Source organism: Chionomys nivalis, chromosome 18 (assembly GCF_950005125.1).
Source record: "Chionomys nivalis chromosome 18, mChiNiv1.1, whole genome shotgun sequence".
NCBI lineage: Eukaryota > Metazoa > Chordata > Mammalia > Rodentia > Cricetidae > Chionomys > Chionomys nivalis.
This window is the reverse complement of record NC_080103.1, coordinates 33,863,845-33,982,543: the sequence shown is the minus strand read 5'-3', so window position 1 is coordinate 33,982,543 and position 118,699 is coordinate 33,863,845. Positions and strand designations below refer to the sequence as shown.

Genomic DNA, 118,699 nt, shown 5'->3' with positions numbered 1-118,699 from the left:
ATGGGAGAACAATGGCTGCAGAACCTCACTGAAAGGTACCGTTTTTCTTCCTCGAGTTGTATGTGAAGACAGGCGTATTTTGTGGTGTGGTGGTTAAGGTTAGGGGTCAATTTGCCTGGGTTAAGGAACTACTAGAACACTAGAGGGAATGTCCTATCACTAGGCATGTCTGGGGTGTTTCCTGAGCCTGGCATGTGAGCTGGTGGGGAAAATTCACCCTCAGTGTAGATGGGCACTAGTTGGGCGCCAACCTACACAGACCAGTGGATGCTTTTCCTGCCCTTGAACTTACTGACTCCTCCTTTGGCCTTTGAACTCCACTGCTGGTAGCATAGACTCCCAGGGTCCTGGGCGTTTGTCTGCACTGAAAATTACACCTTCGGTTTTCCTGATTCTGAGGCATTTGGAGTTTGACTGAGTGAGGCTACAGCCCTCCAGGATCTCCAGTGTGCAGATGGCCTGGCATGGGACTTCTGGTCTCCATAATAAAGTAAGTCAGTTCCCTTACTAACCTCCCCATCGCTATATAAATATCTTGGTCCTGTCTCTGGAGAGCCAGCATATATCTGTTTTAACTGGTAAATGTTCTCCTCAACCCTAAAGTAGATCCCTGATTCCTGGAGGCAGTTCAAGTTCACTACGGTGGGCAGATAAACCCACTGTAGGTGTACCACCTCAGACAGGTGGACCTGAATTGTGTAAGAACACAGAAGCAAGAAGCAGGAGGTAAGCATCATTCCTCCATGGCTTCTGCTCCACGTTCTAGCCTGCAGATTCTGCATTGAGTTCCTGCCCTGGTTTGCCTTGCTGACAGACCAACCTATAAGTTGTAACAAGCCATTTCCAACCCCTTTATTTTAATCACAAGTAAAAGCAAACCAGGACAATGTACTTAAGATGTCCATGTTAGAGTGTAGTATCTATAACCAGGCAGTCAGTCCTCCAAGTCTCTTTAATATCATGAAGAAAACTTGGTGTGGTTTAAATACTTAGAGGGAAACAGGCCAGGCGTGGTGGCACACGCCTTGAATCCCAGCACTTGGCGGCAGAGGCAAGTGGATCTCTTGTAAATTCAAAGCTAGCCTGGTCTACATGGTGAGTTCCAGGACAGCCAAGACTACATGGTGAAGCCCTGTCTCAAGCCAAAAAGACAGGAAAACAAATAGGTAAGTGTTATTTAGTTGATTACAGAAGACTTTAAAATCTTGTATTACAAAATTTTTACAATGGAAAAATGGAGACTATATAAATACTAGACATTCTTTGGGGGAAGTCAGAAACCTAGAAAATGAGCCTGTAAGATTTGTGTATCTTCTAGAGGAAATGATTAGTTCATATGCTTTTTCTGTATATTATAGTTGATTCAGACTATAGCAAATACTATACTAAAAATGTTAGGGTTTGCCTTCACATGGAGATGCTTAAGTTTGTTGGCATGATGTGGTGGGAATGTCCCCTAAACACTCATGTATTTGGGAAGATCACAAAGGTCTTGCTGTAGGAAATAACATCACTGGGGTGTGGGCTGTATTTATAGCCTCACCCTACTTCCTGTTCTTGCTCTGTGTCCAGATGAAAAAGATTGGGGCTTCCTGCCACCATGATGTTCTCTGTCCCTCTAGAACCAAAGGCAAACTATAAACCCTTTCTTAAGTTGATTTTGGGCACAACACAAAGTAACATAAAGGGGCTAAAGGTTACCCAACTCCAAGTGTGTCTGGAGAGCTTTCCAGGGGAGCCAGTGTGGTAGATCAATTGTGTCATGAAATAGAATTGCGAGGCCAGGAGGTGGTGGCACACACCTTTAATCCCAGCACTCTGGAGGCAGAGGCAGGCAGATCTCTGAGTTCGAGGCCAGCCTGGTCTACAGAGCGAGTTCCAGGGCAGGCTCCAAAGTTACACAGAGAAACCCTGTCTCGAAAATTAAAGAAATAGAATGGCAGCTGATATCTGGTGCCCAGTCGAGTTTGAACCTAGTACTTTTGAAGTAGGATTTCACTTTGGCTCACATTCTGTCTTTGCAGTAGAACCCTTAGATTTGCAAACCATTTGTGGTTTAATATGGGAATAGGGAAGAAAGCTCCTTAGAATCCAGGAGTTAGAATTATCATGCTAAGGTGAGTCAATACTAAAGAGACAGGATACAATCATTTCACAAAAACATATATTTCCACTCATGACTATTTACAGTTTCATATTCAAAAGAATATCATATAACTGATACCTTCTGCAATGCTTCATGCTTTTCTTTTAAATGCCTCTATTTACATTTATATGACATGGAATTAAAACTAAGATGGTCAAATACCATGATTATTAAACAACCAGCAACATAGCTATGTCTTCTTAAATTTGCTGATCAACATTAGCAATAGTTATCTTAATAATAAATTACCATTCATTTAAAAATCAGTAGTAATTTTAAACAATTCATATAAATAACTATGCTCTGTGCAGTTCATACATTTAATATCCTGTGGATATTAAAAGCTTGTATCTTCTTAGATTTGCACATTATTACTTTATAAGATGATAAGCATTCTCAGCAGGTCTGGAAAAGCTTCAGGTAATGCCCCAAGGTCTCCTGGGTGGTTCTCAGAGCTCAGCTTGCTTTACAGAAGGAGGTTCCAGTTTCCGTGAGAGGGCTGTTAAAATCTGGTTGAACTTCTCGTATCTCTCCGTCTGGTTGACTTCGGCACCCTTGCTGCCCCACAGCAATCGCATCTGAAATTCAGTCTTCAAGATCTCAGTCATTTCTTCATCCGGTTGAAAATCTAATCAAAATAAAGCAGGTAAGTTCGGTTCCGCTTCAGAGGGTTGAAAGTGAGTGAAAGCTATCCTGTTTTACAGTAGAATTAAATGAACTTTCTCCTCTAGAAAAATGTAGGGCCTCATTTGATGAGCGTCAAAGAATTCACAAGCCTGTGTCCCATGTGAGGAGTGTCTGTATTTGTAACAACTTTACTTGCCATGTGATTCAACTATTTTAACTGTAAAGTTTGATGTTAGAAAATTTTACCGTTTTAGGATACTTTCTTCAGCTTAGAAAGTTCCCTACTACTTCCAGGCAGTCAACCTCTGTTTCAGCCCCGGTCCTAGAAAACCACTGATGAGCTCTGTGTCTTTAGAGGTTTGATTAAAAAAAAAAGGAATCGTGATATATTATGCACTGTCAGGGTTCTTCAACTTTGTATGAATGGTTTTCAAATTGTTCTGTGTGTGGCGTGTTAGCAATAATACATTCTGTTTAATTGCTGATTAATAGGCATTTATGTGGACATACCCATTCACTGCTGTACTGTGAGTAATTGTCAACATGAACAAGCCTGTGTGGACATTCATTTCTCAAGGCAGTCATATGGTAAGCATGTGTTTACTTTGAAAGAACTAGTCATAAACTCTTCAGTTTTATATTCACTCTTAATATATGAAGAGTCTAGCACTGCATACAGCAGGATTGGTGGCTCACATGTACCTGTAATCCTAGCATTTGGGAGGTGGAAGCAGAAGGATCAAGAAGTTCAAGGTTGTCCTTGGCAAGGTACCAAATTTGAGGTCATTCTGGGTTCTATGAGACCCTGTCTCACAAACAGTGGGATTTCTTTTCTTCCGGGTGTTATTCCCACATACTGCCCTTCTGAGCAAACCACGTTTCCTGAGTGTTCATGTCTGGCTCTGCACTTGGCACTGTGCTGACACCCTTGAGGGCCACCACTTAGCTCGTGCAGCACACGCCGCAACAGTGACGTATGTTTATCCTCCTCCAGAGCTCAAGGAGAAAGTTCAGTTTATACACTTCCCAGGATGTGTTCTGGGGCACTTGGAGCAGGGGTAAATAGGAAGGAAGATGCGCCCAGAAAATGAAGTCTGGATAAAACACCTTGTGGTGGCTACTGCCTTCCCAGGTGGTAATGGTGCACATTCTTCTTGCCGCTGCTTTTTATTTATTCTATCCCTTGATAGAGCACAGAAGAAGAGAAATGCGGGGCCCCTAAGTCATCTGGAGTTGCAGGACATAGTTTTGGGATAAATTAGAAGATAATGACACACAGGAAGACGGCTCAATCAGAAAGGCGCTTGCTGTGTGAGTAGAGGCCTGAGTGCAATGTCCACAGCGCACTTTATAACACATAAGAGCTCTGGCAGGATTAATATCCAGAATATACAAAGAACTCAAAAAACAGTCAAGGAGACAAATGACCCAATTTAAAAATGTGCCATGGAGTTCTCAAAAGAAGAAATAAAAATGGCTAAGAAATACCTTTAAAGTGTTAGTTTACTATCCTTAGCAACTAGGAAAATGCAAATTAAAACTACTTTAGAGATTTCATTGCCCATTACCCTAGTCAGAATGGCTAAGATTTAAAAAAAAAAAAAAAAAATGCTTGCAAGGATGCAGGGAAAGGGAAACACTTATTCAGTGTTGGTGGAATTGCAAATTGGTGCAGCCACTATGGAAATTAGTGTGAAGAATCCTCAAAAAGCTAAAAACAGATCTCCCTTATGATCCAGCTATACTACTCCCTGGCGTATGCCCAAAGTACTTGACATCCTATTACACAGATACTTGTTCAGCCATGCTCACAGTAGCTAGGAAATGGAAATAACCTAAGTGTCCTATGGCTGATGAATAGATAATGAAATGTGGTGTATGTACACTGTGATTCCACGGAACACTATCCAGGGGTGTATATACACTGTGATTCCACAGAACACTATCCAGGGGTGTATATACACTGTGATTCTGCAGAAGACTTCAACTGTAAAGAAAGTGAAATAATGAATTTTACAAGTAAGTGGACAAATCAAGAAATACTATTCTCATGAAGAGACTGGTGGGTTGTGTAAGGAGGTCTAGAGAGCAGACAGTAGGACACAGGTGCTATGAAGGGGGAAGGGGAGGGCTCTATCCCTTCTCCTACCCCATTCCCAATGAAAAAGCTATAGGGAAACATAGTTTGTTTACTTCTGTTAGTGTATTGCATAATTTAAATGAAGTTATACCACTGGGGGTGGTAATGCTCCCCCAGGAGCCATGGTCAATCAAACAGAAGCCCCAGTGCCAGGCATGGGGAACTCCTCGGAGTCTTTAACCAAAGGGGTTCAAGAGACTCTCAGAACTTGAAGGTAAAACCCTGTTGCTAAAGATACCACATACTTTAGACACAGGACCTTGAGGAATCAAGCTGGGACTGACCTGGAAGCCTCCACCCTGAGGAATGGCTCTCAGCACCTGCAGTTGCTATGCAAGTTGCCAAGGGAGGTACACAACCAAGAGCCCTACTCGGCTGTAAGGCCTGTAAGCCGCAACTATGGCTATTACAGCAAGGGTTCAGAAGTGGCACTTATATCTTGGAGGTTACCAAGAGCATCTAATTGGATTTAAGACCCACTCAGTAGAAGGGAATTCATGTCTGGTAACTGTAAACCTAGCAGCTACTTGTGGCTGATGAGGTCAGGGGAGAACATACTACTATCACTTTCCTAAACCACTATAATTCCCAAGTGCATTCTACATATCTGTGCTTACACCCACACACAGGTGTAGCTCGCGCCCCTCAGAAAGCAGCTGTTCTTTGCAGTAGATGGCGACCAGCGGCAGAAATCCCCAAGTGGTCAAAGTGCAGAGAAAAATTTACTGTGGACGGCCTATCTCCCAGTTGACAATCTACAACTCAATCTCTGTACCAAAGGCTCAGGGAACATCAAGGAAGAAGGACCAAAGTATAGGCTATAAGGTACTGTCTTCTACATACAATAGGAGTTGCACTCAGGAAATCTCAAAAATAGGTCCTCTACCTAGACCTGTCCAGTGACAACACCAGCTGACAAAGTGGATGGGAGAAATTTTACAAGGCCCTACCCCTAGATGAAGTGCTATAGTTAATTAATGGCTACTGAGAGAAGAATCAGTCCCCTCAAGGGGCAAACTCCCTAATATGTTATCCAATCCCAGTTGGTCATCCCTAAACACATGGCCATATGAACAACACAAAGTGGACTCATCAGATGATATTTATAGATGCAGGTGTGCGTGTGTAACAAGTGGTTTTCATAGGGAGACAGAAAGTGAAGGTAAGTGGTAGAAATTACATTAAATACAGTACTCATAAAATTCTAAAAAAAAAAAGTTGGCCATGGTCAACTGGATGGCTCAGTGGTTCTGAATGTGTGTGATTGTTGTAGAGGACCCGAGTTTGTCCCCTAGCACTATGTTAGGTGACCTGTAACTAGCTCAGGAGGATGACACCTCTGAACTTCCTGTGCACCTTCACTCATGCTATATACACACCTGCATACAGACACATGCAATTAAGAATAATTTTTTAAAGCCAGGCGTAGTATGTACCTCTAATCCCTATGCTGGGGAGACAGATAGAAGGCCCCCTGGGACTTGTCCCGCCAGCCTAGCCTCCATAGTGAAGTTCCAGGCCAGTAAGAAATGCTGACACAAAAAAAGGGGTGTACAGTGCCTGAAGAAAGACATCTGAGGTTGACCTCTGGCCTGAACATGCACACACAATGACACCCATTTTGAATTTGTGTGCTCTTCTATTGAAATAGGGAGTAATGAGCAATGACATAGGAAAGGGAGTGTCCACTCCTTAATCTCTTCTCGTTGGTCATTTTTCTAGCTGAGGGCATCCATGCCCTTTCTCTTATTCCTTCATTCTAATCCCCACAGAGAGAGGATTCCAGAAACAAGTTCCTACCTGCCAGGATCCTCTCAGCATTCATCCTGTAGCTCTCAGAAGCCTCAGCCATGAATCTGGCTGTCGCCAAGTGGTTCAGCATAATTTCACAGCTCTCGTCATTTTTCTCCCACATGTCAGTTCCTTCGAAAGTGACAGTCTGCCGTTCCATTAAGGTCACAAGAGGCATCAGCAGTGGGACTGAAACACTGCCTGGCGGGACATGTGTGGACTCTGAGGAACAAGGAGGGAAGTTCCATATCATGTTTTGTTGACAGTTAATTACAAACCAGCTGACTGTGTTTCGTGTAGCAACTGCAGGTCCGTACATGCAATGCCACGTGTGATTATATAACTGGGGGAGCCTGACGGCAGGGTCTTCTGTGCCCGGCACTCACCTTTGCCTTCCTGCAGGACTTTGCTGAAGGGCTTCAGCTGCTTCTCATAGAGGATTGCTGTTTGGGTGTAGTGGTGCCGCAGAGCGGTCCATGTCTTTTCTAACCGTGTGATCTGGGAGGAGGAAAGGTTATTGTTTCAGAAAGCCTCCTTTTAAAAATTGTCTTTCTACTTCAATTTTGGAATAGGTGAGAGATGTGCAGGACAGTGTCAGAAGCGGTTGTGCATTGAGAGAAAAACATGACCGCTCTATCCTGTTCTGCATGGTTCTGATGGCCCATCCCACAAGTTAACTTTGCATGTGTGTGTCTCTGCATGCTTTGAAAAAGTAGGTATCTCATTGTAGCTACTCTGTGAGAGTGGGTTCTCTCCTGCCACGTAGTTCCAAGAAACTTCTGGTGGGCACTTAATTTGATCGGTCACTCTTTTTAATGAGGGAAATTATGTGCCAAGCATGCTCTGACTTCCAGGCCATGTGACTGCAGCTGTGTCCCTCAGTGGCAGGGACGGATGTTTGTGGACACCTGGCAGGATTTCAGAACTAACCTCTGTCTAGGAAACAGCCCAGATAAAGACCCAGCAGGTTGATGCTGCTGGTCTGACCTGGATTTCAGTACTCGACTCTACTCAAAGTTCTCCAAGCACTCACACAAGGGGAGACAGCAAATCCCACTTCCCTCTAGGAGGCCCATTCTGTTTGATTCTTTCTGAAAACATCCAACATTTGTCAGTGCAGACAAAGTCAGAGGTCAGACCTGAGATATCCTCCAGGGAGCTACATGGCATCCGTCTTAAGGAACCTTAAGGAAGATACTTTGAGACCATCAGTCTAGGACAGTAGTTCTCAACCTTCCTAAGGCTTTGACCCTTACTTAGTACAGTTCCTCATGTTGTGACTCCAACAATAAAAATATTTTCATTGCTACTTTATAACTGTAATTTTGCTATTGTAATGTAAATATCTGATATTCAGGATATCTGATTGGTGACCCCCGTGAAAGGGGTTGAGAACTGCTGGTTTAGGGATTCTCTGGTATAAGTTTCTTAAATGCCTTGGTTTCCCCGCGTCATTACCCAAACACCAGATTCCTGATGTCCCAAGTGGATATAGCCACTGACATGCCACACACTCCAGCCTGTTGTCTTGTCCTAAACGCTTCTTCAGGAATATTGCTTATTAGTAAGGCTAATTCTTAGTCTTACACATCGAAGATGAGATGTGGGCTGTCAGCACTTACCAGTGCTTTTACAAACAGAGCCAAAATACTGGGGACAATATTCTTGGCTACCTCCAACCAAGGCAGCTTTCACTAAAATTCAGTTATCTTTAGAGACTGGCTGGAGCAGTCAGCCATACATGGTGTAGATGAACAGAACTCTGCATAGCGTTGAATGCACGCTTGTGTGGGCAGCAGCACAAAACCAGCATCTCACCTGAGGCATCTCTAGGGCTTTCATGATGGCTGAGAAAGAATAGAGGTCTCCCATGGTGTCTTTCAGCTCCACCGCCACCTGGATAATCTTATTGAGGGTCCCTGCTCTGTTCTCCAAAGTACCTGTGCAGCCCAGAATGTCCACAGCGATGCCAATGGCCATGGTGTTGTGTCTAAGTAGAAGAAGACCAAGGGTCAGGCTCAGGTCAACAAAATGGCCCTAATCCTCCAGAAACAGGGTTGTGTGCCCCTGGCTAGGAGCCAGTTTGAAAAGCTGATCTTAATAAAGCCATCCCACACCAGGCAGAGGATGGATTCAGGAAGTAAGATGCTCTTGAACATGTCCAGGTCAACTCTGCAAATGGAAGCATGAAGAGGACCTCAGAAGTGATGTGGCTACAAGGCTCCCTTTACTACCATGAGAGGCCTAAGGAGATACCAGGTTCCCCAACAGACAGGATGCTATTCCTGAGGAAGATTGGAACCACCTCTTAGTGAGGAGAGTAAAAGACAAAAACAGGGAGAGGCAATATACTTGATCCAGGAAGATGACATGGAGATTAGAACAAGAGGAGGAGAGAGGGGACAAGAAGGGTGTTCTACGACCCCAGTGCGGATGCCACAGTGATTAGAGAGGTGGACAATGGCTGAACAACAGGCAGGAATTTGCTATAAGGTCAGATCCTAATAAAACAGTACCCTGCCCTCCCCCAGACTCCCTTTTCTCACCCTAGACTACATGGGTCAAACTCAGAGACTTAGGGCAGGAAACAGGGTGACTTTTCTGGACATGACAATGGGACCCTATGAACAGGGTCAGTCAGTGGCAGGAAGCTCAGACAGTGACCTCTTTCTTTCCCTCTGTAAATCTCAGTCCAGGAATTTACTGCACTGAGTCAAAATAGTCTTAATTTTCTAGGCTACTATGCAGTTGCTGGAGGTACCATGTGCCTCTGGAACTCCAGGCTCACACTGTCCTGAAAGCTCACAACTGGGGCTTCTTGCTGTGTTCCTGCTGTGCCTAGGTCAGTGGTCTCTCACCCTTGGCAGAGGGTGGCAGGGAGTCAGCTCATGCTCAGCCTTCCCAAGTCCCCCAAATGCCCTGCTTGTTAACTAAGTAATGAGCTCTGCTGGCTCCAAGTGTCTTTATACGTGTGTGTGTGTGTGTGTGTGTGTGTGTGTGTGAGAGAGAGAGAGAGAGAGAGAGAGAGAGAGAGAGAGAGAGAGAGAGAGAGACGGTCTGCAGCTCACCTGTCAGTGGTCAGATGCTAGAGGTACTCACATGTTACCAGAAGGATGTGTGTGTGTATGACTCAGTCTGTGGCTTACATGTCAATGGCTGGCAGCTAGAGGTTACTCAATGTGTTATCAGAAGGATGCCCCTGGAGTGAGATGGTAAACCAAAAGTCAAGGGTAGCTTTTAGATTTGATTCAAGAGCAAGAGAATAAAGTCATTGGGCAGTCCAGGATTCCTTTGACCTTGGTCCTTATTTAGTTAACCCATCATAGCTAATCAAACTATCCTCCTGGCTCTGTGGGTAGATCCCACAGTCAGAGACAAATAGGAAACAAATTAGGGTGCAAGAGTCTAAGCACATAGCATAGAGAGATGTTGACGAGAGACCAGCAACTGCTGGTCGTGGCTGAGGTTCAGAGCTCAGGCTCCGGCACAATTCTCAGTGCCAGGAAAAAGAAGAAATCTCTGGAGATCTCAGACTACAGCATATCTACTAGGAACGAGGAAGTGAGAGTGACCGCTCCACCCAGACAACACTGGAGAAGCAAGCCGTGCTGCTGGTCATGAGGAGGAAGAGGAGGTGGGAACTGAGGAAGGAGTCTGGCCAGGAAAAGCAGGCCGCTCAGAAGTGCGACAATTCCCCAACGCCTTCACCACGAGCCTGCCTGAACAAAACTGGCCCTTTCTAACCCATCAATCCTGCTCCTGCCCCCCATTCTTATCCCCCCACCTGCTGTGAGACCAAAGGCATCCCCAAAGCCTCTGCCTCACTCCCTCAAAGCCCTCTCTCTAGATGACAGTGCTGGATTACAGCTGTGCAATCCAGGCTCATCTTTGTAGCTTCCTAGAGGCCGACAGCTGCCAGCAGCACGTGTGGATATTTACACTTAGATACTGGACAGCTAAAAATTTTCTTCATCTCTCAGATGCATCTGCCACCCATGTACAGTGGGCAGAACAGTCAGTGTGCGCACTCCTGCACCACAGAACGCTCAACTGGTCAGGGCCATGCCCAAGAATATCATGGAAGCCATAGCAGTTAGTCACGGCTACTGGGAAATAGTTTGCACAATAGTGGGTGCGTGTGTGTGTGTCTGTGTGTGTATATATATATATTATATATATGGCCTGCTTTTGTGATCATACAAAAATTTAGTCTTGTGCTTCTTAAAATCATGTCTCATCTCTGAGCATTCCATGTTCAAGGGCACGTTTCTGTTTTGTTTCATTTTTTTTGTTTGAGAAAAGTCTTTATTATGTAACTTGGGCTGGCCTTGATCCTCCTGCTTCAGTCTCCCAGGTCTGAGATTATAGGCATGTGTGCGTTTTAATGGACACCTGATGTGGTCAGTACTGTCAATTTGAGAGAATCTCAAATGGGCTGGACTGGCAGATGGGCCTCTGGGGGGTTATGGCTGAGGTAGGAAGACATGCCACTGTGGGTGGCAGTGTCCCCCAGGAGCGGCAGCTGGCACTCACTGCTTCCTGACTGTGGACACAAGCTCCTGCTGTCTCCACTTCCCCACCAGAGACTGTGAACTTAAACCCTTTCTTAGGGTGCATTTGCCAGGGCAGTTTAGTAAAGCAACTAGAAAGGAAACTACCCTGGGGTTGTAGTGTTTCTGGAAAACGGCAGCGTGGTTTTGTTTCCAAGCCCTGGGATCCATAGTCCTCCTGTTCACCCCTTACAGAAGAAGGTCAGAACACACTCTCAGTCTTCCCCAGTCTTGCCTAGTTCATCAAGAGCTCTTGAGTTTCAGAGCCACAAATGCTCATGAGAGGTAGAACACAGCAGGTGTAGTCTCCCAGCTGCAGCCATGCACAGTTTCAAAGCCTTTCTCCTGCCACCCACAGCAACGGGGCCAGGACAGTGCCATGCCCCAGACTCCCGCTGCACTGTCTACTCATCAGGTATTCTATAGCTCAGGCTTGAGAAGAGCCATACGGACCCTGGAGTAACATGACTCCTCTGCACCCTGCTGCACAGATGTGTGCAAGGAGCTGAAAGTGTGGGAGATGCAGAGACGGCGTGCTCACCTTTCAATAATGTCTAGGCGCAGCTGGCGTCCGTGAGGCAAGGTAATGAGTTCCAGTCCTGAGCTCACACCCATGTTCCTCTTCATGTCTGCAGAGACTTCCAGTATCCTAGCAACCTGTCAGGAGCCAAGTAAAAATGCGCTAGACCAGGAAGTGGGTTGGCCCCAGTGTTAATTTAGCATGAGGAAAGAAATACGGTCCACGGAAATTCTGTGGCTGTGGACAGAGTGCGCTTATATTTCTTTGAGTGACAGCATAATCTTAATATACAGACTAAGATAGAAAGCTGGGAGAGGGACTGATAAAATAGCTTGATCCGTAAAGTGTTTGTTACTACATGCCTGAGAGCCGAGTTTGATTACTTGTAAAAAGCCAAGCATGGTGGAATGGGCTCAGTCTTCAGGTGGAAAGGTGGATCCTGGGGGCTCCCCAGCCACTCAGCCTAACCTAATTTGCAAGCCCCAGGTCCATGTAAGAGACTGTCTCTCAAACAAGGTACCTAGCTCCTCAGGACTCCTGAGCTTGTCCTCTGACCTCACACACTGACATGTGCAAGTATTTCCTCCCATGTGTACTGCCTCACACACACAGTTCCCTCGCTTAGTGGGCAAAGTGCTGAGGGAACTCCCAAACGGTCTCTACAACCTGCAGATCTGGCATGCATTCATGCCCAGCCAGGGAATTAATCATTCGTTCGAGCCCTGGGCTGACACAGGCTGGATCGTGGAGAGACATTTTGCTGCCAACAGCAAGGCTGCGTGTGTGTGGAGCCTACCAGTCTCTTCAGTGGAAAGGCAGAGTGTGTTCCAACCTCCCCTCTGCTCTGGGCTTTGCCATTCATGTTCTCACTTAGCCACAGCTGGCTGCAATTGCCCCTAATTACGCCTCTCCTGGGTGCAGTAAGTGCACCTTAAGGCTGGGAACCATTACAAACATATGGTGATTTGAAACCCACACACCCACATCTCCTCCAGAGAGGTTTCCTTGAAAGGAAATCTTGGCTTTGTCCGAGCCAGCTCTCATCCCAATCCAATCCTTTTCTTTTTTCTTCATTGATTAAATTTGCTCTTCTGTTTCTTACAGTGTGTTTTTCACCAGCTCGTTTCTGATGTGTGTAACGAACGGTCTAATGGAATTGGATACTAGACCTGATCGTTCCTAGTTAGTTCACATCGTGCTGAAGTGTAACAGTGGACTCAGCATATCCCTAAATTGGGGCCATGAGAGCTCGGTGACATACTGCAGTGTGACCCTGGGATTCGGGGGCCTAACCAAGTCTGGAGACGTCGCTGGCACAGGATGGTTCTCGTGCTTCATCTGGTGGACAGGCCTCTATCGTGATCACTCCAGGCATGCAAGCAATGCCTCTCTGGGGTGCACTGTAACCCACACCTTCTACATAACAAGGCTGAAGGGCTCGCCACTGGCAGTTTCCTTCTAGAAGCAGTAGCAGGAATTCTGGGGTTCCATTTGGAGAGCGAGATGTCTCCCTTCTGACTTAAGTAAGTCGGCCATCAGCAGGTCCCTTTCCCGGGCTATACATGCTTTCCAGGCCCACACTGGAGGACTAGGGGATGTGGAGCCCACGTGCAGGCCTAGGTAAAATCCTCTGGGGATTATATTATAGCGGAGGGAGGAGGCGGTGTTTACTGTGGGCTGACCCCACCTTGGCAGGGCAGGATGCAGAAGTCTTCCTTCTGCCCTCTAAGTCCTCCTTGTCACCACTTAGTGAAGCCTCTGGACCCATTTTTCCACACTCCACTGCTTTGAGACCAATGCAGTGTGTGGTGGGTACCTGGTCTGGCCCTCTTCTCAGCTACCAAGAGGCCTAAAGTGCAATCATACTGCCAGGCCAATCACTAGCAGTGCTGGCTCCGCTGTCCACGGCAGAGGACTCAGACCTGCACCCACATACTCATAGGTTTGTTTTCCTAACTTGATTGTAAAGTGCTCTAACAGCAAGATCCTGTATGAGCCCAGAAGAGACTTACACACCAGGAAAGGTGGTCAGGCCCTTCCCAACCCATCCCCCTTCTTGGATCCAGAAATGAAGTCTATTTAGACCAAGCTCTCTCCCCCATGGCTTTTGACAGAAATCCTGGCACACGCGCCTTGTAGCCACCTGCAGGACACTGTCTGCATTCACCTCACCAACTCTTCAGGTGGTCCTGATGGCTCTGGCCTAGCACGTCCACCACCCCTGCACAGAGCACTTCCCAGCCCTGCTGTAGACCAAGCTCTTGTGTCCCTTTCCCTCTTAACACCTTCCCACCAGGCAGGAGGTCCGTCCTGGATAGAGGTGACAGCAGATACTCAGTCAAGGCTGAATATGGAACACTGACCAACGCTTAGTGCTTGCTCAGGCCCGGCAACGTGGGCGGGGCTTCACTGACCACCTGGGTAGTGGTACCCCACTCAACAAATGGAGAACGAGGGTCACGCAGCTAACAACTGGATTTCAGTCCACATTCAAAGACAGTAGGTGGAGGAGCGGCTGTGCTTCCCCAGGGCGAGTGAGGAAAGAAGCAGCGCCCATCTGCAGGTAGGAGGGGCCTAGGAGTTGGGGTGCTGGGCACTGATGGGCTCCAGCTTCCCGTGTGCTCGGAACCACCCACTGTCCCGATGCCTTTAATAAGCAGCTGTGCCTGAACTACGTGCCGGGGTGGGAATGGGCACATGGGACCCAGATGCGCTCCTGGGTGGCCCCATCTCATTGCTGCTACATTTGGGGTGGGAAAAAGTTTTCCTCTTGGAAGCACTGGCTGTGCCTGGTAGTTCTGGGGAAGAGGGGGAAAGCAAGGCATGGGTGGCTGGGGGAAAGCAAGGCATGGGTGGCTGAGGGAAATACTAGGAGGGCTGACCGCAGCCTTGCCTGTGAGGCTAGGGTGAACAGTCTAGGCTGATCTCTCTTGGCTTGCTGGGGACTCCCAGGAAGCCTGAAGACAGACAAGGGAGGAGGCCCATCAGAAGGACAAAGTGCGCGGGGCAGGAGAGGAGGAGGACTGCATACTTGTCTGGTGACATCAGACTTAGGCTCTCCCTTCAAGGCTGTCCAAAGCAGTGCGAAGGTTCCAGACCTGTGAAGCATGGGCAGGCATCTCCCCTTTTCCTCCTTCTAGACATTCAAGCCCTCATAGACACTCACAGGCTGACTACGCCCAGGAAAAGAGCTCCCTCCTGGGGGCTGGGGATGAGCAGGCAGGCTCACACTAGATGGGAATTTCATTCACCTCTGGCCTACTGGCATAACCCAGGGCCCACACAGCTGACTTGCTGGGACAGAAATTCTCAATTCTCTTGCACAGGACACTAAGGCAAATTACCTACCCACCTGTGCGTTCTGCCCAACGACGCCCAGCTAATGAAGTCAACAAGTCCTGTTCTTTCACACCAGTCCTGTTTCTCAGCTCTCCTGTTGGGGCTTGCTTAGCAGGGACACCCGCTCCTTCTTCTACCAGCATGGATGACCCCCTCGACTACGGGCACTAGTTACCTTTCCTGTCCTGGATTCAGGACAAGGGCTTTTTCTCCCCAGGAGAGCCTGCAGTTATTTAGTGGATTATTTATATTATAGTTATTTTTGGGAGCCCTTTATCAACTCCAGAATTCCCTGGGGGATTGCTAGGAGATTACATTTCCAGCCACGATTCCTGACACAGGAAGGAAAATCCAGCTCTTGAACAAATCCTAACCTTTGAAACTCATAGCCTTCTCTGAACTGAATGAAATCGGACTTCAAATTTCACTGAGGCCTTAGCTGTCACTCAAATGCCCAAGCGTCAACTACTGTGTACTGAAAAGGTGGGTCAAGCCCCAGATGCCCACTGTCGAAGAGAGACTGAGAGCTTATGGACACAGGTCACTGCTCCTGAAGCAAATGCCGCTATAAGAAATGAAGATGATGAAACTGTGTAGCTGTGGAATGAGAGCCACAGGCTTGAGATGGTATCTGTATGTGATTAGCAAGTATTACCCACAAAGCCGGCAGGCCTGGCATGCCACATGCCAAGTGCTGTCAGTGGCTGTCATTTAGGAACCAGGACTTTTTAATTTTATTTTATGTGTATGGGTGTTTTGCCTGCATTCATGTCTGTACAGTACATGTGTGACTCGTGCCCAGACACCAGAAGAGAAAGTAAGACCCCGTGGACCTGGAGTTAAATATGTTATGGCTGCTATGTGGGTGCTAGGAATCAAATTAGGGTCTTCTGGAAGAGTAGCCAGTGCTCTTAATCACTGAGTTATCTCTCCAGCATGAGTTTGTGAGATTTTTATTCTCTCTCTGTGTGTACAAGCATGTGTGTGTGTGTGTGTGTGTATGTATGTATATATATATGCCTTGTTGTTTGTGTAGCTCAGAAGTCAACTTGCAGGAGTTGGTCCTCTCTTTCCACCATGTAGATTCTGGACTGTATTCAGGCCGTGTCTTGTCTTAGCAGGTATGCTGGCTGCTATCTCTCAGGCCTAGGAAGGAAACTGGATTTTGTATGATTTTATCTTTTCTTCTAATCTTCATTTTACAGTTTTTCTAACTTAAAGAATTCTTGTAAAAAATTTAAAAAGATCCAGTTGAAGATGATTATCCTAGAGAGCATGTCAATAATAAAGTAAATATGGCACATAGGTAAGTATAGAATAAAATAGCCAGGGTCCTGCAACTCCCAAAACCAGGCTTTCAGCTATACTCCTTGGGACCCAGCTGTTCAGTTCTGACTGGCCTGAGGAGAATTTTAACCAAGTACCAGGTAGGAGGAGGAGGAGGAGGAGTCACAAATCCTGTTATCAGCAGATGAGGTCAGGGGCGGGGCAGGCCTACCTTCCCTCTGTCCAAGGTGAAGTTTACCAGCTTCCTGCTGGGCAAAGGTTCTCCTGCTGGTTCCCACCCTGTAAGTAAATCTCCACACCTGCGTTACCCTCTGGCTTTTCCCTGTGACAAAGTACCTAGCCAACAAGGCAGAGTACAGACAGCCAGGCAGGTGCCCTTACAAGGCTCCACTGTGGGAAGGGGCCAACCCCAGAGCACTAACCTTGCAGTCCACACTCAGCATGTGCTGCGCGATGACCCTGGCGTCGTTGTTGGTGAACACTTCTTTTGCACGCTTCAGCATGGAGGTTTCCAGGGGCTTGTTCTCCGGAGGAAGGAGCTTGGACTCAAAGTCATTGGGTCTGAATGACGACACGGTTTCCGTGAGAGGTGGCACAAACGTCGTCTTGTCCTCCTGACCCTCGTCCGTCTGTGCTGCCAGAGGATCCCAAGGTCTCACTTGGTCATCCCCATCGAGGATCAAGTAGTTGATGCCAGAGTTCCGGGGGCCTGACGCCCCATTGTGTTTGGCTGTCAGCAGCTCCTCGTGTGGGGCAAGCTTGGCTCCCCTGTCACAGCCCACAGCAAAAGCAGGGTTCAGTTCACAATAGTTGGCCTCGGAGTTGAGCCAGGAAGACGGAGATGGGGGAACCTTGAGGAAGGGCACCTTGCAGGGCTTTGGGGGTGGCTTGGGGCACAGCTGACTATCTGATCCCCGCAGGGCTTCCCCTCCTCCCCTAGTGTCTGAAGAGAATCTTCGGACCAGTGCCGGGCTCAGGGTGGGCTCGCTGCCAGTCCTGAACACAGGAGAGCTGGGGCAAGGGCTTGTATCCATACCTGGAGACTGAGGGGGCAGCTTGCAGCCTGCGGAGGGAAAAAAAAGGGCAGAGAAAGCTCAGTTGTCTGGAGAACAGAGAGCAGAGTGGGAGTGGCAGTTCCCAGCTCTCACTCAGTGCCCTTGGGTTCCCCTCTCAGCCACAAAGGAAACACTGGTGGGCTTTCTCCCAGCAGGTCTTCTCTGTGGCAGTCCAGAACACTGTGAAGGTTCCGCTGGCTCCACCTCCCTCTCGGGAGGGATTCTAAACCCCAGGGGCTGGGCTGTAACACCATTTTATGGTCACAGCAGGTTGGGACAGTCAGAACAGGAAAACATGTCTTGGGCAGTGAATAACACAATCCTGCTCTAAGGAACAGAAGTCTCCAGCCACAGAGCCTTAAGGGCTCTGAGTCACTCTCGAAGTCTGGTTGGTCTCAGTCAGCATTCACGAGAGAGCAAGAGATGCAGGGATGGTAGGCAGACATGCTGAGAGAAGTCGCACAGAAACAGCTTACAAAGGGGCACTAGGAAAAATCACTCTTTGGTCCCATGAGAGGTTACATATAAAAGAAATGAAAAACCATCCCACTAACACCGAATGCTTTGCCTTTCCCAGGTCCTACACACCCCCTCCCCCCATCATGGAAAGAGCACAGAGAAGCGGCAATGCATCTGTAGGTGAGCTACTGTTACACAGGGTAGGGGATGGGGGAACGCTAAAGGGGCGCACTTTTCTGTCTTGAAAGCCACCACTTATCAAAAGGGCTTGAAATGTACAAAACCTGGGTGCAAATTCTAGGCTACCCTCCTCCTTAATACGTTAGTTTCCTCAGCTGCAAGATGAGGATAACTCCCGCTTTGAAGGCTGGTTATGGGATTTAAATGCTGGAATGATGATAAAGCGTTGAGTTCAGGGACCACAACCAGGCAGCTCTGCTAACCTCCCCTCTAGGTTGCAGGTATGGAGTCCTCAAAGCCTGGGGCTTGTTCAGGCAGGAAGAGCCCACCGGCAACCAGGGCCACATTCCCACCCTCATCCCTGAGGCTCCCCCACACCTACCTATGGGCAGGTGGCTCTCCGATTGGTGGGCTTTGAGGGCTAAGGCCCTCCTGTCCTGCACGTGATCCAGGCAGGCGGGCTGGCTGCCACTCTTCTCTTTATTCCTGAAGCCAAAGACCAGGCACAGACGTGTCATTAAGTAGCAAAGCCTTCTGTAGGCAACGTCACGGAAATTTAAGGAAAGAAATCTTCCAGAACGAGTGCGGCGCATACCCTTCACAGCAAAGAAAAGGCCACAAGGAGGAGAAACTGACGGGGTGTGCCGAGTCCCCAGGGCCAAGGCAGCTGGGTCCTAGGAGGCCTCCTCAAGCCTTCCATCCTGTTGAACAGAGCAGGGTGCATGGGTCGCGGCCCTCTGGGGGATGAGGAATCTGATGAATGGGAGTGTGTACTTTAAAAAAAGGCTTAAGATGATTCTCATTCTCTGGGGGGATGACTTATTTAACTAACACGACTTTTCCACCATGGATCAATGTCAGCTGGACGGAAGTTGGAGGTCACTCCATGTCTATGCACAGATCAGCACTCCCTCCTCCCTACCCCCTACCCCAATAATCTGCAAATCCCAGGGGGTGGCTGCACGCACCTATCTTCCTGACTCTGTGCCTGAAGCACCCACAGGTAACCTCCAACTGCTGAGCTAGAAGCAAAGTGGCAGCTGGAACACTTTTACCAGGGGACTGGATGCTCTCAATAGGGGAAGAGAGGCACAGGACCAGCCAGGCTGCAGTGAACAGGTTCCCCCACCTCCCTGCTCCTCCACCCCCATCTCACACAAACCAGGTCTTCCCTACCTTTGGGAAACAAAACAAACTTCCAGCAACCTCTCAAAGATAAGTAAGTCAAAGACGGGGCAAATTCCAAAAGGAAGTGGCTCCTGAGAAATAATATTTGAGCCACGTCCACCGTGATCAACCCATTAGATGCCAGGGGCCCAGAACAGCTGGACGAGTGGAATGTAACCTGCCCGCGAAGGCACACCTTTGCCCAGAGCTTGAGGCTGCCAGTCAAGGAGCATGCCCAACGTCAGAGCAGGTGGCAGAGGGCCAAAGCTGACGTGGGGAAGTCGCCGAAGGGCAGCGAGGTAGGGGTGACAAGTTCATTAAGGCCACGGGTCATGTTGAGGTCGCCCTTCCTCCACCTGGAGTGTGTGGGCTGCTGCCCGTGGGAAGCTGTAGCAGCGCCTCTACATTCCAGAGAACAATCAGAAGAGCATCTCCCATATCATCCTTGCCTCCCTGCTTACGCCCAAGTCTGACTTTTGCCTCCCCTGCAGATACCAGGAACGTTAGCGCTTACTGTAAGTAAACGCTTTCCGTTTCCTTCACCGTCTAAACCCACACAGGTTCCATGCTTCCCGACGGAGAAAGGGAGTCCCAGAGAAGTTAAGGTCTCTGTCCGGGGTTGCACAGCAAGCCACATGGAGCCAGCCAGGAGCCACAGGTCCTGAGTCAGATGCTGACTAACGCGAACCAGGGAGCACAGCTGTAATTTCTGTTACTCACATAGTCCTGGATTTCATGAGGCGTTTTTGCCATGAAGAAATTATAGTTTATATTTTCGCCTGGCCCAGACAGAGAAGAGCAGAGAGAAGAACAGACACGTTCACTTAAACATGGGAGCTCAGAAACCAGGGGTGGGGGTGTCAGTCTAGATCTCATCTTGTCTCCTCCCACCAACTCTGGCAAGTTGGATCTGTGAAGGAGCCTCAACTCTGGAAGCCAGAGCTATACAGACATAGAGCTCGCCTCTCAGCCCTTTCCTGTCCTGTTCTCTGAGTTTCTCTTCATTCCAGGGGCACAGGGTACAGTGCCCCGCCCCCCATCTCAGTCCTTCAGTTCCCTCTCCAAGCCAACCCTTTTCTGGGCTCTCGGTTCTGAGTCCGAGGCCTCAACACTGACCTCTGCTGGATGCTGACGCCGGCACAGCCGCGGTCCCTCCACAGATGAAATGACTTTTTCCTTCAAAACACACCCCCTTCCCAGAGTCACTGCCGTATATCACCTAGGCGGTCTTCTCCGTCTCCCTCCAAGACCCAAGACTCTAGAAGCCTCGCTTCTCTCTCTCTCATTCTCCCTTTCAGCCTGGGCCCCTCCTGAAACCCTCTCCGACTTGCTTTAGTCTCTCTCCTCGGTCTGTGCCTAGTGCTGCCCGGTTTTAGCTTAGGATTTGTTCAACATACCAAGCTTTTTGTAGCACCTTAGTCTGCCAGAAAACCTCCACCATTACCCCTGCGCCACCCCTTCCTTACATAGCCCTCTGTTCTAGACTGAGCCGCCAACCCTCCAGGCTCCTCTGGCCCTTGACTGTCTTCCCCTCTTTTTCGCAGTGTCCCCCAAATATCCCCATACCTTCAGGTCAGCCTCCCCCCTGCTCAGCTGCTGTGACTTTTGTTGCTGTTTTTGTTTTTGAAACGGGGTCTCATTCTGTAATCTAGGAAGGCCTTGAGTCGGGACAATCTCCCCACTTCATAGGCGTGCATGACACACCCGGCTCCACCATTGGCTATTTGTGCTCTTTAACTGGGAACTAATCACGCACACCTTGTAACACTCCCCACTCACACTGAGGGTAGCAATATCCTCAACTCCTTGGCCTAAGCTGGGCCCCCAGCACCCCTCAGACCTACCTGAGCAGGTTTCCCCGGGACAAGCTTTCCCGAGCCTGGATGCTACCGGTGGTGGTGAGGCTCAGTCTCTTAGCCACATCTGGCCTTCCGTCAGTAAAGCTGCCCTCCCGGCCGCAGCCTGGTGAGGTACCGTAACGCTCCTCCAGACACCAGAGGGGCACTGTCCTGTTGATGGGCTGGAAGATGATGGCACCGCTCTGCTGGGAGATGGGCCGCCGGTTGCCCACGTAGCAGCGCACCAGCCCAGGGATGGAGTCAAAGCTTTCCATCTCAAACTGGTACTGCACGCGGCTGTAGGCCTCACTGAGCCTCAGAACAGTCCGGTTGATCTTAAAGTGCTGAGCGAGATTCTTCCACTGACAGGTCAGGACAAAGTTTCCCGGGCTAGACAGGGAGTCGCGAACCAGGAAGTCGCCATCTCGCTGCACCAGGTTTTCAGATACCTGTAGACAAAACAGTGGGTGAGGAGCAGGAAAGGCAAACATTTTTTCTCAAGAGTTTAGCAGAAGTCAGACTGTGTGTGTGCATCCATGCAGAGACCTTGGGTGTCAAGCCGCAGACACAATCCATCTTTTGAGGCAGGGCTTCCCACCGGCCTAGAACCTCTCCAAGTAGTCTAACTAGGCCAGCAAGCCAGGAATCTGCCTCTCTCTGCCTCCCCATTGCCTGTGTTACCACACCTGGCTTTTCCTTTTCTTCTGTCTCTCTCTCTGTCGTCTCTCCATCTCTCTCTGTCTCTCTCTCTCCCCCCTCCCCCCTTTTTATGTGGATTTGAGGATTGATTCTTCTGCTACAAAATGACTATTCTATCCTCTGAGCCATCTCCTAGCACTCCCCTGCGGTCAGATCTCTAGTTTGTTAAATATCGCACTCCAGAGGTATTTACTAGCTGGGTAAGGCCATGCACAACTGTAAGCCCAGTGCTCAGGACACTAAAACAGGATTGTCAGCTTGAGGCCAGACCAGGACACATAACACGCTGGAGGTCAGCCCTCTCTCAAAAATGTAACACCCAAAGTATTTATTGCCCATCCTCTACGTGCCCAGCGCTACTGCCTGCAGGCTTAGGGGCACAGTAGTGACTAAGTGTCCTTCTTCAGGGACTTTCTATGTGTTGTAGCCACTCCCATCTCAGGACAGACAGCCACTGGAATATGTCAGATGTTGTGAAGGAAAAGAAAACTTCGGAAGGGAGACAGGGTGCTTGGGAAGGTTATCTTTAAAATGAGAGCGGTCAGGAAGATGTCACAAGAACATGACATTAACACAGACTTGAAGAATGTAAGACAGCAGGAAGAAAGGAGAGTGTGCCCTGTGGGTCTGATTCTCCTTCTAAGAAGGAAGGGAGGAAGAGTAGGAGCCGTTTTGGTCCCTAGACATTGTCCTAAGATTCCATCTGCACAGCAGGGTGAGCCCCGGGACGACATGGTGAGTTCTGGACTTGCTAGGAGGCTTGCGGTTGCTTCATCTCACAAAGTTATTGTAAAGATAATACATCTGCATATATAAAATATTTAAAACACTGGTTTTACAATGCCTGTAACACCATGGATACCCCCAAATAGGTACCCACCATGATGGTGATGTTTACAGCAGAGACCTACTGTGTCAGTCATTTCAGAGCCTGACCACCAAGGTTTACATTCTGTCCTGGATGTGTCACTAGAAAAATTACATAAGCTCTTTGTGGCTCAGTTACATCATCTGTGAGATATAGATAATGCTATTGCCTATAGGGGGCTGAAAGTGTCAAAGGAATAGAACACTGGCATACGGTTATCATTGCTGAGGGCTTCAGTTACCAGTCCAGGATGGCACATTACTGAGAGTTCCTCCTCCCGGCACACTAAAAAGGACAGCAGTGATGGCATGTTTTTTTTTTCTAGGATATTCTAGCATCCAAGTGATGCTATACTTCTGCTAGCTCAGAATAGTATGCTACCATGGTTACTTTGAAATTGCATCTTTGCCTTAAAAATATATTTTCACATAGAAATTCCATTTCCCGGAATCGAGCCAGTAGGAAGAATTATAGGTCTGAACATGGTAGTTATCTTACAGGATGCTGGTCAGACTGCTAGAAACGCTGAAAGTACCCAATACATTGTGATGCAGGTGTGTGATGGGCATACCCTCATGTGCACTGGGGCAGGAGGATGTTTTACAGCCAGAGTAAATTCCCAGGCCACATCATTAGGTGAAGAAAGTGGGCCAAGGAAATGCAGGAAGATCCCCTACTTGACAGAGGAGGTCGGGGGAGATATGCACCAAATATTCATAAAGCCTATTTCCAGGGGAGACAATTAGGAATAGGAGTTGAATTTGCTTTTTTCTTATCTGAATTTCCTACACTCAATTTTTATTTATTTTTATTTTATGTGCACTGGTGTTTTGCCATGGGTGTCAGGTCCCCTGGAACTGGAGTTACAAACAGCTGTGAACAGCCATGTGGTTGCTGGGAATTGAACCCAGGTCCTCTGGAAGAGCCATCAGTGCTCTTAACCGCCAAACCATCTCTTCAGCCCCCTCTACAGTCAATTTTAAGATTATGCACATACATGCACACACACAAAAAATCAAGATCAGAATAAGAATTATTTCTTTGATAGTGTTAAGAAATTTGGAACTAAACTGGGCAGGGGTGGTGCACACCTTTAAACCCAGCACTCGGGAGGCAGAGGCAGGAGGATCTCTGTGAGTTCAAGGCCAAGTCTCGTCTATAGAGTGAGTTCTAGGACAGTCAGGGCTACACAGAGATCCTATCTATAAAAAATAAATAAGTAAATTTGGGGCTGGCAAGATGGCTTAGCAGGTAAAGGTACTTGCTGCCAAGTCTGATGACTTGAGTTTGGATCCCTAGAACTCACATGGTGGGAAGAGAGAGAATTCCCACAAGCTGTCTTCTGAGCTCCACGTGTGGTGAGGCACACACACACTAAATGAATAAATGTAACAATTTTAAAAGGTGAAATCTGTTACATCAAAGACAATATTTACCTGCCACCAGTGTAGACTTGGACATTCATTTCCTGTTCTGTTGTTCCTGGCTAATGACTGCCCAGATTACACTTATAATAAAAACCCATGAGTAACTGTATACTATATTTACTAGAGTTTTATGATCTGTGGGCTGGACCCAACAGCATCATCAGTACGACATTGCCTAAGGAGAGAAGAGCGCATACCTGTCGCGGGATGCGGCCATGGTACCAGGCGTGGCTGCGCAGGTCCTCACTGCTCAGCAGCAGCTCCTCTTCGAGTTCCTTTTTCAACCTCTCGGGGGTCCTGTCCATGATGTGCCTCTCCTTGGAGAACTGCAACACAGAGTCCACAGTGACCTCACCTTCCCTGGGCAGGCCATAACCAGCCAGAAGTGGCCACCACCTCGCTGGCCCACTGCTTTGCCAAGCAAACCGGTATAGACCCAAAGCTGCCTTCAAGAAGGGACCTGGAGGCAGATGACAATGAGCCGTGCCCTTTCACTTCCCCAGCTGCAGGTAGAGAATAAAGTCTTCACCTGTGCATGGAGCTCGGGTAGGGAAATCGTCTGCTCGAAAAGCAACTAACCAAGTGAGAGGTGTGAGGGACGGAGGGACACAGCCCAACCAGGCTGCTGTCTTCCTGTGGGAGCTTCCTCATTCTCTTTTATAACCGCCCTAACAAGGAGCTGGGAAGGACAGCAGTTCCCCAGTGGCCTTTGACCCTGGGCCCCAGGGCCAGGATAGCCAAAAGCACAGTTCTTGAGACTGGTAGCAAAGGCTCTGGTTTGCTTTGCTTTTCTTTCTTTCCTTTTTATTTTTTGCTGTAGGCAAACTCCAGTTCAAGAATTAAGTTAGCTTATAAAAGGTTTTTAAACAGAGGGAGGAGTTTTACCCTTCAATCTAGTAATAGATGTCTGAGTTATACATAACTGTTCAAATGATTTTTAAAGATTTCTTTTTTAAAAGCTTTTATTTGCTTTAATTGTATTTGTATGGGTGTTTCACCTGCATTTTTGTCTGTGTATCACATGACTGGAGGTCAGACAAGGTCGTCAGATCCTCTGGAACTGGAGTTACAGATGGTTATGAGCACAGATGGGTGCTGGGAACTCTTAACGGCTGCACCACCTTCCCAGCCCTTGAGTTATAGATGACTCTCCTGCTTATGTTCTGTATATGAATGAATGCTTGAGTTTACGTGCGGATGGATGCACACATGTGTGCATGTAGGTTCCTGAGGTTGATACTGAGCTTCTTCCGTGATTGAGCTCCACCTTGTATATTGAGGCAGGGTCTCTGGCTGAACTCAGAGTCAAACTGCTTTGGTTAGTCTGGCTCTAGGGATTCCCAGTGTCTACCCTCTGAACTGGTTGCCATACCCAACCCATTTTTGTGAAGTTCTGAGAATTCAAACTCTGGTCCTCATGCCTGCGTGATGAGAGCTTTACCCAATAAGTCATCTCCCCAGTCCTCTTTGAGACAAGCTGTCTCAGTAGCCTTAGCTAGGCTTGAATTAATAATCCTCCTGCCCCAGCCTCTCAAGTGCTGGGATTACAGATATAAACTACTCTACCCAGAGTGCTGGTTAGTTTTTATGGGGGATAGGGAATTTGGTTTTGTTGTTGTTTTGTTTTTTTAATCAGCTTGACACAAGCTACAGTCATTTGAGGGAAGGGAACTCCAGCTGAAAATTCATGCCTCCATCAGACTGGGCTATAGGCAAGCCTGTAGGGCATTTCCTTAATTGGTGATTGATGTGATTAGCCTATTGTGGGTGGTGCCACCTCTGGGCTGGTGGTCCTGAGTTTTACAAGAAAGCAGGATGAGCAAGCCATGATGAACACGCCAGTAAGCAGCACCCCTCTTTGGCCTCTGCATCAGCTCCTGCCTCCAGGCTCCTGCCCTGTTTGAGTCCCTGCCTTGACTTCCCTAAGGGAAGTTCCGTGAGGGACTGTCACCTGGAAGTGTAAGCTGAAGTAAGCCCTTTCCTCTGCAGGTTACCTCAGTCATGGTGTTTGATCACAGCAATAGAAACCTTAGCTAAAACACCGAGAATGAAGAATATTTTGTTATTGTTGTTAAGTGAAACACTGGTCCTTCACGCCAAATAGCTTGAGCGCTGCGCAGCAATGGCTGCAGAATTGGCGGTGACGCTGGTGACAGGTTGGGTTTAGAATCCTCCTGCTTATGCAAGCACAGGAAATGGGTTTCGGGACCACTCCTTGAGGGTTCTATAGGAAGGGAAAGGCCAGGCCCCAAGTTCCCCAGCTTGTTCTCCAGAGGCCCAAAGAACCACAGAATTACTCCTCACACACTGCTTAAGAAGGCGAGAGTCCCCCAAACATTCCCCCACCAAGCGACGCAAAATCAGATTTAGGATCTACTGCATGCAGCATTCATGGTGCTGGCTAGAGAGATGCGGGTGAATTTTCGGGTGGACCTTCACGTCTCCTCCTCCTCCCCCGGGTCCGTGGAACAGGCATTCAAACGTGGTTCTGTTCATTCGCTTTGTTTGGGTCTCACACTGCAACCCAGGCTGGCCTAGAACTCACTACATAACCCGGGCTGACCTCTGTATCACAGCGGTGCTTTTGCTGGGCTTAGAGGTGTGAGCCACGAGGCCTGGTGAGGGACTTTTGATGGATGGAATTTATATCAAAGATGAGCAAGGTTGGCTGTCTAGGACGCTTATGGGCTTCACACAGCAGTGTTTGGCACCGGCAGCTCTTGGCATTAATTATGTAAAGCTACATCTGAAGATTCATGTATAGAAGGCAGCCTGTCAACTGATGGTCGTCTATTATCTGTTTTAGCTCCTGCTGGACGCTAAGTTTTACGGGAAAGAAATTCTGTCAACCTTTTCCCCAGAGCAGGGCCTCAGGCAGGGCCTGAACACCTCAAGAACACAGTAAAGCCACAGAAACAAAGATCCCAGGATGAGGTTTCTGCGGCTTTGCTTTTTACTGTGAAGCCTCATGAAGCCTATGGTTTGGGGGGTCTCCCCATCAAGGAGGCTTTACTGAAGCCTAACCCCTAGTGTGAACCCAATCGCTCTTCAGTCACCCAGACAGGCAGTCTCACGCAAGCCCCTGGTGCTGTACCCTGGGCTCGCTTCCAGGTTTGAGCTGAGACAACGCAGAAGATGTAAACGCGTAGAGGCAGCTCTGCTATAATCTCGGAGAGTTTGGTTCTCCTCACCGGGGCCCCGACATCCAGACCACTGTCCGCCTCCCCACCCTTCTAGGCACTGGCTACAATGCAAGTTTTCCCGGAAAGCACACTGCACTCTTACTTGCTACCCAAACTATAAATTCAGCTGGCGCTCCTGTGACTTTTGTCCTGATTCCTTAGAGGAAAGTCCCTAATTACCGCTCTCGGCTTCTGTGCTCACAAACAGGCTATAATAGCATGCTCCAGGAGATGGGGGAGGCCGCGGGGCACCCAGAGAGGAGAGAAAAGGAGAGTGTTGACATGGACCCTCCAATAACTGAGGTGGAGACCAGACTTTAAAACCGGGTCATACACTGCTGTAGGGAACCTGTGTAATCCTCTCAGACTGAAGGGATGTCCCAGGATCACCACTCAGGGCCACCACATGAGTAGGTGGTGAGTTTTGGAGGGAGTGGGTACCCTCTAAAGCATTCACTGTTTAGTTGTATATATTAATTAATTTAATGCAGCTTGTTTTTGGAGACAGCACTTGGGTAGCCCAGGCTGGCCTCGAACTCTGCTCCCTGAGATGTGTGCTCTCCTACTGCCAGACAGAATGCAGCAGCGAGAAAATGCAAGAGCCAGTTCTCGCTCACAAGATGACTGCACTGCAAACGTGCGATTTTCTCTCCAGGCTCGAACTCCTATCTAGCCACCAGATCTGAATTTCATCCTAGAAGGCAAGTCTCACAGTCTTCTAAAATATTCTATTTTTATATATTCTTTGACATTCTCATGTGTATGCAGCACAATGTATCTTGGTCACTTCCACCCTTCACTGTCCCCTCCAAGTCTCCCCAGGACCCTGCTATCACATTCAAGTTTCCCTGCCAACTTCATGTCCTCCTTTTTACTTATCTGTTTACTCACTGAATCCTTAGTGTCCGCCCATGAGTACTGGTTCATCCCCTGGAGCCCGAGGAACCTACCAGCGGCCATACTCACAAAGTGACTCTCCCTCGGCAGCCACCAACTGTCAATAGTTCCTCAGCTAGGGATAAGGCCTTGAGAGTCCATCCTTCCTCTGTTCTGGAGTGTGTGTGTGATAGGTTTTCTCTGTGTAACCCTCTACGTCCTAGAACCCACTCTGTAGACCAGGCTGGCCTTGAACTCAAAGATCCACCTTCCTCTGCTTCCTGAGTTCTGGGATTAAAGGTATGTTCACCACAGCTGGCCCTCCATGTTTAATTTTGTGCAGGTCTTGTGTTGGTAACTATAGCCGCTGTGGGTTCATGTGTCAGCAACCATACCATGTCCTTCATGTGTGCAGCAGTCACGCCACATCTGGAGGACAGCACCTCAGGGCACTCCTCCCCATCTTATCTGGAGGGGGAAGCAGATGGTGGCCTGGTATAGGCTCTGTCTCTCAAGGGCACCAACCACAGATATGTAGGGCTCAATAGCCTAAGAAAGGAAGGTCGACTCTGGATCAAGGGCATTCTGCCTACGAGACCTCCAACTTCATTCTAGGAGCTGAAACTATCCACAGTCCTATGGGACAGAAGCAGGCAGGACCTGTATCATCTACTCCGCGGCCTGCCTGATTTTAAGTGGAATTCTTAACTCCTGTGTCAAGGTTACCCTCTACCCCAGACCCTGTGTAAATTAGCACCCAAGTTCCACCATCGGCACCAGTGTCTGAGCTAAGATGCAGAAAGCTGATGTGGGAACAGAGGGACAGGGTGAGTGAGACCCACAGTTGTCCAGCTAGACTGAAGACTGGCTAGAAAATTCATAAGTCACTATAGATGGATGTCTTTTATGGGGACTCTGAATCACTAGCATTTTGTTGTCGCTGTTTAAGACAAGATTAATGCGACCCAGGCTAGTCTTGAACTCACTGTGTAGCTAAGGGAGGCGTTGAAGGCCCGTACCTCTTGCCTCTGCCTTCTAAGTGCTGGGATTATGGGTATACGCCTCACACATGGCTCTACCACTGGTGTCGTAGTAACCCTGATGTTAACAGATGTTACAGCATTCAAGAACTTGGGCCAGTTCGCTGCCTCAATCCAGAGGCCACAGTAATATTGAGCAGCTGTGTGGTCTTGGACAAGGGACATTAATTCCTCGTAGAGCCTTAGGTTCCCTGACTGCTAAGTGGGGATAATATGCCACATAATGTTAGTAGGGACCAAATGAGTGGGTATCTGTAAGGACTTGGAAGACAGTCTGGCAGGGGAATCAGCACTAATGCTAGCTGCTGTGATAATGACATCCAGATGCTATTAATCTAAATCTGGAAAATAAGCAGACTTCATACTGGGGTCTGATGCAGGAGGTTCAGAGAGGCTGGAGTCTGGGAAGGAAGCAGTTAGGGAAAGGGTCCTGCCTCAAGCTTTGCCAACCCTCTCGACAGCGCTCACGGCCAGTTTGCCGTAGCCTAGTTCCTCATCCAGAACTGATACTAGCTGGCTGAGCATGGCTATGGGAACCATGCCTCTCACTCTAACGGTACAAAGAGCGCTTCTGTAGCCCCCACACCTTACAAGTCTGGTCTTGGTGAGCTGGAATAGCCAGGGCCCAGGAAATGTTGCAAAACAGATTTTGGAGGCTCAGAGCCAGCTCCAAGGATGTGCTGGGATCCTCCGTGACTGTGGAAACCCATGTCTCAGCAGCTCTCCAAGGTAGAAAAAGCTAATCCGGCCTGGGAAGAGTTGAGCCCTGGGTCTCCTGCATGAGCCCCGGAGCCTACATTTCAAATCAAACCCAAGAACGGGCCTGGACATGCAGGCAAAGTGAGTTCCTCAGCCAGCTACTGAGGGAGGGCAGGAGGCCTCTGCCAGAAACCCCCAGAGGATGCTGTAGCCACTCATTCCTGTGAAGGAGACAGGAGACTCAGAGAAAGACAGCATCTGCATTATGATTAATATTTGCTTAAGACTATCCCTGGCTGTAAGGAAAGGTTCAATTCCCATAGGATTTTACGTTGTACAAATCACCAGGAACTGGCAGGGACACTTGGGAACCTGATCAAGCATGGGACTAGGAGCAGGGGATGGAGGCTCCAGAGAGGAACATTCTCTGGGAAGACCACACACATGCACACACACACACACGCGCGCACACACACACACACACACACACACACATGTACACACATGCACACCAGTCCAACACCACACCACGCTCTGGGGACAGACCAACCGCCTTGCCATACGATCCCCGCCTCTCCCCGCTCTGCAGCCTGGGTGAGTTCCTCCAGTTCTTTGTCTTTGGGTTTCTCCTGTGTCCAAATGAGAAACGCTGTGGCCTGGAGCTGTTCTCAAGACAGTTTCCACAGAGCACTGGGTGGGGTGAAAGGGAGGGCCAGCGTATAAGAACTGGGTCTCGAGGACAATACTGGAAGAGAACGGGAGGGAGATGTTGGGCATCCCAGCTCTGGGAGATAATGAGTAGTAGTGGCCTAGAGGTTTAGGGTTGGGGCACAAAGAACTGAAACCCGCAAGGGTGTAGCAATGCGTGTGGTCTACACCTGTGTCTCCAGCTTTCCCCCATTTCCTCCCCATCCCCAAGGACAGCTCCACTCCCACTCCAGGCATGTGGTACGGAGTCATTCTGGCCATCACTGGTTGCCTGGGAGAGGGCCCCTCGTCCACTCTGGAAGAAGACAGCCTATTTCACGCTGGAGAAAATGCCATGAGACCTGGAGCCTGGTAGCTACTTCACCTCCACACTTTTTATGCCAGAAGGACCAATGTGGCAGAGAGGGTGAAATCAGTGCTTAAAAGGGAGACAAGAGATGACTGGTGTCCCCGTGACCTGCAAGTCCCTAAGCACAAACCTTTGTAGCAGACAGTAAAATCCTGTGACTTAGCCAGTATGAGCTGGGTCTCACTGTGACCAATGCAGTTCTAATTAAGAAAGACAGGGTTCAGACGCAGGGGACCTGGCACTGGAGGTTGAGGGTCAGCTCTTTATTCCATGGATAATGTCATTACAAACAAATAAAACAAAAAGGGGGAGGGAGGGAAGGAGGAAGAAAGAAAGAAAGAAAGAAAGAAAGAGGAAGGAAGGAAGAGAGAGAGAGAGAGAGAGAGAGAGAGAGAGAGAGAGAGAAAGAAAGAAAGAAAGAAAGAAAGAAAGAAAGAAAACCTCTCCCTGGGAAGGTCCAAGTACACAAAGGCGCTTTAGAGCGATCAAATCTCCTGCAATGGCAGAAGGCTGGGTGGAGCAGGGCTGGGAGGCACAAGGCCAGTGCAGTCATGTGAAATGCGTGCTGCATGTTCAAGTCTCCATTTCCAGCCCTGACAGTGAGTGGCAGGCTCCGAGGTCCATCTGGGTAAACCCACTCATGGCTGGCCGCTGGCATCTCTGACCTCATTACCCAAATGACCCTCAGAACTACCTTTTGTTGAGGCAAAACAAACCCTGATTTGCTTCCGACTTGAATTCAATTCTTGTTCTGAAACACCTGTAGTAGCCACGGCCTATGATTTCTCCACCTCCTGACTTCAGTCCTACAACCTGCCACCCACAATGTCACAGGACGCATATCAAGCGATGTTTTGTCACAGTTGCACCAGGCTGAGGCAGACATGAGATCCTTTCAGTCTCACTCCTAATGGACTTCTAATACAAAGCAACCCCTAGGGCTTGCATCCACGAGGGCCAGAGGCCCGGACCCCATCCTGTCCCATCTCATCCTCCTTACAGCTCCACAAGCCAAACCGCAGCCTTGCTATAAGCTGAACCTGCTAATTTGCTGGGATCAGCTCTGAACTTGCCAGGAGACCCAGCTCACGGAAGGGTCATGAATACCGAGGATACTGACAGGACTAAATGACAGGGAAGATAGGCTTAAGCAACCAAGTGGGGGTCTAAGAGCCCACAAATTTGCATACAGTTTTCAGGCTCTTATTTGGATCTCGAGGTTGTTGAGGCCTAGGAAAATATTGGACATGTCTCCAAGGGTTCATAGTCACCTATGAATAAAACCCAGCTTTCTCCCAATAGGCCCCCTAAATAACTTACCATTATGTTCTCAAGCATGGAACCCTGTTCCATGGCTCCCCAAATACACTGTCCTCTATGCCTACCTCCTTGTGCCTTAGGAGTGTGGATGGAAAGACAGACTGACACCTGGGGAGTTGCTGACTGTGCATCTCGGCTGGAGTCCAGGAGGAGGACAGCCAGAGGGGGGCTAGACAGGTGTAGGAAGGGCTTGGAGCTTACGCTTTTCTAAGGTGGAGAAGTCCACTCTAGGAGAAGCCCTCAGGACATTAATCCTCATGGAAGATGGCCAGCCGGACCTCATTTGCCTTTGGGTCCCAGAGCCTAGCCCAGCCCCTCACACACAGATGCACCCAAACAGGCTCTTTCTGACGGAGACAGGCACTGTGCTCATCTGCTCGCCTTCCCTTCCACTTGGTAGCCTCTCTGTCAGGACTGCGGAGAAGAGAGTTCGCAGGCGGGTCAAAGACAAGTGACCTTAGGCACCCAGGGGTGAGAAATCTCACCTCATAGGACAACCTAATACAAGAACCCAGTTCTGCAGGCGGGACAGGCAGACACTCGGACCAATGTGCAATGAGAAACTTCTTTCAAAGACGACTCTTAGCAACAGACATGAAAAGGTTTTTTTTAACCAAAAAAATTAGAACATAACCTAAGAATAAAACCCGTCAGGAAGTTTTAGCCCTTTAAGAAATTATTAAAATATTTTTCAATTACACTGATTGATTGATTGATTGATTGATTGATTGACGGATGGTGTGGGGAAGGGGGTGAGAGGATAGTATGGTCTCTCCTACCATGGGGGTGCTGAGGATCAAACTCAAGTCGTTAGACTTGGCAGCAAGCACCTTTACCCACTGAGCCGTCTCTCTGGCCTCTGAAAAATTAGTTCTAATAGAATTAAAAAAATAAAAACCAGCTGTTAGACAACTTAATCTCTACTTAGACACAATGTTGTTTAGTCTGTTTGTTCAAGTTCAGAGGCAGCAATTCCTGGGACCTGGGGACAGAGTCAGTAAATGGTCTGTCTGTGCAGATGAAGCTGGTCCCTTATAAGAACCCATCCTCCATAATAAGCACCGAATTACAAATTTCAACTTTAATACGTATATATACAGTTGGCCCTGGGTGACTCGTGAGGCCACAGACATGAAGATGGCAGAGCCCCACACAAGAGTGCAAGAGAGGGTTGGGGTGTGCACAAAACTGAGATTGTGCCTTCTTCAGGGCCTTGAACATTTAGTTGAGGGAAAAAAACAGAAAATCTTACTGAATTTTCACAAATAAGATAAATTTCTGGTCATTCATTCATTTTATGATTACGACTGGAAATTAAATTACTAGAAACAAAGATGAAGGAGAAGAAACTGCATGCAGGGAAAGAGGGGAGGGAGAGGCAGGAGGAGGGGAGAAGCCTGGAGAACACACAAGCTGGCAGGCGGCTAGGCTTTTCTGGTCTACTTCGGAGTATCAGACCACAGCACCCAGAATGCCATCGGGGATCTCACACAAAGCTTCCTTTCTTCAGTCTTGGAACAGCCTATTAGAGTAAGGGAGTCGCCAACAACAGTGCAGGCCTCTTATCGAGTTATACCAAACAACTCCATGGGCCAGGTTTTTAAAGCAATCTTACCCAGAAATTATGTTCACGAATTTACAAGTCTGACTGCAGTTGTAGCTCATCATGTAAAACTGGTCTGATTTCTAAGTGAAATCTGTCCTCCCCAGGGCTCAGGTGGGATTTGTGCGGCATGGTGGATGCTGGACCACCCAAGCTGGGGTGGTGCAGAGATTCAAGATGACAGACCCCCATCTCAGATTCTCTGAACTCTGGCAAGACCCAATGTGACATGACAAAGAACGTCGCTATCCCCGATAAATGTCTTAAACATCCAGGAAACAGTTAAACACTCCCCAAACGTGTCTCGGATAGCCGACCCACAAATCACTCGGAAATGCGCATTCTTCGCACTCATCTTGCAGGAACCCCACCTAAACACCATGTTCCTTGTAGAATTCAGAAACCCAGCTCTTTAGAACCCCATCTTTTGTTGAATTTCAGACTGGCTAAGTTGAAAGCCAAATTCCAAAGTATACACATCAACGACTTCGTTGCGAGCCTAGCTTCTGACAGCTGAGCCGTCTCTCCAGCCCCATAAATGACTCTTAAAGACCCAGATGGTATTTTACAATCGAAACCCTGCCTGAATGGATCATAAACTCCCCCAAACAAATACATCTCAACTAATTTCCTAACCGTTAGCTCTACCCACAGCCCAAAGAGATCCTGTTCTCTACAGATTTCAGGACCTGCAACTTTTAATTAGTGTGAGCCCTTGGACGTACCAACCGGAAGGAGGACAGAGAGACTGAGATAGTATTCGTGACTGTGTATATTGTGAGAGCAATATCAGCTTATTTCACCTCATGGACACCAGCTGCCTTTGAGGCTTACCTACACTATTTTATTATAAACTTAGCAAGGGAGCTCCAACGGGGCTCAGAGGAGAAAGTTATTCCTAACCCTGACGACTTGAGTTTGACTGACATGGTAGAAGGGGAGAATGCATACCCCCAAGCTGTTCTCTAACCCTCACAAATGTACCATGGCATGTGCACACCTGCCCTGCCACCATAAAGAGATGAAAATACAAAGATAATTCATGGCAGCTATGAAGTCACCGCTCCTACTTTTAGAACAGGTGTGCAGGCCACTCTACGGGCTAGAAGTTTCCCATGTTCACAATGGTGATCAATGCCAAAGCTTTTACTTAAATCAACAATTAACTTGGGAAAGGAAAAGTCCAAAGAGGGAAAAGAACAAATTCAAATTTTCCATTACTGTTTACTACAGAAAGCCCCAAAACATGCCTGCCTCTTCTAGTCCCATGGGCACACAGTAGCTTGGCCCGTGACTCCAGATGTGGGCAGTGCAGTGACATGGCACTGAAGCATGTGCTGGTCATGGGGCCAGGGCAGAGTTGTTTATTGATTGCAACCATTGCCAGTCAGATGGAATGAAGGGCCTTAAGGAAAAGGTGCCTAATTATAAGTCACCAAGGGCACCATGGGCATATCCCTGTGACCCTGTCACTCTCTGGGTGCCAAACATTTAGTGATGAGGCCCGTATTTTTGAGCCATTCTTTCCAATTCTCCCTCTATACCTCTGCTGTGCTCCCTCTACACCCCTGCTGCTCCCCCTACACCTCTGCTGTGCTCCCTCTATACCCTTGCTGTGCTCCCTTCTATACCCCTGATGTACTACTCCCTCTATACCTCTGCTGTGCTCCCTCTACACCCCTAATGTGCTCCCTTCTACACCCCTGATGTGCTCCCTCTACACCCTTGATGTACTACTCCCTCTATACCTCTGCTGTGCTCCCTTCTACACCCCTGATGTGCTCCCTTCTACGCCCTTGATGTACTACTCCCTCTATACCTCTGCTGTGCTCTCTCTACACCCCAGCTGTGCTACCCCTACACCCCTGCTGTGCTCCCCCTACACCCCTGCTGTGCTCCCCCTACACCCCTGCTGTGCTCCCCCTACACCCCTGCTGTGCTCCCTCTACACCCCTGCTGTGCTCCCTCTACACCCTTGATGTACTACTCCCTCTATACCTCTGCTATGCTCCCTCTACACCCCTGCTGTGCGCCCTCTACACCCCAGAGTGTGCCTTCTGGACCTGCCCTCTCCCTCCCCGGATTTGAGAGGGTCACAAATGGCGTGGTAAAAGGACTTCACGCCTTCTACCATGTGGTCACTGTTTCTTTGAGGAGACAATGCATTTGGAAATTGGCCAGTGGTGCTGCAGATGCCCAGGAGTCTCAGTTTTATGAGGTCAGTGGAGGTTTCTGGACCCTTCTGAGAAAAGGATCAGTTGGAAAGACACCCTGAAAACTCTCAACAAGTTTCAGTGACCTGTTTTCACTGATGTGCTGCTGACATTTAAGCACCTGGACAACATCACTTGCTCTTTCGAATCCTCGAGAACCTCATCATCTTGGACAGATTCTGCAGGCGGGCTCTCACCATCCATTTCCCCATTTTCTAACTCAACCGAGGCAATTTATCACCCTGCAGAGCAGATTCCCACTCCGGTATCATTAAAAACTGATTTGCAATTTTCAGTTAAATGAAGATGCTTCGTTTCCCTGCTGTACGCGATTTTCCCTTTCGCAGACGAACAGTGATTACAAGGCCATCGGATGCTCTTGCAGACAGGAAAGCCGGCAAAAACCCCAGAGAGCCCAAGTCCAAGAGATTATTCATTACCCAAACTTATCAAACCCTTATCAAAAGAGGCTCCGTCACCATGAATAAGAACCAAGAAGAGGCCCTCTACAGAGCTTTCTGCTTGTCAAGATTCCGAGAAACACTCATTAAAATTCTCCCGCTCGCATGTGCGGACTAAAGAGACTAATTTAATTGCAATTTTTGTGGATTGGCGTTTTGAAGTAGAGCACCCTTCAAGGAGGAACTTAATCCTACATCCAAACTAATTACATTAGAGTCACTCTGATCGGAGCCCACGACTCCCTTTGATGCTAGACGGCTCTGCCTTTCATCCACGCTCATCCTCTGGGCAAGGTCTCCTCTATGCGTTCCCACCCTGCAGGATCAGGAAGCTATTTCTTTCGCTGCTCAGTTTTATTTTGATGAAACATCAAGGGACTGAAAAGCCCCCCTCTTTTTTTTTTTTTCCTAAACTGAAGGAGACTGATTTTAGATTGAAGACTGGGCAGCTAAGCTTTGGAAAATGCAGCAAACCCAAAGGAGACAAACACAGCTTATTTCTTCTATGCACCGGGAAAGCTGCTCACTGAATTCATCTGTTCTAAGATCTCCTTCCACCTTGGCCCCTAAAGGCGTGCCAAATGAGTGGTTTACTTTTGACAAAGTGTTATTTACCCTGGGCCACTCAGCGCTCAGTTCCAAGGTGGTGGTGTCTCACCTTAGTCTGTTAACCAATAAAATGAAGAGATTTTTTTTCAAAAAGCCGTTTGTTAACATGCTGCTCTGCTCCAGCAGGGCAGGGACCTTCTATCTGCATCAAATTTAGATGATGATTTCTGGAGCAGCCGGAAGTGGGGTCGGCACCGGAACCACTCGGTGGGGCAGCCCTGCATTCTGATCCCCATGGAGAAAACCAGAGCGCCACAGCCATGGTCAAAGGTCACTTGGTTGCACTTAATCATTTAATGGGCCGATGACATGATGGGCTTGAAATAAAAGCTGAGTACTAGTTTGACCTACAAAACGCCCTCTAAATCATTTTGGTCCCTTTCACCATGCCCTCCAGAGACTCCCAGAATACTCTCCTCTCATACGGGGTGGACATGTGTGCTAAAAGAAACAGTATAAATGAGACATCACTTACTGTTCAGTGAGATTTGCATTCAGAAATAGCAGTGTTCAGTAAAGGTCTGCAGGGAATGAAAATCACAGTCTTGGGTTGAGGTGGGCCATGGCGAGAGGGTTTGAAGACCAGACAATCAGAACTCACTGTATAAGATCTGAGCCAGAATTTTTGATCACTGGCAATTTAACCTCATCGATTCAACATCTTACTCTAAATTATAAATGAGTTGGAGCATAGCTTTTAACCAAAATAGATGTCCTATTTGCCCTTCAATAAGGAATGTCAGAAAATCAAAATCAACTTAATCCTAACACCATCCTTTTCTTAATTCATCTTGAATGGATGGAGTTTTGATGAATCAATGGAATGTATCACAGTGGAAAGGCGCTGGGAGATGTGATTAGAAGAAAAACTGAGATGTGCCAACACACAGGGAGGAAAAGGGAGAGATTCAGAGAGTCTTCTAGTGTGGGGTATGGGACAAACAACTTTCAAATTCTCTCTCCAAAAATAGAACCATGAAGAACAACTGCCTTAGAACTCTCATCTGGGCTAGAACATTATATGTCAGGGCTGAGTGCATAGTAGGCTTCAGTAAAGCCTAATGCTAGTCACAAGACAGCATCAGACTCTGTAGCAACTTCACCACTTTCAATATATAACTCATCCGTCACTTCAAAGGTCTCTGTTTCCCAGACGAGCTCAGGCCACTCGACACCCACAAATCTTGGTTACTAGCTATGTTAAAACCAGAGCACCACTAGCTGTTGTGAAAGGAAACGGAGAACTGGATTTTCACTTGGACAAGACACTCCACACAATGCTACTAAGATCTCACACAGCCACACAATGTGCCTGGAGACTAACAACAAGTAAGAGTCTTTGTACGTCACAAGAGGAAGTGCGATTGGGGCCTTGTGTTTCACGATTTGATCAGACTTAATGAAATAAGGGTTCCCTGACACTTAGGATGATTAAAGTCATACAGAATATCTATAGAGAATACAACTGGAACATTTAGCCTGTACAGAACCCTTAGGGGCCCCTGAGGGCTTCTAGAAGCAGCTCAAAGTTTATGAGGCTAGTAAGTCCCAAGATCAGGTCAGATATTCTTGATTCAGCTCCCAGAGAGATGGATCCGGCATTTCTCTTTCCCTTGTTTCTAGGTGTTCCTTTCCACAAGCTCATGCAGCCTCAGAATAGATGTGCTCACAGTCTGGAGGGGGAACTGTGCATCTGACAGCCAGAAGGCCCACCTGACCAGAATCAGAAATATGTTGAAGCTGCAGAGATTTTTGAGCCAAACAAGATAGGACCCTGTAGAGCCTAGCACTTAGATCTGTTCAACTATGCGAACGCACCACCTCCTCTAGAAACGTCAATGTTCTCTTAAGGCTCAGGAGGCCAGTTGGGAAGCTAGTGAGGAAATCTGGCAAGAGATAATGAGGCCTGAATTAACACAGTGGTGGTGGAAACAGAAGGGAAGAAACCAGCGAGAGCTATGTTTAGGTGCTGCTGCGAAGCCTTGGCGATTGATTACATGCGGAAAGTGAACAAGCAAAGAAGTTTAAGTGTCCTGAAAGGATGCATGAGTCACCTACAGCCAATATAGAAACACAAGAGCCAGGCAAACAGGTTTTCGGAAGAAAGCGGAGAGTCCGGTGTGCTGCCGTGTATCTGAATGGGGTTGTTCACCAGGCTGTGGGGCACTGTGGAGATAGGTTGACTAGACACAACATGGGATCCTCCAAGAATCAGAAGAACCTTGTTCCACTTCCACCTCAGAAATGGGATACAGTATGAAGAGAAAGCTGGGGATATTGGTTTTGAAGAGGCAAACTAGAAAGAACCCCAAGTGTGGGACTGGCTAAGAAGGAGCCAGGAGATCAAGGAGGGTGCAGTCTCCTGGAGGTTGGAAGAGAAGTTTCTGGAAGAAGTAACTGCCAAGGTCAAGTGCAGCAGGGGCATTCCAATCAACCAGTTAGACGGCACCCACTGGGTTTGATCTTGTATACGACCCTGGGAAAGGAGCTGATCAGTGACGCGGTATCGAAGGAGCCTGGAGGGGCCTGTGTTGGGAGAGATGCTGTTTCTGTTCCACACACTCAGCCTACACTCAGAGCAACCAGCAATCCTTCGCCCCATTCCTCACCCCAGCTGTTCAGCGGGGTGTGTCCTTCCTCTTCCCAGCACGTATGCCTGTGCGCTCCCCTCCCCCACCTTTCCCACCCTCCTCCATCTGATCTCCTTTTCACTCAAAGCTCTGGACTGATGGTTTCTTTCTGCCTCACACACATGCACCTACCTCTTCTGGGAAGTTCTCTGGCCAGGGCTGGCATTAAAAACCTCTAGGGTGTCACAATAAGCTGTGTTGGGCTGTCTGTCTTCCTTCCTTCTTCCTTCCTTTTATCTGCCACAGGTACGGAGAGAACTGGCTATGAAGCCATGCCCCAGCAGCCATGGAGAGGCTCCTTCCAGGTGGGAACCCAGCCCTGTCCCCCTCGTACACTCTAGGTCTAGATGCAGGGGATGAGTGGAGCTGGGAGGGACAGGTGAGCCTTCCGATGCTTCCTCAAGTCCCGCAGTGAGAAGCTAGGATTTGGGGTAGTCATGCCTTTATGGGTAACCATCTTTATAAAAGTATGCATGTATGTACAGCAGAAACCAAGGCAAGTTCTTAGTCACAAAAATTAACATACTGATTATGGGTTTCACGAACTAGACAGTAAGTCGGCATATTCTTGTGACCAGAGCCAGAGCAACAATAGCTCCTGGGGCTATGACAGTTGACGACAGAGATGCTGCCGTGGCATCTAACCCTATGACACACTTCTTTTCCTCTCTAACCAGAACATTCAAATTACTTCTCAGTTAAAATGGCTGGGTCATCCTCGGCCACGACTTTACCCTCATAGCCTGGGGCTCTGCTATGTCCTGATGACCTCTAACCCTGGCCACGGCAGAGAGACCTCTCTACTGTTCTTCTAACCATAGTCTTCTCCACTTCCACTGAAAGTTCTAGATTGTTCTTTCTCAACGCACACACACTCACTCCCTCTTCAACCTCTCTGCTATCAGCACAGTGTTTAAAACAGCCCAACTTTGCAGTTCAGCAGGTGCTAATCCCCAGACAGATATTCCCAGGAATCCCAACCTTGTCCCTGATTCCCCTCTAGTTTCTCCAGCAAAAAGAAGCCCTTGGCTGGGACCTAAACTCTAAAGCTAGTTGGGGAACACTGGGACCACAGCCTCTATCAGTCATGTTCTGATACTGATGTCAGATCCCCACAGCTCCCAGATGCCAATGGAATGCACTTAAAGGGCTCTTTTTTACAGAGAAGTATGCTGGCCTTTTTAGTTTAAGGTCTGGTAGCACAAATGAGCAACAAGCGCCCACTGGGGGGAGGGACTGAGTCACTTGGAAAGATTCCTCGTCGTGGCTTTTTTCACCATTGGCAGTTCGTAGAGATGATGTATCTGCACCAGGACAAAGGCAATGGGGCCACTGTCATCGCCAGAATATCACTCCTCCTCAGGCTATCCAGGTAGCACAGACCAAAGGATCAGCTACAGGGAGAATGAGTGGAACCGCCACTCCCCCTACTCTTCACAGGAGGTAGGCGGTTTCAAATGAACCCAAGTGCCAGGGACCTGACACTCCACAGATGGCCAGTGTGATCTCCTGAGCTGAAATGTAGATTCAGTAGGCTCCAAATCTCCCCACCCACCCGGGGAGGGGGGACAAGAGAATGTTAAACCAAATGAAGCACCCTAGCACAATTCAGGATCTCTTGACTATAATGAAAGTGATTAACACCTCCAAAGATGGCTCAATCCTACTGTGGGAAAATCTGCACTCGCAATTCCTCATAACTATGGCAGCTCATAGACAAGACCGTTGGACTGGATTTAATGGCCTGTTCTTAACCAAGCCTTTCTGGTCCATTCATCCACATAGTCTCTATATCCAACCTTTCTGTCTATGCTGTTTTGGGCAGGCAGCATTTTGACCCTTGCATGCTAGTTTCTGTCTCTTAGATTTCTCCAATACAATCATATTGCTTTTCCTTTTGACCAAATGGTGAGTTTCAGAATTAGCGCTCTCTCTCTCTTCTCTCTCCCTCCCTCCTCCTCCTCTTCTTCTTCCCCTCTCCCTCTCCCTCTCCCTCTCCCTCTTTCTCTACCTCCCATAAGTAAAAATATCAATCATCAGAGACAAGGGGCCAGAAATAATGGGATTCCATTGCCAGCCTCTAAAATGAAGACTTCCATGCCTTCCTAGCCAAAGTGCTTCTGCAGCTTCTTAAAGAACTCAGCGTGCTATCTGCCACTGGCTGGCCCCCTGCCCACACCTGGTTGTTATGTCTAGGCTTTTGTGGATTCTCCTCCCTCAACCCAGATTGCCATTTCCTCTCTCAGGATACTCTCTGCTCACTGAGCAGAGGCCTGTCTCCCCAGGGAGTCTCTCCACTGTTGCTCCGTGCTCCAGCACAGACTACAACCAGGCGCCCTCCTCTGGGGAGCCAAGGTGCCTTCTACCAAACTGCAGACAAATGAGGCTTCCTTTCAGCCTGTCAATAAACTCCTGTCCAGCACTGCAGCGTATCTCTCCAAATGGACCCAAACCTTCATCTGAGTCGAGACTGGGTCCTAACTGCTTAGGGCCAAAGCAAAGGCCAGAGCACAAAGGCGCTGTGATCGACAACTCCGCTGTCTGAGCTCCTGGCAGGGCAAGGCTGGAGAGAACATTCTCCTTCACGCTCCTCGCTTTTCCCCGCCATGCTATGAACTGAGCCTTTCCATGAGCTTTCTGCTCTGACCAGGCCTGGCCTCGGTGCTTAGGCTAATGCCACTTACACCTTGGAGCCATGGAGCCCGCTGCTCACCCAGACTGGAATGCCTTCATCCATCTAAATCCCGAGTTACTAAAAATAGTGTTTTGAAGAATCATCCCCTCTAACCACATGCATGCATGCACACACAATGCAATATCCTCCTTGAAATCTTTTCTAAAAACAAAGGCTCAAACTGCTCTTTCTCAACTGTAATGCAAAATGAAGTATTAATATACACGACAGCATCTTGGTTCAGACGTCAAGCACCCTAATACGGCATCGTAGACGGACTATTAGGTTCAAGGCTAGGACATCCGGCTCCCCTTCCTGGTGCCCCACAGACTGATGGTGGACAAGCTATTTCTGAGGTGTGGCCTCTCCTCTATTGGAAAGGCAAACTATCATTCTGCTCAGTTTACAGAACTTATTCTGGGGAAACAACCCATGAAAAATTAAGACCCTGGGAAGCCTGTTGAAAGTAACAACACCATGCTTTAAGCATTCTTGGCGCAAGTCCTTCGAAGTCAAGAGTTACGCCTCGACTGCCAATTATCACTTCAGCCCCATTCTCAGGCCCAGTCACCTAAAAGGTGTTTTGCACATGGACACGGACAGGGTTACATACAATGTTGCCCCTGAGTGTGCCTTGTTGGTATCATCGGTCTGGTATTTCTTTGTTACCAGCTTCTGCCCATTGGATGGGCCTAAGCAAAAGACTTTCTTTTTCATTCAGACTGAAGATTCCCTTCCCTGAAATAGGTGCCAACTGTGAGAGTTGAGATGCTCAGCCTGGCTGGACCATCTCTTTCTTCCTCCCTTGAGGAGGGCCAGCAATATACGTTCAGCGCTGATCGCTCTCTCTGCCTCGGTCTCCCACATCATTCCTTCCCAGGGTCTTTGTGTACAAGTCCACGAGGCTGCTAACTGCATCTTAAATCCTGCAAGGCCTGTGCAAATAAGATCTTATTCCCAGAGTGCAACGGTGCGATTGGGCAGCCAAGGAACTCTCATATTTTTAGTTTTCTTCCCATACAACCAACACTATTAATAACACCCTGCTTTCTCCTGAGATGATATGGATTAGACCAAACGGAAAGTTACCATGGCTACCGCAGTGTTATTTTGGGGTAGGAGACATTCACGCCAAGGGAAGCAGCGAGCGTGGTCAAACTGGAGCAGCATTTCCGCCTTGTTATCAGGCAATCAATCCCAATTTAATTTTGAAATTCTAATTGCAACGGAAACTAATTACGGGCAGCACGACCTGAACCCCTAATTAAAGTGGGAGTCAATAAAACGATTCTCTGTTATCGTTGGGGCAACACTGGCACCATGAAGAAGTAAGTACGAGCAGTTTTCCTGCCCAGGTAACCAGTCAAGCGAAACCAAACAGGGAAGCTCATCTGGAGGGTCCAGCAGAGAGCCACAGTGATGTGTGAGTGAGTGGCTCAGAGCCTTTCTTCATGGCACAAAATCTTCAACATAGCTGGGTAGGATGGGAAACCTGGGCAGAAAGGAAGTCATTTCTACCAAGATCCACCAGCATCCCATGACGGGAGGTCAAGAAGGAATAAACAGAAGGACAGATGGCCCAAGTTAACCCAGTATGTACCCCCTCCTGGGCGGGCCTTGGGACATCCAAACAGCTCACCACTGAGACCCAGGCATTTGTGGGCTGATTCCTCATATACTGAGGATGCTGAGCTCATCTGAACTAACAGCAATTGGCTCGTGGATGGGCTTCTATTCGAGGGAGAGCTAACTGCCAATCCCTGACATGCATGAGTCCCTTTGGGACCGCCCAGTCTATGTTTGACAACTCAAAAATACTGTTGATGGCATGACATCATTTACCCCATTCCAGAATGATCCATATTTAGGTTGAAAACCATAGTGCCCTGCCGGGCTCTGGGATAACATAGGAGCTCTGTCGTAAGTCAAGGGGGAACACTTTCAACCCGCGCCTCCGTGCTCTCCTCACAAGTTCTTGACAGAGAGGCACAGAAATGAACGTGCAGCGTAGCTGCAGGGAAACTCCGACCAGACAGGAGAAGCAGAGGGCGCCTCCTCTCTTCCCATCCACTGTGTACTTTTCTATAGCTGGGTCTTTCTCCCTGCAACAGGTCACTTTCCCAAGGTTTAGCTTTTGTGTAGCAAGAAAGAAACAAGAGAGTTATAGCCCCATTGTGGCTTCTCGGTCCCTTGGGAGAGGCAGCTCTGCTTTGGGGCGGGAAGATTCCTTGAGAGCGTTCAGCCTCCAATTTCCCAGGGATACTTGAGGTCTGCAGTTATTCTGGGGCTGGTGGGAGTCTGTTCGAGGCTGACAAATCTCAAGACTGGAGAAAGCCTGTGTTCGCATTAGTCCTGAGTCCATTATGGGCGGGTAACAAGGAACACAGACCTTGGTTTCAATTAGCCAAGTCCCCCCACAGTCTATTGGCATGCCATGCAAAAGCCACCGGCACTGGGGTCTCTTCACCAAGGTTAAAATGCAGACGGTAAAGAGAAACACATTTCTGAACCCTGAGATGTTCTGGGAGCTGGCTGCAACTCGAAAGAAAATAATTTGTGGTTTCTGTCCATTGTATACATTGTGGGCGTATAATGAACCACGAGGTTGAACAGAGCAAGGGACTCACCCACCTCGCGCTTGTTCTGAACACGGGGAAAGAGACAGCCAAAGAGAAAGAAGGAAAAAAAACAGCTTTGTCATATTTGGTTACGCTGGCATACAATTTCAACCCAGGGAGCCTGAAAGTGTTGCAAACAACAGAGTTTTGTCCCAAACACAGACAAGGAGCACACCCCCCCCCTTCTCTACAGCCTGATTTGACTTTCTTGGGGGGAAAATCGCTAGGACCTCAGGAAGATCCACTGAACCAAATGGCTTTTGCAAACTGCAAACTCCCCCTAGTGCCCTCTAGAAACCCAGTGTCTTGGGGCCCCAAAAGGATTTAGAGATGCGCACAACTCCAGGCCACACCTACCTTGACTCCAAAGAAAGATTTGCGGTGATAGAAGCAGCACAGGGCTGCCGAGAGGGCGTGGAATGCGCTGCACTCTTTAGGCATCTTCAGTCCCAGACACCACACACCTTCATTCAAGTCAAAAGGAAGGGAGCCTTCGGGGCTCCCCAGTCCGGCACTGCGGCTCCTGCCCACAGCCAGCGGCCAAGGGAGTGAGTCGGCTCCTTCTCCCAGGCCAGTCTGTGACTTCTCCCCCCTCCGGCGAAGCCAATACGATCCACTCGCTCAATTCTGGCCGGCTTGTGTCCAGCCTGCCATGCACACGGTGCCAGAAATTCTCATGTGACCAGACTTGATGAAATTCTAACCCCTCTTAGAAGAGGGCTTGTGCCTGAGCTTTTAGCTGTCCCCTAATTCAGAGGCCAGGCAGAAATGGTTATACCCCCCCCCTTGGGGCAGCCTTCCCTTCTGTCCCAGGGCTGGAACACACCACAGCAATCTGCTCCTAGTGGCTTTGTTTCTCACCCCAGCACAGAAGCAGGGCAAGTTGTACAGATCACACCATCCTGGGGTGAGACAGAGGCTCCTTTGAGGAAAGGTGGCCCACAAGTGATCAGGTCCTGGATTTCCCTGAGAGGAATCTTAGAGGCTCTGAGAAGCCAGGCAGGTGCCGGGTCTCCGTGCCCACCTCCAGGGCTGTTTGTTTTTCATTAGGATATTCCTGGCAGGCCGTTTGTAGCTGATAACACTGGCACAGCCATCATTATTAGCAAAACACAATTGCCTTTTGGTGTTTAATTAGCAAGTCTGTCAGCAAACACCCTGAAGGGGCCGTGCCCTTCCCACCTGGCTGTGCAGCAGGCTGAGGACTGGGCGAGGATGGGGGCCGAGGTACTCCCTTCTGACCCAGCTGTTTGCTCTCCTCCCCTCGTTCCCTTTAAGTCCTTCGCCTTAATTACCTATCTTCACTTAATTGCCTCCCCTGCCTAACCTTCCTCCCGCACACAAGCGATGCTGCATTTAGCACTGCCAGGGAAGGTCTTCCTAGAAGACTCTATGAAAAGAGCTAGTGAGAGAGCCCCAGCCACCTTGAGGGGCAGCAATAGATTCCCTCCTTCTTCCTAGTTAGAGCGGACACTCGTGTTTCTGCTATGTCATGTTTTCTGTTCGCTTGTGTTTTGTTTCAAAATCAAACCCAGGTTTTGGTCCCCTAGCTCTTCGTCCCCCGTCTTTCCACACATTAGCTTTCAGTGGTTCCAGCCCCTTTCGAAAGCGAAGTGTGTCCCGAAGCTTCCTAAAACCTCACCCGGGCTGAAACATGTAACACGGGAGAAACAGAACCTATTCATTCCAGCAAGGAACAACACTGGATGAGGCATGAGAGAGGTATGAGAACTATCCGGCGGGATTAGCGGCAAATCCTCCGAGGCTTTGGCCTTTGGTCTAGGTCAGGACTGCCTATAAAAATAAGGAATTGTTTGTCCAGGGCCCAGTGAGCAGCTTCTATATTTGATCAGAGAGAATGGAGAGCCACAGGCCTCATACCCTCTAGAGGAGGCTGAGGCTCTGCTTGAACGTGTCCGACATGGGCTCAGGGATCTGAAGGCTCTCTAGACTCAGGAAGCGTCAGGGAAGCTGGTTCTACTTCTCTTGCACAAGCTCCCATTCTCACGCTTGCTCTGCTAAGAGATTGGCTTGGCTATCCTGAGATCTCCTGTGAAGCCTACCTAGAACATCACATGGTTGGGGGAAGCCTCGAGCCGGCTTCTGAGATGGCTGAGCCCAGAGTTTGTCCAGGTGGTGAGTCAACATGGTCCTTCAGGGTCCATATCTCGCACCCGGGAGGCGGCATTTTCTATTTCCTATTATTTCTGTCAGATGGGCGCACACGGAACAGCTTCCCAGCGATGACTCATCAGCCAGGGTAACAGCCACGGCAGTAGGGGCCCAGTTGTCACCGCTGTTAGTCCCTTGGCAGGAAACGACAAGCTCTTTCAGGCTACAAACGTCTTCACAAGGGGCTGGGCTCAGGAAAAGGAGCATCTTCTCTCCTGCACAAAACTTGCTAAGATTAGTCAGCAAGAGCCTTGGAATTCCGGCCCACATCTCCAGTAAGAGAGAATGTGTTCTTCAAAGACATCTATTACTGTGTTTCTCTGGTGTTGGGGGTGGTGGTGCATATACAGAGCTCAGAAGACAACTCTGCGAAGGTTTCTCTCATCCCAGCTTTAAGTGCATCCTGGGACTTGAACCTATGCCACTAGGCTTGCACGGCACGTACCTTTACTCAACCTTCTTGCCAGCCCTGGAAATACATTCTTGGAAGCAAATATGCAAACAATGTGGACATAAAGTACATAGAATTATGAAATCTGGTGCTCCAGGGTCAGGTAAAAACAGAACAATGGCTTCAGGTCACTACAGAGTCACTGCTCTGTCACCAGAGGATTTCCCTATTTAAGAAATGGCCAACGACTGTTCCATCAGGTAACTGTTTCCTGAACACATTTTGCCTTTGTTACACACACACACACACACGCACGCACGCACATGTATGTTCACACATGCACACTCACATACATACATATATGCTCATATACATACACACGCACTCACACACACAAATTATTGACGCAACTCTCAAGTCTTAATTTTCTTCTCAGATGGCCAAAGAGACACTAAAATATTGTGTTCTTGCCACTAAAGGTAATAATTGCACGGGCTCTCAAAGCCCTTCACTGCCCAGGCGGTCTCCTGTCCATGCTGATCAGCTCCCCCACATTCTCACAGCGATTCTTCTATTCTAGCTGCAGAGAAACAGAGGGCCGGAATGGTGGTGCCATTTGCAGAGAACAAAGGACCAGAGGCTCCAGTTTGGGGCTGCAGGACCTAGTTAACTGATCGCATGGAACCCAAAGTAAAAGATTGTAGAATGCTGTGCAATTAAAGCTGTCGTCCGTGTAGCCACACGAAAATGGTGAGATCTGGGGAAAGTGGTTCTCACTGATATCTTGGTAAATGAGACTTAAAACCAATTCAGATTTAGGGTTTTCTAAACACCATGCCTTTCTGTGGATGGGAAGGGAGGCTCTAATAAAATTCCAGGGGAAGAAAGGGACCAGCGGGCAGAACGCTGGGACGGGTCCTGTGTACCACCCTCTTCAGGCCACCCACGAGGCTTGTTTCTCTGTACCAAGGAAAACACCTGGTAGGCGAGAGGGCCGAGCCAGGCAGTCATGTGGACACTTGCGGGAAATCCCCACTCCTCAGCTCAAATACTGTCTCTACCCCATGCAAAATGAAGGGTTCAGCTGTCAAAGGGACACCCCCAACACCCAGAAAACACACAAAAGAACTGCCCTCAATGGCAGGCCCCCCTTGAGTAGCCCTCCTAACCGACCGGCCCTACTCGGTAACCATGGAACTGGAGCGGCCTCCCAGCCACACTCAGCAGACACATGCTTCCCGTTGGCAGCAGCCGTTGGCTCCAAGGAACGAGCAAGTGTAGGTGGAGTCCCTTTCCAAAGCATCAGTATCACCCCAAGTAGAAGCAGGCTCCCCAGAATGACAGGAACTCTTCTCTGATAGGACAAGGTGGGGAGGACATGGAGGCCACTATCTCCATCTTTCCCTAGTCAGGACACCAGGGAAAATATACTACCTACAGCCTTCATGCCTTCCCCACCTCAGAATCAAGACTTCCCGCTTTTGTGGAGCTACTCTGGGTCTCTTCCAAGCCATCCTGTGGTTCACTGCTGCCATCCATGCACTGGAAGGCACTGTTCAGGGCTGCGAGGCCCAGCGTACCCCTGCCCAGAGTGAGCAGTCTCAGATTAGCTATTGGGGTGAACATCAGTCATGGTGCTCAAAACAGCTGTTTCTCAAGGTGACTGTGACCTCCCCTCCCCCCATAAAACACTGCCCTTCTTGCCTCCCTCCTATGCGTGACACCAATCCTTTCTTTTATTTTTATTTTTTAAATTTTATTTATTATGTATACAATATTCTGTCTGTGTGTATGCCTGCTGGTCAGAAGAGGGCACCAGACCTCATTACAGATGGTTGTGAGCCACCATGTGGTTGCTGGGAATTGAACTCAGGACCTTTGGAAGAGCAGGCAGTGCTCTTAACCACTGAGCCATCTCCAGCCCGGCACCAATCCTTTCTGCCTTATTGTGGTTCGGTTTGCTTTCTCTCCACCAAGTCCTAGTGACCTAACTTTTGGTGAACAAAGGCATCTTAAATGAGCCATGGGATAAAGCCAAAGAAACCCTGGTGTTCTCAACCTCTGGTGTCCCTGAAAAGGGGGCAAGGTAGCTGGGCCTTGCAAGGTGACACTCCACAGTCTCACCTCCCTGAAGAGCTGTGTGGCAAATGCCAGCGAAGTAGCAGGAAGAGGAGAGGGGAGTTTATCCGTGTTCGGCTTCCCATGAAGCCTGCTCTGCGCCTGCCCAGTTCTGAATAAACACAATGGTCTCCCACTTCCCCTGGAGCTTTGGCCACCTGACTCTGGATTTAGAATCAAGAAAGGCGCGGGACAGGGGTCATAGCATCTTCCATGGCAGTCAAGAAAACCCACTGAGGCCAGGCGTGTGGCTAAGGAGTCACTGCATGCAGGACAGGAGAGGCTACTGTGTGCAGGTGATGCCAGGAATGCCTTGGAGACCCCAAGATACTGCTATAACTGCCAAGAAGAGTTATAAAAAGGGGGTTCACTAGCCCGAGAGAAAAGGGAATTGCACTCCACAAGGCAGGAATGGAAGAGACAGCTAAGTTCTTTGCCACTGAAAGTGGAGTTACAGGATTTGAACTTGGCTCTGCCGGTCTTTGGTTGACTGTTCCAGAGTAAACAATGCAGCATCCATTCTCCATTTCCCTTCCAAAGTCATAGTCAGCCAGTGACATGAGACACCGGACATGTTCTTATAGAGTCTTCGTATTCAAGTACTTTGCTATGCTGGAGGCTGAGTGCTCTGAATATCCAGGGCAGGCTGGGCAAAGCTGGGATGCCAGGTGGGTCGGGTGTATTAAGTTCATCTTCATGTTAGAATAGTTTCAGCTTCTGGTCGGCTCCTAAGGATGCCACCCTGTCCTAAGTTGATGAGCGTCTATAAGGCGGAAGGAGCTGGTGCGATTCCCACTCACACCCTCACGTAGAGAGCCGCAGGGCCTGATGGGACTGAATTCGTCTCAAATACCATTGTGGAACGATGAGACTGGAGGAGAGGCCAACTTTTCTTCAGGTCAGATGAGCAGTAAGGCTGTTGATAGTCCAGCACATCCCCTCTATGAATGAGAACCAGTTCTTGCTCCAAACAAGAATGCAAGCTGGCCTCGGTGGGCAGAGGGCAGGCAATGCTGTCGAGATTTCTGCTGCTCAGGGTCCAGAAGCACCTGCCATGCCGTGGTGGATACAGAGCCCCCAGAAGCAGGCTCTCCAGTGTGACAGACACTCTCTGATGGGCTTCTGATCTCAGGTTGACAGTTTCCCCCGATTCCTCAAGGGGGATGAAGGGAGATGGCTGTTAAATGGTCTCTTTCAGGAAACAGTATCGATCTGCCCCAACACAAGGAGACTAAGTACAATCTCCACAAATAGATTTCTTTCTGCTGGACTCCAAGTCCCTGCCCCTCCCCCAACAACTTTATGATTCCCTAAATAGCTATTAAAATTGCATAACTGAATAACGTGAAGCAATAGGCAGTCTTGGGTTTTCTTTCTTGCTGTATCTTGTATAATTCTACTTCATAGATCCGTGCATCTCAACCGCCTATTATCTCCTGGTATCTTCTCAGAAATGCTTATCTATACTGTGGCATTAAGGGAAAATGAGAAAGATATACACACAGGCTGAGGCTGTAATTCAGCTGGCAAAGCTCTTGCTTAGCACAGACGAAGACTGGATTCCACACTCCGGCACTGTGTACATGGATGTGGGGGCACACTCCTATATTCCCAACATAAGAGACGAAGCCAGAGGATCAGAAGTCCAAGGTCATCTTTAATGATACAATGAGCTGGAGGTGAGTCTGGGATACGTAAGATCCTGTCAAGAAGGGAGGAGGAGGAGGAGGAGGAGGAGGAGGAGGAGGAGGAGGAGGAGGAGGAGGAGGAGGAGGAGGAGGAGGAGGAGGAGGAGGAAGTGGTATAGGATACAGTAATTTCAGCTCCAACAGCAGACTCAGGTTATCCAGTGGTCTTGGGCAACTTATAGAAGAAAGTCATGGACCATGTTCCCAGGGCAGGAGGCACAGATTCATGATGCTTGCCAGAATATTCAGAGGCTCCTATATATTCCCTGTAAACCCCTGGGAGTCTAACCCATCTAAGGTGGTTCACCACCGACTTGGCCAGGCTGCCTCCCATTCCACACTGACTATGCAGACATCACACCCGAGCAAAGTTTGTTTCTGTCATCTCGACTTCTGGGTTTTCTCTGCCGTACACATGGCCTTCTCCTTCCCTCCTACTTTTAGTAAGTGTGAACAACATTAAGCAGCCAACAGGTAATGACTACAGACACGTCACAGGGCCCCTCAGTGCAGGGGAGCCTTCAGGAAGTGCCCCGCCCCCACAAGGAGCAGCTGAGCTTTTCCCCATCTTACGAGCCCTTCTGCAGATTGGCACCTTCCAAAACTGAGCTGCTAGACAGACATCCACGGGGCTCTAAAGTGGCTCTGAGCACACTCCAGACTAGAGGAAGGTCGGGGCTAGGAGACACCTGCACCAATAGCCAGTTGAGTGACCTTGGGAAAGTACTTAACCTCTCAAAACCTCAAGCTGCACCCCAACTTACCAAGTAACCAGAGGCATCAAATAATAGGCTTTAGCCTGTCCCCCAACACATGGAAGGCAGGGTCAGCCTTGAAGGAGGGCACAAGAAACCCCCCTACCACCCACTCTTATATGCTAGGCAATATATGCTAGACCGGGGTCCTTAGAGAAGGTGGACGATGACTTGAGGCACTGACCAACTGCAGTTGGTGCTTAGGACCCTTCTTTGAAAACTGAGATTAAAGAGGAGATGGGCAAGCATGCTTAGCCTTAAAAATCTGTTTTAGTCCTACATTTTAAAACCTGGAAACCAAAATTACACAAAGGTCTACTCTCACTTGCTCGGGCAAGTGTCTCCCGTGTCTTTGGCATCTGAGGAGCTGTTTATGCAAACAGACAGGAAACGTATCCATGCTGTCTGACTCCATGCCCATCCCTGTCCCAGCCAATCTGACTGAGTACCTGTGGGCAATTCCTATGGGCTATGGGTGGCCTCCCCCACCCCACTTCATTGCGGGTATACCACTCTGGCTGCAGAACTGGACCTTGGTCTATGTTCTGACCTGCTGTCCTGCCAATCTCACTCCTCTAACCCTCCCATGCTGGGTGGCTGTTGCCATGACAACAGATCTTTGACTTTAGCTTAGAGTCCCCTGAGAACCACCTCCCCAGTGTCTGATTTCTTCATACTGCCCTGGTTTATGACGCTGGATTGTCTGATGCCAGCTATGAAGGCTGTCACCTCCTTGTCCTTAATACTGCTTGTCTGTATCCCCAGGAAGCTATCTTCTGACCCCCTCTTCCCTTTAAGCCCCTAACAGCAGCCATTCACTGTCATAATATAGTTCATTCTTCCTAAGCCATCCCATTCCACCCCCACCTAGGAAGGCTCCCAAGTGCTGAGTGGACCAACCGGCTACCAGGGAATAAGAAAAAGGCAGGATTGCCAGAGTCCAGGGCAAGCAGGCACCAGGTGAGAAGAGTCAGCAGGGTTAGCCCCACCCATTCCAACCATGACAGAAAACATTCTAAGGAATCCCTTCTCGGTGAGTTTCAGTAGGAAAAATGGCGTTTGGTCATGTCACGTCAGAAACATCCTGGGCATGATCATCTAAATGTTGCAATGGTCAATCCTGCATTCCGCCAAAATAGTTCTTAGAATCAGTCCAGATTAGGAGTTCTTAACTTGGGGGTGAAGTTTGACTTCCGTGAGCCATACACACTGCTGTGTGGTGATGATTCACTCACTGGAGAAATGGGTTACTGCTTATACTCGACGTTCAAAACCCTTAGGCGACCTAGAAGTCCTCGCTAATTGTTTTCTCACTAGAAAAAGTCATTTTATTTTTTATTTGTTTAGCTTTCCATTTGTTTCGTGGATAAATAAATCCATTATTTATTGTGTGTGTGTTTACACATGCGTGTGGGAATTCCTTCTCTCCTTCATCCTGTGGGTCTCAGGGCCCAGACTTGAGTCATCAGGTTTGATGACAGGTGCCTTTACCTGCTGTGTCTCACCAGCCTGAGATTCAGAATGACTTTCAATAGTCAGTAGGAAGGAAGTGAATTAAACACCCTCGTGGTCAAGAAGGTGACTGAGGACCTAGAGACACCTATCTGGTTACCATGGACACAGTTTGGCTTGGCAGGGCTGTGACCGGTAAGAGGAGGAGCCAGGCAAGTAGCAAGCAGCATGACTGAGAAGTAGCTTTCCCACTTGTAAGAGGAGAGAAGCCCTTGCCCTTGTCTTGGGGAGAGCCTTTTGTGTATCCCAGTAAACGTAGAATACATACAAGTCGGACGCCAGCAACCCCGCAGCAGCCACACTCCTAGAGAGCTCATCTAGCAAGGCCACAGCAGCCACTGCCGTCTTTCTACCTCATTTCCAAGTGAGGTCCCCAACAGTCAGCGTTCCCACAGAAAATTCTACCAGTGTCTCACTGAACATGGTAGGAGACCGGCATCATTATCGCCATTCTGTGGGTACCAACCAGCAGCTCTCAGAGTGAAGAAGGAAAGCAAGCCAGAACCCGCTCTAGCTGATGCACTAATAGAAGCCTATCTATCACGCCAGATGCCCACACTGCTTTAGCCCATCCAGAGAGCAGACCTCCCTTCATCTAATGCCCGGAAGTCCCGCCACGTGGCCGGAGGGTTCGTCTATAACATCAGGGAGGCTAGACAACATACAACTGACGGGGAAGAGCAGGGCATGGACTAAGGATGCTGGGATCAGACTCTCAAGGCCAAGAGGCAGCAGAACCTCAGGTACTGAGTGAAAACCAGGAGCGCCTCTGTGTGCAGAGATACTACCAGTGCCCTTGGTGGGGAAAGGCCAAATCCCAGGGTTCTCTGCGGGCCACAGAATTGATCTACAGTCGATGTCTTCACTTCCTTGATTGCCACCAAGCACAATGGCGTCTTCAGAAGTGACATCTAGAAGGTCAATATTTTCTTTACCTGATGCCTAGGGTGGGGACAATGGATTGTTTCTGCCAGTGTTCAAAGGCTAACACAATACCCCCAACCCCCACCCGGTCTCTGCATGCCTTAAGTGTTCCCTCCCAAACAGGTGGGAAAGCTAGTAGAGGAAGGGAGAGGTTCAGGGGGGAGTGGCAGGAGCTGACCTGGGTAAGTCTCTGGAACACTGTGTCTTAGGGCTGGGTCACTTGTGATAACAGAAGTGGGAACCTTTCCAAACCCACATACCAGATAACAAGCTCTCTCAAGGTCCCACCTCTCTGCCCTCTGTAACAGCAGCTGCCATGAAACAGAGGCAAGGTGTCACAGCCCATAAAATAAACCCAGAGAGAGTGAAACTACAGAAAGCATCATGCAGGGCTTAAAAGGATAAAACGGAAAAGGGTCGGGGGAGGTATTTCTGCAAAGTTTAGCAGTCACATGTCAACACATTACATGTGTATCCTAACTAGACATAGAGAATTAGAAAAATAGCCTACTATGAGCCTCAACAATTATGGAGAAATGTGTAAATAGCAGATGGTAGCGTTGGAAATAAGATCATAACAAATTCCAGAAGCTAGTCGAAAGGAAGCAGACTTTAATATGTAATTCTTCAGGAAGGGAGATAAAGCGGAGAGATGGCAGGGATGGTTGGTGTGCCGGCGTGGCATAAGACGGCACATTTTAAAAAGGTCCCTGGCTATGAGAACTTCCTGTCCTTTTCTCCCATTGGCTGGGACTGAATAACTTGGGGTTGTCTGCCCCTTTTTCTGATGTGGATCTAATCACTTAGCAAGCTTCCTGTAACCTTCGCACTTTCAGCGTTCGGGGACAAGCAGGTGGCAGCGCCAGAGGGGTGGGTTTCCTGCTTGTCCATGACTGATGGACTCTAAGCACACCTCACACTGAAAGTGGACCTGACAATCTAATTCTGACACTGTTTCCCATAGCCCAAAGCTTTACTGGAGAGCATGTGTATTTACCCATGCGATGGATGTGTGAACCACTCAGAATATTGGACACTAAGTTGTCCAAAAGTGAACATATGAACAACCTGAGACCAGTCAGAGAGCTGCCCTGGGATTTTTCCAAACTGGAATTGAGGAAGAAGCTCCCTTTCCTTTGAAGAGGAATCTTTGGCACCAGAAGTTTCAACTGGGGGATGGTGCACGAAGCTGATCTAAGAAAACACTTCCACAGCAGAGAAGCAAACACAGGAGCAAGCATCCCTGCGGCATTCTCCTTTCCAGAAGGACCCAGGCTGTTCCAAACCCAAGCCCTTTCCAATAGGAAGTTTACTACTTTATAACATCAGCTAGCTTTACAGGATCACTTATCAGAGTGAGAATCAGACTTGATTAACGGTAACACAGGACCCTTCCGCGGGCTAGGGAGCAGGGCTGATGGTACGGCGCGACCTTCATCTGTGTCCTTCAAACTTGTTCTCCTAAAATGTTCCCTTAGCCTGTCAACAATAATGGTGAAGCCTAGCTTAGGTTCAAGGTGGATGTTAACGCAGCATGCTGGGCTCTGCCGCAATGATGTGCGGCCAGCTCCGCATCGGAGACATGCTAAGAGAGAAGCCGACATCAACTGACGTTGCATGAAGCCATGTGTATGATTTTCTCCCGTTAATAACAGGGTTCTTCACCCATGCGTCAGCAGCAGGTGGAAGTGAGCAATGCTCCTCAGTCTGCTCCAGGGACTTACTTACACAGAAGAGCTGAGTTGCCCTGGGTTTTCTGGGATAGAGAAGACATGATTTGCCTGTAGGGAAGGAGATTCCTGGAGCTGGGATGTTCTGTGTGAGTGAGTACGGGCGTGACCTCTTCTCCATACCCAGGACCCTCCCGGGCCAGGGAAGCCATGAATCAATGTCCTGTAGCTTCCTCCATGCAGGCACTGGCACAATCTACTACCTTAAACTCCTAGAGGACAGTTCGTAAAGGCTGCTTGGTTATTTTCAAAACCCCAGGACCAGATTCAGAGGTGCTGGAGAGTCATTTCCTTCCGGAAGCCAGGAGCCCCTCTGGTGGTCAGACCCCAGAAAAAAACTTAAAGACGTGGAATTTACACCATCTCCACACCCAGTTAAACAGTCCTCAGATTCGTTCTGTAGCCAATCTGTAGGTGGACGAACTTAGAGAACTTGGAGCCCGGGTTGTCAGTCTAGGTGGCCTTTTTAGGAATTCCTTCTCCCTTGCTGTGGCGCTTCTTCCTCCCAGTGAGCTGCTCCAGGTTCCAACCTGCGCTCCGGGTTCAGCTGTTAGAATGCCTGACATGCCTAGTTAGACACCATCTCTTACTCATAGGTGACATTCATCACCACGATGTCCAGCACAACGTCTAAATATAATCGTGGCCGAGGACACACAAGCACTGTTGGAGTCTCAGTCTGCAGTTCTCTTGGGGGAAGAGCACCCAAGCGCTGTGCACATGGACTTCTAGGGACATGGTCTTTCTCATCTTAGATGTAAAAATGTGGGGACTCCATCCTCTGCTCCCCCAAATAGTTACCCATACAGGCATGAGGAATGATGTGCTACACTGAAATCAAATGTCCCACCCCTACCACACACACAAACACACACTAATGAGCCAGCCTTGCCATCCTCTGGATTAGGACTTGTGACAGTTATTGCTAACTGCCAACTTGACACTGTCTAGAGTCACCTGGGAAGAAAGTCCTGATGAGGTTGGGCTACCCTGGGTTGTTCTGAGGTCTTGTCCGTGGGGTATTCTTTCATCCTTTTTAAAAATTTTTATCTATTCTTATGTGTATGAGTGTTCTGCCTGCATGTATGTATGTGCACCACACGCATGCAGTGCTCATGGCAGTCCGAAGATGGTGCAGGATCCCCTGGAACTGGAGTAAGACTGTTATGAGCTGCTATATGAGTGCTGGGAACTGAACCTGGGTCCTCCGCTACGAGCAGCAAGCATTGTTTACAGCTGAGCCATCTCTCCATCCTTGTAGGGATTGTCCTAATTAAGAGGGAGGCTCAGCCCACTGTGGATGGTCCAACTCCTTAGGTTTAGGTCCTGGGTTGTATAAAGAGGAGAGAGAGCGCGAACATGTCTGCATTTATTCTCTCTCTGCTCTTGGATGTGTTGTGACCAGTTGCCTCAATTTCCTGGAAATAGTGGACTGTAAACTGGAATTGTAAGCCAAATCAAACCTTCCTCTCCTAAGTTGCTTTTTGTCAGGGTTTTTTATCTCAACAGGAATGAACTATGGTGGAGCTGGCTCTCACTTTAACTCAAATAATCATCTTGGTTCCTTAGTCTGCAAACAAGCCGGGATCTCAAACTGGGCGGAGTCGAGGCAGAATGCATTAATTCCCAGCTCACACAGCCTTGGCTCGACTCAGGTCTAGGCTTCTTTATAAAGACCACGAGAACACAGCGTGGCGGAGAGTCCACGCAGGATGGACTCAGCTGAGCACACAGACCCCTCTCCTCACGCAGCCACCTGGGCCTGGGAAAACCCAGAGTCCAGACGGAGCCTGGGGCACAGGAAGCCGTCCATCAGCTTCGGCGCTTCTTCTGCACAGAAAGCTCTTTGGAGAGGCTGAATGGAGGCTTTATGTAGCAAGTTCTCATCCACAAGCTAATAAATATGTGGAGTGGCCTCTCAGACCAGGTTCCTGCAGCCCGGACACTGAGGTCATTCAAGAGACAATCAGATGCCATCTGGGGAGAGCTGGGAAATGGCCTCAGAGGGCCAAGCAGTTACGTTCTCATTCCCAGGGTCTGACACATCCTTATCTCATTCACAGCGAGGAGGGGAGGGAGGCCGGCCAGCTCATCCACACTGCAGGCACAGAGCGAGCAAGTGCTCGGGCAACTGATAAAAACTGAAGGATCAGGAGTGAGTGTGCTTCCAGTTTTCCCAAGTAAATCCGGCCCCCTAAACGAATTTATCCCTTGCCTGCACTTTTACTCCAAGAACGGCATCTTTGTTGTGATCAGGCCTTGGCCTCAACTAGATTTGGGTTTTCATAGCTTTACTATAAAGTAATTACAGACCAGCAACTGTTTCCGGCCCAGCGCTCTACAGTATATAGTGATTAATGACTCAGTTATGTTCAACAGTTAGAGGCTATAGAGGACTCATATAGCTTACCCCGTTGTAAGGAACTGACCAATGGCCCAGAGCCCTTATTTCTGGTATATATTCTCATTTTTCTTATTTTTTAAATACAGAGTTAATGTCTTTTCTATATTAATAATCAGTCCTTAAATATAAGTGTAACTGTTAGGGAAGGCTGAGTTGGGGTGGTGGTGAAGGGCCTGGGCAAACAGCAAAGGGCTATTCGCATCCTCAGTATTTCTACAGCTCTCAAATGCTAGGCTATCCCTAGTACTGGGAAACCTTCCAAGGGGTCCAAGAGCCTAAAACTTCTTTTCGTAATAATACTGAGCCCTTCTTCTCCTGTTACACTGGGCCAAACGGGACACTGAGTGACATGCAGGTTCCATGAGAAGATGCAAGGCAGAGCCACCAGCTGCACTGATCCTGCATCCTGCAAGCTCCACTCCTGACCACCCCAGGCCCACAGCATGTAAGGAAACAGAGGAGGTTCCGACCTAAGCCGGTGTAGATGACACTATGAGAACCACTTGGTTTACTGAGAGCCAGCTCAGGGCTTGTGGGCAGCGTATGGCCTCACCTGGGCTACCCATCCAGACACAGTGGCTGCACGCACACCTTGGCCCGCCTCACTCACTGAAGAACTGCTCCGTCATGGGGCACCATCCTCCAGCTAACAAAGACTACCTAAAAACTATGATTAGTCTCACTTGAGTATTTACTACTATTACATTTTAAAGACACTTATAAAAATATATATGTTTGTTTATGCATACAGTGTTCTGGTTGCACATACGCCTGCAGGCCAGAAGAGGGCGCCAGATCTCATTATAGATGGTTGTGAGCCACCATGTGGTTGCTGGTAATTGAACTCAGGACTTCTTACTCTCTGAGCCATCTCTCCAGCCCCTTGCTTGAGTATTTAATTGGCAGACATTTATGGAGGGTGGGGCGAGGATGAACAAAGTGGGCTGTTCCTTCGCGGAAAACAACCAATAGCATTTGTTACCCAAACAAAGATCTGAGCCATCAAGCGAGAACTGGGGTTTTGAAGGACTGACAGTCACCACCAAGAAGCTCATACCTTGTCCACATTGTCACAGTTTGTCTGGGAAGATTGGTGGTGACATCAACTAGTGCATTTTGACAGGATATAATGAGATATGGAAACGCTCAAATGATCTAGCTGACTCCATGAACCAGTGTTCTTCAAACAGCCAGTGCATGACAGTGCCGCTCACTCAAACAGCAAGACAGACGGACGGACAGAAAAGGAACAGAGCTGAAGAGCTCAAAGAGGCTTCACTTCAGAGTCTACACTGCAGCTAACCTCCCAGGTGAGGCAACCTCCAGGGTCTAGATTAGAACCAGAGGAGATCTGTAATTATCTTAACCGGTTACTCACTAAAGGGCTCCTGCCCTTCTGAACCACATAGCTATCTATGTGAGGCTGGCTGCTTCAGCATCCAACCAGGACCTAATAAACTAAAGGCTGAAGCAGGCGCACAGGGAGCTGTGCTCTATTAGGCCAGACACAAAAGAGATCTGCAAAATATAAAACAAGACCATCCTTACCACTAAATGTGTTTTGAGAAAAGACTATCTTTCCCAACATATGCACTCTATCTTTATGCATAATAGCCTTATTGTTCGTTTCAAATGAATACACTAAATGAACACAAAGTGGCATGAAATACAATAAAATAAACATTTAAAATACCCCCCACTCTTGGCTGGGGAGATGTCTCCGAGGCTATTCCCAGAACTAATGTAACAGTTGCATATACCTGGCAGTCCGCCTGTATTCCCTGGAGCAAGCTGGCTAGCCAAAATGGTTCACCAAGAGACCTTACCTCAGCATATAAGGTGTAGAGAAATCTAGGAAGACATTCTAGATACACACACACACACACACACACACCAGCAGAGATGTGTACCCCAAGCACATGGATATGCACATCATATGCATGCATGTCACACACACGTGTAAATAATTTCTCCATTTTAATTTCCCACACAGTGAGTATAGTTATAACCAAAGGATTTTTAAAAGGCTTCTCAACCATTTTTAACAATGGAAAAAAGTCCTGAGACCAGAGCTTAGGAATTTTTCTCTACAGTTACAGTCAGTTGTGAGCTGCCTGGTGTGAATTCTGGGAACAAAACCCAGGGCCTCTGGGAGAGCCATTGCTCTTAGCCACTGGTCCATCTCTCCGGCCTCTGGGTTTTATGTTATCAGGAATTCTTGGGAGAATATACCACAATTCTTCTCAGTTGTCGACTCTTCCAGTGTTGCTCCTGACCCCTCTCTCCTCCCACCTCATATCCGGTCCGCCAGGAAATCAGCTCCCCCTTCATATTTCATCCAATCCCTTTCTTCCCCACCTCACCTGCTATGGAGAGGCTCCAAAGTCCCACCCATTACCCAAACACTTGCACGGCCCCCCAACTGCGCTCCTCCTTCTTGCCCTTTCCCTATCTGTCTACGAAAGTGAACCGCAGACGGCTTCCAGGCTCGTTCTGATGTGCAGATCCTGCGTAGCCTGTCCAGCCGCCATCACCCTCGCCTCAACCCCAAAAGCAGCTCCGATGGTCTCTCTGTTATCTGCTACAGAAGAGGCTGCTGACTTCACAGCAATCCTAGACACCCCGCTGACTGGTCCTTCCACTCTAAAGCAAGTTCTTAGCCTGAGCTCCTTTACCCTAACATCTCCGAGCCCCATCCCTGGTGAGCCTTTTCCCCTTAGCACAATCACAGTCTGGCAGAATTGACTTGGTTGTCTTTCTTTTCCATTGTCCCCTTCTCCCACCTCCAGAACAGAAGGCCCAGGGTGCTGTATCCTTAGCCCTTAGCCCTTAGACTGTGGCTCGCAGCAGGGGCATGGTAGATGATACAAATCATGAAATGATTATGTTCTAACTGCAAAGCTGTTTTAAACCAGAGCTGATTGGAAAAGCCCAAATGTCACAAGAACATTTTCTTATAAAGAAATTCAGGTTGGGTATCTGTTATTTGAAATACTTGAATGTTTCAGACTTCAGATTTCCCCATCTCCCCCGAAAAGGGTTTCTCTGTAGCTTTGGAGCCTGTCCTGGAACTAGCTCTTGTTAAACCAGGCAGGCCTCAAACTCACAGAGATCTGCCTGCCTCTGCCTCCCAAGTTCTGGGATTAAAGGTGTGAGTTATCACTGCCTGGCTCAGATTTCAGATTTAAAAAGAAAAAAATCTGTATACACACACACACAGACACATACAAAAATACATATGGAATGAGAGAGAGAGAGAGAGAGAGAGAGAGAGAGAGAGAGAGAGAGAGAGAGAGAGAGAGAGATATCTTGGGAGTGCAATCCAGATGTAAACATGAAATTGATTTATGCTCCAAATATACTTTATATTCACGGAATGAAGATAACTTATGCAAAAATTTTGTTCATAAAACAAAGCTGCATGGTTGGAAACTCCTAGTTGTGACTTCAAGTTGATAATCAAAAGAGTTACAGGATATGGCGCACGCTGGGCTTCAGATAGATTCAGCACAGTTTCCTGTCCCTCAGGAGGAGGTAAAGGAAGGAGATGGGCTCATGTGTTTAACACAGAATGATGTATAACCAACAAAGCTAGTCACAAAGAATTATTTGATGATATTTTATTCCGATGATAAATAAAGAAAACTCATGAAAATCCAGTCTTGTTCTCTCTACAACATGTGGTCTTTTCAGAATCTCCCAAGAACACTGTTCCTCAGTTTTCTCCTTCCAGGGACTCTGGGGGTAGCCATGGCTTCCCTAATCCCTGCTACCCTCTCCTGCTCCTTCAGTCTGAGCACACACACTGTCCCCAAGGCTGAGACTTCCCCAACAGTCCTCAAAGACCTGACAGCTGTTTGCTGCCTCACGAAGACAAGCATCCTTCCTGACAAAGTGTCAGTGTTATTCACAATGTCAATGTAAGTCCTTCCAAGGAAACTCTGATGTGGGTAAAACTTCAGGCCAAACCCAATCGTCTCCACCCACACAAGGCCAGACAATACTCTAATAACAAAAGGTCTTTAGAACTTCACCTTGCCGTACATGAACCAACATAAACACCTTCTTTATGTAGTCTAAATACAGTTCTTCTTTTCGAAGTTGAGCTATAACGTACTATGTTGTTACATTTCATATTAAAAGCTCCCATGATGTTTAGAAACAGAGCTATAGCCAAACGCCGCATTGTTGTAACATGTCATGACCACTAGAGGGCAGAGTTCAACAGCAAACAACTCCAGGGCTAAAATCCTCCAAAGTATCAAATACTCTACGGTATTGCGAGAACAAGATCTCCTAAGTAGACAGATCTAAGCCACAGAAGATGCCAGAACTACCTCTCTAAAAACTTAGGGCACCTCTTCCTGAAAATGTGAGCATTTAGGGAAACAAGAAGTGACTCCTGTTTCCATACTGTGTGACAGGGTTAACAACAGAAGTCAGACCAAAATAGAGACAGGGAAGAACTTCTGAGAATTCTTACAGACATAAGTTGTAGTTGCATCGGGAAACAAAGATCTTTGGAATGCTGGGATTGGGGGCACACACCTGTAATCCCAGCATGTGAGAAAACCCAGGCAGAAGGATGACGGATTCGGGTAGCCTGGGCTACATGGTGAGACCCAGTTTCAGTCTCCATTCAAACGCTCCTTGTATTCAGTTGGGTGGCACTCGGGCACCAGCTAGGTATTAAGAGCACAAGCGAGTCCCCTAGCCGCCGAGCTGGGCTGTTGTTGAAAGCGTACCACCACATAGGAGAAGCGTTCGGAGGGAGATCCAAGGGTGACCCTCGAGGTTACTGTCAGGAGTGGGGGAAGGCCTGAGTCAGGGATGTGCCCAGGAGGCTGGAACAGCAGCTGCTACCGTGTGCTATGGGCACCAAGCACACCCCAGGTTCTGTGCGAAGAACTTTCATGTATGAACTCATTCAACCCTCGGATTTCTTGTTTATGGTCGAGGAAACCTGGCTCCCGAGAGGTTCGGTGAATGCCAAGAACCAGTTTGGCAGGCATATTTGTTGGTCACCAGCATCACCGTGACCAACACGCACAGACTCGGCGGCTTTAAAATGAAGCTGGGGGTGGGGGTGCGTGCCTGTAATCCCAGCACTCAGGAGCTGAGGCTAGCCTCAGCTACATGCTGAAGTCAGAACCAGCCTTGGGTACATAGCAAAACCCTGCTTCAGATAAAAGTGTCCTTTCGAGTTTTCCAGAGATCAGCAAGGCCACACCCACCCTAAAGCTCCAGGGGAACACAAGAATAGTGCTTGCTCAAAGAGCAGTGTCGGCTCCTAACTGAAGCCAGCCCCCCACATTCTTCGCACCCCCAGGGAAGAGCGCAAGGCGTTCAGGCCCTCACTACCACAAAGTGTGCTGCTGTTCTGCATCTGAGGAGGTCACAGGGGTAAGCAAATCTCAAATACAACGGAGGAACCTCCCCTGGGAAACCATCTCCTTGATCATCATCCGCGCCTACCAGGGAGCACTCCATGGTGTTTTTGAGGCAGGGATTCTCACTGAACCTGGAGCTCACTATTTGATTAAGCTGGCTGGCTAGTGAGCCTGCTTCCGCCTCTTCAAGTGCCTTGGGCCTTCACACTTATGTAGCGAGCGCTTTACTGACTGAGCCATCTCTCCAGCCTGTACGCTGTCATCTTAATTTGGTCACTTGATCCACAAAAAGAGACTGTTACCAAATAAGGTGTCACTCACAAATACTGAGGTTAGAATTCCAATCTGTCTCTTTTTTGGAGGATCTTCTCCTGACTTGCTTATAACTGCAAAACTATTTGTAAATAAGGTCACGTATCCAGATACTAGAAGTTACTTTCCAATATATATTACCAGTGGACACGGTGTAACCCACAACGAAATCATAGTATCGGCTTCAAGCCACTCAGCTGTTCTGCCTCAGAACCTTATAGGCCAAGGGAAAGGAGCAGGGAGGACAGGATGGTGGAGCTTAGGGACTAAGGGACATGCCAGGACACGAGGTGAGACGCAGACAGGCTCCCTAGGATTTTAGGTCCAGTCACGGAGCTGATTCTAAAAGAAGCCGCATTTCTGGTTCATGTTTGCTCATCAGTTTTTCAATGACTTCTCTTTATCAGGGTCTAAGTCAGCAGTTCTCAACCTGTGGGTCACGACCCCATGGATGGAATGACCCTTCCACAGGGGTCACTGAGAGACCATCTGAAAACACAGATATTTACATTATGATTGATAACAGTAGGAAAATTATAACTATGACATAGCAACAAAATAATTTCAAGGTTGGGGGGGGTCACCACAACATGAGGAACTGTACTAAAGGGTCGCAGCATTAGGAAGGTTGAGGATCACTCGTCTAAGTAGTCTTAGGAAAGCCTCCAGGAAGGGCTGTGTCTCGGCTTCAAGGCTGAAGTTTGTAACATGAAATATAATTCCCAGGAGATCCACACTTGATTTATTCCACTCCAAGCAGAGCAGCACCTGACCTGCGGGGCCATCTGGACAAGCCCCAGTCAGAGCCACCAGGCTTCGAGCACAGGGATGTCCCCACACACCGCTGCAATGCAGAGCTAGGCTGCTGGGAGCCAGTGTGTCTGCCAGCCCCACAAGCTGCATCCCTCCGAAGGTTGCGTGGTGTTTCAGCACCACTGCATTTGTGATGGTGTGAGATCACAGGCCTTGCACAAGGACTCAGCTGGGTCAGGAGGCACCAGATAAGGGTGCTGTCAGTGATAGGAAGTTGCACAATGGTAATGTCAGCATGAGGCAACAGAATTTTCTGTTGGGAGCCTGCAACACATCATTGGCAGGGCGAAGGAGGGAGGGAGAGGTGGGTATGCTGTCTAAGGCAGGAGGCGGGGGTGGGGTGGAGCGGCTAGAGAGTAGGGGTGGTCAGCAAACCTTCCTGTGAAGAGATCCGCTGGCTCCACAGCCACACAAACACACACACACACAAACACACACACAAACACACACACACAAACGCACGATGACTGCACAAAGGCAGGTAATTCGTAATACAGAGCTGGCTGTGCCCCAGTGAAATTTTATAAATATATACTGCCATGTGAATTTTGTATCATTTTGCCACTCTTTTTAAATTAGGAAATAAAGACATTTACAGGCTAGCATTCATGTTTTGCCCATGAAAAACGGGGTGGGCCAGATTTGGCCCTGAATAGGAGCTTCCCCACCCCTGACTTTAAGCAGATCCCCAAATGCTCGTGGGTTGATTTACCATGGGCGGTAGCATGGTCTCTGTGTGGGACCCCCTTCCTGCTTAAGAAGCTGCCTGGCCTCTGGCCAGATCCCAGACCTCAAGTGAACTTGAGCTGCCCCCAGTTTCCTCTCTCTCACCTGCTCCATTCAAGCCCTGCCAGGATCTGTTGGCTCACTGCATAAAATGGCTCCTAATTCCCCCTCTAAAAGACCTCGGGCAACACCTGGCCTGGCAACACCTGGCCTGGCCGTGCCCCCTGTCACCCTCTTAGGTAAGCAGGCTTCATGTCACCTCCCCGTCACCTGGTCCCTCTTGACCGACTTGTGAATACATGGTAGAGGCTCAGAAGGCACCTGCTGAATGAGCCTCTATGGTGAAACCCAATCTGTAAGGGCTCTCTCCACCTGCGGGGGGGGATGGGGGGGCATGGGGGGATGGAGAGGTTTGTCCCCACAGAATCAGCCTGTCTCAAACTGGAAACTTGCTCCCCCACGGGGGAGGGGGCAGTCCCCAAAGATTAAAAGAGGAGATTTTCACTTCCACGTTCAAAAGCCAGGCTTAGTAAGTCTTATTTGCATTGAGTAAGTATTAGCCTTTTTAGTACGATTCTGTGAGCGTTGACAAGTGACCAGTTGCGTAGTTATTTCTAGCACCAAAGACTTGTTCACTCCCCCGTCATTCCCCCAAGGTCCCCTTTTAAAGATACCCTCTCTCATCCCTTGTCAATCACGAACTCGTTTTCTGTCTCTACAGATATGGTTCTAACTGACGGACTTTTAAAGATTAAAAACGTGTTTTTTTTTTAATTATGTGTATGTGCGTGTCTGTGTGTGGGTGCGTGTGAGTGCAGAGCCCATGGAAGACTATGTGTGTCAGATCCTCTGAAATGGGAGTTACTGGTGGTTGTTACCACCCCCCCCCACACATGTGGATGCTGGGACTAGAAGACCCCTCTAAGAAGCTGTGTATATCCTCAATCACTGAGCCATCTCTCCAGCCCTGCTGGTGGCCTTTGAGGCATTTTCCACGAGGCATACTGCCCTTTTGGCACACTAGGGGTTGTGCCCATTTCTTTCTCTAGTCAAAGACTATGTCATTGCACGGGTCTCCATCAACTGAAGTAGACGTTCAGGCTGTCTCCAGTTTTTGTCGCTGGAGAACAATGTCACATATAAGCACATACACGGAGACTTTCCTATGGACATACATTCTTGTTATAAGATTTTGGTGTTTTGTTTTTATTTTTTAAGGTGGCCATATTTCTGTAAACCTGAAGGATAGGATTCTGCTGGAGGAGGAACTGTTTTCTACCCTGCTTGTCTGTTTTCCTACCCAGTGGCTACAATTTTCTAAACTGTAGTAACACTAATCTTCCTAAAAATAGTGACACAGCGCACACTGGGGGCAGAGTGGGCGAAGCTGAATGCGGGCCCAGAGTGAGTCTGGACTGTTTCACACTGGCCGCAGGCACCCGTTTGATCTGGTCCCACAGGGGACAGCACGGGCTCTGTGGATGTGCACACTCAGGCAAAAAACCTGCAGAGCCAGCCAGTTGGGCCATTCTCTGGTTCGGATAACTTGTTAAAATCTCATGGAATGTACAGCGAGCCATTGTTTCTCTAAGTCCCTTTCATGACTTTGTGAGCTGGTTAATTCAGAGCAGACTCGCCTACTTTCCTGCCGGAAGAAAAGACTCCCCTCAAAGACAGCTATTTAGCCGTGACCATGGCTGCAGCCATATTGAGCACAAAAGGGGAGCTGAAGCCCTGCTGCCCCCTCTTCTACCAAGGCCTCCCACGGCCACGCTGCTTATTCTTGGTGCTGGAATTCGCATAATTATTTCTCTTTTCATCTGCTGGGTGACCTAAGGTATCCCAAGCCGACCGCGGGGGAAATGGCCTCACAGAGATCTGAGCCCCTGGCAGACTAATTTCTATAGACTTAGAAAACCCTCTGGGAACGAGCATTAACCCCACAAAGGATGGCTTTCTAAGCCCCCTTAGGACTCCCCTAGGCTCCAGAGGAAGAAGTAGAAGGGCCCTGGGCCCTGTTCAGCACAAAAGCTCCAATGTTGTGACCTTCCTTCTAACCTGCAATGCAGGCTTGGAGACTGCAAGCTTTATTAGCGCTCACAAGTGGGCAACAAGAATCCACCAAGGCTGACGATAGGAATGGAGCCAGGAACAAAGGCTCTGCCCCCTCCTAACACTTCCTTATGAGCTCCCTGGAGAGCAGGCCTTCAGTCTGCTGGCCACATGGTGCAGTGCACATCCGCCCACTGGAGGACACTTGCCTCTTGGCTCCTAACTTGAAAATGCAGGTGGTCTATGCTTCCGGCTTCACCAGGCTTTCTAATTTATCTTTCGTAAAAGCAATTTATTTCAAGATGGAAAATCTATAATGAACATTTTTTCCCCTGGAAGAAAATCACCTAGCCATGTCCTTGCCAGTCACATCCCTCCTCAACTTTCAAACATGCCCAGAAAATAGATTTCACTAAAGTTAAGGGTGGGCCACCCGTGTGAAGAGGCTCCTGGGAGTCTTCAGCGTAAGGAAGATGAGCTTGCCTCGAAAGCTCAGGGAACATCTCGGAAGAGGGGGTGGAAGGAGATGAGCCAGAGGACCAGGAAGTTTGCTGTGAGATTGTTTCCTAGAAATCACAGGAACACTCGTCCAGGACAATTATGAAACATAGCTGCCTAAACATGATCCAAGCAACGATGACATCGCTAGACACGGCAGTGAGGAAGGGGGACATCTCAGGGGCCCCAGGCCTAGACAGAGAACTATAGGCAATTCATAACTGCTCAGAGAGAATCAGCCTTTCCCAGGGATGAGACCCCCTAATTGGTTATCCAATACCAAGTGGTCAGTCCTGAAACCATACACAAACAAGCCGTGCTGAACAAACCCAGAAGGCTATATTTATAGATTTATGCGTATGTGTTTAGCAGTAATAATCAAAAAGAGGCCGTCAGTTTGAGAGAGAGTTGGGGGAAGGGTGAGAAAGAGAACAGGAAAGGAAGTGATGTGATTACATATTAATTAAAATTTTAATTATAAAAGAGATGAACTAAAGAAAATAGACGGGAAATATACATTGCCTGTGGAATTCAGTAAAAGCAAATGCCTAACTGTTGAATCTGAACAAAGCAGGCCCAGAAAACAGTTCAAAGAATGACAAGAACATGGAAGCAGACGTTTATGAAGGGTTATAAACGTGAGACACAGGGCCATCGAGATGGTTCGGCCAGCTAAGGTGACGGCTGCCCAGCCCTACAGCCCGAGTTCCATCCCCGGGACCCATGTAAAAGTGGAAGAAGATCAACTCCTTCAAGTTATCCTAATTTTCACACACACGCACGTGCACACGTGAAATAATTCCTCTAGGGCTTTTTAAAAAGTGCAACACAACGGATCATAACCCAAATATAAGTGTCAATCTCCTGTATTCACAGGGGACAGAACCAGTAAGTGATCATCGTCCATCACCATCTCTGAGATACAACGTTAAGTGCTTCTCGTGGTCCCAAACAATTTGGCGCTTTTATAATCAAGAGCGCTGGCGTAGCTGGCAGCAGGGGGCACATGTCTACGACACAGGCTTTCAGGAGGCTGAGACAAGGGGACTACAAATTTCAAGCTAACCATCCTAGGCTACAACGTGAGTTTATGGCTAGCCTCAGCTACATAGTCTGTCTCAAACAATGATGAAAACAAGGCACAGTGACAATGTAAGAACTTCCACCACTTGCTAAAAAAAATATAAAAGTGAAAAGAAAGAAAAAAGTCTCTCTCTGGTCTCTCATAGACATAGAGATCACTAAAATGTTAAAATTAGAAGAACAGATGCCCTTCCCAGCCTTCCTGTTTATGGGAAGACTGACCCTATAGAGAAAGTGAAAGTTCAAGGTCACACTGGTTTCTTTTTTTTTTTTTTTTAACTTTTATTGATTCTTTGTGGACTTCACATCATGCATTCCGATCCCACTTATCTCCCTGTCCTGAGTCCACCTTCCACACTTGCAACTTTGCCCCAAATCAAAACCAAACCTAAAAGAAAAACCCAAAACCAAACCAAACAGAAACAAACAACAAAACAAAAACAAACAAAACAAAAGTCGGAGAATCTTGTGGACGGTTACCCTTTAGTCCACAAGTGTTTATTTCCTGGAGTCACTGGTCTGCCTCCAGGCCTGGCTTCTTACACCACTGAGAACGGGTTCGCACTGGTTCTTCTTGGATGCCCTGTTGCCCTGTGTCATGGAGATCCTGCCATTTTGGATCTGTAGGTTCGTCCCCTTCACATGCTCCAGCAGTTCATAGATTCAGTGGGTGCTGGGGTGGGCCAGCAAGGCCACACTGTTAAAACTCTGGTGTGGAGCAAACACCCCTCGGTGGGGCCAAGGGACATGTGACTCAGCTCCCGTCGGAAGGACAACACACCGAACTATTAGCAATGGTTTCAGCATCACATTTTCTAAGCAATCACCCGTGACATGTCTGAGAAACTGGACACGGAGTAAACATGTCTGGATGGAGCTATGCTTATGACAAGATTAGGCACGAAGGAGGTGGGTGCAAAACTCTATTCCAGCTATGCTTGGAGTAACTACCTCTGAATGTTACTTACTTCTATTAAAAAAGAAAAGAAAAGTTCGTTTTATCTAGCATCAGGTATGCCAGATACGCAGAGGAAAATTCCAGAGCTGTTCCGTCCTAACCAAGTCAGTGACAACACGGTCGGCAGCAGCAGAAGGGGAGGCCATTGAGCTGTCTGCATTCCGGTCCCATTGAGATGTAGTGAGAAGCAGTTATATTTGACTACAGAAAAGGTTCTGTGATTATATAAAACAGCTCAAGCCCAACCTTCAAGATGACAGCCTTCTGAGCTATTGTAGGAGGAAAAAAAAAAAAAACTGTGAGGGGTGAATTCATGAAATGAGGGAGAGTAGAAATAGGGGAAAACAGACCCAAAACGGTCCAAGAGCAGATGAAAGACAAAATCAGCAAAGAAGGCAAAGCCAACGCCATCCTCCTCCCCGCTGTGGGGTGGGGGGCTATGTGGAATCTGCTATTATTTTCCTGTCCCATCCACACATCAGATACAACCTTTAGGGTCTAGACAGGAGGTGCAGCAGGAGGCCAGCCCCATGGACAGTGTGAAACCCCATCAACCACCCTGGGGCTTCCTTCCGTTCCCTATGCAAAGAACTTAGGTAACCAAGCAACGGTCCCCGTCCATGCCATATTAATGTGCAGCAGACACAAACCCCCAGGTGGGAGGATACAGAACTCAAGCTGGGCAGAGCTGACGTCTGGGTTCTCTCTCCTCCAGCACTGTCTTGTCCTGGCACTGCAGTGTGGCCGCCAGCTAAGAGGACAGCTTCCGCCTCAGGCCTGGGAGGCATGGGGCAGCTACATGACTGGGAAGCGGGGAGATGCTTGGTCATGCCATTGTTAGGTGCTTCTGTTCAGATGGGGCTTGACCACCAAGCTGAGCTGACCACTCCTATCCTAGGGGAACCTTAAGTCCTTAAACATCTGACCCCTTGACTGGTGTTCATTAGGTCAGTGGTGAACCTACCAGAAAGGCCCCTCATGACACAACAGACTCAATGTATAATTTCTTACTTCTTGATGCCCCGAAGACATTGAATGCACAAGGAGATCATAGAGAAGAAAGAGCTCAAAGTCAAGGGGTTAAGCTGCTCCTCCCTTTAGCCTCACCTCTCATCTGCCTTGGTCTCTCTTCAGCCACCACAGACACTAGTTACCCTGACTCTGGTCTTTACACCATCTGCCTAGCTCTGAGGGACACTTCCATCAGGGAAGTGCTGTGATGGCCAGAACTGGCCCAAGACTGACAGGTAGGATCCTTGGGACCTTGTGCTTAGAGACCTCTCTTGATATTATTGTGGACCATTGAGGCAATGAAATATTCCACACTGGCCCAGCCATTGCTCTAGGCCAGTGATTCTCAACCTTGGGTCATGACCTCTTTGGGAGTCAGATGACCCTTCCACAGGGGTTGATTAAGACCATCAGAAAACACAGATATTTACATTATAATTCATAACCATGGCAAAACCATAGTTATGAAGTAGCAACAAAAATAATTTTATGGTTGGATGTCACCACAACACGAGGAACGGTATTAAAGGGTTGCAGTATTAGGAAGGCTGAGAACCACTGCTCTAGACCAAGGGCAGAGAAAGAAAATAAGGGGAGGTGGGGCTGGAGAGATGGCTCAGGGTTAAGAGCGGTTGTCGCTCTTCTAGGAGGACTCATGTTTGGTTCACCCCACCCACATGGTGGCTCAAATCATCTGTGCCTCCTGTCTCAGGGGGTCTGATGCTTTCTTCTTTCTTGGTTCAACTCCGTATGACAGATATTCAGGAGCGAGTTGCAGTAACTCAGATAATACAACAGTCTTCCCCTTACCCTCAGGTATATAATCCAAGGCCCTCGGCGGGACTGAAATCACAGATGATATCACAGTCTATAAATACCATCCTATGTTTTAGCCTCTGTGGCCTGCAGGGCTGCCACGTGGAAGCAGTCAGTCCACACTTTCACGTTTAACGCCCCAGCGTGGCAGTCACATCGCTCGCCTGTGCTTCAGAACCCGTCAGTAAAATGAGGGTTCCTTGAACGCAAGCCCCGCAATGCTGGGCCAGCCAGTCTGCTACTGTGTGAGGGACGCATGGCAGCGTACAGTGTGGACACACAAAAAGGACAAGCAGGACACAGCAAGATCAAGACGCTACTCAGACATTTAAAACGTTTGAACTGCTTACTTCTGGAATTTTCGATTTAGCAGTTTTGAATCCTAGCTGGTGGTAGGTAGGGGAAACCACAAAGCGGCGAGAGCTTCTGCACTAAAATGAACAATCCTAAAACGGCCGGTCTGTAGCAGAGCCGTCACGGGATTCTTGGAAAAAGAGGTTTAGAGGTTTGTAAAAGGGGGAAGCGAGTTCCTGGAGCAAGGATCAGGGTTTCGCTTGGTGAGCACAAAGGGTTGGAGCCTCTGGTGGGGGACAGTCAACCTCTGAACAGTGGAACGGAGTGACTTTAAAGTGTGAACTGCATCTGCTGTCTTCTGCTACAGCCAAGTCAAACACTCTCTGTGGCTACCACTGCTGCTCAGCAGTGCACGACCTCGTGTGAACAGATGTGCTGTGCACAGGAGGGGCTCAGACACACGGTTCACAAACCCTGCTGGCTGTGGCTCACACACTGGCCACAGTCCCAGTCCTTCACACAGTACTCAGAACTAAGGAAAGGGAAGAAGCCGATAGTGGTGGCACATACCTTTAATCCCAGCACCCAGAAGGCAAAAGGAAGAGGATCTCTGTGAGTATGAGGCCAGCCTGGTCTACAGAGCAAGTTCCAGGAGGCCAAGGCTACACAAGAAGAAATCCCCTCCACACCCCAAAAGAGAAAAATTGAAAGGGGAAGAAATAATCCCCACCTCCATCACCACACAGTCCATTACAACTGCTTAGTGACTGAGGAAAGCGGGGGAGGGCTTGTTGTAAAGGAAAAGACAGCTCTTAGGATTCCAGGGCCTTCATCCTCCCTACTCAAGATAAAGCTTTGGACACAATGCCTCTTCTACGCCCTGCCCAAATCCCCCAAATCTGAAAACTAAGAGATCAAAGAAAGAATTCACTCAACAACAGAACAGTATGACCTCACTTGGTGGCAAACTGTGATTTGGATCCATAAAACCCTCTGTTAGCTGTTAATTCAGTGTGAATATTATATGTCAGGGACACAATAATGAGTTTGATTATAGGGTGCCGACGCCAGACCGCTTTGGAGGTATTACTGCCAGAACTTACAAAACAAAAACAACTCCAAATCTTAAAACACATCGGAGGTACGTGGGGGAAAGATCATAGGCTTTAACAGTGTGACAGGGACCCTTACCAAGATTACCAAAGGCCCATGAGAGCCAAATTTCCTCTGGCTGTTTCAGGTGATATGGTCGGCTCTCTACGTAAGTTAGACTAGGCAGCATTTGGCAGCCCTGTTAGAATGGGGGGGTCTGTTACCCAGAGCCGTAACTACAAGTTACACCCAGCTTTCTTACCTTCACATATTCCAGAGTTGGGTCCAGAAGATGTGGATCCCTGAAAAGAGAACAGAGGGACAGATATAAGACAGTTAGAACAAGTTAGGACAACGTACACTAATTCTTACAGAAACATATCCATTTTAATTTAATATATAACATTATTTCCCTCTCATCATTTATGTTAGTGAGCTGCCTCCAATTCCCAGATGATATGCCCAACACACAAGGGTGATACCAGAGTCTTCTCGTGTGTGTGTGTGTGTGTGTGTGTGTGTGTGTGAGAGAGAGAGAGAGAGAGAGAGAGAGAGAGAGAGCAACCAGGAGCTCAGTCCAGATATGTCATTCTTTGCAGCCAAATTAAGGTCTCAGGAAGTGATAGCATTTTATACATGATGATTCTAAGCACACACAAGCCTTGAAAACTAGCCTCAAGTTTGAAAGCGGAGCACCAAAGGAGCAAAGGTGAGGGCGGCATTGGATGCTCAAACATGCCGCTCTTCGTAGCATTGATGTCATCTAGGTTAATGTCCAGACAACCACAGCAGGCCGCTGTGCCCGTTGGACAATAAGGAAATGGAGGTCCTGGCAGGCGGGCAGCTGGCCAGCCCCTGGGTCCTTGCACACAGCCCTGCTCCTCAAGAACATCTTTTATCAGTAACGCTCCCCACCCGCTGTGTAAACCTGAATGACTCAGCTGAATATCTTCTAGTAAGTCACTCCATCTAATGTACACTCTGCGTCAGCTAAAATCCTCCATCAGGGCTGACCAGATGCTCAGCAGTAGACAGCAGGGGTGGTCCTGGGGAGGGTGGCCTACTGCAGATGTGGAGAGACAGGAGAAGAGTGGGGAGACACCAGATCTAGCGCTTCCTGAGCTCGCGTGGTTTTAGAGAGACAGACATTGTGGAAAGGACAAGGACTTCACAGACATAAACCTCAAAAGGGTGACACATTCGCACAGATTTGAGATAAGGCTGTAAAAGCCTGTGCAGCCGGTCTCTGAAGAGCAGGCAGGCTTCTTAGCACAGAGACAGAAAGGCCACTGTAGGAAGGCAGGGAAACTCACTGACAGCTGCTACCTGGGAAGGGTGTGAGGCCGAGGCCGAGGACGTGAATGACTGTGGCAAGGTCACTGTTTGGGACCAGAGTGTTCCATCCTACAGGTCAAGGACGCAACGACCCTGTTGTGAGGTGGGATCCTACTCATAAGCACTCCTCACTCCGCCGTGACTGTTACCGATCTAGAGCAGTTCAGAGCATGCAGGCGAGGGGCAGACTAGTATCGCAAGGCGCTGCTGGGCAAGCAGATAGGTTCAGACTTGAGTCTTTTGTGGGTCAAAGGATCTGAGCAGTGCCTAAGTTTGCAGTAACAGGGTATGTTCCCTTTGAAGAGGGCAATGAACCAAAACCCTTCCATGCTTTCAGCAGAGGAACACAGTCTGCAGGGCGGCGGGGGCAGGGGTGGAGGGTGTTCCCTTGCCAGGCATCTTAAGTCTTCCTGCTGTGACATCACTACCTCCTTCTGCAGGTCCCTGTGAAGTCAGTGCTAGGTTCATCTGGAAAGTGTCATGCTCTGGAATGTGGTCATGTCATCAAGCCTTGGTTCCATGAAATATCCCATCAGTGACCAAAACGGTCCGCAGCATTTTGCTTGCACTTCCCCGTTTAAGTTCTTAAAACTTGGGGTTCACATACTTGATGTTTGGAGCTTACAGGCCCAGTGGCCCAACCCTGGGTCTCACTAACCATAATGCTGACTTTCATCTTCTCTGTCTTTCTGTTCCATGGACATTTTAAAATTTACTTCATACACACACACATGCCCTAAAGCATGGATTAGAAAACAGAAAAACAAAAAACACTGGCGTGTACGGTCAGAATTGATGGCTTCCAAACCTTTTGGTCTTAGTATATGTTTGCCTATTAATTATTGACATTAGAAAATAAAACTGAGACACTTTGAAATATTTATCAAAGTGAGAGATCTTATCCAGGATACCCAAGGCTAGACTCTGTCTTCAACAAGGAAAAGCAGAAAGAAAAGGAAAACTCCATTACAGGACTGGGGAGATGGTGTGATGACTTGAAGGGTAAAGGTGCTTGCAGCCCAGGCCTGAAGACCTGAGCCCTGGGTCAAAGGCCGGGAATCCATAAAAAGGTGGAAGGAGAGAACACCGCAGAGCTGTCCTCTGACCTCTGAATGTGCACCGTGGTGTGTGTGCGCACACACACATACATCATAATAAAAATAAATACAAATTTATATTTATGTAAGACATTTAAAATAGGCACGTTTATACAGTAAAGATTTAGTAAGGATGACATCATTTTAATTTCATGGATCTTAGCATGGACTTGGTAGGACTCAGCTGAATTCGAGTCCACTGCCTTCCATGGACGGTGTCATATGCACTGTTTTAAATCAAGAGCGAAACACCAGAAGCATAGATAAGTTAATTGGCAAAGGGGAGGCTACTTTAAAAAGAAATTACAAATATTACAACTTACATCATTGTAGTTACAGATATATATGTTCTGATGCCAAAAGTCAGGAAGGATCATAGCGAGACCCTGTTGTCTTTAGAAAAGACAACAGAATCAAACACGCCGGCAAGTGGTAGTGATCCCAGCAGCTTTCCCTCCTCCCCTTTGTGTTTTCAATAATCTCACTTTGAGTCCCAGGCAGGCCTCGAACTCCCAACAGTCTAGCTGGTGGTGCAAGAATGGAGTCAAAACTCAAGTGTCTGACTTTTATACTGCCTGTCCTTTACCTGTTATGTGTGATTATGTGACCAATAACTAGAAAGCGCTGGCTAATTTCAGCATAACTCCCCCTACACACACACACACTCACACACACATCACCCACACCACATCACACACATCACACATACCACATACACACCACACACACACATCACATACATTACACACACACACACACTACATTTGTCTGTTAACATTACCACTGACCTCACTGGGGAGGTCATTAAGTACCAGGGACTGTCAAATTCATGGTGAAAGATACACATTTTCAAAACTCCTTTTTTCACTTGAAAGATTAAATTTTTGGTTTTGATTTCCTGTCTCCCCCCACCGCAATCACTGGCAACTAACAGTATCAAATATTTCCCTTGGGTGCCATTCATTTTCAGGAAAATATCTGTCAAATACCAAGACCATAATATCATGATTTGGGATTTCAACATTTTTTTTAAGTAGTGCTATTACAATAAAATATTTTAGGCCACAAGGCTTTGTTGCGTCATTTTCCTTAGAAATGTGTCTAGAATCTGTGCCCTTCTTACTTCCTTAGCCGCAACATACTCTTACCCTTGACAGCCAGGGCGTTTCTCCCTCTTTCTAGAAATGTACGTGAAAACTCACTTCACTATTCCAGCCAGGTCTCAGGCTAAACCTCAAACTCTATCGCTAGGGGCTGTGTAACCAGCACGGCTGGGCGGGGTGCCGGGCCTCAGTCACCCCTGAGGCTCTGCTGGCTGCAGGTAGCATCTTCAGTGAGCGACGGAGCCCCTCACATGCCACCTGCTTCCTGTCTAGCAGTGAGAGTAAAAAGGCTATTCAAGATCTGAGGTCTGGAGGCTGGGACAACGGCCATGCTTCTTTTCCAGATGACACAGTTTTCCAGCACCCACACAGGGCAGCTCACAACTGCCTGTAACCTCGACTTCAGGGTATTTGACAGCCTTGCTAGCCCCCAAGTGTCTGACGTGTGCTAGCGCGCACGCACACACACACACTCATGAGCACGTGAGCTAGTAAATAGTTTTTTTTAAAAAACGAGACCTAGTAATATTATTAGTAAAGTTTTTAACCTTTTCATAAAAAGTAGTCTCATGTAATGATAGTAGCACAGAGAGGAGGACTACAGGGGCCCTGTCCTGAGGTGTCAGTCATTTCCTCTACCCTCGCCACTTAAATGTCATCACAGAGAGAAAAGGCCAGTCGCATCCTGGTACCATTGTGAAAATGGACTGGCTGTTACAGAAGCTCTCCCTGCTCAAGATCACACTTCAAGAACTTTCATTCCAAAAGGTGTATGTGTTTGCATGAGTGCACGCCTATAGACACAAATGTGCACACATCAGCCTAGTGCTCAAAAATTAGATTTTTCTGCTGTAACATCAGGTGTACAGATAACAAAACTGGACTGCATTTGGAATTCACAGTAAATGAAGAATTGGTTTTATTTTTTCTGCTCTTAAGGTAACTACATGAGATGATGATGTGCTAATTTGCCTAATTATAGTAACCTTTTAACTATCTGTATGTATCCCATAATAACATACTGCATACCTTAAATACAATAACACTGACTTTTTAAAAACTACAATCAGGACTCTGGAGACCCCACTAGCACGGTGCCTGTCAGTCTCCCTCAGTTCTCACTGGCAGCGGCGCACAGACAGATCAGCCCCTGTCCTTCTAACCCTTGCTGTTACCAATTGAACACAGCTCCAGCGGCGGCATTCCCTCGCTGCCTCCAACTCGTTCTCGCTCTGCTTTCCTTTACCTTAACAGAACACTCATCACCTACGACACACATCACACAATCATCTGCAACATGCAATGGAGCCTATCGATGTCTTTACAACCCACTAAAGGCAAACATCATGGAGTATGGTGGTGGTCAAGACCCAAGCCATCAGCCAGTCATGGAGGGAGCCAAGTACAGCCTCACGGGCTTAGCAGAGCATCGCAAGCAGGGAGCTCCGAGGTGAGAGGTCTTTTGTGTATCCCGTGCTGTGCTAACAAGCTGGCAGTTATACCAGGCATTAGAAGCACCTCGAACATCTTTAAAATATACAGCCGTTGCTTGGTGTTGTTCTTAGGAGACAAAATTCATTTATTCAACATGTTATTTTATGTGTATGAATGTTTGTTTGCATGTATATAGGTTCACCATGGAGGTTAGAAGAGGGTGCTGGATCCACCGGAACTGGGGTTACAGGTGGTTGTTAGCTACTTACTATGTGGTTGCTGGGAACTGAACCAGGGTCCTCTGAAAGAGGAGCAAATGCTCTTTATGAAAGCCATTTCTTCAGCCCCTAAGTTATCTATTTGATGTAAATTCTTTCTTTTCTCTCTTTTTCCTCTCTTTCCTCCCTCCCTCCCTCCCTCCCTCCCTCCCTCCCTCCCTCCCTCCCTTCCTTCCTTCCTTCCTTTCTTTCTGCCAAGTTCTATTTTTAGGGTGCTGGGGACTGAACTCAGGATCTTGGGTTTACTAGGCAAGAGCTCACACCATTGCAATATGACATGGCCCACATCTCAGTTCAGTGACTTTGAGAGCCTTGCTGTCCCGTGTGGTTGTCACTAGTCCCGGTGACCATTTCAAGTTAAGTAAAATGTCCAGGTGCTCAATGGCCATGTGCAGTCAGTAGCTCTAGTCCTATGCATCCCAATCACGGACCAGCTCTGCCACCACGGAGTCCCAAGTTCTACCCCAGTGAGGGATGCTCTACAAGACACTTCCAAACAGAAGGACATCCATCTTCCAAAGAGACGCCCCTTTGTTATCCTTGGCCGTGGTTTACTGACTAAATAGGCAAAGGAAATTTGAGACGCCCCTTTGTTATCCTTGGCCGTGGTTTACTGACTAAATAGGCAAAGGAAATTTGAGGTTCAGTTACCGGTGAGGACCCAGACACTGGCTTCACAGGCCAGCAGTGCAGTAAGTATATTTGTTTTTGGAAGTCAGTTTTTAAATTATCCGCTCAAGACCCTGAAATATTTTCATGTCCGTAGACTATTTTAGATGTGAAAACTAGTACACGTCACCCAAACATTCTACAGCAGGATGTGAACAATTCTGACTCGGTAGAAACCATGCAGAAGCCAGGCAGAACCATTCCCTGCAAATGTTAGCAATGAAGTTAAGGCTTTGAGATTCAGGGTCCAGTGTGATTTATTGAGAGTTAAAAGGGGGACAAGGTGCTCCAGTATAACTCTGAATGTGTTGCTAAAAACTGCTCGTGACAAGCAGAGGATGTGCACTAAAGAGTCAAGAGGGATGCTCCTCCATGAACCTCCATGTAGAGACTCCCAAGGCTACTCTTTAACAACTAAGGCTTCAAGTGGGGGAGACAAAGAAAAGGAAAAGACAAGTATTTTCTCATGAGTTGGCTAGATACACTGGAGGTGTGATTTCCTCTCGTCTCTGACATAACCAGTGACCACTTGCTTCGATTTCCTTCCCACCTGCAACTGTAATTCCTATTCCTAATAGTCTCCGGTGTCTCAGCAGCAGAGCTAAGGATCAACTATTTGGAAACCCCAAATTACTTAAGGAATCCATCTTCATCTCCTTCCTGGGAGAGGCAGGCATTATTCTGGCCAAGGCTGCTCCTCCCAGGCAGGCTTCATCCGAGAACCCTCCTTCTGAGTCCTTCCTCCAGGAAGTTGGCCCTAGCCCAGCCTGACTTCAGGTCACTCCAGTCCACACCACTGTTGCATGCTGTTCTAGGTGGCCAGTCAACCTTCCCCCTGCTCCATTAAAGAGGTCTGGTTGAGGGAAAACATAGAACAACCCAGCATCTGGGTGATTCCATTTCTCGGGGGCACCGGCACTGGCTCCAGAGCCACAGAGGCACAGCACCTGGTAGAGGAAGTACAGGCTAAGCACCCCCTTTCCCAAGGAGGTTTAAGTTTGGAACTCAGTGAGTACCAACACACATTGCAGGAGACAGGAGAAATGAATGTTCCAAGGGGGGGAAAGAATGGAATTTTATACCCAGATAGGGTGGGAAGGGCAGATCCTAGATTACAGAAAGTTCCATCTAAAATCAGAGCTCCAATCACAGTGCACGACTGTATCTCCCTTTCTGATATGCTCACCAGTTGAGCTGGTCCGAGGAACGCAGTAGCTAAATTATATCTGGACTTCAGTAAGGGTATTGCTAGGACAAGACGACTTACACGAAGTCAGCAAGTAGCTTAGTTTCAAACTCAACCAACATCGTCCCAGCAAAACCAAAGCAAGCCCTGATTACCTAGAAAGGCCCTGATGCATCACCCCAGCCTGGCTGCCACACTAGTCACACTGCTATGGTCAATGGATGCATGAAGGGGACCCAGGAGGGCTAGCTCATGGGACAGGCACCCGTGCTAAGGAATTCTGTGCATGAACTCTGAACTGTGAGAACCTGGGACCAATTTGCCATGTGAACAAAATCTTTCCGTGTCTTGGTTTTGTCACCTATAATGTGGGAAGAATAATAGCTCCTAGGTCACAGGAGATGTGAACACCAAATAAGGATGAAATTAATTCGTCAAAATATTTTTAAAACAGTGCCTGACACACAAAAGTCATATACAGCGTAAGTCTGAGCAATGTATCAGATAACATTAGTTAGGTCTTCTCCCCAAGTAGTTTAAGTGAAGGATAAAGTGTAACCAAATACAATGAATGGATAAAATTTTAACCTGTAACTTTAAAAACCATGCTTGCGTCAAGAGATGGTGGGGAAGATGGAAACTTTATGATCATCAGATTTAGATGACCATATTCAGATCATGAAATAGAGAGATGAGATTATCAAGGATCCAGAGGGATCCTAGGCTACATTGATAGATTCAACCCCAGATGAAAGGGAGGTGGAAGCCGCTTGTCAGACATGTCTGGAATACTCACTAATACGCTAGAAGTGGTAAAACAGTTATAAATGAAATGCTGGGTTATGAAGGCCAGCCAGCAAAACCAGGAGTGAGCAGAAGGGGAGGAAATATTGACACAGAAGATATTTAGCCTATCAAGGAGAGGCTTGAAGAGAGAGTTGGCAAGATTGTCACCTCACAGCTCAATGTCTCTGTGCAAGAAAGAGCAAATATTCTGTTAAGACAAGGGGCAGGGAGCCAGGTGGCGGTGGTGCTCATTTAGCTTGTGCTACCCTGTTTCAAGGGAGTCAGGCATGATAATTCACACCTGAATTTCAGCACTCTGAGAGGCAGAGGCAGGCAAGATCTCTTAAGAACTTGAGGTCAGTCTCATCTACATAGGAAGCTCTGGGGCTAGCCAAGGCAACAGTGAAACCCTGCTTTAAAAAAAAAGAAAAAAAGAAAGACACCATAATATTTAATTAGACTCCTATAAGGCAAGTGGTGCTCCCTGCAATGCACAGATTAATAGAGAGATAGGAGGAGGAGTCGTGTTTGACCCTCTAACTGATCATAGCACAAGGCATCTAGCGAGTGACAGTGTACAACCCCCACTCTCAAGAGCAGCGGCTGAGTCAGTTGTGCAGTGGCCTGGACGACAGAGGCCAAAGACATCAGAACTGCCTGACTTTCCCGCTTTCCTGGTTCTCCTACTGCAGGTGAAGTCGAGAGAAGACACTCGGCATTCAGGACATAAGCACAAGTCTCCCGAGCCCTTGTCAACACGGCTCTGAGGTGGCATGTGGAAGACATCAGCACAGGGCATGTCAGCTCACGCTTCTCCGCATGGATGGACCGGAAGATGCTGTGCGCAGGATGGAAGGAAATCCTGGCACGCTGCTTGGAGGACCTTCCAAGGGGGGATTTGGCACGCCCTCTGGTTATTCTGTTTTCCTCATCGGAAAGGCCTTGAGGGCAGAGAGAGACTACAACCCAGGTCCCCCTGGGTCACATCCTTGAATAAACCCAGCGAGGCCTGCATTCCATACAGGGACAGGAGCGCAGCAGCTCACACAGTCAATGCAGCATCAAGACTCCTAACTAGTCTCCTAGCTAGGCAGAGATTGGTGCGGTGAGAGTAAGGATAGAGACAGAAACCCAGGCTGGTTTGGTTTGGGACAGGGGTAGTACGTACGAGACCCTGGGTTCAATCCCCTGTCCAAATACTTTAAAAACCAGCACTTCAAAGGAAATTAAAACAATCTTTTATGAGATACCTATTTAGACACAGAAGACTGTGTCTACTCCTTCTCGGGCAACTACTTAAACTCAGCTCACAGAAAGGAGAGAGCGTTCTCCTACGCAAATACCCTTCCCAATGGACCAGATACCATAGCAGTTGGCCTGACAGCCCTGCCTCTAAGTTGAAATAGAATATCCAATTATTCACATAAGACTGCAGCCAGGAGTCTTGAATCACAGATTTATATTCTCCAAGAGAGATCACTAGAAAACAAACAGAGGGTCTTGGCAATCTAAGTGAAGGGGGTAGGGATAAAAATAATATTTTTGGCTCATGCTAATTATGACTCCCCAGGCTATAATCTGTGATGTGGCATCTCTGGTTACAAATGGGAGTTCTGGCTGGTAACACAGCCCCTCCTGGTGGGTGGGCAGGCTGGTGTCCCAAGGTCAATAGAGATGACAGCAGGGTGAAACCAGACTCTTGTTATTTTATTTTTAAGTGTATTCAATGGTAGATAACACTCTCTGCTTAAGTTAAGTCATTTAGAAAGCATCCACTTTTTTCAGTTTCAACTTCAGGAATGTCAAAGTCACGGAAATGATATACTCACAATTTACTCTCTCATTAGTAACCAGATTGATTCTTTCCTTCCTCTCAAAAGGACACTTGATCTGAGTGGTGGTTTTGAGTCACACCTCTTAAGTAGTATTTCACTGAGAGAGGCCTCCCCACTTTTCTCGAGTGGTTAGAATCCAAACTGAGACGCTCTCTGTCCTAAATCACAGAGTACAAAATGTCTCTTTTCCCCTTCTTTTCTTCCTTCCTTCCTTCCTTCCTTCCTTCCTTCCTTCCTTCCTTCCTTCCTCCTTCCTTCCTTCCTTCCTTCCTTCCTTCCTTCCTTCCAGCTAGGGTCTCACTATACGATCTCAACTGGCCTGGAACTTGCTATGTAGACCAGGCCAGCCTTGAACTCACAGAGGTCTGCCTGTCTACAAAATGTCTCAAGGATTGCTTTTTTTGTGGTTGTTAATAGTGCACAATTAGTGGCTACCAGTGTCACCAGACATTGTTTGAGATGTAACAGCAACAACAAAATGAGTCATCTCTATTGGGATCATGATTTTAAATCAGAGAAGAATGTGAGAAATCAGACCAAACTATTCCAGACTGAGATAACGCCACATGTCCCCAAACTCTGCAGAGCCAGCACCCCCATTCTGCAGTGTCATTGTGTGCTCATCCATACCTGTATGTACCCATTTGTGTGCACTCCTCCCCCTCCGTATGACAACCCCTTCATGTGTCATTGAGCCTGGGGAGAGGAGGCTGGAGCAAGGGATGGGGCCAGGTTGATGAACAGACAGTAAATGACACATTGAGACGAGCAGGATGGCCCAGTGAGGTAACTGCAGATAACAGCAGCCTGCTTTGTACTTCAGAAGCCGAAAGGATTAAAACTTCACTGCAAGGCAATGATGAATGTAAAGTTAGTGACACTGAACATGGTGTGTGTGTGTGTGTGTGTGTGTGTTGTGCACTCACGCATTCATGACGTGCATGTGTGTGTGCTTGTGGAAGCTATTGGTGTCTTTCTCCACTGTGCTATGCTGTATTCTCCTTACACGATCTCTCACTGAACTTGAAACTCTGTTTGCACTTGGCAGGCTGGCTCCTGGACTCCCATAATCCACCTGCCTCTGCCCTCCCAAGGCTGCAGTCCAGGAACACACGGCCATGCCTGGCTTTTCTTACCCGGATGCCAGGATTCGTGTTAGGTCTGAGTGTTTGCACAGCAAGGATCTTACCTACTGAGCCATCCCCCCAGCCTTAGTGTTTAATCAGATTCAGCTATTCCACACTGTACAAGTATCAAAACATCACATTATCCAGTCAATAGGGACAATTCTTAAGTTTTTAATGTGTGCACTCAAACAAATGCAATATTAAAATGGTGAATATGCTAGGTTTTGTATTATGTATATTTTCACAAAGTTTTTACAGATAAGAACTCCTCAAATATGGGACAATATGAGAGAAAAGTCGAAAGGAAAGTGACCTGAGTTGGTATTTGAAGGCTCAAGACGAGTGAGTGCAGGCATTGTTTGCGGTTGTTCTGTGGTGTAATCCAAAGGGGTCTGAAAGTACCCTCTAAACGAACAGGAGTGGGATTTAGTTTTGTTTGCTTATTTTGTTTTGTTTTGACGCGGGGTCTCACTATGTAGCTCTGGCTGCTCTAGAACTCCCAGAGATCCACCTACCTCTTCCTCCCAAGTGCTGGGATTAAAGGCTGATGTTACCTTGCCCAGCCTTAGACAATTTCTTTCAAAAATTCAAAAGCAGTAGCAAAATTCCACCTGTTTTTAGTTCACAACTACTACAGAACCGTAGAATAAGTGGCAGGTACAAACCCGTTATATTATAAAACACAACACTGGGACAAAGCTGAACTCTCAATTACAAGGCAGATTTCAAAATACAGGAGACGGTGCAAGAAGGACCCAGTTACTGTGATGTTTGGGGGGAAGTATGGGCCCTCAAGTGCTTGTTTTTGGAAAGAAAGACTGGGAATCCATTAGGGGTTTGGTTTTCATTAACACAACAGAATAAATACAAAATAGAGATAAAGGTTGGGCAGAAATTAAATGGTAAACAGCGATAGCATGAAGAACAACAGACAAACTTGACTCTTCACAGAGCCTGCTGGACCGAAGCCGACAGAGTGAAGGGGCACAAGACACCGCAGGAATGAACCGGAGCGTAATTATACATGTGGTTAGGAAAACCAAACAGATGTGTAGGGAAAAACAAAAACAAAACAAAAAAAGAATACTATAACAGACTCCAAGAAGAAAGAGAACACTCACTCCCACAACCATCTGAAACACAGAATTAGTGGTTCACAACCTCCCAGTAAGAAAAATCTCTGTATGCAACAGCTTTTACTACATAGTCAGTTCTGCCAGACTGAAATGATCTAGTCTTTGGAAAGTATAAAAACTCCCAGGGAGACTTGACAAAGAGGATGCTAAGATGTTGAAAAGAAAAGCAAAGTTAGTAAAAGGAAAGAAAAATGAAATGTATATGCTAAATTTCACAAATTGTAAGAAAAAACAAAAAGATCTAAACAAAATACTGACAAACCAAAGTCAAAAATGCATGAAAAATACAATCAAGTTAGATTTGCTCCAGGGATTTTGTTAATTTAATAACAGAAGTTCTAGTCATACAACTTGCCACATTCGTGTATTGAAAGAGAAAAATAATTTGGGGCACCCAGTTGATTGGGAACATACTTTTTAAAATTATCATTACATGGCATCTGAGATCAATGAAAGGTTTCTATCAGCAAGCATCAGTCTCACTTATAAAGAAGTATTAGTAGGATCAGTCAATCATGGCATCAGCCAATCAGAAACAAGGGAAAAACACCCCAGTTACTGCTTCTGTCTACTGTGAGCTTGCAGGCCTTAGACGATATAGCTAAATAAGCAAAAAGTAAAATAAAATAAAGGTACAAAAGCTGGCAAAGGGAGACTCAAACTGTTACAATTCATAGATGATGTTAGGATATGAAGGGGAAATGTCCCCCACAAGCTCATGGTTTGCATATTGAACGGCTGTGGAACCTTTAGGTGGTGGGACCTGGCTGGCAGAAGGAGGTTACTGGAAGTAAGACTTTGTGGTTATACCGTCCTCGGCAGTCCATGATGGGAAACACAGAGCCTCAAGTTCTCACTGCTGCGAGTGCTGGGTCATGCTTTCCCCATCCTGGTGGACAGAACCCTCCGCCCCCAGCCATGAGCCCATAACCTTTCCCCCTTTAGGTGTTTCCGTCAATCCTTTGTCAGGGTTATGAGGACAGTGCTACGTTACTGTCTGCACAGAAGCCAAAGGAAATCTACTAAGATCTTGGAAGTAGGGCAAGGATCTAGATATTAAAGTACTACATGAAATTTTAGAATTAAAGCTTCCTGAGGGCAGGAGCCAGCAGGTGTGTAAGTCTGAGGTAGAGTCCTTGCTTTGTGGGTGGCTTATTGTTCCCAAAATTCACTCATTCCTAGAACACCGGGTGCAACAATAATACAAGAAGACTTGCCGAGTGTGGCCAGTAGCTGAGTCCGTGTACCTGAAGTACTGGGCCCCCCAAAGGAGTGACCCTGCAAACCCGGAATCTACCAACTATTTTCTTAACCAACCCCTGCACCAGGGCATGCTGCAAAAACCAGGAAGAGGGAGCCAACAACCAAGACAACGCTTGCTTCCCACTGGTAACTTGGTGGCTTCAGAACCTTAGAATCTGTGCTCTCCACCTAAAACTCTACTGACCTCTCAGGATCTTGGCTGGGAAGAGAGGAGGGGAGAGACAGCCATAGACTTTAACCTACTAATCTTCCTTCCAGTCTATTAGAATCATACATTAAATGCCACTATATATTTAATTCTAATGTTTAATTAGAGAAGGTTAATGTACAGAAAAGTTCAACATCTTCTTTTCTATTCCACTAGAAGTTATCTGTGGTTCTGGGTTTCTGTCTATGCTGCCAGCCCTGGCTCTTTATAACCCCAATAAATCCAAATTCTCTGAATCAGCAAGCCTCGATTCACCAACTTATTAACATTTATCCCCAGAAAAAATAACGTGATCACTCTTTTCTATGCTGTCACAGCCACGGCTCAAGGAATCAGCTCAGTTCTCCTTTCTTATGAAACAGGAAGTTTTTAATCTTTTAGATTTATTTATTTCATGTGTACGAGTGTTTGCGTCATGTATGTTTGTGTGCCACATGCAAGCCTGGAGCTCTCAGAGGTCAGAAACGAACATCAGATCCCCTGGTATTGGAGTCACAGACGGCTGTGAGCCCCCATGTGGACGTTGGGAAGCAAACCTGTGTCCTCTGGAAGGGCAGCAAGTGCTCTAAACCAGTGAGCCGTCTCTGCGGCCCCAAATCCTGAAGTTTTAAGGTAAGACTTACTGAATACACACTGTGCGCCCTGTTTCTCTCCCTGGACTGTGAAAACACTGAGCACAGGCTCCATATCATCTCCATCTTTGCAGCTCTAGGGCAGGGCTGCTCGATAAATGTTGGTTTGTGTGCATGAGTGTGTAGGTGTGTGGTCTACACTGTGCAGAAGACCTGGACCCCAAACCTTCTCTTTCATCGCACTCAGTGGGTTCACTAAGGGGAAGATAAAGATACCAAATATCAGATGAAGAGTGTTCATGGATTGAGTCTAACCACTAAGATCATTGGGCCACAGTTCTGGGATAGAGCTGCGACAACCTCAGACAGCTCCGTCAGCCGTAGAATATCCATCCCCAAGGCCAGAGAGCTGCCTCACTCCCCACACCACAGACCAGATGATTCTGAAGTGATGTCGACAGGCTGGCCACCCCTGCAGAATACAAAAATCTCTGGACATGCTTGAAATGCCAGGGAGGAAGTTAACCGGGACAGTAACCCAGAGGACAGGGTTCACCATGGGACAATTTCCATTTGTTGGCGGGGAAAATAAGGAGAAACAGATGTTTTGCAAAAGGCAGGTGCTGAGCATGGTATGCACCTGTACTGTAATCCCAGCACTTGGGAGGCCGAGGAAGCAGGATCATGAGTTCAAGGCCAGCTTGGACTAGCTAGCAACTCTCTCAACAAGAGAAACAAACCCAGCACCGAGCCAGTGAGCAAAGTGATGACATCTTAGGGGAAATATTAGCTATGCCCAGACGGACAAGGTTTCTTTTTTCTGATACTGAGATCAATTATACTGGGAAATACTGTCTGATTTTGCCTTTGCTAACTTCAAAGGGTATGTAGCCATTGGCACAAGGACCAGAACACTTTGGACACAGGACTTAGGAAGATATCTTGGCCACATCAGCTTGTAAAAACAAATGAGAAGAGAAACATTCTTCTGTATCTCGACATGTTTGCTGATGATGCCACGATGCGTATCACCAGCTGTGGACCGGACCAACATGAGGACTTTCTAATAGTCTCACAGGGTTAACACGTGACACCAGAATTCTCTCGTGACACCAGGATTCCTTGAAGACTAAATCAACAGGCCTTCCCGGCAGAGAGCCATGAAGCTCTGGGGAGAAGGAACCATCCTGCGTTTCTGAGGTCAGAGTTCAAACCGTCCACCATATGTGAGCAGCGCAGTCAAGTGTGACGACCTCCCTTGGTCTGAATATTGAGCTTCAATTAATGCCCCTAAAATCACAGTAATTTTCTCTGACAACCGTAGCATGGCACTGACTCATTCTGAGGCCACAGCGATCCAACCCCTAGGATATTTCTCATGGCAAGCAGTTGATCTGGATTCCATATTGTTTACTTTGTAATTAGTGTTTTTGGACTTCCAGTATAAGTCTTTGTCTCTCCCTATAACACTTGATTTAATTAAATTTGGTGTGTTGTTTCAGAATCCGACATCCTTTTCTGTGGCTGTCAGGGGACATCCTTCTTAAGTCTCCACGATTCACATCGGGCACCCAGGAGATTGCTATGCCAATATTATCGTCTAATTGGCCTTTTGAAATAGATAAGAATGGGGTTGAGGACCCAGCCTTCTGCAGGCTTCATGTGCCATCATGGAGCCTGACTCTCTCACCCTAAGGCTGGTACCCATAGCTATGTTTGCATGGTGCCTTCCCAACATAGCTATACACAGTAAGCATCGGAAGCCAGGTAGGGCTTGCTTTCATTAACGCCCTGCTGGCTTTACTAAAAGGAAGCCCCTGAGATGTGTGTCCATCTCCAGCTGTCACCCCAAACATTGTCTTCACTCCATAGACCAGACACCACCATCTCCCGGAGGATAATCACCCAACAAAAACTGCCACCTCTCCCTCCCTTCCCACTGTTCCCACCTTAGCCAGTGGCTCACCCCAGCTGCCAGAGACACACCCCACTGTTTCTAAACCTTAGCACATTTTGTAGACGAGTTTTAACTCCCTGCCTTTTGTATAAAAAACAAAACAATGTGTAGATTCTTTCCGGAGTTATTTGTCAGCCTGATATTCCCCACGGTGACAGGGCTTATCATGCCTTCAGCTCCTGTTCTCTGTCTCCATGATCTCTGGGCCTCTTCTCCTGGCCTTACCCACTCCAGGCCAACAATTCTGCCTGGACATTTCCCATCCACCCCCTTCCCAATCAGAGCAGTTATTTCCAGTGAGCCTAGCAGAAGTCCAACAATTTGGTTTCTCTACCGTCCCCCTCTCTATGATCGTACTGTTCCTCCATACCTCATGAAAGCCCTTTTGTTACCCGTGGCATTTTGCACAGTCCCGCTCGCTCTGCCCTCTGCCTCTCTCACAGACCAGTGACACCTCCACTAGGGTCCTTAGCCGCGTGACCTTTCCTGTGGTCGAGGTTCAAGGCTGGGATGCCATAGCGGCCGTGGGAGCACAGAAGAGGCAGGCCCCGAGGGAAAGATTACCTGCGTAATACCTCTACACCGTGTTGGGGTGTTTTCGTGTGGTACCTGGACAGGTGGTAAGGTCAGAGGTCAGGGATTAACTGAGTGGTACAAAGGGCTATCTGGTGGGTGGGAAGTCAGGGGCACACAAAGATGGAGATGATCATGCTGGGAAGATCAGATGGTTCAAAAGCAGCATCTTTCTCTATGACCTATGAACTCCTGAGGACAAAGTCTGGCCTCTCCACAAATTCCCAGTGCCTGGCACAAAGCCTCACACCTGATGGTGGGTCAACATACTGTGAATGAAAATGAGAAGGGGCTCTGGCTGTGCGTGAGTGAGTGCGTGAGTGCATGTGTGCGTGCGTGTGTGTATGTGTGTGTGTGTGTGTGTGTGTGTGTAGGGGAGCGTTATTAAACCCATTTATGCTGGCCGGAAGTGACCTTTTATACAGACCTATCAATGGAAGAACCACCTGGCTATTTTCCTTCTCTCTGGGTCAAAGGACTCTATTTTAGTTTCACTAACAGTTTCCCATATGGAGCCTGAGTCCATGGGGTCATGTTTGCCATCACTTTCCACTGTGTATAGTCCTGAGAGGCTGGAGATGAGGACACCCATCCCTCCTGGGGTGGGGGGTAAGGGGAGGAAGGTAGAGGGGTATGTATTTCTAAAACTGCTTCTTTCCCTCAAAAGAGCAGATTCCTCCTTGAGTCAGTCTAGCTCATCTGACAATGTAGCAATGCCTGAGTAAAAAAGAAAAAGAAAGAAAAACAGCAAGCGGCATTGCATTCCAACAGCACCATGTGTTTCTTGTACCCTCCGCTACAGTGAATTGACCAGGGAATCTAAGACTGATAGCAAGCAGGTACTGGGTGGTAAACCACCCAGCTGGGGTTAGCTCGTGCCCAGCGGAACCCCAGTGGCAGCATTTAGCTAAAGGTAACTGCTGAAATTTTAACTTGGCGGGATCCAGACTGAATAGAGTAAGAACAAGAAAAGCCGTATCAAGGCCAGCATGTCTCTTGGCAGGCACACACGGTCCTGGCATGGGGACCCGTCAGGCTGTGGAAGCCCAAACACAGCACCTTTGATGACAGCAGAGGCATTGTCTAGCTGGTATCTAGTGTCCTCCTGCTGTCCCGCCCTGTCCCCTTCACCCTGCCCCCATCCTTCCCTCTTCCCCACACTCTTCTAAAAGAGCGTATTTGCTAAGGCTTCTTCTCAAGTACCAAAGGCAGAAACAAAGTGCTAAGATTTTAGTGACTGTCGAGACCGCTCAGAAAAAAGAGTTCCACCTAACCAGATATGAAGACAGAGGAGCTGCCTTCTGGGGCCGACAGCCATTCTCGGGGGGCTGCCAGTCTAACAGTTGGGAAAGCAGTTGTCACTCTTCGTGCCAAAGCCTGGCTCCCAACACAGGCAAGTCCGGCTGTCCAATGGAAATGCACCAAGAATCACACAGGTGATTTCAAGTCTCCTGATAATCAAGAACAGACCAATAGGAAGAGCTCATTTTAATAATATATTTTATTTAACCCGTTTCAAAGATATTACCCTTTCAATACATAGTAACATAAAAACTACCAGTGACGTGTTTACTTTTTTTTTTTTTTAGTTTTTAATCTCCAAGTGCTCCCTCCCCCAGAGAAGCTGTCACCACCAATCTAAGTCAGGGTCCTCTGATGGTTTCTTCCTGACACTTCCTTTTGTATTTATCAATGCATTTGTTCCAGGGCCCCTAAACTGGGTGCTCCCTAAGGACAGGGGCCACTTCTATTTTATTCTTCACTGGTCCCTGGTACCTAACACAACGCCTCAAATAAAACCAACTTAATAAAAATGCATGGAAGACCAAACAACAGACTAACATTAATTACAGAACAATTGGGCAGGGGCTGCTTCAGTCCCCAGGGGTCAGCAAGGCTCTGTTTAGTGTAGGAAGGCAATGGTGTGCTGGTATCTTACCACCCTGGATGATGGTTATCCCCACAGACGATGCTGAGCGTGCTGGCTGAGGCACATTGCTGTGGGGCAGACCTAGAGAATGGAATCCTAGCCAAACTCCATCAACACGTGGGAAACTTTCTCCTGCTGTAGCTGCAGGCATAGAACGTGATCTCGGGTTACACAGGGGGATTAGGAGCCTCCCTGCTCTGCCTTCCGGGAGGAAGGAAGGAAACCGACCAGCCTGGGCCCCTCCCCCATACCTGCTTTGAGCTACCCCATAAGAATGTGGTAATCCAGAAAAGAGTAAAATAGCGTGCTAATGTCCTGAAGTTACCAGAGCTGGCATCTGGCATCAGTGTCAAGGTCCCTAGCAGCTTTGATGGTCCCAGCAACATGAATTTCCCCGGGATCCTCAAGGTCATGTATCTCAGAAGAGTTGAGCAGCTGAGGAATTGACTATTGGGGACCAGGTGAGAACTAAGAGGTGACCTGCTGGAAGCAGACTCTCAGCAGGTGGCCCAGATTTAGCTTAGGGAAAGTTAGGGACACCTTCCTATTTGGGGACCAGTTAAGGATCACAGCACTCAGCGTGGATTATTTTCAAACCAATTTTATAATATAGGATTTTCTGCCTAAGAGGCAGAGCTGGGATCTGAACTGAGGCCTCTAGCTCCTCTATGTTAGGGTTATTTTGACTGTAAGAGTCACCCCAACCTGATATCTATTTGCAGGTGAATCTGGAACTATAGATTATACAAACTAGACGATTCCCCAGGCCCCCACAGCTTGCACATAACACAATCCTTCAACAGGACAACATGAGCTTGTCTTGGGGAACCTAAGAAGAGAGACCTTGGTAGTCTGCTTCCAAGACTAGATGACAAACAGAGTGGCTGTAACCTGAGGGAGAGCAGGTCATCAAGCCCAGGTCCCTGGAAGACAATCTTTCTTTCCAATGAACAAAAGCAACTATGACTTCTCCAGAGGGCACATCCTGGCCAGACTGGGATGGCTGGCGGATTCGCTGGCATAGCTGTGGGTCTATTTACAGCGAGCCGTAGCAGATTCTGTGGGAGGTAAACTGCTAAGATTAAAGCAAGGCCCTTTCCAAATAGCGTGGGGGAGGCTGCAAAACGCCTGAGTTAGAGCAGGTCTGCCCTGGGGGGAGGGGATGGGACCTAAGAAGTTCAGCTAGACAAGGACTGCATTGTGTCACTCTCTGGTCATTTTCTTGGTTGTGGTTTACAATTGGTCGGGGGGGGGGGGGAAGAAAGAAAGAAAAAAGAAAACCTTTCCTTTCTCCCAGAGCAGCTGGGAATGCACAGATCCCAGCCCCTCAGTTCCTTGTCAGGACAGGATTTAGGGCTACCATGGGGCAGCTGGTAGCCCTCCAGGCAGCTCCTCTGGTCTCCTTCAAGACAGAAGCAGTGTAAGAGAGGGGACAGGTTCACCTCTGACCCAGCTGCTCCTAGCCTCAGCACACCAGGGACTACCAGGTCAGGCCATATAAAATTTCTGGGAAACCAGCAGCCCAGCCACAACAGCTGCATTGGGACATCAAGGAGGTGCTTCCAAATGTCAGGAAAACTCAGCCCACTAGAGTTTTGCCTTTTCTAGAGGCAATCTTATGCTCAGAACTATTGAAAAGCCAATGTTACCCTAACGACCCAACAAGGGGGCCTTTTATTACATAGCATCTATTCATCTACTCAATACGTTTTTAAAACTCAAAAGCCAGGTTTCCTCTGCAGATGGAAGGGCTGCAACTTGCAGGTGGCAGGTGTGACAGGCATAAGCTATAGACACCTGCACGTGGCTCCTTCTCCTTCTGGTTATCTTTGAGAGGAAACGCTGGTTTGCTGGCGTATCTGGCTGGGGCAACATCTGTGTCATCAAGGAGAAAGCCATTGCTGGAGATTGTTCCAGACAACGGCACTAACAGCCCAGAGTCAGGACTTTTAGATGATGCTCAAAGGAACGTTGGCATGGTTGGTGGGCTTCATCCTCCAGCTCCCCCTCTCGAAAGATCTGATGTGGTGATGCGGGATTACTTACTGTCTGGGAAAGCTCGCCGGCTTTCACCAGGAGTAATTACACAGATTCTGCGGTCCAACATCAGTTACAACACTTGTGCCGAGTCAGTCAGAGCACTTCCTGCGAGCTAATGAAACCCCACATTGTCCGCCACATGTGCCCACAGCACAAGATGTGGAAGGAATTAGCCCCTCACAGCTGTTCCCGGGAATGCATGCCTCCACATACCCACAGGCAGGAAAAGGGCCCAAGCACCGATCTCTCGGTTATCCTGGCAACACAGACATCCCAGCAGGAACTGGTCTGCTCTCAACTCAAGGAGGGTTCTAGATTCAAACACAAATCTAACCCTGAAGATAAACGAGTCAAAGGGACAACAGTCATAAATGACGCTAACGTCAAGAGGAAATCCTGTCTGTCGGCCTGGCTGTCCTTGTGAAACAAAGGCTCCCCTGTGACATCAAATAGCAGGCTTAAGAACTCTCTGGCTTCTGGCTCTGGGCATTTTTCAAAACCACAAGTATATCCAAGGTTGGCCAAGACAACGGGAAAGCTAAGAGATATGGTCTCCAAAAGAGAAGACCAACTCCCTTCTCCAGGACGGCCCTCTGACTCTTGACAACTTTGGCTCTCTTCTCCCCAGAGCCCATGTCTGAGGTGTTAGAAAGTTACATGGGAGACTGCCATCTTGCATTCAAGCAGACAGTTTAGGGGTGCCAACAGTTGTGACCATTGTTCTTGGAGGCCGTGGAGCCAGTGTCTGGGAAATGGCCAACAAGTGCCAACCCTTTCCACCAAATTCAGTTATCCCCTAGGGTCTAGGCTTAGGTGCCTCAAGAGCTCCTGACCCACTTCCCCACTGATGATGATGGTGTCAAGGAGGAGGAGGAGGAAGGAAAGGATGAAGAGGGTGAGAAAGAAGAGCAAGATGGGGGAAGAGCAGGAGGAATTCTACCGTGCCTTATACAGGTTTTGATGTCCAATAAGAATACAAATAGACCCTTTCTTTAAGTTGATTGGTTTTGGTTTTGAGACAGGTTTTTTCTTTCTTTTTTTTTTTTTTTTTCCTGTGTATCCCTGGCTGTCCTGGAACTGACTCTGTAGACCATGCTGGCTTCAAACTCAGAGATCCACCTGCCTCTCCTTTCCGAGTGCTGGGATTAAAGGTGTTTACCACCACCACCACCTGGTCCTTTAAGATATTTTAAAGCTATAACATGTAAGAACATTAATAGTGCCCTTTTATATTATGTTATATAGCTTTCTTTGTCCATGGCTTATTTATAAAAGAGAGGATCTGACATATTTGGAGATGTCAGTTTAATAACTAAACATTTGGGTCACAGGGAAGATTGTCTGCTTTGTTCAAGGCCTCCCAAGGGATGGACGTACAATTCGTTTTCAATTACAATAACAGTTACAGTTTAATGATTAATAAGCTAAGCACGTCTGCTGTACAAACAGCAAATCTGCCACAAGCAGTCCCCTATCTCCCAACGGTGCTTGGAGATGATAGTACTGGACCCTGTTGGTGCTTTCACGCTAGGTTTTGTCCTAAACACACAGCTGTGATAAAGTATAGCTCAGGGGCAGGTGAGGATGACAGCAAAAAGGAACTATAACATGCACAATAATATACTGGGCACCTTGGCAACTCCAACATACTTTTTTTTTTTAGTTAAAAACTTTCAATTCTCAAAAAAAAAAAAAATAAAACCTCTTTAGAGTTGCTCTTTGGCATGACTGAATTGCCAATATCACTATTCTTGTGATTTAGGGCCATGATGAAGTCAAGCATGGCCACCTGAATACAAACAATGCCATACTGTAAGTCAACGTGGCTTCGCACTGACTGACAGGAGGCCTCATTTACAGTGTGGGGACACCGTACCAGAGTGAGATTCTTGTCCCACGTGGAACAGAACAGAACATAGATTTCTTCATGCTCCTTAGTGTGGCCAAACTGAAATTTAGTGAATTAGCTCTAGAATTTCCCATTTAATATTTTAGCTAAAGCTGATGGTGGGTAACTGAAACCCTGGACATGCAGATAGAGACTTACAATGCAAGGAAGCTCTGGTCTGGATTGCCGCCTTCTGTGTGCTGGTGGGGTACCATAAAGGGGAAGCCTAGGGTGTCCAGGAGGACCTGCCATCGCCATGTCAACGCCAGATGTAACGAGATGGAAAGGGCCCATACTCTGCATCTGGCCAGGTCTCTGTAAGCTGACATTAACTGTGGATGGCCGGTGTTTGGCCAACTCCCTTCAGCTCTAAGCCAGACCAGATGTAAATGTTCTATCGTCCACTGTGGCACGTCGGGTAAAACCTCCCTCTCCAGAACTATCGGTTCTCATTCATGCTCCTCACCTCTAACCACCCTTGTATGGAATCTTTCCTCATATCATGGTTTATTTCAAGGAATAGAGGTAATTCATAATCTGACTGGAATACTTTTAAAAGAAGAAAAAAAAATCATGTATTCTGAACTCAAAAATCAAGGGGAGATGTTTAAAAAAACATGTTGGAAAATGATCTTTGGTAATGAGTCTCAACAGGTCAGACTTCATGAGCCTTTGGCACACAACCCATGAGGCCTTCCCACTCTCCGTGATTTGTGTGGGATATACACTTGCTTCTTCTTGTCTTTATGTTAAATAATAAGACTTTTTGAGTGAGGAAAAGAAGGTACGAATGTAGATGAATGGGGTTGTGAACGATACACAAACCCTATGTTGGCAAGACCTGTTAATTCTTCTGCACCTGGGACTTCAAACTCGGGACTTGTATCCACCCTCTGATAAGATCTTTTACAGAGCTCTGACCTCTGCCCAAGTCGGTTTTTAAATAAAAAAGCTTTGAACTCCAGGCAGGTTGGCAGTTTGGACCCTGGGTGTTTATGAAGGACTTCCTGGAGACAGGAGGCGACTCCCTTACCCTCCTCCCCAGCAGCCCAGCGGCTCTAGCTTTCCCCCGTGCGAGCTGGCATCTGCTCAGGGAGGACCTCACGGGTTTAAGGTGTGGCTCTGTGAACTGTCTGTGTCTGGTACATGGCAGATAGCAAGCTCAAGAAGAGATAAGGCCAAAAAAAAAAAAAAGCTTCCCAGTTAGCTAACCATAGCAGCCAGTTCTGCCTCTGCATCTTGCAGCCTGACACTGATTGGTGCTATCTTCTTCATCCTGCCTATTGGATGCCGGTGGGACCATAGTAACAATGATGCCCTCGGGTGTTTGCTCATCTCAGCAGCGGGCTGCCTGCAGGCTCTCTCCTAGGAAACCACAGAGCTGGGTGTCCCACGGGTGGTCCTTCCGATCTGACATGAGAAACACTTCAGGGCCTTCTGACACTGTCCACAGAGAATACCTGGCCTTTATTCTTCTTATAAACATTATAAACATTATGAAATTAAAATCGATGCTTCAGTCTTGTCTGCCCGCTCCCCAGACCCCCAAATCTCTACTGCTCACCTCTCAGCTTTACCCACTCCAGTTACAGACCACACCAGATTTTTGGGGGGTTTGCGAATACACCCAACTTGCTCTGAGCTCCAGCTCCTTGTCTTTGGAAGCACCTACACATGTCAAGGTCACCTTTTTCATTAAGTAGTCATCTTAGATCTAAAATCATCTCCTTAATGACCTTTACAAATACAAAGCAATAACTAGCTATGTCCACCAGAGGCCAAAATGTCAACCTGATTCTTCTACAGCATTTGGTATACTCTTGAGTTCTCTTATTTGATTGCTTGTATTTGATCACAGTTCAGAGAAGGTGTGGCTTTAGACGCAAGAGGACAAAAGCTGATTACTGCAATACTTTGGCTGCTAGACTACCTTCAATGCTCGACCAACCCTTTAAGTGCTCAATGGGACTGGGGAGAATTTTCCCGTGGAAACCCTGGGGAGTATAAAATCAATATACTCCGAAGAACACAGGTATTCAGTCTATAGAAGGAACCAGAAAACGAGTCCAGATCAGAGGAGCTCTTTTTGCTTCAAGGTTGAACAAGAATGACGAGGGAAGACACCGCCCTGTTCTTTACCTGATAACATCCCACGCTGCTGATCTACAAGAAAAGGAGCACAGTTCCCAATCTGGCTCTAACCAGCAGGGACCAATCACAGCCTAGGCACTAGGAACCCAGAGAAGCAGCATTCGCAGCTGTGACGCTTACTTACCCAGAGCCCTGGCCTCAGCAGAGAGAAATCAATCTTTCCCCAACAATACTGTGAATCTGATCTGGCAATGCAGCCACACAGAATCTAATTTTGGCAGATTGGCGGCTAAAGGAAGTACGGATCCTAGCTTACATATGCCTTGGCATTGCTACAGAATTAAATGGATGTAGTTTAATCCAATATTATGATTTTTTATGTGTTTTCTTTTAAGAGTCTTAATGTAGCAAGTTTGATTTTTAAAACTCAAATATTAGATGATATGAAGAAATGATTCCTTTAAAGTTGTGGTTACATACACTTTACACCCGAATCCTGATCCTTAACAGGCACCTACAAAAATATGTTTAGATAAAAGAAGTTTATTAGAAAATGAGATTTGCTTCAGTGAGAGCAGAGGAGGAGAGGAGATAGGGAGAAAGAAAGGCAAACATTACTGGCTGCATCAGTTGGTAACAGCTAAGGGGCAGGGAGAGCTTTAGAGACGTTAAATTGTTCACTTGAGTTAGGGATGCAGTTCAGTGGTAGAGCACTGGCCTCACATATACAAGGCCCTAGTGCTCTAACACCGGAAGGAAGAAGGAAGCGAGAAAAGGAAGAGAGATTCATACACTGCATAGATTTAACAGAAAGCCCTTTAGACAAATAATTTCCACTCATAAAATGACAGGAGTTACCTGAAGGTGAAGGTGTCCCCTTTCCAGTCTTGCGGTGGGTTTTCCTGGATGATGTCCCGGGTCAGAGGTGAGCTCTGCCGTGGGGATTTGGAGTGGGGAAGGGTACCCATGTGACTGGCACTGTCAGAGGATCGTATGGGAGGAGAGCCTTTCTTCTTCCGCGGAAGAGTGCCATGTATAGACACGTCTTGATATGCATCTGTGCGAGGCTCCGCGAGAGGGGACTTGCTGCTCAGAAGGTCCATGGACGAGGCCAAGGGGAACTGGTGATTCACAACCATGTTTCTCGGAAGGCTGGCGAATTTTCCTGCAGCCATGATTCTCGATGCTGAGGAGGGAGAAAAGAGGAGAGGATAAAGCTAAGATATCCACAAGAATTAACTTCAAGCTGATTGTAGAAACTAGAGAAAAATTAAGAAACATCAAAAGGTAAATAATGTCTGACGGTATTACTAGGGGAACATCATAAACACAGATAGTTTGTTCATCATCTCGCTCTTTCAGGATTCTGTAGGGAAATTCAGCTGGATGGGCAACCAATCCAAATAGACGAAGACATCGCAGAGTTGTTAGAATCCTATGGACCATCTTTCTATTATTGAAGTGGGGGGTGCAATTGAGAAAAAAGATTGTTACGTAAGGACTGGTAGGTTCGGTAATAAATACCAGGAAAAATATTACAAATTCCCTGATTTCCACCACCTTGCTAACGGTAAAACAGGCAGAGCTAGTGAAATTCCTTAGCTGCTGGGATCTTCAGTGCCAGACCCAAACTGTGCTACCCACAATGACAGGGCAGCTTTTCTGGCAAAGACTCGATGCTTATAAATAAATCAGTGTACTCCAGTTAACCATGGCAGGGTCAGGGGTGGCTCTTTCTTCCATACATCAGCATGATCGGTTGTACCGGAAAGCCAGCAAGTGGTAACACCCTGTAGATTCTTTCCAAGAGGAGTCAGGAACCTGCCAGCCACTAGCAGGGTCAAGCCATGCCCACAGGTGCACGTAAAGTCAGGGAAGAAGAGAAAGGGAAGGCGGAGAGAAAAAAGAAAGGAAGGAGGGCACAGACAGAGATGAAACTGACCAGCGAGACGACAGCACCAGCTCCAACAACTGCTCCCAGGTATGCCTGGCAGTCGCTTGCCTTGAACGGTACTAGAGTTCCAAACTAAACTATGGTTTTGACCTAAGTCAAATTACACAAGACCTGTCAAGGCCAACATACAAACCAAACAGAAGCCCTACAAGAAACTGTAACAATTCCCTGGGTAAGCTATCTTCCATGCCTATGCCATCATAGGGTCTGCGCATCACCGCGGGACAGCTGAACTCCACAGCCCCAGTCCCAAGCTTGCAGCACCATTGTCAGGGGGAAGAAGAGCCTTGAGTGACAATTTCCCTATCGCACCCCTGCCGCGCTGGCTCTTCCAGAACTGCTGGCTTCACCATCAATGGCTATGTGAGCCCACGGAGGTGGTAGTGGGACAAAGGGAATTTGCAGAGGAAACACACTTTGTATGTGAAGCCACACAAATCCACCGCTACACGCCACAGGGAAAAGTTCACGAGTGCTGCGGGCTGCGTAGAATATACTCAATGATATAGCCCTAACCCTGTCCACTGCTCTTTGCCAGCCTTGATAATTCAGAAGCTTGTCTGCTGCGTGTGAGACCACATAGAGAAGGCTTGGCTCATGGGGATGTAGAAAAACAGGGCGGGGAGTCCTGGCCAGTTCCTGGCACACTGCCAGCACTTACTCAATGTTAATCATTGTTATTAAAAAAAGAAATCAAAATTCCCTAGTCCTCTACCTGACCGCTAGTGACGCAAACCAACCACTAGTCCTCCACCCCACCCCCATTTTCAACCCTCACAGTTGTGAACTCCTCTGTTCAAACTATCAGCACCTTCCTTCTTCATTGACAGGCCTGCATCATCTTAAAGAAACTGGTGGGATGGAATGGGGAGAGAGACACAGCACACACCCTTAGCACCACACAAAATATCTTCATGTGTAAGGCCTCACTGTTGATCACGTCTTTTTCCGTGAGTCAAGAAGAGCAAAAGTGATTTTAGCCCCGGTGACCTTGGCAGGTGGCTTCTCAGAATAGCCAAGTTGGCTTTGCAGTTTGAGATTGCACTAGAAGGCTCTATGATGCCCTTGAGTATATCCCCACCTCAACTTATCCTCCGATAGCAAAGTCTGCTAACGTCTTCCTTTCCTATTTTTAATTCAACGAACATTTAAGTAGGACTCTCTATAAGAGGCAGAGAACCCCAACCTAGAACTCACAAATAGTGACCCTCATGCTGGAAGGAACAACAGTTAACTTTGACAGAAGTTCTCTATCAGGAAAAGCCTTCTGAGGGGACACCATAACACCAGACCCATTCAGGTACGCATCATCCCCACACGCTGGGTACCCTGCAGGCCTTGTGCTTGAGTGGAAAAGCTGAGAAACCCTTTCCTGAAAGACCTACAGCTTAGGGCAAGGCCATGGAGTCTTAAGGGCTCTGCCAAAGTGTCTGGACTTGACTGGTGAGTGCCAGGGAAGGCCTGAACAGGGGGAATCCAGACTGCACCTCGGTAGGTGACTCTGGTTAATTCTGGTAAGGGAAAAGGAAGCCAGGCTGTCACTCGGGCAGATGGCAGAGGACCAGGAAGAACGATGCAGGAGTCTGACCTCAGGAAGTGGTCAACAGAAAGGACAGGACAGAGGGAAGAATTACTAGAAGCTCAAGGTCTCTGGTTGGAAGGAAGGAAGGCAAAGCCATGGCCATGGGTGGGATGACGTGATGCAACAGAACAAGTGGGTTCAGAAGGGACCCAGGCCAGAGGGCACCGACTGGAGCTGTGAGTGAGGCACCAGGGGACAATTCAGCGCGGAAGGAGGTTAGAGTCTGTACGCTAGACATGGAACCATCAACACAAAGGGACTAGGCCAGAGCACTTAATAGTGTCACCTACCCTACAACAACGGATGCAAAAGTATCTCCCACACTACCAAGACTCATCATGCAACATGAATTGCACCCCTACTTCTCAAGCCTATCGGGACCAAGGCGGAGAACGAGTTCAAAGATGCAAAGACCCAGAGCTTAGTCTGGCTGCATGTTAAGAATCCTACAGGGAATATCCGCACTGTGGCTCAACCACAGACCAGATTCTAAAATGAGAATCTCTGTGGGCAGGACACCAACATCAGCACTTTTTCTAAAGTTCCACAGCATTGCCCAATCTGAAGCCAGGATTGAGAAGCAGGGCATTGTGGGTCCTCCTTGGCAACAGTACCTTTCACTCAAACTGTCTCCTGGGTGACAGAATCGAATGGTGGAAAGCCTCAAACATGGCTGACACTGTGCTCCGTCTTCAAGACAAAACAAAACAATATAGAAATGACCCCTGACCTTGCCAGGTTAAAATTTATAGAGGAAGCCGGGCGGTGGTGGTGCACACCTTTAATCCCAGCACTCGGGAGGCAGAGGCAGGCGGATCTCTGGGAGTTTGAGGCCAGCCTGGTCTACAAGAGCTAGTTCCGGGACAGGCACCAAAGCTACAGAGAAACCCTGTCTCGAAAAACCAAAAAAAAAAAAAAAAAAAAAAAAAAAAAAATGTATAGAGGAAGCTAACAACAGCAGTAAACATTGGTAGTTCAAGTTCATTTTCCAAGCTCAGAGGAATCACGTTCATTCATTCAAAATATGTTTTTGCGAGGGCTTACAGTGCACCAGGAATGAGCTATAATAAGGCTCTGCTCCCAAGACGCCTCAATTGAGATGTGGTGAGTCCAACCAAACCACATAAACAAGAAAATAAACCAGGCAATACCCAAGGTGTAAGTACTCCAAAGAATTCAAAACAAAACAAAACAGAAGAAATGATAAAAGATGCTGGCTGGCAGGAAAGATAACTTGATGATATGATGGTCTGGCAGGGCCTTTCTGAAGAGTTAATGACAGGAGCTCTGAGAAAAAAAGATAAGGGACCAGGCAAGAAAAGATCTGAAGGAAGTTCCAGGCAGGGGGAGGATTCCAGTCCAACCAATGCAAAAGCCAAGGAATGAGCAGTTAGAGCAGATCCACAGAGTTCTAAACTCTGACTCCCATGTATACTTCTTTACCTGCAGATGTTTCTATGTTGATGCCACTAGTCACTAAACACTCTTAAGTACCATTTGGCCTTTGAAAAATAAAATGGTACGATTCAGAATCTGGGTCTCAGAGCCAGAATTTACTACGTCAAACCTCTACCCTGCCTCTGCCTTAGTAGCAATGAGGCCTAGGGCACGTTACATCACTAACAGTCAGTTGCCATTCCTTCAATGTGCCAACAATCCTGTCTTCATGGATTGCTGTGAAGATTAAATGCGACCATGTATAATGAAGTCCTTGGCGCACACAAACAAAAACACATCTCCTCTGAACAGGGCCGGGGCCATGTCTGCACAGCTCAGTCACTGTGTCCTCACTGCAGCTGGGAAGGGTGAGGAGTGAGATGTCTCAGCCTAGAACAGACGTAAACACACCGAGTCGAGAGGACAGAGACCCAAAAGGGCACGGACACCAAGTGAACCATCTGCATGCTTTCAAACAAACACCAGCAAAGACTCTGACCATCCGCCTTCGATTGCCAGATCCTGAAACACATACAAAGGTCAGATGCCCCATCTTGATAGGGAGAGCATGAGACTGGGAATGCTGAGGCCATGAGTGACCCTCACATCAAACAGCCTTGCTGCCTGCCTGCCTGCCGGACTCTGGCCAGCCACCGAGCTTTGAAAAGCTAATGAGCTTGGTCCCATTCACAGCAAAACCTGGTGATCTTGCAAGCGGAGGCAAAGGCGCACAGCCCGCTTGTTTGGATTTTTCTCTGGTTCTGAAATGGGATATTTTCAGGTTGAACTCACACGTGGCAGTCTGAGAAAAGAGCCTCAAGAACTTTTATATTTCAAACTGGGAATGCCCCTGCCTCGGCTGCCCCTTGGCCCTATCTTCTCGGCAAAGGCAGACAACAAGGGCAGATGGGACTGGCTACCCCACGGATAAGATTGGCTTCTCCACTTAGAACTTGCACTTGGCTTTACAAATCGAGCACAAACTTATGAAGTCTAGCCAAATGACTGAAGTATGAATAATTCTTCCACGGATTGTATTTCAAGCAATACAGTGAAGGATTTACAGGGCAAGGTTCTTAAGATTAGCACCCATCTGACAAAGCAGTTCTTTCTATATCAATAGGAACTGAAGTCTTGGTTACTCATCTTGGAAATGTCAGGCTTTTTAACAGCACTTGGGAGGGAGTCAGTGTTGGGCACTGAGGGAGGGTTGGCATGGTAAACCGTTCCTTTATACTCAGGAGGCTTCCTGGCACCCTCGCGGGTGGGCTTCCCGGGGACTTAGAGGCCCCTTCCCATTCGGCCTTGCAGAGCCTCCTCCTGGATCTCCTCTCCACCAGGGGGAACACAGAGTGAGATAATCAACTTCCAAACTGACCTTCCCTGGGCCCTGTACTTGCCTTGGAGAGGTCTGTGGAACCTTGGGAGATAAGACTCAAGGTTTAAAAGAATCTCTGAACTCGGGGCTCTACTTTTCCTGCCTAATCGCTGTAGGCAAAACCAGATGTGGGTTATTCCCTTTTTCACCTTGCCTCAAGCGACTGTTAAACCTTAGTCCCACAGCACCAGCTGCCGCTGCCAGTTGCTCTCAATGAGTGTCCACACCTGATCAAACTTTTTAAGTGGCAGCAGACTCGGCGGGCAAAGGAAGATGGGCTGCTACCCGTCCCTCCCTCCTTTGCCTTCCCCTCCCCGACTCAAGGGGAGCCACACAACCAACTATTCATTCTTTCTCAACAAAGGGAAGGCGAGGGGAGGGAGATGTTGTCAACGGTTACAGGGCAGACTCCTTCACTTTCTTAGCAAACTTCCCAAGAGATTAGCGGAGAAAGACTCCGGCTTCCAGCAGAGTCCTCTGGACCACCTCACCTCCCCAACTTAGACCGGCCTCAGGCAGAACGGGACAGGACTGTGAAGGGGCCCGGAGGGGTCAGGAGGCCAGCGCCGGGACGGTACATTCGGGAGCCAAAGTGTGGAGATGCTGGGAGCACATCACTGGCGCTCCACTCCCGGGAGCTCCGGGACCCGATGTCCCCGAGGGCACAAATCTCACTCCCACACCAAGTCTATGGGGATTCAGGGAGGAAATAAGCGGGCTGCGCCCTTCCTCGAGTCTAACTTCGCTCTAAAGAACTTCCCAGTGCAGACTCAGGACGACCGAGGGAACCCGGGATCCTGAGCACGACCGCACCGGGCACACTCACCTCCCCGCACGGCGCTCGGGGTCCCGGAGGGCGGCTCAGCGCCGCTCTGCCCGCACCGCCCCGCAGCTGCTCCGGGAGCGCGGGCGGCTCATGGTCCGCGGGCGTCCGCCGAGAGGCCGGCGCGACTGCTGGCTGCGCGGCGCGATTCCAGCCCGGCTCCCACCCAGCCCGGCAGCGGCAAGCGCGGCTCTGAGCTCGCTCCGCGCTCTCCGGCCCTCAACTGGTGATTTGCGGCTTGGCGGCCCCACCCCGCCCAGCCGATTCGCCGGGCTGGGCCGAACCCCCGCGACATTTACATTCGGTGACCTCGTCTGGCTCTCCTCGGGCCCCGGCTTTGAAAGTTTTGGCTCTCCGTTGTCTACTCCGAGAAGCAAGACTTTAAGTGTAGATCAAACTCTTCCTATAGCGAACCCCACTCAACCGGCAAGCCTCGCCTAATCCGCTCCTCCCCCCTTGCCGGCGTTATTTAATTACCCAACAGGTCTGCCGCTCTGCAGACACCTGGCTGGCTTTCAATTTAAAGGGCTTTGATAGGACAAAGACGGAGGTAACCACAGTGAATAAGCCTGGAAACAGGCAAATCAATCACTCCCACACGCGAGCATGGAAAGTTCAGTGGGTGGAGGTGCCCGCAGTACTATATGGCTTCATAGGGCTACACATACTAGCAGTTTTCAAACCTATTTATAAAGTCACAGAAACACACAGACAGACTAAAGGACCGATGGACCAGAGTCCAGAAACGCATCTGCACTATCTGGTGGCTTGGCTTACGTAAAAGTTATTGATATGGTACACCGGAGGACGGTACAGTCCGATAACTAGTGATAGGTCATGGAGTCATGATGCCCACCCCATATCACACCCCAAATCAAATCCTGATAGATTTTAGATCTAAATATAAAAGGTAAAAGGGAGAAATTATCAGAAAATACTTTGCCAAAAAGATTCCTTAAATACATGAAATATTAACTATAAAGGAAAACTGCCTGTTGACATAATTAACATTGTGAGCTCCGATACCATGAATGAAAACGCAAATCATAGGCAAAACATAAGCAAACACATCCAAATAAAGGAAATGTATACAGAATATATAAAGAACTCCTTTAGATCACATGAATAAACCAGAATGTTCAACCGAAAACATATAGGGTGGTTTTATGTAGGCAGTGTCCTAGCTCCATTCAGTTGCTGTGATGAATGCCACGACCAAGAGGAACTTGGGAGAAAAAAGCCTTTATTTGGCTTACAAGTTGCAGTCCATCTTCAAGGGAAGCCAAGGCAGGAATTCAAGCGGAGACCGTGGAGGAACGAGGCTCACTGGCTTGCTCACTATGGTGTGCTCAGTTTTCTTATGCAGCCCAGCCTCCCTCCTTCCTCCCCCTCCTCCATCCTGGGGTGACACCACCCACAGCGGTTTGAGTCCTTCCACACCAATCATTAATCAAGAAAATACTTCACAGACATGCCCACAGGCATGTCTGATGGAGGTAATTCTTCAGCTGATGCCCCCTCTTCTCAGGTGACTCTAGATTGTTCAAATTAACAAAAACTCTCATAGAAGGGCAACTGGACGAAACCAGGAAAGCAATAAGTGGGCAAAGCCAGGAGTTCGCCAAGAACAAATCTTTAAAATGAGCCAAATGATTCTGCAGCTAAAGAAAGGCTGAAGTGAAGGTTCCACAGACAGCTTTAATAACAGACTCAAGAATTAAAAAAAAAAAAAATTGTAAACTTGAGGAACTTTGTGCTTTTTGTAAAAAGAAAGGAAAGAGCCTATCGGTTGCTCCGGCGCCATCAAGTGAACCAATGTATTGCACTGTGGGATTCTGGCAGGAGCGGAGGAGGAGACAGTGGAAGAGGACGTCCTGAATGTGAACTGAGAAAGGAACATTCGGATCCATGGAGCCCAGGGAATGCTAACCAACTAAGTACAAGCATAAGTTACCTTGCAATCAAACTTTACAAGCAGAGCCTTAGCATGTGTGGGTATATGTGTTACCTACACAATAAGTCCTTTTCAAACCATGGCCCCCCGGCCCCCACGCCACTGTTGAAAGAGCCACTGGTTTAGTTTTGCTTTGAAGTAGCCTTTAAAAGGTGACCTGGTTCCAGAACATTAAGTTTGTTCCAGTCGATTTTGAGGCCAAGTCAGCTGAAGGCTGTATAACACGGTATTCAAAAGCTCCGGCTTGTCTGCAAGACCGTAAACAACCACTTGTAAGAACCCAGGCGTCACACTTCAGTCTCCCAAGCTTGGATTGTGGCAGTCATGTCCTGGTCAGGTCTCTTGGACTCTGAGCTCCACTGGAGCAGAGACCCTTTATTTTGTTTTCTGATTACTGTTTACTGCAAAAAAAAAAAAAAAAAAAAAAAAAACAGGGCCAGCTGTAGACTCTGGTGTGAAGACGTGTGTATTACTGCACACTAATAGGAATCAGACTGCGTTTTGATGGAGTAAAAGAGAATATTTAAATTTAATTTTTGGTTTAGTAATATTCACATAAAATAAAGCTATGTAACACACACACACTGTAGAGAGCCGTGTGGAGTCACACCTGATGGCTATGTGTAGAGAGCTGCGTGGAGTCGCACCTGATGGTGCTGGCTCCCGCCCTCCGCGATCCCGAAAGCGAGTGCTCTCTGTGATAATCAACTCCTAATATCAACTAGGCCTGACTTATGCTATTATCATGCAATGATTGTCAGCTGCTTGCATATGCGTGGACCTATGAGCAGTGCCCACCTGGCAATCCAGGATTGGTAGCCCATGCCTACTTAAGGGCTGGGAGAGGTTTGCCCTGGGAGAGAGGAAGAGAGAGAGGAAAAGAGAGGGAGAGAGAGTGAGTGAGAGAGGAGGAGAGAGAGGGAGAGAAAAGGAGAGAGAGAAAGTGAATAAAGTCCTGGAATAAACTGCAGTGAGAAGAGCTCCGGTGGTTGCGTCATCCTTGCAGGACGAGGGTGGCCGTGACAACACACACACACACACACACACACACACACACACCTTGTTAATTATTACCCATGTGAAGCTAGAAAAAAATCCACAGATACCCAAGTCCCCAGATGCCCAAGTTCCTTATAGCAAATGGTATATTTACAAATACCTGTGTGCTCCAAATTCTCCATAGTTTATAGTACCTAATACAATGCAAATGTTATGTATATACTTGTTAAGTTGTATTGTTTAGAGAATAAGGACACATTCTCATTTATCTCATTACCTTATATTAATTATACAAAATAATGACGCTGGGGCTGGAGAGATGGCTCAGAGGTTAAGAGCATTGCCTGTTCTTCCAAAGGTCCTGAGTTCAATTCCCAGCAACCACATGGTGGCTCACAACCATCTGTAATGGGGTCTTCTGCCCTCTTCTGGTCTGCAGGCGTACACACAGACAGAATATTGTATACATAATAAATAAATAAATATTAAAAAAACCAAAATAATGACACTGTGACATTTTCATATATGAATATAAAAAAATCACGGTCACCTCCCTCCTTTAACCCTCTACTTCCCAACTACAGACTCTTTTTTCTAAAGACAGGGTATCATGTAGCGCAGGCTGTCTTGGAAGTCACTATATGATCCTCCTGTCTCCCAAACAGTGCTGAGATTACAGACGTGCAACCCCGTGCCTGGTGTATACAAGGCTAGGAATCGAATGCAGCGCTTGCACATGCTAGACAAGAATTCCACCAGCTGAGCAAATCCCTGACTTTCTCAGACGTGGGTTTGTTACATTTTAAAGATTTCTTTTATGGAGATAGGTCTTTGTCTGCATGTATGTATGTGTATCGTGGTCCTGTCTGGTTCCCTGATAGGTCAGAAGACGGCGCTGAAGTTCCTGGATGTTTTTCCCATTTCCAAGCCTTACCTGCTACAAAGACTACTACAATGAATACAATGGCAAGTGTACCCATACAACAAATGTCCACAATTAAAAACCACTGGTTCAAAGAGTATATGCTTTTTAAAATTGTGATAAATAATCATAACTTGCTTTCCATAGGAATTATGACAATTTATAAAAGTCAGGCTGAGGCCGGGCGGTGGTGGCGCATGCCTTTAATCCCAGCACTTGGGAGGCAGAGGCAGGCGGATCTCTGTGAGTTCGAGACCAGCCTGGTCTACAAGAGCTAGTTCCAGGACAGGCTCCAAAGCCACAGAGAAACCCTGTCTCGAAAAAACCAAAAAAAATAAATAAATAAATAAATAAAAATAAAAGTCAGGCTGATTTCACCCAGCCTGATCAAGGATGTTATAACTCTGGGATTTTCATCAACATATCAAGTTAAATATGAATTCTAATGTGCATTTCTCTTATAAGAAATGAGGCTGCACGTAGTTAGTGTTTACTAGCTAGTCTTTTGTTTTTCTGTCTTTGTGTTTATCTTTCCTTTTGTATAGTTATTTTACTTGATGTGTATTGAGTGTTTCGCCTGCATATATATCTGCACACTATGTACATGCATGCCTGGTGCTCCAGGACGTCAGAAGATGGTGTTAGATCCCCTGGAACTAGAATTGGAAGCCACCACATGGGTACTGGGAATCAAACCCAGGTCCTCTGCAAAAGCAACAAGTGCTCTTAGCTGCTAAAAAGAACTCTCTAGATCTCAACATTTCCATTTAAAAAAAATCCAACTGTGGGCTTTTTTCCTATCAATTTTTAGGATGTCTTTCCATATTAGGAAGCTTAGCTTTTCATGGTGCTAGCCGTTAATGTTTTTTTCTATCGTAACTTATTAAAGAGGAGATGTAGGCAAAGCTTTGCTCTTTTAAGAGCCCACATTGAAAGCTCTTGGACTAGTGAGCCAAGGAAGGGGCGGACCCTGGTCAGAAGGCTGTGACAAGAGTTTTATTGTTGCACAACAAGTGCTTTCACTTGGCTTGTGGCAGTGGAAACAGGAGCGAAGGACCAAAGTTATTACCAAGAAATGAACTGGCGGGAGTCAGTGATCTGTAGCGATGGCAGCTGCAGCCGGTGTAAGAGGGATGACACGCAGGTGCCATCCTGCGCGCCTGGGGAGCTTCGTGCTGTTCCCGACCCACTCGGGATGGTGAAAAGGGTAAATTTTATGAGTGAAATGAGTGGCTCCAACTCACATGAGAGGTGCGTGGCAGACAGAGTAAGGCTAACCCCTGCTCTGCCCAACCCCAGCTGCCTGGCAGGCGGAAGGAAAATGATCAAAGTCTCCAGTCCACGTGAGTAATGCCTAGCTTGATGACAGATGCAGAAGCCTGGGAACAGCTGCCCCTGGCCCTGGAGACACGGGCTTAGCGTGAGGAACGCTGGGTGTTTTTTCAAAGTCTGTTTCATGGTCGTTCTCCTACATCTCTGTGGGTCCGGAGGAGCGGCGTCGCTCCCTTGTTGCTGATGCAAGCAACAAATTTGGCTCAGATGTCCTGCTCTGCAGAAAGCCCTCCTTTGCTCTTCCCATGGGTCCGTCCCCCAGTCACCCATACACAGAACTTCCTTCTCGTCCCTGGATTTGTTGCTGTTGCTATTCATGCATTTGTTTTTGTTATTGCTGTTTAATAGTTATTGCTCTATAGAGTGTATGGTCTAGGTTTGGGTTGCTCTCTGTTTTGTTCTTAGGGACAAATTCTTACCCAACACTTGTTGAATGAATAAAAGAACTCCAAATGTCCAGGTCCTTTGGCCTTTTATCCTTCTCCCCTATCCTAAAGGTCCCTGCAGGCTAAATAAATGGGATGCTGTGTTGGTCATAGCAGTCGTAGAATTCATATTTCTTCAGGCTGTGTGCTAGCCTGCACTTGCAGTTTTAGACAGGGGAGCCCCTAGCTGCCTCAGTCCAGCAACTGTCTGAAGGGACAGCGCTTGAATGCCTTCGGGGCTGAGCAGGATGCCTGGACAGGGAGACTCAGCCTGGAGCTGATCCTCAACATTGTGTCTCCTCAGAGGACTTTGTTGAGTTCCGTCCCATGACATCATGTTTTGATTGGCAGCTGCAGCAGGCGCTGGGCAAACTGCATGTTAAGCTAGAAACGTCCCTGATGTTTCAGATTTGCAGAGTTCCAACCCCACCCACCCCCCCAAAAAATAAGGAACAAGAGATGCAGGCAGCTGCGATGAGGCCCAAACCAAAAACTTAACCAACTGCAGAAAGAGTGACTGAGAAGTCCCTGAAGTTAACACATTAAAAAAGAAAGAAAGAGAGACAATCAGTGACCCAGGGAACTGTCAGCTCTGGTACAGACCGTGACAGCAAGGTCCGCAGTATTTTCCAGAACATTCCCCTCTAACTTCCTGCCACGGATTTGGTGCCATGGCAATCCCCAGTCTACTAAGCTGGCAGTCAGGCTGCTTCCAAGAGGCTGGCAGCACAGCTGTTTGCTCATTGCCACATTGGCTAGAGAATTCATGGCATGAGGGCTATGGCTTTAATGGGCCTCCCTCGGTCCTGACTGAATAGTGAGAGGGTGAAAGAAATGTGCCCAGCAAGGCAGCTCATTTTCTAGTCAAGGTCCATTTAAACCTGCTTGTCCGTGTTTGACCCAGCCACTTCAGGACTTGTCCTCAGGGCCAAAGTCTGTGTCTGTTCTCTCTCTCTGTTTCTCTCTCTCTGTTTCTCTCTCTCTCTCTCTCTCTCTCTCTCTCTCTCTCTCTCGCTTTTCCCTCTCCCTCCACACCTCTTTCTCTGTTTCTCTCTCTGTTTCTCTCTCTCTGTTTCTCTCTCTCTGTTTCTCTCTCTCTCTCTCTCTCTCTCTCTCTCTCTCTCTCCCCTCTCCCTCCACCTCTTTCTCTGTTTCTCTCTGTGTTTCTCTCTGTGTTTCTCTCTCTCTCTCTCTCTCTCCATCCCTTTCTCTGTTTCTCTCTGTCTCTCTCATTGCTGTTTGTTTTGCAATACAGTTTTGTTATGTAGCTCGGGCTGATCTGAACACGTGGTCTTCCTGCCTCAGCCTCTTGAGTGTTGGGATTACGAGCATGCACCCCCACACCAGGTTATCATTTGCTTTCATTAATTTGCTTCTTAACTAATTTAACATCTAGAAGGGAAATAAAATAAAGTGCCTCTAGGTAATTATGGAATTCCAAATGCTTTCAACGTTCTCCTCGATGTAGCCCTCCCTCTTGTTTTTTTTCTCTCTCCTAGTAAGCGTTTATATTTGAAACAGCACTTAAGAAGCAAATTCATTGTTCATATTCCACCAGGAAGCATTTCTAATCTGGGAGGTAGGAAGGCGAAAACAGTACCAGGACTTCCTATATGGAAATAGCGCAGATCCAAAGGGAGCAGAAAAAGGGGGGAGGGGGGTTCTATAGCAGAGGGTCCCTGCACTGTGGGGCTCAGAGTCTACAGTGGAGAGCCTGGGGATGCTCATGAAAAAGAAGGCGAGGGTGGAATTTCAAATACGCATGTAATATAAGTGTGGATGTCCACCTAACTATGGAAAATCAGAGGAAACAAAAGTGCGTAGTACCTAGTGGTGGCCACTCTGATGGGCAAGGGCTCAGGTTAAGCCCTGCATTGCCCTCCGTGGAGAGACAGGGTGGTTGGTGGTGAAAGGGGGGGGGGGCAGTAGCTAAAGAAAATGCAGCCACCAGTTCCCCTAATACAGGAGAGCCAGACAGACAGCAACACCACCGGCTTGTGCAGAGTTACGAATCAGCAGACTTCGGAGGTTTTCCCTTCACCTGAACATGCTAAGGTTTAAATGTAAAGAAATTTATGGCCGCCTTGTTTGCAGGGTGTCAGCGATGACTAAATTTCAGCTCATCCATATCGCCACATGAAATGCAGCTGTCAAGAGGACGGTGAGGAGAGACAGCTGTGGAGTATCAAGTAATAAGGAAACAAAACAGAAGCCGATTACCCTTTCAGACCTGAGGCTCTAGGCCTGTAGTTCCAGCTACCTGGCAGGCAGAGGAGGGATGCTAGCTTGAACCCAGCACTTCAAAGTGCTCCTTGGGAGTATAGCAAGATTCTGTCTTATTTTTCTTAAGGTCTTCCTAAAAACCTAAAAACAAATTTCTGTGTCAGCATGCATTTGTGTCGGGGCGTGTAGAATACATTTAGATATTCACAGTTTGAGAAGTCTTCCCATCAGATAATCTGAGAAAGCGAAGTTGATGAGTGACCAAAAGGGACTTTCCTATTTCCTTCATGTTTTTCTAAACCGTTTGATTCCTCCCCACAGTGGACACCAGTTGCCTTTATAATTAATTAAAAATAATGTACATAGTACTTACTATCTACAGATACTGTTCCAAGCGCTTTACCTCTGACTTAAACACAGAGCAAGCCCTCCCCCCCCTTTTTTTTTAAAATGATGTAGGATCTCACCAAGTTGTTTTTTCTGACCATGAACTCTTTTCTGTAACTGGAAGAGACCTTGAACTTGTGATCCTCCTGCCTCAGCCTCCCAGGTATCTGGAATAGAAAGCCTGCACCACCCTGGTGAGGCAGAACTAACCTTGTCCCCTTCTCTGGGTTGAGGACGGTTTCTGTCCAGATATCAAAGGCAAAGCGGTTTAACTTTGAACTGAGAACATCTGGCTCGGACTTTGAGCTCTTTAGCGGCGAGGTTGTAAGGCCTCAAGCTGATCAAATAAACAATAAACAAATGGCGCTGCTTTCAGAACCGGACACGACCGGTTTCGGATCCTAGTCTCTGGCACTTAACTGTACCCTTCCTAGCAACTGTCTCACTTTTCCTCAGTTTCCCACCTATAGAGTGGTGGTAATCGTCACATCCCTTGTAACACTCTGGTGATAACTACAGCTGACATCTCCCATGCTAGCGAGTGAGCATTTGACATCCATTTTCTCTGCTTACATTGAATTATCACCTGTTCAGCGCATTAATTTTGTTGACTATTTTCTTGATGGATAGCCTGACAACACCTGGTGCTTCAAGGATAAATGGAAAGAGGGAGCTGGGAAAGCAGCTTCATGACGGGGAATGAGCACCTTGCTGGGGGCTTGGAGTCCCAGAGCTTTCAGCCCTTTTCCCCACCAAAGTGTGGAAGCTGTACATCTGGCTCTGAGGAACTGCCACAGGATGCAATCCCAAGACACGGCTATCACCCCACACCTTTGTCACCCACTCTCATGTCCTGTGGTGGCTGACATGTGGAATAAAGTCTACACCTGTGACCTTCCCTCTGGTGTCCTGCCATGGCAGAAATTCAAGTGTGTGCAGAGACCTGGGGTTACAGGCCACTAAACTAAGCATTCCCCCCGACACATGCAGTGTCTGAAATTGTTAAAAAGATGCATTTGCAAATCTGCTTTGGGTAAGAGGAATATGACCAAGAAAGCAGAGATGTCAAATGGTCCCATCTCAGTGTTTGATCTAAAGCCAGTCTAGTTAAGACAGTAATGCGAATACTTCATGAGTTTTAAAGCCATTCTGGGGACCTGAAAAAATGGCTTCACACTTAAGAGCATTTGCTACGCCTTCAATGGACCTGAGGTCAGTTCCCAGTACCCACGCAGCGGCTCACAACCACCTGTAACTTTAGTTCCAGGGGATAATATACTCTCCTCTGGCCCCTGCAGGCACCAGGCGTGCAGGTAATTCACAGACATACATGCAGAAAAACATAAATAAAATAAAATCCTCCTGAGCAAAATGTTTGTTGCACTTTTTTCTGAATATGCTTTAAAAACACCACAGTGAAAAGTTAGTACAAATGTTTAAAAAGTCATTCGGAATACAAGTGAATAAAAGGGGTATTAGAATAGAGACAATCTGTGTCTCCTAATTCATTCTTTAAAATACGTTTTCATCATGTACACTGAGAATTACATGTATGAAATTCTCAAAGATTAATGGGTTTTAACCTGTGACACCGTGTGTAAGTGCCAATACTCCAGGGCAGATACAGCTGGGACAGAAAGTTGGCAGCTGGGTAGGTTGTCGGTTTGATCTTTTCCTCTCTGGTTTCTTCCTCATAGGAATGCCTCCCTTCTCATCACAAGTGTGTATGAGTGTGCAAGTTAGTGTGGGCCACTCCTCTTGGGTGGTGGCCATTTGGACAGTACCAAAGTTCCCAAAAGACTACACAGTCCAATTCAAGGAGTGAGCCCCTTAGAAGGCAATGCTCTGTATGCGTGCACCAACGGGCAGAGCATCAGATGTCCTGTGGGAGGGGACAGCCTGGTCTGGAACACCAGCTATGTTTACCTTGTTGTGTATCACCTCATGAATCTTTCCAGATATCCAGAGAGGTGCAAAGGAGGAGTTATGAAGCCAGTTTCAAAGTTGAGAAAACGCAGGCACAGAAAGGCGGGGTACCCAGCCACATAACTGGGATTAGAGGTCTCAAAACTGCAACTGCCTTACTCTGTGGCCTGCACCATTCCTCTGTGCAAAGCCTTGCACTGCCGGAGTAGTGTGTAGAATGGCAAAGGAATCTTGAAAGAGTCTAGCAGAATGGGGACACAGCTCAGCAGTTGAAGGTGTGCCTCTCCCACACAGTAAGTACCAAGGTCTAATTCCAGCACTGAAAAATAACAACAAAGGCCAGGTAGTGGTGGTGCATGCCTTTAATCCCAGCACTCGGAAGGCAGAGGCAGGAGGATCTCTGTGAGTTTGAGGCCAGCCTGGTCTACAAGAGCTAGTTCAAGGACAGGCTCCAAAGCTACAGAGATACCCTGTCTCAAAAAAGAAAACCCAAAATAAATAAATAAATAAATAAATAAATAAAATAAATAAATAAAAGTAAAAAGTGAGTAAGAGATTGTTAACAAAGTGAACAATGCTTGGGAAAGACTTGGTAATATCTGTGAACGGAACTTTTCAAAGGAGTTTTAGACTTGGCAGTGGCGGGGGGAGGGGTGAAGAGGAAAGCTGCCTGTTGGTCAGAACCCCACTCAAGTCTCCTCTGTGGCAGACACCACAGACAGTGTTCATAGATGGCTCACAGAGGGGCGTCACTGGCCTTTCTCTTTCCCCAAGAGCAATGGAGCAGCTGACTTTGCTGTCATCCTCCACTACCCAGAAACCTGTCAGAAATGCCAAGCCTCAGCCCAACCCAGCAGCACTGCCTGAGAGACTTCGGGTCAGAAGCCTCCCAGGTGAGTTGCACTAAGCGCTCTTCCAGGGCTCGGCAATGTTCTGCTCAGCAAAGGAATGTCCCCGTCACCTGTCATCACCCAGGCAGCGTGAGGGAAAGTCCTTCCTTCTGCCCTTGGGGACTAAGTCCCGAGGTACCACCACCCTGGTCTCCGCCCGCCACAGAGCCTGTCCCTGTGAGTGTGGGAGGCAGACTTCTCAGTTGTCAGCGTTTCCAGGAAGGCTGATCCTTGTGTGACCTGCATGTGACCCTCTAGGTCTCAGGTTCAGGAGCACGGAGGGAGTGAGCGCCCTACTTCCTCAGCAACAATGGAGGAAACCGGTGAATCGATCCCCACACACTCTTCATGAGTCACAGAGGGCTGCGAGTTGGATGATTAAATGTCTAGTTTCTGTTTCTTAATTCTGAGGATCCAGGTCACACACGCTTATATGCGTCTCCCTGAATGAAGGGTGGTCTCTGGCCTTGAATCACTCCACACAAAAATATGCCACCAGCCAGGCGGTGGTGGTGCACGCCTGTAATCCCAGCACTCGGGAGGCAGAGGCAGGTGGATCTCTGTGAGTTCGAGGCCAGCCTGGTCTACAAGAGCTAGTTCCAGGACAGGCTCCAAAAACCACAGAGAAACCCTGTCTCGAAAAACTAAAAAAAAAAAAAAAAAAAAAAAAATGCCACCGTACTGCTAAAGGAATCAAAACACAGGACAGGCAGGGGGCCTCTGTGGACACTGGCATGTTGTGTAAGTGTGCTACCATTGGGGCTAGAATTCAGCAGCAGCTTCAGGGCCCCTCGCCTCTCTTCCTCCCTTTCTGGACCCCTCCCATCTGTGCTTCCAGGGCAGAGTTTAGGCAATGATGACTCCATGATCATGTCATTGCTTCGGCACAGATGTGTTTTGCCTGCTTCCTCCGTGAGACGGCTCTTGAGCTGGCTATTATCACCTCCGTTTTATAGACGAAGGCTGGAGCTCTGAGAAGTTGTGTGTCCAAGCACTGTGAGATTCGATTGCAGATCAGACAAGGATGCTGCAGCTCAGGTCCGTCCCTCCACACGCGGTTGTTCCGACTCCAGGATTTAAGGTATAGAAGGGATGTATATGGAGAGCAAAGGAAGAGCCGGGGTTGCCTTGGTGCATCGATTTCACACCACACGAGACTGTCCACTCCACGTAGATGTCACTCTCCCGCCAGCCCTAGATTTCTTTTTTCTTTTTCTTTTTTTTTTTTTTTTTTGTTTTTCGAGACAGGGTTTCTCTGTGGTTTTGGATCCTGTCCTGGAACTAGCTCTTGTAGACCAGGCTGGTCTCGAACTCACAGAGATCCGCCTGCCTCTGCCTCCCGAGTGCTGGGATTAAAGGCGTGAGCCACCACCGCCCGGCTCCAGCCCTAGATTTCTGAAACCACCCCGTGAATCACTGAAGACCGAGGCGATGGGTGCTGGCCATTTGCTCATGGGAACCATGAGCAGGAAGGCACAGAAAAACAAGGCTCCCAAAGAAACAATGGCAACGGAGCTTGACCAAGCGTTAACTCCTCTGCTTCCACATGAGACAGTGCAGCAGAGAACAAAGGACCCAGTGCCACAAATAGCTCAATTCTTACTTGCTCAGGGACCCACAGTCAGCTGCCCCAGAAGAATGCCGTCCAACTGAACTGGCTGCAGGTTTTCTGCAGCAGGACTCTGTGGGGACGGATGGTGGCTCTGTCATTATTGGAGCCTGGGCTGTACAATACAGCCCACTTGTGATCCCAGAGTGCTCCTACTTCTGCCGTCCTTGCTCCCATCCTAAAAGCTAGTCTTCTAGGCATGGGCGCCCTCTATAGCTCTAGCTCTTCTGTTCTCTTCCTAATCCTTCACTTTCACCCTTCTCCATCCTTCCTTCTGTGCAGTCCAATTTTCCTTCCTTAGAGGCTTTGCTCTTCCTCAGAGCAATGTTCTCAAACTTGCCTGAACGTGAAAGCCAACGAGGAAGAACGTAAACACGCAGATTCCCAGGCTCCTCTCCCAGAGATCTAAACTGAGAGATCCAACTGGAGAGCCTGGGCTTGACCAGATCCCGCCTCTGGGGACCACTGGACGGATCTCCCGTTGTTACCCAGTAGCAACTCAGCCACCTGGAGCTGCCTATAGTCTTCAAAGGCGT

The 118,699-nt window shown here is 47.8% G+C and overlaps 1 protein-coding gene across 1 annotated transcript; it reads right to left on the bottom strand.

Annotated features, from left to right (window-relative positions):
* Positions 1–1,901: 1,901 nt before the first annotated feature.
* On the bottom strand, positions 1,902–105,708 carry Bcar3 (BCAR3 adaptor protein, NSP family member). Its single transcript, XM_057793400.1, has 12 exons — positions 105,500–105,708; positions 99,181–99,508; positions 74,077–74,116; positions 24,291–24,419; positions 21,106–21,548; positions 18,477–18,580; positions 16,823–17,463; positions 11,796–11,911; positions 8,523–8,694; positions 7,091–7,202; positions 6,714–6,926; positions 1,902–2,774 (listed from the first exon to the last, which is right to left on the bottom strand). The coding sequence occupies exons 2-12, from the start codon at positions 99,495–99,497 to the stop codon at positions 2,596–2,598; spliced, it is 2,466 nt and encodes an 821-aa protein (XP_057649383.1). The 5' UTR covers positions 99,498–99,508; positions 105,500–105,708; the 3' UTR covers positions 1,902–2,595.
* Positions 105,709–118,699: the final 12,991 nt, after the last annotated feature.

What these genes read in the sequence shown, in the direction of transcription:
- Bcar3 (XM_057793400.1), bottom strand. Translation starts at nt 99,497, where the DNA reads ATGGCTGCAGGAAAATTCGCCAGCCTTCCGAGAAACATGGTTGTGAAT. An exon ending in GGGGACACCTTCACCTTCAG is followed by an intron (nt 74,117 to 99,180) that starts GTAACTCCTGTC and finishes TTCTCTTTTCAG; the next exon opens with GGATCCACATCTTCTGGACC. An exon ending in AAGCCCTAGAGATGCCTCAG is followed by an intron (nt 7,203 to 8,522) that starts GTGAGATGCTGG and finishes TCCTCCTCCCAG; the next exon opens with ATCACACGGTTAGAAAAGAC.